Source organism: Doryrhamphus excisus, linkage group LG16 (genome assembly GCF_037039965.1).
Source record: "Doryrhamphus excisus strain RoL-2023G ecotype Guam linkage group LG16, RoL_Dexc_Guam_v1.1, whole genome shotgun sequence".
NCBI lineage: Eukaryota > Metazoa > Chordata > Actinopteri > Syngnathiformes > Syngnathidae > Doryrhamphus > Doryrhamphus excisus.
The window spans coordinates 12,191,918-12,310,041 of NC_136372.1; the positions used below are offsets into that span (position 1 = coordinate 12,191,918).

A 118,124-nucleotide genomic window follows, 5' to 3' on the forward strand; every position below is an offset into this window, starting at 1 on the left:
GCCAGGAGGATGCCGGGTAGAGGAGCGGGGTGAGTTTCGGAGACTTCAGTAGAGCATTTCCACACGTTACAGTTGACTGTGGAGGATTTGTTGCCGGTGACAAACGCTTCCGCTCAGCTACGCGTATTCTCAAGCAATAACATCGACATCTGTATTATCAACCCAAGAATACCCGTGGTCGAGACGGGAGCAAACGGTCAAGCCACCTCACTCCCCTCCACCTTTTCTCCTCTCTATAGCGCTCGTCTCCCATCCCCCCCATACACACCCCGCTATGGAGTCTGACGCCATACAGCAGGAGAAAGCTGGAGGGAAGGGTGGGGATTTCATAAGCTGCGGAAAACTGACCAGGTCCTGCAAGAAAAAGAACACACAAAACACGTCCGTGAATAAAAGAGCAACACAATTAAAGGATAAAAACGCTTTAGATTTCACCATGATTACTAAGCAACAAGTCATTTAAAACAGGGAGAAAATCAATATTTATTGGCTGGACAGCATAGGGAGTGTCATTTATTTAGAGCCTTTGCATGCTCTTAAATGTTCTCATCTTTACACGCCAAACAATTCTACTCTCATCAGCACCACATTCTGCATCCAAAGGGTACACGCATCTTACTTGCCCATTGGATGCATGCGGTTTTGCATCATATTGCAATCTATCGCTCACCAAAGCGCACCCTTTTGGGTGGTGGTGAAGACATTAAGTACTAGTACTTAGTACTTAGTATTTACTTAAATTATACTTAAAAAAAATTATTTATGATTATTATTATTATTTTTTTTTAATTATACACTATATTTGTATTTTTTTAATTTAATTTAATTAAACCTGCAAGCTATACACAAAATAAATATAAAAAGCTTATTTTTTAACATCTTTGTCACACAGCTATAAAAATACCCTGTCTTCATTTGAGTTAGCATCAGTTTAGCCACACTTAAATTATACTTTTAAAAAATTATTTATGATGATATTTTTTTTAAATTATACACTATATTTGTATTTTTTTCAATTTAATTTAATTAAACCTGCAAGCTATATACAAAATAAATATAAAAAGCTCATTTTTTAACATCTTTGTCACACAGCTATAAAAATACCTTGTCTTCATTTGAGTTAGCATCAGTTCAGTCACACTTAAATTATACTTTTAAAAAATTATTTATCATTATTATTCATTTTTTTTAATTATACACTATATTTGTATTTTTTTAAAATTTCATTTAATTAAACCTGCAAGCCATATACAAAATAAATATAAAAAGCTAATTTTTTTAACATCTTTGTCACACAGCTATAAAAATACCCTGTCTTCATTTGAGTTAGCATCATTTTAGCCACAAGAAAAGCAGATTAAAAATGAATGTGATGGACTTACAAAGAGTCACTTTTTTTTAAAAGGTTTGCAACCCTGACTGGGTGCGAGTAAAGAAGTGTGAGGGTCTCCATCACTATTCCTGTTTATCAGCGAGCACCACAGTTGCATGTCGTGGCTGCCCCCGCTGTGCTCTGAGCTAGGGTGCCCCCACCTCCCCCACCCCCCATCCTCCACAGTCTGAGCACATGAGAGAAAGAAGGAAAACAAGAGAGGAAATAATGAAAAAAGGATGAAAGTCAAAATAGGAGGACTGCAAGGTGGAAGGAGCATGGACGTGTGGTGATTTCAGGTGGTATTTGTTTCAGACACGCTTAACAAGTTGCATTCAGGGACAGAATGTACCGTTCAGTATGTCTGAAAAGGAGGAGGAAGAAGCAGAGCTTATTTAGTCCTCCCCTTGTTCCATATCTATTGTTGGGTGAGCGGGAAAAAACAATAAATATGTGGGGAAAAAAGAAGAAATATAAAAGTTAAAAATAACAATTAAAAATATGATAGCAATTTTAAAAAATATCTAAAATTGGAATACTTCAAATAATATATATAATATATATATATATTTACGTAAAAAAATATAAAATAGTAAAATAAAAAAGGAAAATATACAATGAAGTTTTAATCAATGTAAAAACAAAAGATTTTTGTGTTGAGTAAAATATCAAGAAGCAAATAGGAGTTAAAATAACACTTGCTTGTGAAAAAAATAAGGGTAAAATAAGTAAAGATTTAATAAAAGTAATAAGACTAATAAATATTCAAAACAGTACTAAAATATTAGTACATTTTGTAAAAATAAAAAATAAATAAAATAAAACATAAGTAAGCTAAAATAAATGGAGAATAGACTTAATACAGGGAAGGGAAGTGTAAAATAATACAACAATAATAAAAAGTAATAAAATACATTTTGTTTTGATGTTCAAATAAAATAAAATAAAATAAATAAATTGATTAAATAAATATATAAAATAAAACAATTAACAGAAAATAAATAAGTAAATTAGAAAATGTGGAGAATGTAAAAAGTATAAAAGAAATTAAGGAAATAATGAGCGTGTGCAGTGTTAAAAAAGAAAGAAATGTGAAAAAAATTTGAAAAATAAGGAAAGAAATAAAATGAATATGAATATATAAATATAAACATAAACATATAAATAGTGCGGTGAAGACGTTGAGGAAGACAGGAAGAGAAAAAGACAAGCCGAAGCAGCGTGTAAGCAATGGAAGGAAAGCAAAAAGCATGGAGGGTAGTCAGGGGAAGGAAAAGAGTGCACAATTTCAAAAGAGATGAAAGGGAAGAAATTGATAGAGCAAGATGGAGTGTGTTATATGTGTGTGTGTGTTGGGGGTGAAAAAGAGAGTTATGGGGGGGTGGTAGAGACGGGGGTGGGGGGGTATGTATCAGCTGGGTTCAGACTGTCATTCTACGACATGATTGGCTGTGTCAGGAAGAGATAAGCAGTCTTCACATCCCTTTGCCCTCGCATCTTCAAGGCCCCTGGAATCAAACGGCGGAGAACACTGCGGCACGTTCCTCCGCGCTGAAAGAGACTACATGAAAGGAGTGATTTCTACTATTATTCTAAACACCTCTGCATGTGAAATACCACACTTTTTTTTTCAAAAGGAGGGAGAGTGGAGAAAAGGATGAAAAAAGGTAGAGAAACAGGTTGGAAAATGCCAGTCTTCTTCTTCCTAGGAGGTTGTAGCCTGATAGCACCCTTGTGGATGCGGTGCCTTGAGATCTTACGGCCTTTTGTCTTAACAATTCTTACATCCGTTTCGACAGCTTCACCATAAGCTCTCACGTTAGACGGCATTAGAGAAGGAGACCACCGAGTTTCCCCCTCCACTTTCTGTGGTACTCAACATCCTGGAGGTCTTGCCCGGTCGGTCCCTGCTGACCCAGTGCACCACATGTGTCATCTAAGAGAAATCCCCTAAATGAATCCTTCACACACTCTAAGCTCTGACACTCTTTTATAGATCTACGGGATTACACAATAGGTGGGTATTATCAGGTATTATCGGCATTAGTTCTTTGAAGCGGCGGCTTAAACCTCCACGTCTGATGATGGAGAGGTCCGGTAGAAGGGGCTTTTCAACATGAATTCATGCAAGATGTACAAAAAAAAAAAAACACATGCTAACCCCCTTTTGAAACCTGTTGCTTCACCGACCCGCACCCCGATGCCTTTGTGTGTGCGGTACGCCCTGGGAGAATAGAACACAATCAAGGTTTCTCCATAGCAGACAGAGCGTCTGCAAGGCTGCATAGGCATCACTAGTAATCTCCCGTGTGCTCCAAACAGCTCCCCACTATGCGCCGCATCAATTATTCAACATATTTATCTATGCAATCTGACGGCCTCTCCCCTCTAAAGCTCTGAACAAATTGCGGAAGCAGCTAATATCACTTCTGGCTCTGTGGCTCGAATCACCACGGCAGAAAAACCCCAGAGGCCGAGCAGGAGAGGCTGTAAACAATCACTTGACACTTAGCACTTATATTTTTTTTTCATCTGTGGAGCTAAATGCAGGCTGTGAACTGAGCGCACCTCCACTCGGGGTTGGGGGGGGTGGTGGAAGGGGGGCAATGCATCGGTAGGGTCTTCTTTCATGAAAGAGACAATGGCAGTAAATGTGTGCACAAGAGACCTGTGGCGCTTTCACAATACCAACAAATCACCGCTCCCCCCCCCCAAGTCAGACACCACAGTCATGCATTTGCACACAAACTCACATACACATATTCCCGCTACCGCCACGACCCCCCCTCACACACACACCCCACCCCATCCCACTCCTCCTCATTTCTTTCTTTCCACCAAACCGGCATTTAGCATGACACACGCTGAGGAGCCAGGGTAGCCAATTATCAAACAGATGTCAATGTATGCGTTACAATACTAAGGGGAGGCCAATTACCGCACAGATGTTTTGTTTTTCCTTCTTTCACTCCGTGCTTTCTTACCCAGCATCCCCTCTGCTCAAGGCCCTCTGAGAGAACCCCCCCCCCCAACACACACACACAACCACAAAAGATAAATAAATAAAAACACAGCACCAGTCATGTATACACTCATCTGCGTGTACGCACCGAGCCGTTAGTGAGCCTAAATGAGACCATGTGGATGTCAATCAACAGGGTGGTGGTGGTGGGGGGGTAGGGGGGTGGTTGTGGCTGCTGTGGGGGCGGTCGGGGGGGGAGGAGGAGGGCCACAGATCAGAACCAAGGACAGCTCCCCGTGGAGCGCTGTGCCGCTTTGCTGCGTTACTAAATGGAAGTCTCCCATAATCAGCTCATACATACTGGTGTACAAGCACACACACGCACACACACACAAAAGGGGACACTAACAATCAATCTTATTCAAGGACGCACACATACAATGAATGTATAATCACACACACACACACACACATGGAATTCTGTAACCAACAGTTGTCTCATTCCTATTCTCCATCATCTCTACTACTAATGGATTCCCAACCAACCTTCACTTCTCTTCATTGCCTCTATTTCTTCTTCTGCTGCTCCTCTTTAAGGGGAGGGAGTGAGGGTGGTGGTGGGGGGGGGGTGCATTCGCTCAAAGCCTGCATGAAAGCGAGGAGATGGAACTTTATGTCTCTCTTTGCTGCTTGATCAATAGGAATTTAATGGACAAGGATTGAGTTCAGAGAGTTCATGCTTGCCAATGTGCCTGAGGGCTGAGCGCAAGCACACACTGAGGCGGGCGGGCGGGCGGTGCGGGCGGTGCGGGCGGTGCGGGCAGGCGGGCGGGTGGGGACACACCTCACACATATACACAGTAAAATTGATGTTCTTTCTCTGGATGCACACCCTTGTATACACAACACAATGCTTAATAGCCTCACAAACACAAACGAGAATCTGCTTTGAATTTCCCTTGAATATGTGACTTTACGACTGACTTTTGTGGTGTATAGCATCATAAATATTGCATTGAAGTGAGCCGAAAGCAATCAATTGAAGAGTATGCATCATCATCATCACGGCAGCCCTCTTTTGCCTTATGGAGTTATAGTGCAGTGTTATGCCCATATGGACGTGAAGAAACGTACACAGCACCACATGAAAGTGAATGAGCAATGAAGGCCTCATCACAGTACAGTACAAGTAGAAATATCTCAGCTTGGCAATGGTTAGTGTATCCGACTTGCAAAAACATCAAGCGAAGCATCACAGAAAGCAGAGAGAATTAAAAGAGCTGAATCATCCATAGTGTTCTTTCATTCTATATGTTTTTTTAATATATATATAATATATATATATATATCAGTGTGATGAGCCTGACTAGAGAAACAAGTACCCACCCACCAGAAAAATGAGCAACAAGCGTCCGACTCTTTACTTTTCTCTGAGCAAAATAAAACCAAACAAAAGAATGTAGTTAACAGCATGGAGAGGACATTTAAAAAAAAAAGATACATCCCATAATAACACCTCTTGGCTTTTGTTGCACCCCGTTTCTCCCCTCCCACTCCATCCTTACACTAGGATATTATTTATGGTGGTGAAATAATATGAATTAACCCACCTGACATGGTCTGACAGCACTCTTTTAAAGTGCATTGTGGGCGCATTGGCTGCGCGCATTTACGCGTGACTTACGCGACTGCGTTAATTCTATTCCACGGCATTGGATCACGGAAAAAATATAAGAGGATGGCAGTGGATGAAGTGGATGTGTTCCATACTCACCGCGTTGTTGGAAGTCGGTCCAATTTTTCCCTGTGCGCTCAAGTCGACGACATAGTGGATTTTTTTTTTCTTTTTTTTGCAATATGTGGTCATCACACTGAAAGGGGAAACGCCCCCCTCTCTAACTCTCTGTTTTCTCTTCCTCCCTCTATCCAAAAAAGCATCTCCCCTGCAGGAGGAAAATGTAGGTAAAAGGGAGAGGAAAAAAAAAGATCCGAGAGGCGCCGTTTATCCTCCCTGAAGATCCTGGAACCTCTCTCTCTCTCTCTCTCTCTCTCTTTCACTCTCTCTCTCTCGCTCTCTCTTCTCTCTCTCCTCTTTCTCTCTCTCCCTCCCATTGTTGCGAATCACGCCTGGTCAAAGGGGCGCGGCGGAGGCGACTCCACAATTGAGGAATCAGGGGAGTATAGGAAGAGATTCAGGCTCACACGTCACCGTGATGGATGCTCACTGTGATCAGGATGATGGTGACATCTCAGATACAGGGGGATTTATGGGGTGCACGACTAATAACTGCATGGGATAATAATGCATGATGAATGTCATGCATGTGTGTGGGGGGTGGGTGGGTTGTCATTATGTTGACTTAGCCGGTTAGAATTAGAATAAGAGGACAAAAGGTGGTGCGCAGACCACCAAGCTGGTGGCTTGTCTTTTTAATTGCAACTAAAATATAAAAAACAAAACAAAAACATCCCTACAACAACAAAAATGGATGAATGTTGATACAGGTGGTCCTTAGTTACAGTATGTATGCTGGAGCCTATCCCAGCTGTCTTCAGATGAGAGGCGGGGTACACCCTGGACTGGTGGCCAGCCAATCGCAGGGCACATATAGACAAACAACCATTCACACTCACATTCATACCTATGGACAATTTACTATAGATTCCACATGTTCAAACCCAGATCTCATTCATTCATTTTCTACCGCTTATCCTCACAAGGCTCATGGGGTTGCTGGAGCCTATCCCAGCTGTCTTCAGATGAGAGGCGGGGTACACCCTGGACCGGTCGTCAGCCAATCACAGGGCACATATAGACAAACAACCATTCACACTCACATTCATACCTATGGACAATTTACAGTAGATTCCACATGTTCAAACCCAGATCCATGCTACTGTGGACTGAACGATACCACAACAACATCAGCAAAATCACAAACCCGCACTCTGTCGCTTCACAGTCTCACAAAAATCCCCAAACCTTTTCACATTAGAAATAACTGCCATGTCTCTACAGCAGTGGTTCTCAATTATATTCTGTCATGCCCCCCCTCCCCCGGGGACGGAAGTGTTTACACGCCCCCCTACTACTGGGAAACTGGTAATTTTTATCTATTTATCTGTGCTGTACAGACTGAACTCGAAACTGAAGTCAAGGAAATGTAGCAAAATGGAACGTTGTGAACTATAATCAAGTTGAACACTGAGTACCATAAATGTGTACATGTTGGCGAGTCTGCACTAACAGTGAAAGTACTGAAAGACAAATAAATGCATTGCAAAGTTTAGCTTCATTTCACCACTTAGCCACACCTACTAGGCTGTTTAATTGGTAAATGTAGTGCTAATGTTGACAGGAACAGGAACATAAACATAGGACACAGGGGGGAGGGGGGGGGGGGCTTTTTGTTTGACTTCCGGCATTGGGTTACAGGATTTGGGTCTTAAGGTACGAAAACAAAACAAAAACACAACACATTCACAGAAAGTTAACACATACTAACATAGTAAATCAAACAACTAAGCACATAGCTAAGTGTCATTTCAAAATGCCCGCAAGGCATGCTGGGTAATCCAGCTGCAACAACAATGTGAACTTCTCTGACGATCTCCTCAATATATTTTACAATCAAGCAAAAATGCGACAAAACACAGCAAAATGTTGGGAGAAAGACGACCACGCTAGCTACCAGTCGGCCTTGGGGTAGGAATATAAGGGTCTTATTTTGGCATGGATATTGTGTATAGATGTTGGATATGTTTGTATGCCCACGTAGTGCAGTCCGTAGGCTACATTGTTTTACATTGTTTACATTGTACATTGTTTTGTGTTGTTTGGATAGCTTTTTTTGTACAAGCTTTTTCTCTATCAAGAGTGCCTCAATAGCACTGCAAGTGTTGGTGCCGGCTACACTTCCATCATGGTTTTGGACATATCTTGGTGTTAAATTCACAGTTTGGTTCATTTTTAGAATAAATAAATAAATAAATAAATAAATAAATAAATAAATAAATAAATAAATAAATAAATAAATAAATAAATAAATAAATAAATAAATAAATAAATAAATAAATAAATAAATATTATAAATAAAATATATGTTCTCCCATGCATGCGTGGGTTTTCTCCGGGTACTCCGGTTTCCTCCCACATTCCAAAAACATGCTAGGTTAATTGGCGACTCCAAATTGTCCATAGGTATGAATGTGAGTGTGAATGGTTGTTTGTCTATATGGGCCCTGTGATTGGCTGGCGACCAGTCCAGGGTGTATCCTGCCTCTCGCCCGAAGACAGCTGGAATAGGCTCCAGCACCCCCGCGACCCTTGTGAGGAAAAACGGTAGAAAATGAATGAATGAATGAAGGATATAGCTATAGAATAAAAAACCCACTGTGATACATTTTTTGCATTAAAAGATCCAATGTAGGTAAAAAAAAATTGACATCTTAGCTTTGTGTTGTAAATGCAAATTTGAGTCAAATGTAATACATCTCATTAATAATAAATTCATTTTATTTTTACAATATGCCGAGGGATAATAAACAAGCTTTGGTCACACTTTGGACACCCCCGCCTTTCTTTTAAGGAAAGATAAACGATGCAGACAAGTGCAACAGTAACAGTTTGAACAGTCTGATTATTTGATTTTTATTTTAATTAAAATTCCTTATTGCCTGAAGTGCAGCATTAATAGTTGGAGCTTGTAGTGCCGTTCCCCGCACGCTGCTTTCATCTTATCCACTTGTCTTTGTCAATTCATGTATTTCACTGGGAAGGTGAAGTGGAGGAAACAGGAGACTTTAATGATGACAGAGGGTCTCCAGGCTGTGGTTTCTCCAATCACTAGCCTTGACTCTCGCTAGCGAAAGGCTGGGTTACATTGTATTTGTTTATCAAGGATTCACTTCATGCAAAAAAAAAAAAAAACACTTCCCGTCCTCCACTTTTAATGTGTATTGAGTGGAAAACTGCTACGCCCTGTACTTGACTGAAGATTCCATACATGAAAAAGACGGTTATGAATACAGTGGCTTACATTTAGGTGGAATTTTCTTAAATGGGTGTTTTGTTCTGTAGAAAACACCTTACATAAAATTTTTCCAAACACAACCCCTCCAGTACCATTTTGACTGATCTTTCAAGGCACATCGAATATTGTGTTCCATGACTATATAAACATGGAACCTCCCAAAAGAAACACTAGATGCCTGTCTTTCATCAGGAAAAAAGTTTGTTGTTACCTTTCTTCGGTAACAGAACACAGCTAAGTTTCAGGAAAATATCTGTTCCTAACTAAAAAAGGGAGAAAACCAGCCGTTACATTTCAAGCATAACTTTACACTAATAGTATATGTTGTGCTTTTTTTGGCAGCTTAAATACCAACATAAACAACACAAAAATTTGGTTGTTTTGCATTAAATAAATAATAATGTATTTTCCTCTTTTGCCTCTCATATAAAAAAACACATAAAAGTACGTTGTTGAGCTTCAGTGTTTGGTTTTTATGTCTTTGGAATTGAATGAGTTCATTGATTCCAGACCCAACCATGATAAATGAATTTCCTCAAAGTTGGATTCTTTATTCATATGAATATTTTTGTAGTTCTAGGATAGAGAATATGTTTACAACCTCCTAAATGTTTTTTTTACATTATGAGAGCCCTCTAGGCATGAAATAACACCCCTATAGTTATCTGTACACCGATATTACCCAATACAGTAGACATAGATTCCAGACCCAACCATGATAAGTGAATTTCTTCAAAGTTGGATTCCTTATTCATATGAATATTTTTGTAGTTCTAGCATAGAAAATATGTTTACAACCTCCTAAATGGGGTTTTTAACATTATGAGAGCCCTCTAGACATGAAATAACACCACTATAGTTACTATATGTACACCCATATTACCCAATATAGTACACATAGAAAGAGAAAATATAATATTAATATAGTTGGAGTTGAGTGAGGGCCGAGACAGGAAGTGATGTTGGGGGTTTCAGAGTTGAGTTTCAGCTTGGCGTGGGTTATGGCAGCAACAGTGGCACATGTTAGGCATTGTTGTGCGTGTTGCGAGGAATTGCAATAAAAGCCGTGTCTGGTGCTTGTGTGTCTCACTGACATTACAGTAACATTACCGACACCTAGTGACCAGTGTAGCTTACTACACATCATTATTAATGTTATTCAATGTGTCTTGTGGATGCCATATATTTGTATATTTATATTTCAGTTCATTTATGCTTGGAATGTTTAATTTAGGCACAAACTACGGGACATTTACTTAAATATGCATATTTTTTGACTAATAATAGGCTATACTCACCCACAAAACACCATACTTGAATAATGAATGAACTCATTTGATAGCAAAGACATGGAATAGCATGGAGGCGTGTAGCGTGTAGGTTACGCATTCTAAGGAAAATTTTAACGCATGCACACACACTCACACGCTCATGTGTGTGCACAAACACAATTTATTTCCAAATTAATTGTAAATAGTTAATATTGTTACAATTTTTGTAACAAAGTTGTTATAGTTGTTTAGATATTTAAGCCGTCACAAAACAGCAAATAGTTTATCAAAGTGAAGGTTATGCTAGAAATGTGTCTTTTCTTCCTTTTCTTGTTGGGATCTGATATTTTCTTGAACCTTACCAATGCTCTACTGCTGATTACTAACGAACGTGAAAAGATAGAAAATAGAAAAAGAAGAAAACTCTCTGAAACTGAGTGTTCAAAGCCATCCCAACTTCCTTCAAGGCTAACTTCCAAATGCGCAAACATTCATTCATTCATTTTCTACCGCTTTTCCTCACAAGGGTCGCAGGGGGTACTGGAACCAAGAGGCGGGGTACACTCTGGACTGGTGGCCAGCCAATCACAGGGCACATATAGACAAATAACCATTCACACTCACATTCATACCAAAATTGTGAGTCGCCAATTAACCTAGCATGTTTTTGGAATGTGGGAAGAAACTGGAATACCCAGAGAAAACCCACGCATGCACGGGGAGAACATGCAAACTCCACACAGAGAAGGCCGAGGATGGAATTGAACCCTGGTCTCCTAGCTGCGAGGTCTGTGCGCTAACCACTTGACTGCCGTGCAACTTGCGCAAACATCATTATCTGAAAGTTGTGCATTCTTTGACGCGATAATATAACATTCTAAGAACATTTATAGGTCAGGAAAGTGGAAAAAAAATCATAATAGTGCCCCTTTAAATATAAAATGCATATTGGACAAAAACAGCAGCACTTAGCCTAATGCAGAGTCGCCATTTCTTTTGTTAAGGATGCAGGACAGCGCACTTAGTGCAGCCGGCAGTTGCCCTCGGCCATCCTAATGTCTTAATTCTATTATGGCAAAATAAGCATATCAAACAATAGTGTCTAAGTAAGGCTTGGAAATTATTCAAATGTAACCTTCACCAAACTGTTCAAACGCTAAACCTGCACACCGGGAGACACTCATTAGGCGGTGGCAGGCTGCCTGGAGAGCTCTACTTTGGCGCCATTTGCCCTGAACATGACCGCTTTGCACATTGGGCTAATTAACTTTTCAAAATTACAGATGGTCGCGTATTTAAATCCTGGCTGTAATGACTGATCGACATTTCCCGTTATTAACTGGCCTCCGCCTCCCTGCAAGAGCGATTGTGCACAGGCTCCTTTGCTCGCAAATGAAACAGTGTTTAATTAGCCTCACAACATACTGTAGGAGCTGATGGACAATCTGTGTGATTCCCAGGTAGGAGATGTCTCTGGGCCAGCTCATTCAAGAGCACATCTGTGGCCCCAGCGTACGCATTGGAGCTCCTAGCCAGCTACTTCTCAGTGACTGGCTCTATTTCCAACATAATCCAATCCCGTGGGATTTCCAGCCGTTGAATTTCCACAGCAGACGACTGGCAGCTCCAGCAGGATCCCTGCTCCCCCCAAATCTCTCCAAACCTTGCCTTATCCACCAGGGATTACACAAGCTCAGCTTCCTCGGTGGAAGGAAGGGTTCTGGGCTCCGTCGGTAGTGGAAGTGCAAGTGGGTTTGCTCTGCTGTTGCATAATAGTTCCGTATAGCAAAGTGGGCATATTGTGAGGCTGCGCCGCCATTCATCTTGCTTTTATTATTTGTCAAACGGAATCAGGATACAGGCTTTTGCTGGCTGTCACGGGGCCTGCGTTTACTCTAAATCAAAAACGGAAAGAAAGAAAGAGAGCACACACGCACAAGCCATAATTTCAACCGCAGTGAGTGGCAAGGGTGTTATATTTAATATAGAGCAGTAACTGCTGAATGGGTGACTGCAAAATTAATATCGATAATAAACTTGTCTCATAATCTTTATAGTGCTGTTTTTGGAGTCATTTCTTTACATTGTGTCTGTCTGACTTGTGACCCGGGGGCCGTTCATGATCAGTCTACGTTTAAAACAAAGGCGTTATTCGTAAACTAATTAATTATTATTCCAAATATTACAATGCGGTCGTGCGTTATTATGCACTGATATCACAAACAACCATCTGGATGTCGAATCAGTCGCCACAGTTCACGACTACGACATAGGAAGCTAAATAGCTACTGAACCATTATTGTGGTTGCACACTCACTGAAAAACTGTGCCCCCTAATGTTTTGGTGGAATATTGCAAGTCAATGCAATGCAGATTTGATACACATTTTTTAGAATGTAGAGTAGAAAATACAATACAAATAGATAGTAATACAAAAAATACAAATACAAAAAAAAATCTACAAGAGTAGAAAATAAATACAAAATACAAATAGAAGGCATTCAGAAGACATATTCAAACATGTTGTGTAGTATTCTACACTGGTCACTAGGTGTCAGTAGAGCTACTGTAATGCTCGATAACAATAACAATAAATAATACATTTTATTTGTATAGCGCTTTTCAGAGTACTCAAAGACGCTTTAATGTAGAGAAAAGATTAAATATGAGTAAAAAGATGCATTAAAATACAATATCCATACATTCATTCAGAGCTAAAAACAAGGCTAAAAGCGGGGCGGGGTGCAGCAGTCAGGTATAAAAAGTCGATGAGACACACAAGCACCAGACTATAGTTTTATATTTTTTTTGGTGCCATATTGAGCATACTCTATGAAGCCATACAAAAAACAAACATTTGATACACAGTGGAAAACTTGGTTAGCATTAACATTGGCACCCATAAGAAATAATGAGTTTTTATAGTTTTACAATCATAGTTTTACATGCAGAAAACCATTCAAAATACACATAAAAACTATTAATGATGAATGAAAAAGATAAATGAACAATTTAAGGTGACTTTTACCTTCACTGAAGATGTGATCCTTGCCGTGACTGTTCCCTAAGTTCCCAAAGATGTGTCAGGTAGACGCATCCTGTTTTGCCATGAGTTATTTCTTGAATTCAGTACTAAAATCGAAAAATTTTGTGTCATCCGACTATTCAATTTAGTTTGGTTTAGAAAACATTTTTCCCATAAGGTACCAAAACAACCACACAGTACTGCTTTTCCTGTATTGGGTGGTACAGGTGGTAGGGTACTGTTGCGCTCCCCTGCTGCTAGTCTATTGACCAACTGGATAGCGGTGTATGTTGCGTGTCCCGTTCCTCCTCTTCGCTGAATTAATTGGCTGCTAACACCATGTCATGCTTTTACAACGTCACACTATTCATGTGGCTAGCTGACCTCCTGTCCCGCCTACACAGCCGGCTGTGAAAATAGAAGCCAGATCAGAATTTCCTGAACTGTACTGAAAAGGTAGCACTCGATTGGAACCAATAACGTATAAAATATTATCCAATGCAACTTCTTTTACGTACTGTATGGAGCCTAGCTGAACTGTAGCGTCTGTAGTCACACTAGTGCTGGAATATAGATGGAGTAAAAAAAAGCCCAGACAGGACAGATGAGTTGTAAGACCCGTTTCCTGGCTTTTTGGTTCTCTAATTTCTCCTCCCCTGTCTCTCCCCTGTCTCCCTCCTCTTTTGCAGTCTGCTCAGATCCCAGTAGTATGAGCACATTTCTCATTCCCTCTCCTGCACTCCCTCGCTCCCCCAAGAGTGCTGCTTTATTAAACAGACTCTCCCTATCGTTCATTTCTCTTCACCATTCTACCCCCTCTCTGACTCTGTGTTTGCCCCCCCCCCTCGCGCACCCACCTTCCTCATCACATACATCAGACTGGCTTAGCATTCATCATTGCATTGCTCTCCTGTATTTACCTTTCAGCTCAATGCCCACCATTCTCTCTTTTATGTGTAACGCTGATGCAGAAATAATGGCTTCTCATTTTCTTCCTCTATATGTTTCATACTCTACCATCCCTGTTCACTCGTTACATTGCACCCCCTTATATGTTGTGCCTCCATCTCTTCCTGTGCTTCCTGCATCTTTTTCCAGACCCGGGGCAGCTATATTTAGCGGCAGGTTAACTGCTCCTGTCAAAGGTCTGATTTGTATTCTCTGCATGCAAGTCAGACTCTGGCCTTGCAGCAACACAAACAAAAGGCCCTCGTTTGAATATGCACTGAGCTCACTGGCTTAGGAATCAAAGCCCCCTCTCTGCCCCACTGCCAGTGGCGCCACCTGCTATGGAGGCGTCGGGTGGGTGAGGAGCAGGGTGGTCATTAGGACTCAAGCCTATTTAAATCCCAAAAATATACAGTGGATCCCCCGCACATTCACATTCAGCAAAAAAATATTTTAGTATGTGTTCTTTTTCTCGGCACAAAAAAACACATCTTCTTCCCCGGAAGTCAGTAATAATTTATGAATATGTGATAATACAGGTAAAATGTACTACTGTTCGAAAACCTACAATTTTTATATGTTTATGTCTTCACTGATAATGTCTTTTTGTCATGTTTTGAGATTTTGCATTCTGTTTGGTGGTCCTCCAATGCACCAGATGCACAGATTTGGAAGCACTAACACTGACAGTCTTCGATTCTTTTACATTATTATTCATTAGTAGTGAGTATTAGGGGTGCCGCGGTACAGGTGACTTACAGTACGATCCATACGGTGTCATTACGATGATATTTGGTGCTGTTGCAACAGTAATAAGGTGATTTTATTTTTAGTAAAGTTCCTGAATAATTGCAGCGTGAAGCGCCATTATTGTACTCATCTTTTTCCCTTTATGGATGTGATGTGTTCAAAACCAGGTGCACCACAACTTGATGTTGGATCCAGAGGGCAGTGTAGCTGAGTAGTCCACCAGGTCCGAGTTGCATGTCATATTGCAGACACAGACATTGGAGCTGTTGTTGTGTATACTTATCGATATTCTGTCACCATATTTCTTTTTTGCTTTTGCACACACAATGTAAAATTTATTGCAAAATATTTGGTCCATAAGGTGGATTGTCCCTTGCAAGGCGGAATGAATAGAATACCGCTATACATTTTTTTATGTGTCAAAAATATACATTTTTATTACATTTTTTGGTAGTAATAGCTATCTACTGTACTACTGTATACAGTAGACGTGATGTGGCCATTTGTTGCACCAAATGTGCAAAGTGTCCCCCTGTACTTCTAATGGCATGGAATTAGGGAGGCACGGGGGAAAACCAGGAAACAAATTGAGAATAGAAGTGTGCAAGTGCAATGTCCGCTCCGGGCAAAAGTGACAGGTGGGATTAAAGCAAACGGAACATACATTACATGCTACTGTATATAAAAGGACCCGTGGTGAGACTGTGGCATTGAGCTGGGGAAGAGGTGTGATGCAACCTGCTGCTTCCCCATCACTTCTACTGCCTGGTCTCATCTGGTTCTGCAGCCGTGTGTGTGAGAGACTCAAATGGCACCCTGCTACACGGTGAGATAAAGTCAGTCTGACCAGGGGCTCCACACATGACATATCCAACATACCAAAGCACACTTATTGAGTGCTTGCACAGCCCAGTGCCCTTTAGTTACTGTTGCTAAGCAGGTTAACCTTTCCTTTATAATGCATCATATGTATGGAGTTGGGATCATAATAGTGCAGGCTTTACATTGAATATGGAACAATGGGACCTTGATTTTATACAGAATTTGACAAAAACATTCAGTGAGGATCTATTCCAGCAGTTTGAAAATGATTTTAAAACACAATTCTATGTAGGGTTTCATCGTGAATCCAGATTTTGTTATGATGACATACCTTGAGGGATGTTTTTCTCAGTTTTATGGACAGATAACTGATCTTCTTTCACACCGACCACAAATTTGACAGGAGATGACAATATTAGTGGGCATTCCCCCCCCCCCACCCTGAGCTTTATGATGTTGATTTCACTTCCACGGTGATGGCTTTCCTTTTCTTTGGTGCACTGCTGCTAGGGAGACATCATAAAGTGAAAAAAAAACAGTCTTTAGCAATGTTATCCTTCCTCAGTATAACACCGCATGAAGCACATATTTTATTCTTATACTTGCTCCATGGTGATGGCTTTCCTTTTCTTTGGCGCACTGCCGCTTGGGAGACATCATAAAGTGCAAAGTTTTATGGACAGATAATAATGATCTCCATTCACACCGACCACAAATTTGACAGGAGGAGATGACAATATTAGTGGGCATTTCCGCCCTCACTGAGCTTTATGATGTTGATTTTACTTCCATGGTGATGGCTTTCCTTTTCTTTGGTGCACTGCTGCTAGGGAGACGTCATAAAGTGAAAAAACAACTCATAAGCAATGTTATCTTTTCTCAGTGTAGCGCCGCATGAAGCACATATTTTATTTTTGTACTTGCTCCATGGTGATGGCTTTCCTTTTCTTTGGCGCACTGCCGCTTGGGATACACAATAAAGTGCAGAGTTTTATTCATACAGACCACAAATTTGACAGGAGAAGATGACAATATTAGTGGGCTTTTTCCCCTCACTGAGCTTACGATGTTGATTTTACTTCCATTGTGATGGCTTTCCTTTTCTTTGGTGCACTGCTTCTAGAGAGACATCATAAAGTAAAAAAAGAACAACTCTTAAGCAACGTTATCTTTCTTCAGTGTAACACCGCATGAAGCACATATTTAATTTTTGTACTTGCTCCATGGTGATGGCTTTCCTTTTCTTTGATGCAGTGCCGCTTGGGAGACACAATAAAGTGGGAGACATAAAGTAAAAAAAGAACAACTCTTAAGGAATATTATCTTTCCTCAGTGTAGCACCGCATGAAGCACGTATTTTATTCTTATACTTGCTCCATGGTGATGGCTTTCCTTTTCTTTGGCGCACTACGTCTTGGGTGACATCATGCACTGAAAAAATTAACTCATAAGCAACATTATCTTTCCTCAGTGTAGCGCCGCATGAAGCACACACTTCATATTTGTACTTGCTACATGGTGATGGCTTTCCTTTTCTTTGAATTTTTTGATCTTCATTCACACAGACCACACATTTATTTGACAGACAAATACTATAATATTGGTGGATGTTTCTCCTCTCTCCGTGCTTTATATGATGTTCATTTTCACTTCCATGATGATGGCTTTCCTTTTTGTTGGTGCACTGCCGCTTAGGAGACATGAGGAAATGAAAAATACTTATCTTTCCTCAGTGTAGCTCACTGTATTCTTGAGCCAATCTCATGTTTACAGTGCATGTTCGTAACAAAAAAGCATCCTAACACAAAACAGCAAAAACTGTACATTCCTATATCTATTTCCAGACATTTGTTTAGCAGTCATATAAGATGAATGCTTACCACAGTGGACGCCATGACATCCGTAGGTACCTCAACAATTTACTGAATGTTCAGAGTGATGGAATGAACATGGAGTACATTGAATTGTATCAACAATGGAGCCAATTTCAAGGCTACTCAGCTACCTTGAGTTGTTGCCATGAAATGTAAGCTTGATAGTCTCTGTAGGCATAATTAAACCCTCGTCCATCCATCCACTTTGTACTGCTTATCCTGTAAGGATCACATGGAGCTGGAGCCTATCCCGGATGATACGGTGCAAAAAGACAAAACCAGTTAATCACAGAAACCCTATAGAGACAACAATTCACACTCACATTCTGCACAGCAGGAAAGTCGACTACTAGACCATCATAATTCTACGAAGGTTTTCTCTCTGAGTCTTTCATCCCACATTCTTTTCTTCTTCTCCTTTGTGTTTGGAGCTGTTCATCGTGGCTGTGACTGTGATGTCACATCATTTCATTGTATGTTCCTATTGTTTGATGGCCGCAAGATGCAGACGCTGTATGAAAGGATTTCTATAAAGATGTATACAAACACTATGTAGTACTGGGAAATTTATTTGATTTATTCTCTGTGGCAATTAGAACTCACAAGAAGGTTTGACCTTGGAATACAGCATACCCAGGACCAAAACCAACCCCGTCAATTTGTCAATAAAGCTTTTTTTCTCCAGAGTTGGTAAGACTTTATAAATATATGATAATACAGATGAATTGTAAAGCATTTTAACACCACTGTTAAAAAAAGGCCTGTTTTTATGTTTATGTCTTTCATCAAGATCTCACACTTTTTCGGCATCCTTGAACACATCGTAGTTGCTATGAGACAATACATATTGTAAGTGAAACCTACATATAAATTCTAGACCTTGACTCTGCTTCCATCTGTTGTGTGACCAAACATCCTGTTTTCCCAAGACACTTTTTTTATTTTTTATTATTATTTTTTTTTATAAAGCGATGAAAACAACCTTTTTTTGTTTTTGTTTTAATTTGGCTATTAAATTGACATTAGGACACTGGCATTTGCATTGACATTGGCATTAGGACACCCTGCTGCATGTGACGTAAATTAATTAGCTGCATGCAGCTAATTCATGGCTAAAAATTACTTTGCCCATGATGTTTACACTGCAAATTCAGTGACATTGCTTAGCGAAGTGGAAGCTAATGCCACGTTTAGAAGGTTTATGCAGCAATCTCTGACATCTTAAGTAGGTTTGATCAAGTGTAGTATTACAACAGCTTCCGTTTTGGAATGCTCGGATCACCAGCTGTCCACTATAACCAACGGGTTTCGAAAGGCTCGAGGACTGTGTGATGGAGAGTATAGCTCAAGCTAAATGGCTAATTTGCCTTGAGACAAAAGTGACTCGTGTGATGGAGGAATTATGATGCTTTTCAATTGTAATACTGGTTTGAAAAAAAAACAACATTCATTTATTGTCAATGTTGGACCTGGATGGGAAGGAATGAGCCGTGTGTAAAAAATATACATTTTTCATGAGTGTATTTACTTGCGGATTTTTGCCATTCACGTTTGGTCCCAGGATGTAACCCCATGAAAAGCAGGGATCTACTGTATCCTCTAAAATGTATGAAAAGGAAGTGCTTTAACAGTAACCGCACTCTTGTGTTTCTCACTACTCACAGTCAAATGAAAAATAATGAATTTACACTGCAAAGAAAATACTTTTTGTTTTGGCCTTTGGAAGGTCTGAGTTGAAAGCCCTTGTGAACGCATACACAGTGAACACATACATTGACTTTTATGCAAAACAGCTGCTGGAATTCATATGGAGAATTGTTTATATTGCTGTCAATTGTTGACTTGTTTCAAGCTGGTTTCACCTTGTGACTGTCAGTTGCGTCCTGAATGAATTATGGAGTTGTCTTGTGGTGATGAAGCCATTATAAATATACAGTAGATAGGCTGTGAAGGAAAAGTAATTTTGGGGTACACTTGTTGTTGTAAGAGACACTAATAATTCTATTTGAGGTCATTTCAAATGGTATGCTGGGCATTAAGATTAATGAGCTGCTCACCATTTTTTTTCTCCTTTTTTATTTTTGCTGGCTTGCTCAGCTTGACGTTGTTTTGGGTGATATCAGGAACACAGAGACAAGGGCAAGTGGAAATGAGACAATATGCTCACAGCATAAGAATGTTGTGCATCAGTGTCCAAAAGAAGCCTCTGGAACAGAACAGGACAGATTCAAATGTATTCTTAATTGCATTTTAAATTTAGCTCTTGGCCAGCATGAAGATTTTTGATCAATTTTGCAGCTGCATTTATGATGCATATATCACTGCCTATTGAGGGAAACATTCATTCAAACATGCACGGTGACTTTGTGACCCCCCCTCTCTTCGAAAAGTCATCCACAAAACAGTTTTCATTAGTGATGTGCTATACCACTGATTTCATTTCCCATCTCATACTGAGAGTACCGATAACAAGCGGTAACAAGTGATGAGATCCTGTTGGTACGTGTTTTATGTTTACATTCAATTCAGTTCATCGCGGGACGTCGTACATGCCTCTACTTTACAGGTTCACGTATTGCTACTGATGCAGGAGAGTTACTGGAGCTAAATGCTGCCTGCTGACCCTGTATTATGGCGAAATCACATCCACTCTTTTAAGGTGGACTGGCTGTCGGAGTATGTTGGAACAGAAGATCAAGAGTTGAATATGGTTGAAATGAGAAAGGTCTGTTATGAGACAGTTTTCCTTGTGAAAAGCGTAGACTAAATGAGTGGCTTTTACAGTATCCAGCAACAGAAAAAAAACAGAGGACAAAATTGTATAAAATATGTAATGGTAATGGTAATGGTTTAATTTCATTTGCGCATGCATCAGATTACAATTGAGTGCATCACATAATCAGTTCACAGTTCCACATGTCCAAAAGGAGTAGGAAGAAGCAAAGCTTATTAAATCCTACCCCTCCATCTGGTACTTTTACAATCAGTAACTGTTACATTTGTTCACTTCCTGCCTTTCTGATATAATTGAAATGTTTTTTTAAATTATTTGTTATTTTTTTTATTTTAATTTTAATTTTCATTTTTTTAATTATTTGCTATTTTTTAATTTTAATTTTAATTTTAATTTTAATTTTAATTTTAATTTTAATTTTAATTTTAATTTTAATTTTAATTTTAATTTTAATTTTAATTTTAATTTTAATTTTAATTTGTGAAAATAATGTTTTACATTTGAAGTCTCATAAAACCATTTAAATGAATTATCCGTTTTTAAGACCTACCATGAGACAGGAAACTAATTCACAATCCACACGTGAATCCTTTTAGCATCGTTTCAATGAGCTGACAGACTGAGCAGTGTGCCAGATGACTACCATCCAGATGAAGATGCGTCCAGTAACATTTCCAGTGCAGCCCTGGTGAATTCCGTGCCCAAGAGGATAAAAACAGTGCTGGATAATAATGGTGTTTACACTAAATATTGACACTGTAGCCACACTTTAAGGTATTCTCACTTTAGACAGCAACGACTCTACGGTGAGTTATTTTTGAAAGAACGACAAATCCATACAGATTTCCAAACTGGACGTTGACTGAAACTTGGATACAATTTGGTTTTCCAACAGGACAATGAACCCAACACACATCAGCCTGACATTAAGCTTCCTAATTGCTGACCTCCACCCGATTTGTGGTCTGTGTTGAAAAGCCGGTTCTGTGCCAGGAAAGCAACCAATCGAACATAACTATACCAATTCTGCCAAGAAGAGTGGTTAAATATCCAGCCAGAAACATGCCAGAAGCTTGTTGATGGTGATGGTCACAAAAAAAAAAACATCTGCTCGAGATAAAACTTGCAAAGGGACAAAGGGACCAAATACTAGTTGGCGTGTATCTAAATATTTGAGCCTGTATGCATCATTTTGACGAGCCAACTGGTTTAATTCCACCCTCGGCCATCTCTGTGTGGAGTTTGCATGTTCTCCCCGTGCATGCGTGGGTTTTCTCCGGTTTCCTCCCACATTCCAAAAACACGCTAGGTTAATTGGCGACTCCAAATTGTCCATAGGTATGAATGTGAGTGTGAATGGTTGTTTGTCTATATGTGCCCTGTGATTGGCTGGCGACCAGTCCAGGGTGTACCCCGCCTCTCACCCAAATAAGCGATAGAAAATGAATGAATGAATGAATGTATCATTTTGACTTTAATGATGGTAAACTCAATTTTATTGACTAAAGTGAATCAAGTACTGGCAAAAAATATTATACAGTATATGCACAAAGCAACCACAAAATTGAGAGCCACCATTGCAGTGATACATTTGAATGTGGCAGATCGAACCCTTAAACAAAGAAACCAAACTTAATAATCCTTCTTTCTACAAACGTGGCTGGTTTCACCAAGGGAATCCTAAAAAAAACATTCATAAAATGATATTACAATGACCAAACACAATCAAAAAAATTTTTTTCTTCCAGCCTGACCTGTGAAAGGTTTGGACTGTAAACCAAGTGGTCCAATTCCCCCGTTCTCTCGTGCCACATCCAATATGGCACTAACGTTGATGTATGAATCAGCGTTCCAATGCTGACTCGTCCCTGCAAGATTTTTTTAATGTAAAATATGTGCCTTGGCTCAGTAAATATTGGGTAACACTGTGTTAAAGTGTACAGAAAATCCACAAATGCTTCATTTCATAAGAAATGAAATCAAAACCTGGACCAGATTATTTCTCAGAATAGTGTTATAAACCATATTGGAAAGGCATGACGCAGCATCTGCTCTGAAAAACGTCCCACTGAATGTGAAGTAATCAGCATTTTCATTGCCCAGCTGCATTAGAATCTGATATAGAAGTCTGATTTATTTACCGTATCACAGCTATGAAAACAGTTATCGTTGGTGTTCCCAGCAAGAGATTGCTGGATTGCTTATTGGTTGCTAGATGTCAAGTGAAATCAAGGTAAACAAGTTCAAGAAACAACCAGAGAAAGGTTGTTGAACCTATTGCTCTTTGAATACACTTTTGGAGTTTGAAGTGTTGTTTTGGGGGTTTAGTACCCCCAATAGGGGGGAATATATTGTAAAATGACTACTTTCTTGCATATTGCATATGACTTTTCTTTTTGGTAATTTTTTTACTAAAACCAAAGCTAAAATAATCCTTGAATTTGAAAATGCTCATGAAAATTGGAGATGCAGAAAGATTTGCCTCAGAAAATTAAAGGGGAGCTTTTGCACTTTTCCACATTTAATGTTGTATTCTTGTGTTAAACGATGCCAAAGCACCATATTATGAGATTTCCACAAGTGGAAATGAGCCCTGAAAGAAGGTTTAACACTCGGTTTTACAGCTAGCCAACCGTGGTATATTGGTTAGTGTTCTGGACTTTGGTGCGGATGCCTCCGGTTCAAATATCCGCTAGTAAGCATCATCAGTATTCGTCAGGAAGGGCATCTGGAATACAAGGGCTCAAGGACAAAAAAATCAGTATACAAATCAAAAAGATTTGCTGTGGCAAACAAACAAGCACTCTGTTTTACAGTTGTTGTTGTTTTTTTAAACACCAAGTTCTATTGACGTTGATGCAACCCAGATGTTTTTATATCGATATAAATACACAGCACTGTTGACTGTAGCAATGGCACACCGCAAATGTTTATTCCAGTGTAAAAGAGATTTTGTTTCACTTTCCTGAAAGGGCAAGCATCAAGCAGAAGTGGTTGGTGCTTGTGATTCCCAGCCAGCAAGCGAAAAATATGCTCATGTGTCAATGCCACAGAGTACTGTTTTGTGAACATGGGCGAAGCTGGACTTTTCAAATATGGACTATCTGCAATACTGTTGCTGAAGTCCGACACCTTTCCAATGTTACTTGGTCATGTTGAAGAGTCAGAGGAGTGAGCTGTAAGTAATATATCAGTGTCCTGTGTGTATTAGAACAAAATGAACTCGGCAGCTGTCCAGAAGTCCTCGGGACACACTTGGGAGTGTGACCAGAGGAGTAAATTAAATAGACCATTTGGGCGGGAAATCCATGGAAAAAGTGCAGAAAGAGGTGCAGAACCTGGAAGATCTAGAAAGCTTACCATGTGGGTTATAGCTCCTCTATAGGAGTCCATAAAGGGCAGAAAATGTGCATAATAGGCCCCCTTTAAACTATAGATTTGTTACTTGATTTGTTAGTTGATACTGTTTCATCGAAATACTCCAACTGTATAAGTGGCCAAGCATTCTATAAACACCAAATATATTATACAGCTAGTATTGTGTGTAGAGCCAAAAAAAAAGAATACACCTTACTGTGAATCACCGAGTAGTTATGGTCAAGCGGTTAGTGCACATGCCCAACAACTAGATAACCTGGGTTCGATTCCCACCTTGGCCAGCTCTGTGTGGCTTGTATGGGTTTTCAAAAAACAACTCCAAATTGTCCATAGGAATGAATATGAGTGTGAATGGTTGTTTGTCTATATGTGCCCTTTTTCTTGTTTAGACTTCCTCGAGGTGGGCGGAGCTACAGGACATGTGCAGCTGGTCCCTATCATCATAATCATCCTTCATGGCTCACCTTGGTGATTCCCACCCCAAGCTTGATACTCTAGTATGCCACGTGTTGCCACCACTCCTGCCTAATCGTTTGCTGTTGGTCATACTCCGTGCCATCCAGTCCAGCCTTGTCCATCTGCAGCATGTTAATGATCTCCGCCAGGTTGGTGAGCATTATTCTTGTTTTTGCCTTTTTCTTTGCTTGGCACCGTAGATTTCTGTTCCAGACTGTGAAAACGTACCTCTTGTCGCCTCTGCATTATGAGATCCATATTGTATTATAGTGACAAATGTACAATATTGTATACTTATGATACTTATGTTCATGGTGTGGGTTATAGATGGCAGTGATGTTCTACTACATGTTGGGTTAGAGCTAGGAAATAAGTGTTGACTACGGTTCATGCAGTTTTACATATTATTTTTGAAAGTATTTTAAATGTGTTTTCTCCGGGTACTCCGGTTTCCTCCCACATTCCAAAAACATGCTAGGTTAATTGGCGACTCCAAATTGTCCATAGGTATGAATGTGAGTGTGAATGGTTGTTTGTCTATATGTGTCCTGTGATTGGCTGGCGACCAGTCCAGGGTCTACCCCGCCTTTTGACCCTAATGAGCATAAGCGGTAGAAAATGTATGGATATTTGTATTGATTTGTGGACTCCAGTTACACACCATAGAAACCGTTGTAGATCTTCCAGAATCTGCACCTATTCAGCTGTGTCTTTCTTTCTAACACAGAGTGTTGGCTCCTTATTTTCTGAACGTTTGGCATTGTTTAACACGAGAATACAACTTTCTAACTACATTTAGAGGTCAGGAAAGTAGAAAAAGCATACTAGGTCCCCTTTAGAGATGAACCCAAGAAGTTTGTTGTGTATCACACGACAACAACCAACAGTGTATCATTTAAAACGGGTAATTCTGTGGATTGGAATCCAAGTAGTTGTTTTCTAAGCCATGATGTGCACTTTTCTGACAACATAAATTCCCATTTGCACTTGAAGACATCCCTAGTAATATGCCAACTTGCTGGAAAAAAAAAACAACAAAACATTTGACGATTAGTCGACGATGGGCAAAAATTCGATTTGACTATGAAAAATGTTATTCAAAGACGGCGTACATACCAGAATGTATTCACACGGGCTGATTTGGTTGAAGGCATTATTTTCAGCTGCTACATTCATTATGACCGATGCAGAAGACAAGCTTACACGGGTGTTTGATCGCCTTGTTTCCAACTATTTCATGTTGTTTATGCAACACATCATGCACATTAGCACAAGTGGAGCAAATCATTTCACCATTATTCGCATGAATCTGCCAAACGTTGTACAAACATACAGAGTGTGAATGTGACAGCATTGAATGTTTTCCCCATTTTCCGAATACCGGAAGTGAAGCAGAAGTGAGCAACCCAACCACATCAACCTTATATGAAAAGACGGGACGTAAATGTTGAAAAATGTTGTTGAATATTCCAATTTACATCTGAGTGGCACGTCAGAGTCCCCACCAAATATGCTTTGAAAAAGAGGTAGGGTGCAACCAATGTAATGAATACATTTCCTGGTTGACAGAAACACATTTGAATATAATTTCAATGTAATTCCCCGCTCGGTGTATATTTTGCTGCTATTAAATAAATGAAAACAAAAAAAACGCTAAATCAATATTTATGTCAAGAAGGTTCCCCTTGCATAACGCATTCACCACAATAATAAAACAAATCTCATTGCGTTTATTTCATATCGGTTGATTCATAGTGTAAAGTGCTTTTGAAGGGGGCAAATGGTGGAATGAATGGCTTCATTTTGACATCCAACACGGCACTGATAATGTCTGAGTGACACTCTGCTGCCTTTTCCTATCAATGTGAGGTTAAAGTGGTCGGTGGATGGACATGTCTGTAATTTTGCTGCCTAAAAGTCAGAGCAGCCTGTGGAGGGCTCTTCATTGTCACTATAAGATTGGCCAATTATTCCCACAAATGAGATGAGATGCTTACATTTTCCTCAAGTGTGAGCACACGTTGCTTTGTTTTGAACCTCATTAAATGTGATTATTCATCTCTATTGTTTAAGAATCGTTTTGTACGGAGATGTAATTTATTGCTATTGTATACAAGTTAACTCAAAATGACAGTAAGTTTCCAATGTGACATGTTCTCTGATAGAATATGTGCCATTTCCTGTTTCTTGCTGCATTGCATGGCAGAGAAAGGACACGGAGGGACGAAAAATGCCGCCCTCGGCCATCTCTGTATGGAGTTTGCATGTTCTCCCTGTGCATGCGTGGGTTTTCTCCGCGTACTCCGGTTTCCTCCCACATTCCAAAAACATGCTAGGTTAATTGGCGACTCCAAATTGTCCATAGGTATGAATGTGAGTGTGAATGGTTGTTTGTCTATATGTGCCCTGTGATTGGCTGGCCACCAGTCCGGGGTGTACCCCGCCTCTCGCCCGAAGACAACTGGGATAGGCTGCAGCACGCACCACGACCCTCATCAGGATAAGCGGTAGAAAATGAATGAATATTTTGACAAATTCTTGTAATACTTTGACTTTATTCTGCAGTTTTTTTTACATTTACTAATTATTTCAACCTTACATTTGAAATGTTTTTTCTCTTAATATTGGCTTTATGTTAACATTTTAACTTTGTTTTTGTAAAAAAAAATTTTTTTAAGTTGTTTGTTTTTTTTTATTTTAAACTTTAAAAAAATGTTCTCGTAATTTCAACTTTATTCCCATAATAATTTGAAAAGTTATACAATTATGGTACTATATTTATAGGGAATAAAGTCATAATTACAGGAAGAAAATGTGAAATAGTTTAAAGACAGCAGAAATACAAAAAAAAACATCTGTAATTTTGACAATAAAGCAAAAATATTCAGACAAAAACATGATTATATTATAATAATATTATGCAAGAGGCGCAATACACCCTGGACTGGAGGATGCAAACTCAGAAAATGCTCAAAGATAAATTTGAACCCTCAATCTTCTGCCTGTCCTGTGAATGGCTTGCGACCAGTCCAGGGTGTACCCTGCCTCTTGCCTGAAGACAGCTGGGATAGGCTCCAGCACCCCTGCGACCCTCGTGAGGATAAGCGGTACAAAATGAATGAATATTTTGACAATTTCTCGTAATACTTCGACTTTATTCTGCTGGGTTTTTTTTTTTACATTTCCCAATTATTTCAACCTTGAATTAGAAATTGTTTTTCTCTTAATATTGGCTTTATTTTGATAACATTTTAACTTTAAAAAAAGTTTGTTTTTTTATTTTAAACTTTAAAAAATGTTCTTGTAATTTCAACTTTATTCCCATAATAATTTGAAAATTTTTTAGACAAAAACATGATTATATTATAATAATATTATGCAAGAGGTGGGATACACCGTGGACTGGAGGATGCAAACTCAGAAAATACTCAAAGATAAATTTGAACCCTCAATCTTCTGCCTGTCCTGTGATTGTCTGGCGACCAGTCCAGGCTATACCCTGCCTCTTGCCTGAAGACAGCTGGGATAGGCTCCAGCACCCCCGCGACCCTCGTGAGGATAAGCAGTAGAAAATGAATTAAAAGATGGCTATAGGGGTGTTATATCATGTCTAGAGGGCTCTAATAATGCCAAAATAAGTTTTTTTTTCTAATGGTTTAACTATGCAAGTATTCCATTTAGGATCCCAGTGGTGCACTATAGTACATTTATTTTGATAAAATACTTACATAAATCTTTAGTTGTGTACAGGGTAAATCTGCATACTTCTCATCTCGGCCAAAACACTCTGGTTCCTGCAGCCCCCTCCACAACCACCTCTACTCTGGTGTGAACGGTCAGAGGTCGAGAGTTCTCGTACATGGACATCTAAATTTATGATGTGAGAAATGTAAAAGATCTTGTGGAAATCCTACCAGATGTAGGAGTTATGTAAATATCTGTTGGCTGCTGACAAAGAGACAATAGATGGACTGTTTCTTTGATGCCGTAGCGACTTAATACATTCCTGTATTAGCAGCATTGTCCAGATTCAGACCAAAACGTGGACGTCCACACTGCAGTGGTGCTGCTGGCTGAGTTCCTCTTGTCTCGCATTCATCAGAGCATAAGGGTCATTTCGGCTAAATTATAAACCTTAGGGTGAACACAACAAGCTAGGGAACTACCCAGCACACAAGGAAGAGATTTTAATAATGGACCACCGGCAGCCCACCACTTCAGAGTGTGCACAACAACAAAAAAAAGGCTTTTCTTGTGGGGGCCTTTGACACAATTGATCCTCGGCAAATACTTGAGAAAATTGCAGATGTCTACACCACAGCTGCTGCCTTCCTTCAGATGATAAGGGAGCTCAAAGTCGATAGAGGATGGTCCATGTGTGCTGTGCCGGATAGGCTTGTCCACCCAAAGGAGCGTGATTGATGCCAGGAGATATACCCGCCGGTCCGGGGACCCTCTTTAGCATAACATCCACTGAAGGCAACTTACTTTGACAAATGGATATTCAGAAAGGCTTTAATTGAGCCATGAAACATTATTTCATGTTGCAACTCATGATTCTTCCAATCGGATTCGGCAGTAGGACATCGATAAATGCACAAGCAATTCATTGAGACGGCTGTGGCCTTATACTGTATGTTCTACACTCTTAGAAGATAAATGCAAGCCGCACTGCGATGAAACACAGGGGTCAGAAGTTTACTGAACGTCTTTACGGGCTTGAATGCTATATTCAGTTTCAGCAGGTTTCATAAGAACCTCTAAAAGAACACAACAGCAAATGCTTGCATGCAAGATTTAACCATTTATAGGGTAAGGATGGTTCTGAAAAAGGCTAGGGATCAGTCCGGAATTGCATATCAGATCTTGTTGTTGTTGTTGACAGCAAAGGAGTTTATCAGTCACCAAGAAAACCAATACTAGATAACACACTTCAGTCAGCATAAGATCCTGTCAATGGGCAGTTAAATGATCCACAAAAGTCTTTAGAGAATGTGATTGTCTGGAATGAACTGGACTTAATGTGTTTGGAAGAGCAGAAATGGGGAATAAAACCCCAAGAAACATCCTCCTTTTGGGGCTGTTAAGCCGAACAAGAAGACTTCACAGAATTCAGGTCCCGACAAACCGTATACTGTAGAAAATTTTGGACGACAACCTCTTGGCCCAAGCCAGAACACTAGAAACTGATGTTGTATGAATGAGTCTTCCAGGAAAACAATGACCCAAAACATATGGTCAAACTAACAAAGGAGCACATGGAAAAACCTGTAGTGGCCTGGCCAGTCTCTGGACCTTAATCCCACTGAAATTGAGATCAATAATTTGGACAATAAATATAAAGAGCGGTGGAACCAAATCCCTCCTGAGATGTGCACACCAGGCCACACCAGAAGTATAATATTAGCAAGCTTTACAGCTGAGACGCAAGAATGATGAGATTTATACATCATGTCTACGTTTTATTATGTCCAACCGCTAGTGCCAACAATGATTGAGTATTTTACAAACGTCTGGGTGTCCAGATGTTTTCCTCCGAGGGCCACATACTGAAAAATGATAGATTTGATGTAAGTGGAAAAGCATATTATTATGAGGAACCTTTCCCCCCATATTTGTGCTGTATTTTTTTTTACTTTCAAAATATTTCAGCTGTCTTCTTTAATAATCTTTGTATATTATCTTCTCGGTTAGCACACAGACCTCACCGCTAGGAGACCAGGGTTCAATTCCACCCTCGGTTATCTCTGTGTGGAGTTTGAATGTTCTCCCCGTGCATGCGTGGGTTTTCTCCGGGTATTGTTAAAGAATCCTTAAAAAAAATTCCTGGATCCAGACGCCGATCCGTATCACCCCCAAAATTTAATCAGTGCTTCTATATCCCACTCCCGACAATTCCTGAAAATTTCATCCAAATCCATTCAGAACTTTTCAAGTTCATTTTTAACACAAAGAGAAAATTAAACCACGCTGGGTTTGGTGTAGGTAGTACAAACAGTCACTCAGGAAATGTTGATCCAAACTTGGAGTTGAGTCCACCAGTCCATCACTTACTATAAATATAAAAAAATATTTATATTTACGAAGTTTATTTCAGTGTGGAGTTTGCATGTTCTCCTCGTGCATGCGTGGGTTTTCTCCGGGTACTCCGGTTTCCTCCCACATTCCAAAAACATGCTAGGTTAATTGGCGACTATAATTGTCCATAGGTATGAATGTGAGTGTGAATGGTTGTTTGTCTATATGTGCCCTGTGATTGGCTGGCGACCAGTCCAGGGTGTACCCCGCTTCTCGCCTGAAGACAGCTGGGATAGGCTCCAGCACCCCCACAACCCCCGTGAGGATAAGCGGTAGAAAATGAATTTGCCATTTTCTCATAATAGTTTGACTTTATTCTGCTGTTTCTTTTTAATTTCCCAATTATTTCAACCTTGCATTTGATTTTTTTTCTCTTAATATTGACTTTATTTTGATGACATTTTAACTTTGTTTTTGTAAAAAAAAAAATGTAAACGTTTTTTTTATTTTTAACTTGTTCTCGTAATTTTAACTTTATTCCCATAATAATTTAAAAGGTTATACTATTATGGTACTATATTTACTCAGGTTATAATATGGAATTACAGTCCAAATATGTGGAATAAACTCATAATTACAGGAAGAAATTTTGAAATAGTTTAAAAAATAGCAGAAATACAAAAAAAAACATCTGTAATTTTGAGAATAAGGCAAAAATATTCAGACAAAAACATGATTATATTATAATAATATATTGCAAGAGGCAAGATACACCCTGGACTGGAGGATGCAAACTCAGAAAATGCTCAAAGATAAATTTGAACCCTCAATCTCCTGCCTGAAAGGCCAACATGCTAACCACTATGTCACCGTGGCAACAGAAGCATTAAAAAAATGAAGACCATCAATACTTGAGTCCACCGTGCGCTACGTCCACCTCACATCCATCCTTGACCACGGAACCCGCGTCATTCAAGCCATACCAATATAAAAAAAAAAAAAAAAAAAAAAAAACACATCTACAACCTCGCTCGGCTTCAATCAGCGACTCGGCAGCTCCGTGAGGCGATCACTCGTTCCGTCAGTCAACCAGCCGGGATTTGAAAAGGTTGTCACATTCATCAGCAGAGAGTGACATTCACGCTTTTACGTTGTTCATTTTAAATGCTTGATCACACACAATTATGACGGTGATTGACTTGTTTTTCATTCATCCTGATAGCTGGGTTAAAATATGACAGATGCAACTGACTGTACATAAATCTATCAACGTGGCCGACTCCCTCAAGGGGAATGTTCTCATTGTCTATTAGCTCAGTGTGTGTCCATATGTTCACGCGTGAGTGGAAGAGGTCCTGAGCCTGTCATCAGTCAGATTTACTACAGTAGTAGCAGCAGGTAGGCAGCGCTTGTACAGGCGCCAAGTAATATGAGGAATGCGGCGCTTGGGTCAGGCTCTCTTGTCCTCCGTGTGTGTGTGTGTGTGTGTGGATATGTGTGTGTTGGCAAGTCAGTGTTTTTTCAGATCAGCACCCCACCCTCGGCCCACTGATGATGTCCATCCCTGATGATGTCATTATATCGATCGGCAGGGCGTCTGTCGAGGGGTTTGGTTTCAGCGTCTGGAGACAGAGGAAGCAGGAAGAGGGTGGAGACGAGATAAATAGAGCTAGCTCGATGTATCCTAATAATGACTTTAATTAACAACCTCCTGTGCGCTAGCGGGGGTTTATGAAGTGGTCAGAATCGAACAATATTTTTTTAATAGATTTGCGTCCTCTGGGTTTCTGTGCGATATGCCTCTTGCAAAGTGCAGCACCTCCATCACATTGACAGTCGTTTAGTGGGCTGAGCCATGCAGCAGCTCTATTGTGTCGGAGAGATGGCTTGTACAGTACAGTTAAGCTGCAGCTGCTGCATTCGGCTTTACGGAGAAGAACTAGAAGAGGAGGAAAAAAAAAAAGAGATTCTTCCTTCACCACCTTCTCCTCTTCTATATCGTTCACTAGCCGCTTCCTGGAACCTGTCCACGCAATTGGATTTAGTGTCTGCGTGTGTGTGCCTGGTTTGTCTCATCCCACTCGCTGGCTTTCTGCTAGTACTCCCTGGCACTCTACTCTCTCTCTCTCTTTACTGCCCTCTTTGGCTCGCCTCTGCATGCTAATTGGACGATAATGCAGCCAGTGTGGTCCAAAACGACAACACAACATGACAGTGCAACAACAACCGTGCTTCTTTGACAGGCTGACTAACTGTGTATTGAGTTTCTTCTGCTGCGTATGCTGCGTATCGACATGTGTGGCTCGGGTGTTACAGTCGCTGTTTGTGTTGTGAGAGGAAGGCCCAAAGACAACAGCAGACACGGGGGCTGGAGCGCTACAGCCGATGATTCGTTGTTTACCTTTTATCAAATGCGTTCCCCCGCCTCCGACTCAGTTTCTTGATGTTCTGCTGAATTCATTCACCTTCATGACTCGTATATCCTACCATCCGTAGAGACACGCTCATGTACACACGTCTGTACATGGATACCCAACCATACATCTACCAACCCTGGTGAGGATAAACCGTACAGAAAATGGATGGATAACTAAGCACCATAGTTCCCCCCATATCGTGATTTACACCATAAATGTTACTCCTACATTTATTTTATCTACATATACGTATTTAGGTTCATTGACCATGAAAACAATCATTTTCTATTGCTTATCTTCACAAGGATTGCACGGGTGCTGGACCCTATCTCCGTCTTCGGGCGAGAGGCGGGGTACACCCTGGACTGGTGGCCAGCCAATCACAGGGCACATATAGACAAACAACCATTCACACTCACATTCATACCTATGGACAATTTGGAGTCGCCAATTAACCTAGCATGTTTTTGGAATGTGGGAGGAAACCGGAGTACCCGAAGAAAACCCACGCATGCACGGGGAGAACATGCAACATGCAATGGAATCGAACTCGGGTCTTCTAGCTGCGTGCTAACCACGACCGCTGTGCAGGTCACCATGAAAACATGCTATTAGCAAATAGATTAGATAATAGATAATATTAATATATAGCTGCACGGTGTGTGAGTGGTTAGCGCCTGGGCCTCACAGCTAGGAGACCCGAGTTGAATTCCACCCTCGGCCATCTCTGTGTGGAGTTTGCATGTTCTACCCGGTTTTCTCCGGGTACTGCGGTTTCCTCCCACATTCCAAAAACATGCTATACATGTTAAAATGCTAAAAATTGGCGACTCCAAATTGTCCATGTGAGTGTGAATGGTTGTTTGTCTATATGTGCCCTGTGATTGGCTGGCGACCAGGCCAGTACCCGGCCTCTCGCCTGAAGACAGCTGGGATAGGCTCCAGCACCCCCGCAACCCTTGTGAGGATAAGCGGTAGAAAATGAATGAATGATATTAATATTAGTTCAGTAGTTATTCACAAAAGTCGCACTTTCCGTAATGGCGGTTTTCTTCTGGATCCAACTCCATCACTTTTGAAGACAAGGTGTCTTGGCTATATATAATATGGCCATGTTTGTTACATGTTTAAAGCTTCATTTGTTGTCTTATGATGAAAATGTCACGTTTTGGCTTGCGAGGTGTTGTGAGGACGGCCCCAGGATGCGAGAAATTAGACGGAAAGTGAAATGAAAAAGGCTGCTATGCAGCGGCAGGAATCCATACAAGAGCAGTATAATGACAATGCTCCAACAGAGAGCACACCTAAACTAAATAGAAGGGAAGCAGAAACTTGCGTAACACAGGAGAATACCAAACAGGGCAAAGCAGGGCATAACTCCAAAATAAGAGTATACACACAGGAACTAAAGCATCATAGTATCTGGAATTTTTCCATTATGTACTGTAGATCAATCTTTGATATATTTTAGAAAATGTTGAAAACTTGTCTTGTATTTTTTTTCAAAGCGCTCTGGGTATTTTTTTGTGGAGTTTTATACAAAAATGCTGAAAATGGTCCTATATCACAATGTTAAAGAATCCTTTAAAAAATTCCTGGATCCAGACGCCGACCCGGATCACCCCCAAAATTGAACCAGTGCTTCCATATTCCATTCCCGACATTTCCTGAAAAATTCATCCAAATCGATTCAGAACTTTTCAAGTTTATTTTTAACACAAACAGAAAAATAAACCACGCTGGGTTTGGTGTAGGTAATACAAACAGTCACTCAGGAAATGTTGATCCAAACTTGGAGTTGAGTCCACCAGTCCATCACTTACTATAAATATAAAAAATGTTTATATTTACAATGTTTATTTCAGTGTGGCGTTTGCATGTTTCCTCGTGCATGCGTGGGTTTTCTCCGGGTACTCCGGTTTACTCATGCTAGGTTAATTGGCAACTATAATTGTCCATAGGTATGAATGTGAGTGTGAATGGTTGTTTGTCTATATGTGCCCTGTGATTGGCTGGCGACCAGTCCAGGGTGTACCCCGCCTCTCGCCTGAAGACAGCTGGGATAGGCTCCAGCACCCCTGTGACCCTTGTGAGGATAAGCGGTAGAAAATGAATGCATGAATGTTTATTTCAAAAATGATTATATATTTATATATGTTATACATACTGTATATTTCACTGGTGCATACACTCAAAAGTCAAAATTATCTACCTCTTTTTACATAAAATCTTTGAAATACTACTGGAAATATTGAGTTATTATTTCAAAGTAGATGATATCATAAAATTCAATATGGCAATAAAAATAATTACTCATAATTCCTCAGTAGCTGTGTACCTAACCTGAGCATCGGTATTATGTCAGTCAAAATAGCTACGTAGCGTTCACTGGGACACACGGTTCATGTATTATACCTACTTAGCATTTGCTATCAAATATTACAAATATACAAGGATTGAAAACAATTATGCAAAAGATAATGCAGCCGAAGTCAAGGCAACATATTAAAAAGCTTTCAGCAATGGGCACATTTTTCATTTCATTATGAAATAATAGATTAGGAAACAGGCTGGTAGAAAACACTATTTCTTTAGTGGAGTTCTTCAGTAGACGCCAAGCAACAGCATCAAACAATACACATTTTCAAACGTTTATTCTATACAACTACAAGTGAACATAGACATAAGCATCATCTTTATTCATAATCAAAATAATAAAGATGAAGGTTGCATCGCCACGTGTAGCTGGAAACTCCGCGGTGGGAGCAGGAGTCAGCTGACTGATGTCATATGACATCTACATCTATGTGCTATTTATGGGTGATTTTGGAACGTAAAAGCCGCCAATAGCGGGCATCTACTGTCCAGCCTATGCATACAATGCTTATGATTTTTCCATCCATCCAGATGAACGTTACACATAACCCTTTGTACACTTATCGCTGTAGCCGTTGCCCTGTGCTTCTCCCTCTGCGTCTGCTCCATGTTCAGCTGGGGCGAGTGGAGCTGGCTGAATAATGGCTGTAGAATCGGCCTAATAACATTACAGCTGCCATGAGGGTGGGGAGGGGTCAGGGAGGGTAAAACAAGGGAGAAAAGGGGGTTGGGGATATATGCATAAAGGGTGAGGTTTAGTTGTGGTGGTGGGGGGGGGTGTCTAAGGGATGGGTGCTGTGAAGGAGGGAGAGGAGGGGGGGGAGGGGCAGGTGCATCACTAATGGCTTTTTAAAAAGGTTACAGCATGTCGCTCCCTCTTCATAATGGGGCCCAGGCTGTGCTGGAAATGCAATTTCCGGGAAAGATAATGCAAAGAGTGAAGGGCTGTGTGTGTCGGGGAGGGTAGTGGTGGTGGTGTTGGAGACGGGGGGGTGGCGTCTCTGTACCTTACGCTTATATTCAAGTGAGAGAAAGAAAGACGGAGGGCTTGAAGACAGGGATGAGGGAGAAGTGAATGGGGATGCTGAGAGGAAGGAGCAGAGGCCGACAGAAGAGAAAGCAGGCGTGAAGAAACGTGATGGGTGGTGGTGGTGGAGGAGGGAGTTGGTGGGGGGACATGGTGGGGTGGGTGACAGATTTTTCTTGGATGCTTGGACAAAGCAAAGAGGGGAGGGGAAAGGTGGAGTGGATGCAGCACATATGCTGGAGGAGATACAGCGTGAACGGCGCACGCCGCCGTGATCAATAGTTAATGGAGACATTATCGCCGGACACTGTGCTTGTGTATCTAAACAAACATTATCCTTCAACCCTTCAACTTCCTTCGTGGTTGGTTAGAGCCAAATCTGCTAATTAACCCCGCCTCACCACTGTTATGAGCTTCAACTTTGCCTGATTGAATCTCCCTGCTTTTCAATGGGCAACTGTAATTGCTAGCCATGTTAGAGGGACCATTTAAACGGTATACATTATGTTCTTGTCGACACAGCACACTTCGCTCTATGCTGCAGTAATACTTTCAATTTATTTCACACCCTCTGCACCCAACACAAAATCAATAACTCACGGTTATGTGTAATTTCTTTGTGTCAGTCTCTAGTTCTGCCTGGACAATTACAATCTAACTAAATTAATATTGAGCTGGTATCTGTGTGCATGCGAGCTGCATGTGTGCATGCGTGTGTGTGTGTGTGTGTGTGTGTGTGGCCTGCATTCATTTTCATATAAGTGGAAAAGCATAGGACAATCGGAGGTAAAGCTGTGGCGGAGACGGTAATAATGCACATGCACACACACACACACACACACACACACACATCCCTGCCTTCTACGTCTCTGTCCCATCATGACTCATCCAGCATGTCTCTCCTCCTCTCCGCCACTTAACCACAATGATGACATGTGCTACTTCCTCAATGGAACGCCTCAGCCGACTGCTCCTCGCCTCCAAACTGTCAGGGGGGGGAAACTGATGGCCCAAACCAACAGCACCTGCTTTAAAAAACACAGGCCCTGCATCCTGCAGAAAGAAGAGGCGTGGAATTTAAGACTTTGAGTGGGAGTCCATCGCTCACTCAACGTGTCCTTTAATGTCCACACCCAACCGGTGACAAGCAGTTATGTATATAGCCAAAAGATGTTCGCTACTCACCGCTGCCCCCCCCCCAACAGGGTCTCAACTTCTGCTGTTTTAATGGTGAGGATTTGAATTTAGACTGGAATACATCACATAATGTATTACAATTCACTTTCACATCAATTGCTAATACATTTGTTCACTTCCTGTATTCAACATGCACCTTTTAGAAATAACAATAGAAAGTACAATGAAAAGGATATGACAATATATTGTAATCTACCAATTCAATTTCTACGTTAAACACTTCTGGCCTCTGTGTGTATGCTAGCTGCTCCGCCTCAACCCACCGTGGCAAAGAGGACTCACTCTGTTCGTGCCATTGTTCTCTGGAACAAACTCCGCCAAGGTGCTGAAAGCAATACACATAGTGAAGCCTCTTGGGGTTTGGGGTACAGAGACGAGGGGAAACAGACATGCATGCATATGATGACAATATACAGAGGCCGACAACGTCATCAAGTTCATTGAGTTTTTTTATTATTGTCAAAAAGGCTACCCCCCCCCCCCCCGAGATATATATATATATTTTTTTAATGAATGAAGAGTCTTGTCACATTTTAATCTCATGACATCTGACGTGAGTGTCACGGTTCGGCATGTCTTGTGTTGCGATGCAGAGAGCAGGACCAAATGCAGTGAAATTAGGGACGGGTGTGGGTGACTATGACAACGGAGGCAGACGAGGCAAAACAGGAAGTCCAATACAAAATAAGTGTCAAAAACGAAAACCAAAGCCCAGACAGGAAACACAATCAAACTGTCACATGGGAACCTGCACAGGGCGTGACAATAAGACCTTGTGACACCCTTAATAAATGTTGCACCAACGTATTGTATGAACTATGCCTGGCAACAAACCTGATTCTGATAATAATACGTTTGTAGTCCGGGCATGTGGGCTTCCCAGCATGCTTTGCAGGTTATAAAACATTAACTCATTGAATGAAAAATGCATATTTATAAATTTATAAATCCTGAGGAAACAATGTATCTAAAAAAAATGAAGTACTTCAAGTACTTTTAAGGATCGAAAATGAACTTATGTGCCGGAATGTACTTATATAGAATTCCAAGGGGAAAGTCTGCATGTTTGCGTTTGTATTGTATTGTATTGCCTAGATTAATCATCTTCAAGCATAGAAATAGCGGAATTAACTAAAATACAAACATAAGGCATGATGTTTAAAATATGTAGTATTATATACTGTGGCCACAAGGTGTCAGTAATGTTACTGTAATGTTTATTGAGACACACAAGAATCAGACTTGATCGTCGGAACAACAGGCTTTTATTGCAGGTTTGGATTAACACAGCTCTGATGTCACTTCCTGTTAACCTGCCATTCAGATCCCCAATGGAACACATTTACAGCAAAGCACACAAGCATGTGATTTCATGTTTAAAGTGCACTAAAATGTTAAAAACCACATTTAGAAGGTTGTAAACAGGTTTTCTGTGCTGATAATTATGAAGCTATTCCATTTATAACTAAGGAATTCACGGAATTCATGGAATTCAAGGTGTGTGGTCATTTGAACCAGACAGTATAAACACTTCTGATCCGAATTAGAATTGAAAAGCCACTCTTGTCCATGCACTATACTGTCTGTATAGTATAGTGACTATACTGTCTATATATTGTATGGTTTGAGGTAACTCACACGGTTTTAAGTACCAATTTAGATTTAAAACTCTACTTGTAAACCCTTGAGTTTGCTCAAGTTTAAACCTTGACTCTGTGATATACTTGTTAGTTGAGTTTATTTCCTCTGAAACAAGTGGACAAAAGTGACAGCTGTGAGGCTGAAGCAAGCGGTATCCATGGCGATAAAATGAGGGAAGGCATATGGATTTAGTTAAAGAAAAGTATCAAGTATCATGTCAAATTGTATATATAATTTAACTTTTTTAATGTTAATTCACACTAACAGTAAAGATATATGCTGCTTTCAATAGATTCAGTAATGCGGAATGAGATTGGGAGCTTGGTGAACTTGCTTACCGGCAACTTGCTCGTTGTTATGTTAATTTAACCTACTTTAGTCCCCCATTCCATCCATCCATTTTCAATTCCCCTTATCCTCACTTGGGTTGCGGGAGTATGCTGGAGCCCATCAGAGAAAAAATCCTTCTTCCAGTTTTCATTGTACCAGATTTGGTGCAAATTCCAAACGGGCAATTAAGCAGCATTGAAGGAGACTAGGCCTTTGAAGACATTTTTTGTTCTTTCGCACATGCCGTCTGATGGTTATTAAACTGCACTCGGCACCAGTAACAACCTTCATTTGGGCCGAGGATGGTCCCGTGTCTTAACGGACTGCCAATCTGATTCGCCGGTGACATTTTTTTTGTGTCTACTATTGCACCTTTTTTGTTCCGTAACCCTCAGGATACTTGAAAAAAGTTCAAAATAACTGTCTTACTGCGTCTAACCTCAGCTGGACGGTGCGCTATGAATGGCCTTGCCTAAGCAGCGCTCCAATACGACCGCGTTCAAGGAGAGGACGCTTTATCTGTTTTTTATCAAGACATTATGAATACCTGATATTGGATACACATTTTGGCCAACATTATGGCTTTTAAAGGCTGTAGTCTTAAATCTTTTGGTGGGCAAAACCGTTCATTTCAGTGAACCGGATCATTCTGGTTCATTCAGTAAAAAGATCTGTTCATTTCGGTCATTTAGGTCAATTGGTCATTAGCCTGTGATCTTCGCTGTGCATAAACCTGACCAGCTGTGTCGAGTCAGTCCATTCACTTATGTTCACGTTCGTTCCGACTCAGCGCAACAACACGTGATAACTAGTGGTGTGTCGGTCAAGAACGTATGGTTCCATAGAACTAATTATTTTTTGTGAACGGAATGAACAAAGTCACCGAAAGTGACGTTCAATCTCTCGGTCTCGGTCTTTCAGTCAGCTAACCCCACCCACCCACAGAGCGAGGCGCGACGATAGGATAAGACAGGCAAACATGCAGATAGTCCCGCCCTGCAAAAGGAACGGTGAAGTGACTCTCCGGCCAATCAAAAAAAAAAAGCCTTTTCAACTGACCAGACTGAACGGGTATTTTAGGGGCGGTGACCTTGTTCTTTTGACCCGTTCGTTCATGACCGACACAACCATACTAACACCAAGTGCTGGATTATGAATGAAAGAGGAAAAAATGAGGGTGGGTGTGCATGTGTGAAAAATGTTTATGGGTGTTGCAATTATTTGCCGGTGGTCCCTGAACATACCTCCCGCTACTGTACTGATGTTAGTGCCTTGTGTACATACAGTTTTGTGCGGTTCCTCCAAAACAAATGTGGTGAGGCTGGTTACACAGAATTAGTTTTGCTTACTCCGGCATTGCTGGACTAGCCTGCAGTGTTTCTAAAGGATCCGAAAGGCTCAATGCTGGACTGGTGGAAAGATGCAGGTCCCTGTGTTAGTGGGGGTGAAACTACTTGATTCACCCAGGGCACTTCCAACCCACACAATGACAGTGACTGATGTTATCCAGAAAAATACGATTTTGCCACGCGGCTTTTACCTGAGGTTACTGAAGTGCAATCTTAATGCTACCCAGAGCTCGTTGGCTTTTATATGAAGTTATTATCAAACGCAGAGGAACACCATTTAACTAATCAATTACATTTGAACTCGTGGGCTTGTTTCTATGAAATGCCAGGAAGAGAAGCAATTTTCTCCAGTGTGTCTCTCGCTGCGGCTCTGTTCCAAATCCAAATCTAGACCTCATCACACTCAGGGCATGTTCAGCGTGTGACGTTTTTCTGCAGTTAAATGGCATATTTCCTCCAAATGGTGCGCTACAGGCTTTCAACTTTTCATTTTGTGTGTATAAACCCTGGAGTAGTAAACAGAAATGTGCACATGCAGTTTGATTCCACACAATTTTTATGGCGAAAAAAAGACATTATTCTATAATGGCAGTTGTGCACATACGCCTACACACACTGAAGCCACCGTTTTCAGTTCTCTGACTTAATGATCTCATTTAATCTGAAAAGAGAAAATGTGGACTCAATGTTGCAATATTATGTAAAATATATATGATCATTTTCCAAAAAACAACATAGATAATAGGGCTAGAAACTATTTGTAGTGACTGTACCCTCAGAAAGAAGCTTAATAAGGTGGACAAAGGCATTTTTTCACGTACCTGTCTCATCTTTGTTTCCCTTTAACAATGCACAATATATATGTATATACTGTATAAAAGGCTCCAGCATACCTATAATGAGGATAAGCAGCACAGAAGATGTATGTGGACAGTGACGGGTGAGTGTGTGTTGTGCACACTGATTTCAACAGTGGTGCCAAGCTGACAAAAAAGTGCTGGCATTTTGTCTTCTTTCCGGGCACAAAAGAGGGAGTCGGCTGTAGCGGATGCGGCTGGAGGGACCCAGCAGAGGTGACCAAACCTGCTTTTGATTTAAGTTTTCAGTTAATAATCTGGGAAGACTAGAAATAAATGCATTCTGAAATAGAAAAGGTGAGTTGTGGATGCCAGCATTTTCTCTCATGTTTTGGTAAAAAAAAAAAGGCATATTGGCTTTGTTTGGCTTGAAATAAGCTATGAAAAAAGTGTTACAAAGGTGAGTAGCTCTTGGCCATATATACGCATATACATACACATACATACACACGTACACATATATATGTATATACATGTATATACATATATATGTGTGTGTATATATATGTATATACGTACACATATATATGTATATACATGTATATACATATATATGTGTGTGTATATATATATGTATATACATATATATGTGTGTGTGTGTATGTATGTATGTATGTATGTATTGCAGCTCTCCAAACCATGCGTTGCTCAGACCCTGTTTTATGGGTAAAACTTTAAACGTATCATGCCGCAACTTAACACTCAAAAAGTATACATACTTGAGAAATATACAAATGTGTAACAATGCCATTAAAAAGGGAAAAACAACCCCTGAAAGTTTTCCCATAATGCATTGCATCTGACGTTTTGAGTGTTAAGTTGCTGTGTGATGTCTTCATAGTTCTTTGTAAGATGACACCGTGAGTGTAATGACCCGCCATTTCCCATTTCCAATGGGTTGACAAGCCTGTTGTTTTTCATAGCTAATGATTGGCTCCTGTCAAAGAGCTGCCTGGTCCTCACAGACTCATAATATGCTATATTATGATGTGGACATGTACGACTTGTACACTAAATTTACGGTGTATCAATTTTGGAATACAACAATAACACTTATTTCCACAATTGATGTGCATTTTAATTAAATTTTATGTAAATATACAGACCAGTGCTTGGGGGACCCTTTTCTAAACCACGTTGTCCCTTCCATTTTACTTGGTGGACCAGCCAGGATACTTGACTATGATGCAGATTTAAATATGGGTATAACAAAAACACTGTAACTCGTATGTTGACAGTTTTAAAACGCCGTCCTATTATCCTGCATTGCGCTGGAATTCAAGCATTTGGTCGGACTGATCACATCTACCTTGAAACCCAAGGCGAAAATGTTGCTTAGAAAAATAACATCAGCTTAGTTTACCAGCAAAGCTTGTAATTGGAATGCGGAGAAGACCTTCGTACAATTAACATTCCTAGCAAAGTAACACAGTGAGTTGTGCTGCCCACACTAATGAGGCAAAAAATAAATAAGTAAAAAAAAAAAAGGAAAGACGCTGCAGGTGGCATATTACCAAGGAAACAGCATCATCCTTTGAATCCCTCTGGATGGGATGCTGGATGGTCGTCTCAACTCGGTGAACCACAGGTTTTCAGGAATTGCAGGTGCATCTCTCCAAAGTCTGGAGAATTGAGCAGGCTGCAATTAGAGTCAGCAGAACTCTAATGTAGCTCTTATAAGCTTTTCACTGCGATTCATTTAGGCTGAGCTATATTTGGGAGTCAAATCAAATCTAAAGATATTAGACATTATTTGTGGCACATTGTGGCAATGTACGTAGCGTTCTTTGCCTCTTTAAGCACAGATGTGCAAAATGGTTCCTTTCATTTGAAGACACAGGTTGGTATTCATGAGAAAACAATGCTTACTTGCTCTCTTGTCCCCCACCTCACCCCCTTAATGCATACAATAACTATGATGTACATTGCCATCTTGTGGAGTCAACCTGCAAATGCATTCATACGGAAGCTTTTATTTAGTTTATTGCAGTGGTTCTCAACATTTTTTTCCACTAAAGTACCCCCTTGTGGAATATTATTCTCAGCCCAGTTCCCCCTAACCAGAGAAAAAACCATTTTGGGTTGAGCTGAAACATCTCATGTATTACTACTGTTAAAAACAGACTCATCTGTAGTTGGGAAATTAAATCCCATCTAAGACGAGTTAAAGTGCAAACAAACAAGTGTGCATGTAAAATAATGATTTGTAAAAAAAAATTGAATAATAAACAACTAATGAGGAACTAATGACTGAGGCACAGAAACTTAGCATACCTTAGTTGCTGAGGAGGAGGCTGAACGGTGTTTGAGTGGATAGAACACAGGCCTTGCAGCTAGGAGACCCGAGTTAAATTCCACCTTGGCCATCTCTGTGTGGAGTTTGCATGTTCTCCCCGTGCATGTGTGGGTTTTCTCCGGGTACTCCGGTTTCCTCCCACATTCCAAAAACATGCGAGGTTAATTGGCGACTCCAAATTGTCCATAGGTCCCAAAGACAGCTGGGATAGGCTCCAGCACCTCCGCGACCCTCGTGAGGAAAAGCGGTAGAAAATGAATGAATGAATGAACAGCTAATGAGGAACTAATGACTGAGGCACAGAAACTTAGCACACCGTAGTTGCTGAGGAGGAGGCTGAACGGTGTTTGAGTGGTTAGCACACATGCCTCGCAGCTAGGAGACCCGAGTTAAATTACACTCTGGGCCATCTCTGTGTTGAGTTTGCATGTTCTTCCCGTGCATGCGTAGGTTTCGGTTTCCTCCCACATTCCAAAAACATGCTAGGTTAATTGGCGACTCCAAATTGTCCATAGGTATGAATGTGAGTGTGAATGGTTGTTTGTCTATATGTGCCCTGTGATTGGCTGGTAGGCTATTGTTTAACTCGTCGGATTACATGCAATGTTTGTAACAAAAAACAGATTGCTACAACATGGTCACCTGTAGCTTATACATAGATCTATGTAGTCCATATATCCACTTAGTCTTTTTTTCCCTACCGATGTGCTCTGTAGTTCGGAAATTACGGTAACCATAATGTCCAAAGCGATTCCCTCCCCTATACTGTCCTTGCCTCTGTTTTTTGTACTTTATGCCTTCTTCCTGCTCTTCCTGCAGTTGCAGGAAAATATAGACTTACCTTACTTTTCTGCAATGTCAGCTTAATTCTTCTCTGGAGTTGAACATCTGGGAGGTTGCTTGTAAGCAGAGGAATAAATGAAGCTGGGGTGAAGCCTGCTGTTGGAAAAAGTGGTACCAAATAATTCCACAACTGCTTCACGGATGAGGGAAGTGGTGCTGGTACTGCATACCCAATCGGGAACAATGTATCAATCTTACATACAGTGTCATACGTCAACAGTACTTAGATGTAAGTTGTGTGGAACGGTGGTATTTTGTGCCAATGTGCATCATTTTCAGTCCCATATTGCGTTCCAAGTGCTTAAAGTTGTCTTCAACCTTGTCAGGCATTGCCACGGCAAATTGCAGGACCATGAGGAGACCAAATGCGTGCAAGTGTAAACACCGCTTCAGATGATAGATGAACAGATGGAATCATCACAGCACACAACTATGGTATGTTCAAGGATCACCAAGGAAGCATTAAAACATAACTATGTAAAAGCTATAAGTTTTACCTGTATTATCACATATTTATACATCTATATTACCAATCTATGTTCAATAAGATGTTCAGCTCTATTCTGTGGGGAAAAAATTAGCTTCAGGCGAAAAAGGAAAAAACATTGGACCAAAGATCATTTTCTTGCCGCTTATCCTCACTAGGGTCACAGGTATGCATGCTGGAGCTTATTCCTTGGGCGAGAGGCGGGACTGACTGGTCTTCAGCCAATCACAGTGCACATATAGTCAATAGATAGACATTGACAAATCACCACTCACATTCATACCTATGGACAATTTGGAGTCAATTAACCTAGCATGTTTTTGGAATGTGGGAGGAAAAAGGAAATTGTGTTGCCTACATGCTAACCACTCATCCATCGTGCAGCCCTGTAAGCAGTAATATCCATTTTAAATTATTCTAAATCATTAAAACATTCTAAATCTAGTATACGGTACTTGTACTGTACCCTTATTTGAACTGCTGTTTAGTGCTGCCTTCATGGGATTAAATTAAGTATGAAATAATCCCTCTCTACTTTGGGCTTCGGATGTTACAGCTTCACGGTTTTTTAAAAATATATTAATTATAAACTATTGCAATTTCGTGGTTGGATATGGCTTATTTGCATTCATTTTAAATGCATTTTCATGCATAAAAATGTTTAAAAAATACAAATAAGGTATTCAGCCACTGCAGGAAGTACGGTATAGAATGGAAGTAAAAACAGGAAGAAAAAGGATGATAACATGTGAGTCTTATTAATATTATGTGTTATCCATGTCAAGTTTTTAAAAATAAGTTATTATGTCTTCTGTATTGGTTAATGCGAGTGCCAAGGTGAATGAATATAAGCATCTTATTTCATGTCTAGAGGGCTCTAATGTTTAAAAAAAAGTATTTATAAGGTTTTAAACAGGTTCAAGACCCGAGTTCAATTCCGTGTTCCGTGGGTTTTCTCCAGGTACTCCGATTTCCTCCCACATTCCAAAAACATGCTAGGTTAATTGGCGACTCCAAATTGTCCATAGGTATGAATGTGAGTGTGAATGGTTGTTTGTCTATATGTGCCCTGTGATTGGCTGGCGACCAGTCCAGGGTGTACCCCGCCTCTCGCTCGAAGACAGCTGGGATTGAAATTAAATATATTTTTACCTGCAATTGGGTCCTTATCTCTGCATCCTGGTGTCCAACCATAAAGCTCACAAGCCGGAACGTGACACTTATGGTATAGTTACGTGATATATTCTATTTATTTCTTATTAAAACATTCAAGAAAATTCCTGTGCAATTTTCTTGTCTTAAAAAAAAACCAGTGCTTCTCAAATACTGCAAAGTGAACTGTCAGGGAGTACTTTTAAAGTTACTGCCAACGTACAAATTTATGGCACTCAACAAGCAATTTGACTGGTGAATATGATTGTAGGCTTCACAGCTCTCCATTTTGTTGCTTTTTCATGGTTTCACTTTAGCATTCAGTACAGATAAATAAATAGATAGCAAATCGGGCGTGGAAACCTTTCTGTCACCTTTGTGTGTGTGGGGGTGGGTGGCGTGGGGGGGTGGGGTGTGTTTGACAGAAAATAATTGAGAGAACCACTGCTTTAAACCAACAATAATATCCACAATATCAATAAAAACTAATTAACACTTCTAAATCTGGATCATTGTCATCAGATAGTCAACCCCCATGGCTTGTTGCCATGGAGATGGTCGAGGCGCTCTTAAGCGATGCAAGTTGTTGTCAGGTAATTGGCTGAAACCACCATGACGGTTCACCGTGGTGTGACAATCACAGTTTGTTACACATGCACACGTCTCCATCAAAAAACAAACCAGACACACACTTCACACGAGGAGCATGAGGAGGACTTTTGGTTTTATTTTATCATCAGCAAACGTAAACATGGAGGATCGGTAACAGGTGGCATCAAATCCATCTGTGTCGGTACAAAAATGTATTCATGGAGGGTCACCACAAGTAGAGTGAAACCTAGCGTATGCTAAGGTTAGTGTGTTGAAAATTTTGCCAAAATGTTGCCTCGGTTTGCGTGCATTCTGTGATTAGTATTCTTATTTCTTATTAGCTTTCTAATCGTCAGCTATGAGGTTCCTTCACTGAACATGACTGTTACCAAAAAGCATGAGAAAGAACATACACGGTTGCAGAGTCCTATAGAGCAACTACACACAATATCCTGCAAAAAAAGCTTTCTAGATCTTCCAGACTCTGCGCCTTTTTCTGCATTTTTTTAAATTGGTTTTCTTACTCTCACCCAAACTGTCTGTGTATTTTTTTAATCCACCCCTGGCTCTCCTTGTGATTGGTCGTGCTCCCGAGGACTTCTAGACAGTCGCTGAACCTCTTTTGTCGCACCTCCACAAAATAAACACATTTGTGACACTGATGAGTTGTTATTTATAGCTGGGTTTAAGTAATGTTGGACAGGCGCCGGACTTCAGCAACAATCTGGCATCTAGTCCAGCTTTGTATTGGTCCATGTTCACAAAACAGTCTTGTGTGAAGTGTTGTTAACAGATCAGAACATTTCATCAGCAACTCTGACCTAAACAAAATTAGCTTTGCTTCACAGTCGTTGTTGCTCAACTGGGCATGCCCATATAAGGAAGTCCAGGTTTCAGGGCTCACTTCTAAATGTGCAAAACCTCTCTACCTCGCGCATCGGCATCGTTTAACACAAGAATACAACATTGTAACTACATTTTTAGGTCAGAAAAGAGGAAAAGCATAATAGCTCCCCTTTAAATGTTCACTTATCCCTCCCGTTATTAATATCTATGTATATGCATTTCAGATTGCCTGTCACCGCACATGGTGGTGGTGCGGCGACGCCCCCGAGGATGTGAGAGATGAGACCTGATTGAAGGTAGTAAAATGTTTCATTTTATAATAATAATGGCCGTGCTTTGGCAGGGAGCGTGCACCTGAACTAAATAGTGTAAGTTGGAAACACAAAGGGCAAAGCAGGAAGTAAATACAAAATAAGAGCATTAGAACAGGAATTAAAAAGGGAACATTAACGACTTCTGCAGGTTAAAACTATAAAAACTTGTTTTGATTTAGCTGGTTTTGGCTTACTGGTCTGGAACAGATTCACTGGGTTTCCTGTAGATTATTTCATTCATTCATTTATTTTCTACCGCTTTTCCTCACGAGGGTCGCTGGGGGTGCTGGAGCCTATGCCAGCTGTCTTCGGGCAAGAGGCGGGGTACACCCTGGACTGGTCACCAGCCAATCACAGGGCACATATAGACAAACAACCATTCACACTCACTTTCACACCTATGGACAATTTGGAGTCGCCAATTAACCTAGCATGTTTTTGGAATGTGGGAGGAAACCGGAGTACCCGGAGAAAACCCACGCATGCACGGGGAGAACATGCAAACTCCACACAGAGATGGCCGAGGGTGGAATTGAACCCTGGTCTCCTAGCTGTGAGGTCTACACGCTAACCACTCGACCGCTGTGCCGCCCAAATGTCAGTTCCCTGACCGGGAATCGAACCAGGGCTGCAGTGTTGAGAGCACCAAGTCTTAGCCACTAGACCACCACTGACTGCTGTAGATTATTTATTATGGGAAAAAATGTGTGTCCGTTTTGGGTCCAATTAATGACACTAACCAAGGTTCTGATGTAAATGAATGCATAGGAAACACAGAAAGACACCAATGTTGAAAAAAAAAATGCTCTCAGACTCTTCTGTTATTGCAATATCCATTTATTGTTCTCATCACACACATCTTTACAAAACAGACACTTTTGCCGCAACAAGACTTGAAGAAAGGAAACATGTTTCCTCCTGAGTTGCAGAGCTGAAGGAGACTGGTGCTTTTTATTTACTTGTCAGTCAACCGGAGTGGTGTTGTTGTTTTTTTTCTTCACTATGAAGCAGAAATAACTTTAGAGGACTGAACCAGTGGAAAATATTCTATATTCTGACCAGTTCATGAGTCCTTCCTTTTGGCGTCGACACATTTATTATATCTGGGTGGTTTTAAAACGAAAAGCAGCTCTCAGACAGCAAGCACTGACTCACAATGCACAAATGTTAATCGTGCACTGAACATTTGAAGACACATAACACTCAGAATAGTCATCGCCCATATGTGCTGTTGTGTGCACCAATAATTGGAGATAATCTTAAGGCATTTCTGCTTCATGGGGACGACAAAGAAGCAATGGAAGGGGTGTCATGCTGCAAATGTCATCAGTTTGACACAAAGTTTTGTACACGTGCCTGTACTGTGTGTGTGTGTGTGTGTGTGTGTACTGCCTTACTGAGCTTCCACACAGGTTTTTTTTTAGGTTTCTCATAGTGCATGACAGTCAGTGAATGTTCACTTCAACCTCACAGCTTAACGGAATAAAATATAATAATAATAATGGCATGAATATTAAAAAAAAGAACTGTATAAAAGATCAAAGTTGTCATTCCTTTATTACACTGAGTCTTTAATAGGGGATGAAATGTACAAAAGTATTGCATGGCTGGTGTTTATAGTGCTTACTTTATACTGGGAATTGATGGGAGGACGACGGGGAAAGTAGTGCAAAATACGGGGGGGGTTCTAGTGTTGGTTTGCTTTTATCAGAATGTATACTTTATATCAGGGGTGTCCAAAAATTTTTTTTAGAATGAACTTCAGTCTTTGCTTTTTTTTGCTGTTTGTTTTTTCAAAATATTTCAACTTTTTCTAAAAAAGACATGTTGTAATATTGTGACTTTATTCTCATTACATTATTATAACTTTTTCCCCAACATAAAAACACATTTTTCTTTAATATTTTAACTCTACACCACTAAAATGACTATTTTTCTCTTAATATTTTGACTTTATTCTCGTAAAATTACAGCTTCTAAAATGAAAGCTAAATTCTTGCTGTAAATTTTCCAATTATTCCATTTCTTGTCAATCGTTATTCTCATAACATTATAACTTTTTATGCAAAAATGTACACAATATTCGTCGTTTTATTTCTCATGTTATGTCATGTTTAAAAATGACATCCTTTTTAATATTTCAACATTATGCTACTAAAATGATGTTCTCATCATAATATGACATTAATATTTTGACTTTGTTCTTGTTACTGCTGAATATTCAATTTTTGCTGTTTCTGTTGTGTTTTTAGTTTTCTTGTGAAATTAAAATATTATTAGAATGTGCCGCAGGCCAATAAAAAAAAAAACAGCTGGACGCCCCTGCGCTAGATGCGCGCTTTCTTAGCTGTGAAAAGTCTCTTCTTCTGTTGCTTCAGCCACAAGCATTCATGTTTTTCTTTAATTATGCTGGCTTTTTTTGCATGTGGCTCACTTTGAAATGTTCAGCTTTACAGATCTTTTCCCAGTTTGCAGCCCTTGTCTCAGCGTGCAGTAGGCAGCTCATTTTAAAACTAATTACCTTGATATTTCCAGCCAATATATCCGATAATAATAACTCGGAGCGATCCGGTGTCTCTGCACGCTCGTCTCTATTAATCTACTATATACAAGATATTCCCCCAAGAGTGTTGGTAATGTCTGCGTAAAAATATTAATCTTGATAAAAAAAGATGAGAAAAAAATATATACAATAATATACAGCTTACAGTGTAAATAGTGGATAATGACACAACCTGTAAGTGGGTTGCGGGTTTTTTCCTGGGGAAAAAATTAAAATATGTAATGACCCAATGTTTATGAATGCATCTCATGTTGTTGTCTGCCCTGTTCGCTTGCTACATTCCATGTATCTGGGTTACTTTGTCTAGCTTGAGTGGGAGAAAAAACACATAGGGCTCAAATTTCGTGGCGCAGCGGAAGGTGGCGCAGGGTGGCAGTGGTAATTTGGTCCAATGCATCACAGTGAGCAGCCAATTTGGTAGACTGGTAGCCGAGATGGGCGTGTCGGCGCACCATGGGAGGTGTCCAGATTTTCAGCTTTATTCTTGGCGCAGGCGAAGCGCAGCCTGTGCAATGGTAAATTCGCTGACAGGCGCACAGTGCAGAAATCTCACCAAAACCAGGCAGCGTTTTCAGAGTGTGGCGCACACCGTTAAAATCTGGCTGTAGGATATATTTTTTTACTATTTATTTTTTCTCAAGGAGGATGAGGAGGCGATACCGTGAATATACCACCAAAGGTTCTCTTATTTGGCGATGTAGAGCAGGAATGCTGGTGGAAAACAAGCAAGATGCCTGGATTAGCCTGCTGCTGTGTTTAATGTAACTGTCAGGAACAGAGCACGTGTCCCACGAGGTGGCGTACATGGAGCACGACGCACACCTTGGCCTCTGATGCGCAGTCCAGTCTGGCAATGAGCGGCGTTTATTTGATTGGTTAAGATTACACTTGGCTGTGTTAAACCCTGTCACGCCGGTGGGAGGGATGGAGGCGCGGGTGTGCTGCGCTGCGCCAGACTTAGAGTTAGGATTAACATGCCGCTGGAGAAGGCTCTCAAATTGTGTTGAAAACTTCTTAAATATAAGATGTGAAAAATTTGAGTTGAAAAAAATCCTCCAATTTGGGTCACCACTTGTCATGGAAAGGTGATGGCGGCTCCCGCTGACTAGACATCCCAAATCAACAGGAACCAAACACAAACAGTAAGTGGTTTGGCCTGCAGAATATTTGAAAAGAGGCAAAAATGTTGATGACTGTTTTCCACAGTCAAATCTGATATTTGTGAATGTCTTATTTTGCCTAAAACACCAAGATAATAGGGCTGCTTTCACGGATGACTAAGGGAATGAAAAAATATGCACACTTGAGAGGCTGAAATTGAAATTGTTGCAGCTCTAATGATGCATATCTATTTAGTGAGTCTGGAAAAAGTATGGAATTTAGAAAGGTAAAACCGTGTATGGAACCCTGGTGTTATGCAGTAGGGTGTTTGGTTTGATATAGGATCATAATCCCATAAAAGTTGACCTCAGATACATCAGCCGTGTGTGTAGGGGTAACCCTATAAAATATGTATGATTGTTTTCCCGTGCCTCTGAAATGGAGGCGAGAATCAAATGTAGAAGATGGCAAGAAAGGAGCAATGGAGAAAAAAAGAACCAAACAAAAAAACAGATTTAGCCTTGTTGCCTTTAAGAACTTTGCTTTAAGAGCACCTGTGTTGACAAAGAGCTTTTGGATACAAGATAATAATCTCCAAATCCCATCCAACTTGCAAACATGATCAACGGTGCCCATTCCAGCACTAACTGACAGAAAAATGCGGGCATTAAATAAAGCCTCCCTGCCTAAAAGAACACCTGTTTCCTTATCGCAGACGCAAGTACTTTGCATCAGTTTGCGACCATCTGAGAGAGAAACACGCGGCTGATCGACATGTGAAGATGTTTCTTCTTTAATCCTGTTTGCTTTTGTCTGCTGCGTCTGCCGACAGATCCAAAATGGATCCTTTGATGTGAGTAAACCTCAAGCGGAGAGGACTGGAACATGGAGACTCCCGACTACCGTGTGTGTGTGTGTGTGTGTGTGTGTGTGTATGTGTGTGTATGTGTGTGCCTTTGAGGCGCAGCATGCATGAAAGTAATGAGATAGAGAATGCGAGTGAAAAGATTGAGCGAGGGAGTGAGGAAAAAGCAAGAAAAGGTTGTGTTAGGTGAGTAAACGTATCCTTCACAAGGTTTCTTTGGTCCAACGTCACATGAAACGGTGATGATGGAATTTCACTGTCACGTACCGCCTTCTCCAATGCACATTGTGAAAGGGTGGGGGGGGGGCTGAGGGGTGTGGACATTCTCTGTGGTCACAGTTTGTATTTCTTCACAAAGCACGCCAGATTACATGAGTTTGTATCAAAAAAGTAGAAAGTCAGTTGAAAAAGTCTTGCCTATCGGTTCCCTGGGAGTTGAGGCGGGGCAAAAAGAAGGAGGGGGGGGGGGATTTTGTGCAGTTCTAGACCTGCGTGGAATAAGAGCGGTGCAGGGTTGCGTACCGCCCACCTGGATGGGCGGCACAGCGCGGCGAGTGCTGCTCGGGCTGGTCTAGACTTCGCTGGAAATGGAGCGAGACAGTATGAGGACATCGGGTTTGGCGGGGAACCGATAGGGCTGATGGTCATGTGATCCCGCTGAACGGAGATCTCTGCGGGGTCTGAAGGGAAAGAGAGGGACGAGAAAGAAGAGAGGATGGGGGTAGAGGAAAGTGAAGAGAAGGATAATCAAGAGCAATGTACGGGATGCCATGGGGGGGGGGTAACTTACATGTACAAAACAGAAACATGGGAACAAAGAACAGGGATTGTGAGGTGGGAGGCAAAAAAGACTTAAAGTTGGTTAGAATGGTTGAACGTAGGTGTTGTAAAGTGGGGGGGAGGAGCAAAGTGCTGGATGCTGGAGGACAGTGAGGGACGAGGGAGGCGGATTGAGAGGAGAGAGGCAAGGTGGGAGACAGAGGAAAAGAGGCAATCAGGTGAGGGTTAGAAAATGTGACAGACCACAGAGGACGCCGGGCATTCTGCAAACACGGTGGCTATATTTACGTGACAGCGGTTTCGTGTCTGAAGGCTTTGGAAGGCAGTTTTGGCCACCAATGGGCAAGCGGGGCTATAAAAGCATGGCCGTCTTTTTGGCCTGGATGGAGTACAACCAAATCAACCCAAGTGATATTGCCATGACCAAAACCATAGGCCACTACCTACTCCACAGTAAACATAACCCTCAATGATTACAATGCATTTGAAGTAGGGATGCACCATATATAGCGTATTTTCCGGACTCTTTTTTTCACACTTTTTTTCATAGGTTGGCTGTTCCTGTCACTTATACTCCAGAGCAACTATGTTACATAAACACCTTTTCTGTTCATGTTTATTTTTTGTGTAGCTGAATAACCATTGTGTTAGCATATCTTACACCTATTCAGCCTGTTCTCTATTTTTTTATTGTTAGAACTTGCCTTCAAACAGGACGTAATGTCTGTTATGGTCAAGTAGTAAAATAAATTACCTGCAAAAAATGCGACTTATACTCCAGTGCGACTTATGTATGTTTTTTTCTACCTAATTATGCATTTTTGGCCTTGTGCGACTTATACTCCGGAGCGACTTATAGTCCAGAAAATACGGTAGTTTGTAAAATAAAATACCTGCAAAAAATGCGACTTATGTATGGGTTTTCATTCATTCATTTTCTACCGCTTTTCCTCACGAGGGTCGCGGGGGTGCTGGAGCCTATCCCAGTTGTCTTCCGGCGAGAGGCGGGGTACACCCTGGACTGGTCGCCAGCCAATCACAGGGCACATATAGACAAACAACCATTCACACTCACATTCATACCTATGGACAATTTGGAGTCGCCAATTAACCTAGCATGTTTTTGGAATGTGGGAGGAAACCGGAGTACCCGGAGAAAACCCACGCATGCACTGGGAGAACATTCAAACTCCACACAGAGATGGCCGAGGGTGGAATCGAAACTTGGTCTCCTAACGGTGAGGTCTCGACCTGCCGCCCTGTATGGGTTTTTTTCCTACCTAATTATGCATTTTTGGCCTTGTGCGACTTATACTCCGGAAGGACTTAAAGTCCAGAAAATAGGGTATATATATATTCTAAGCCAATACCAATACCGATAAATTCCTGCTTCTACGAATACTGATAACAAATAAATAATTTACATTTAGATTTAACTGTCGTTTGTGCAAGCCTGGAGGTAGGAACGACTCAAAGTTGTATTTGACAAATCATGGATTTCTTCTAACCATGTCACCATGACTATTAACAAAATAGTCGTCAAGAACCATTATTCATTAAATCGCACATTGGTTTTAGGTTTTAGTGAAGTTGGCTCTCCTCCCCACGCAAAACTATGGCAGTTTTATTTGTTTGTGCTGTTTTGTGCAATAAAAAAAAGAACATTTGTTCTGCTTTCATTGTTGTTATTACAGTTTCTGTTATCGGTCACCCAGAGTTCACTCCACCCTCCATATGCTCCAAATGAAATCAAAACATTCCCATTTGTTTGTGTTGCGTTTGTGCAGTTAAAATGAATATTTGGGCTGTTTTTTATTTTTTTATTTTTAGATATTATAGATTTTTAAAGACCAACCAAAGTTAATATTTGCTCCAAATGAAACCAAAATAGTCCCATCTGTTTGTGCAGTTAAGATGAACGTTAGTGCTGCCTTTGTTTTAGCGATATAACACATTTTTAAAGGCCAACCAAAATTCATCCAACCCCCCATTTGCTTCAAATGAAACCAAAATAGTCCCATTTCTTTGTGTTGCGTTTGTGCTATTTTGTGAAGTTAAAACAAACGTTAGTGATGCTTTCGTTTTTTGTGTGTGTTTTTTTTTTATATTACACATTTTTAAAGGTCAACCAAAGTTCACCCAAATCCCCACTTGCTCCAAATGAAACCAAAATAGGCCCATGCATTTGTGTTGCGTTTGTGCTATTTTGTGCAGTTAAAACGAACATTAGTGCTGCTTTCGTTTTAGAGATAATAATTTAAGTTTTGGGCTATTATGTAATCAGCCCCCCCCCACCACCACCAAAAAAAAACATGCTCAGAATGAAACTAAAATGGTCTAAGTGGTTCCCTTTTTGTTTGTGCTGTTTTGTGCAATTAAAACGAACGTGTGTGTGCTGCTTTCGCTTTTGAGATATAAACGGTTTAAGTTATAGATTTTAGTTTTATTACATAATCTACCCCGACCTGTTGAGAATGCAACCCAACTAGGTTTTTTTTTTCCTTTTTGTTTGTGCTGTTCTGTGTAGTTAAAATGAATGTACGTATGTGATTGCTTACGTTTTTGAGATACTGCACAAATCCCCCCTCATTTGGTCCAAATGAAACCACAATAGTCCCATTCTTTTGTGCTGCATTGTGCCGTTATGTTATGTATACTGTATATAATTTAACATCACCGGTTCTAAACCGTTGTGGTGTCGGCCAGGTTATGAGATGTTTCTACTCTAGGGGCCAAAGTGCCATAAAAAGCCAGCAGAAGATCCATTATCCTGATGTGAATACAGCCAACACAATGGCACCTGCTCCATCCATAAAGTTGCTTTGTAAATCACATCATTGTGTCGCAGAATTTTGCGGCCAGCTGCTTTGCATTTAATCACAATGCTGAATTACACCGCACATGTCGTCGGGCGAACTGCTGACTCGCAACAAAGACACAAGTGACTTTTCCGTGTATGTAAATGTGTAACACCGTAGAGTGTGAGGAAAAAGCAAACACAAAATAGAATTTGTTCCATTCTCTGGTCAAAATGTAACTGCTGCACATTTCACGCCAGTAGAACAAATCCCAGCTGTGCTCTTATCAGCTGACTGCACAGCGTGCATGTGCACAGATTTATAGGATTCATGGGGTGTCTTTGTTGGGGGGCTTCACACATGCGTGTTTGGGAGAACAAGGAGGACGACGCATTCGGGTAAGACAAGGAGTGTCGTTCACATACAGTCTAGCGTATGGGCAAGATGTACCCCCCCTGGTCTTACCTGAGGACCACTTAACTTTTCGATGGGACTCTCTACACAGGGAAGCGTCACCATGGGCATACCCAGCGTGGACTCGGGGTGCTGGGGTGTTGGTGCAGGAGGCCTGGGCTGTAACTGCTGGAAGTTGTTAATCACACATGTCACCTGGAGGAAGAGTTAAAGAGAAGTTCCGAGGCGTAAAAGTGGATGAACTCTCCAACTCTTTTTCATTGGAGGAGAAAGGTGACATTGAGTCAATGTAAGTCAATGTAAATGTATCAGCATTTACAACCATTCCAAATGTGCAGATTTTTGCTAAATAAATAATTTTACGTTTTTTTTTCTCCAAAAACAGCCACAATTTCTAAGTACAGTTCACGTTTCGAATATTGCAACTTCACTCCAAAATATCATAAGTCATAAATTATGCTGTCACACAGTTGAAAATGACTTATTAGTCCAAATATATGCATATTTGAGCAAATATTTATGGTAATGGTAATAATGGTAATGGTTTTATTTCATTTGAACATGCATCAATTGAATGCATCACATAATCAGTTCACAGTTCCACATGTCCAAAAGGAGTAGGAAGAAGCAAAGCTTATTAAATCCTACCCCTCCATTTGGTACTTGGTACAATCAGTAACTGTTACATTTGTTCACTTCCTGATTTCCTAATATAGTTTTTTTTTTGTCACGTACCAAAGTACGAAGTGATATGACCATACAATGACATAATGGGTACCATAGTAAGTGTCAATATAGTGATATATATAGCACATCATGACTGGTTCAAGACTCTTCATCCTTGTATTTAGCAAACATCAACTGCTTGTATTGTTTCTTGAATTGGCTCATCGTTGTGCATTGTTTGAGGGTCTTACTCAATCCATTCCATAGTTTGATTCCACATACTTTATGGCATTCTGAACATGCATTCAAAGACAGTGTCAGTAATGTCACATTGATGATACAATAACATAATGTATATACACTGCAGGAAAGATTGGACCGAACAGGAATTTACAAAACAACAAGGAACGCTTCCAATGCTAACATGTGTGAGTCTACTTGCTTTTCCTTTATTATGTCCACTATATTGGCTAATGTGAGTACTAAGGTGACTCTAGGGGTGTTATTTCATGTCTAGAAGGCTCTAATAATTAAGAAAAAAAACATCTTTAAAAAGGTTCCAAACAGGTTTTTTCATGCTCTATGAAAATATTTGACTTAATTATGGTCGGGTCTGGATCCCTATAACTGTGATAAATGAGGGATTACTGTTCTTGGCCTTGTACTTTGGGAATTTGAAGCTACTGTGTCATATGCAAAAACTAGAAGTGTTGTACAAATAAAGGAAGGCCTGTTAAAAAAAATTGAAAAACCCACAATAGTCACTTATATAGTTTCTAGGAAAGCTTTTTGGCAAGGCTGCTACAGTATATAAAATATATATTTTTAAAAAAACCTTAAACTGTATTATGGAAAGCAGGAAGTGAACAAATGTAACAGTTACTGATTGTAAAAGTACCAGATGGAGGGGTGAACTGATGAACTGATTATGTGATGCATTCAATTGTAATCTGTTGCATGTTCAAATGAAATTAAACCATTACCATTACCATTATATGTTCACAGATCCAAAAATGAAGCATACAGAAAAGAACACCATAACTATTATGAATCACGTAGGGGATTGGTTATGTTCTAAGACTGCTTTTGGTACATCGGACACAGGGTATCTCTAATCTGTACAGGCTTCAATTACATTTGACGGCGATTAAGGTGTTCTGAAGTGTAAGAAAGCTTGATCCTTCAACAAGACAATGTCCCAAAACACACCACCAAAAACGCTCGAGAATGGCTGTAACACTAGACTATTCTGAAGTGACTTTCTATGTTTAAATCTATTTGAAAATACCTGTCAATCAGTGCAAGAGTCTCCTTCAGAGTTACAGCGAGTACTTGATTACAACTCAATATTCGGTTACTAATATATATGGGGTTACTTCGTCCAGCTCATCCCTGGAGATCCCGAAGCATTGCCAGGCCACTTGAGAGACAAAGTCTCTCCAGTGTGTCTTGGGTCTTCCTCGAGAACTATCGGTCGTACGTTCCCTGAACATATCCGGGAGTCATCCTGACCAAGCCATTTCATCTAAGTCCTCTCAATATGGAGGAGCAGTGGCTTTACTCCGAGCTGACAGTGCTTCTCACTGTATCTCGAAGACAGACCCCAGAACCCCACGGATGAAAGTCGTTTGTACCCACAGTCCTGTCGGTTACTCACAAGGACGACTGGGAAACTTGCCTTTCAGCTTAGCTCCCTCTGTACCAGACAAATCGATGTCGGATTTCCATTTGTTTAGTACACTTCTGTATAGTTTTCGATTACTTCAGTGATTCTTGTGGGGTTTTCTTTGTTTGGCTTAAGGGTACCTCTAATAATTTTCACTACGACTCTCTTTATGCCCCAGTAAATATTAACTTCTCACCAAAAACACAGCGATGGATCCACCAGTGAAGAATCCGGCCAGGACATCGGCCCAATGGTTGCGGTATTCAGCCACCCTGACCACGCCTACGATCATGGCCAGACAGAGCAGGGTGAAGCTGATCGTGGGCTTAGTCAGACGTGTACCTTTGGTCTTGAACATCAGCGTCACGTACATCTGAAGAAAGGCATATGGGAGAGCACACACAGTAGGGAACAACAAAGACAGGAAGTCCTGCACCCAGTGACACAAATAAAGTTACCATATGTTCCTCCTCTTAGCTAAAAGGTTAAAGTGAAATACATTTCCCATCCTACCAAGATGAATGGATGTTAAATTTCACTGAAAGGGTCAAATGAAAAACATCATCCCTCACCAAAGAGGTGAGATTGATAGCGTATATTACAGCCCTTTACGGACGCACCGGTTCCAGCATGCATCAACCTACCACTGTGTACACTGCCGAGTAGACGCTGAGCGCGGCGTCCTTGGATGGGAAGGATTTACGTGCAGACATGACCACGAGAGGGTTGCCGGTGCAGGCGCGGCGTTCTGTGATGTAGTGCATGTTGGACTGGCAGCCCAGTGCTGTGTAGTTTGGTCGACATGCCGAAAGGAAGTGAGGAGTCTGGTTTCCTGTCACAACCTGGCCGGCATTGGCGAAGATGGTCGTGGTAAACAGACCGAAGGCATAGACACCTGGGAACAGATGAGTATAGGGCGGTAGAAATATTTGTTTTTAAATTAGTACACAGTTTTTCAGCCAATACCATTCAAAATAAAAGCTGGGGTACCAAAGTGACAAAGAGGTACTGTTGAGTGGTCAAGTCGATACATAAAGTTTGGTCATCAGTGGTGGAGTTCCTTATATAATGGCGTTAAGTTGTTTCCCTCCCTTGTTTTTTGTTGGGAACTGATATTTTCATGAAACATGCCCATGTTCTACTGCTGATTACTAAAGAACGGAAAAAGGTAGAAACAAACGAGCCTAATTTTTCTTTTGGTAGGTTCCATGTTTATATAGCCATACAACAAAAATATTCTGCATGCTTTGAAATATCAGTCAAAATAGTCTAAAATGGCGGGTACTGGTTATCAATGGTGTAGTTCCTTATATAATGGTGTTAAGATGTTTCCCTCCCTTGTTTTTTGTTGGGAACTGATATTTTCATGAAACGTACCTTTGTTCTAAAAACGAGCCTAATCTTTCTTTTGGTAGGTTCCATGTTTATATAGCCATAGAACAAAAATATTCTGCATGCTTTGAAATGTCAGTCAAAATAGTCTAAAATGGCGGGTACTGGTTATCAGTGGTGGAGTTCGTAATGGTGTTAAGATGTTTCCCTCCCTTGTTTTTTGTTGGGAACTGATATTTTCATGAAACATACCTATGTTCTACTGCTGATTACTAAAGAACGGAAAAAAGTAGAAACAAACGAGCCCAATTTTTCTTTTGGTAGGTTCCATTTTTATATAACCATAGAACAAAAATATTCTGCGTGCCTTAAAATATCAGTCAAAATAGTCTAAAATGGCGGGTACTGGTTATCAGTGGTGTAGTTTCTTATATAATGGCGTTAAGTTGTTTCCCTCCCTTGTTTTTTGTTGGGAACTGATATTTTCATGAAACGTACCTTTGTTCTACTGCTGATTACTAGAGAACGGAAATAGGTAGAAACAAACGAGCCTAATCTTTCTTTTGGTAGGTTCCATGTTTATATAGCCATAGAACAAAAATATTCTGCATGCTTTGAAATATCAGTCAAAATAGTCTAAAATGGCAGGTACTGGTTATCAGTGGTGTAGTTTCTTATATAATGGTGTTAAGATGTTTCCCTCCCTTGTTTTTTGTTGGGATTTGATATTTTCATGAAACATACCTACGTTTTACTGCTGATTACTAAAATGGCGGGTACTCGCCAGGATTGAATGAGTTAAGATAATTCCAGTAATCCTTTTATTGCAAATGTTAATTTGAAATCGGATTGTTTTTTTTGCTTTATTGCTGTCCATGTTGACTATTTCTTTCACATTTCTTTTTTTTCCAGGAGTCATGAAAGTGTTTTCCAGCACAGTACTTCATCAAGACACCCCAACAAACAACTGTTATTAGAGAAACAGAGAGCGAGGTCATAATGTGCATGTAACAATGGCCTCCTGTGGTGATATTGTAATGTTCCTCTCAGCCTGTAACAAATGGTAGTAAGGTATAACAACGCACAAAGCTCACAATGTCATCAAAGCATCGCATTGGCAATTTCCTTTCATTATAATCATAATTCCTATCGTAAGTAATGGCAATGGATATAGAGACTTTTCCTTTGTGAAAGGGGTATAGTGGTCTGAAGTACTAGTTTTGAAGGACACATCTGACACCGATGGTGATATGGCTTGAAAATATGGAGTTATAAAACATGTTCATTGGTTGTCGAGCTACAACCTTTTAGCAGAACATGCAGTCAAAGTTAAAATCAAAGTCCCAATCTTTCAAGTGGAAGCACAAGGTTGTCATCAAACATTCTGATATTCATTAAGCTATCTTAAAGCAGTGCTACTCAAAAGGTGGGTGGTGTCCCCGTGGGGAAGCGTGGTGAACTCTCAGAGGGGGGGGCAGGTGAGAGGTGCGTGCCGAAATACTAAAATGTTTGAATTGGATGTACTCAGCATGATATTTGTCGCTTGAAAACGCTTGTATGCTTCACCGCTCTCCATTTTGTTGGTTTCACTTTCGAGTTCAGTCTATACAGTGCAGATAAGTAGATATTGCTATTTTCTCAATAGTATTTCAAATGGGGACGGGGGCAGAAACATTTCTGTCCCCAGTGGGGGCCTGACAGAAAGTAAGTGAGAACCCCAGATTTTTTTTAACATGAAGTTATGTGACATCCCTATCCGCGGTGTAGCGCATCAACGGTGACTTACCCCACCCCAGTTCTGGTCGGATTTTGGTGATGAGGAACTTAGTTCTGGCTACTTAAGTAAAGAGTTTGGCTTCTCAAAACAATATGTGCTAAAAAGTATTACATTAGCAAAATTACAAAAATGCCTACTCTAAAAATCAGACCTCAAAAACTGCTCTCTGAGCATAGCAGCCATCTTCTTCTGATACACAACAATTCCACCACACGGCCTGGTACAGCGACGGCATTGCTGCAGACCCTGTCGATGTAACGCTCCAGCCTGAAGATACTTTAACTCCTCCACCTTGGGGAAGGATGCAATCCACCCTCAGATTTGGAGATGCTAAGTCTCATCCCACAAGCTTCACACTCTACACTCTGCAAACCTCGCCAGTAAACGCTGAAGGCCATGGGAATAACAGAAACGAGATCCAAAGGCCCCCCAAAGTGGACCCCCGCGATACATTGCCTGTGCTGAGAAATTCTGTCCATAAAATTCATGAACCAAAACGGCGACAAAGTGCAACGCTAGCAATGGAAACCAGGATCCTGCAGTTGCTAACAGCATCGGCCAGCGCTAATATCCACACTCGTTAACTATGGTGTTTAAATGTAGTGTGAATCCAATTTAGGGCAGCTTTGAATAAAACCGGTGATAATAAAGTCTTACCTCTCAAAATAGTATCAACACATTATTATCAGCTTACAATAGCTGTGAAATTGGAGCACAAGCATTCAACCAAGCAAATTCTCCTGAATATGCTAATTTCTCAATATCAATTATTACCTAAATAACTGCTAAAAGTTATTTATGGATCTAACAATCCAATCAATAAAAAATCAGAATCAACATATTGGAACAATACAACATTGAGGGATTGCTGCTTAACAATGAGGAAGCTGAAGCAACACACCCTCATGCTGAGATATAATTAGTGGTGTACCCCAGGGGTTATTGTTAGAACCAACAGTGTTTACCTACAGTACACATACTGGAAGTGACATGTGCAAAGTCACGGAAGACCTAAAGGTAATATTCTGCGTCGGGGGAAATAAAGAGGAGTTAATAAAAACAAGCAGAGTAATAATGAACAAACAAGATGGTTGAACAAACAAAGACTATCCTTGAAGTAAGCAAAAGCAAAATAATGTCATATACTCTTATGGTGGAGTCATGAACACTGTGTGGATGTTTTTGTGGGGTCTTTTGTGACCTCTTGGATGAGTCATTGGTGTGCTCTGGGGGTCATTTTAAATGGCTGGTTACTCCTGGGAAGGTTCACTACTGTTCAATGTTTTTGCCATTTATGGATAATGGCTCTCACTGTGGTTTGCTGGAGTCCCAAAGCTTGAGAAATTGATTTTTCACTTTTTCACACCGCTGTATGTATGTTTGGATTTGGGTTGTATTCAAGATTGACTTGTATTGTGCTTATAAATATTTAAACATGTTCAAAATCAAAGGATGAGTGCAAGTAGCTTAAAAACTCCATCAATTCAAGTTGGTGTCATGTCACTTTGCACCATATCTGCAGTTTTTTTTTATGCTCTTTCAGAACCACAGTCAGGAAAATGACAGCGAGCCTGAAGTGTAAGGATGCTGGAGTACAAAACATTGTGTTCACCTAAGAAGCGTATGATGCGTCTCAGTAGGGGGTTGAAGTAGCAGCAATCTGCAGTGACAATGGTCTTCTCCTGGCTCCCTTCAGCCTTGGTGAAGAAAGCGCACAATTCTCCAACAAGAATCTGTGGACACAAACAAACATACCTACAATGTTTGGAAGATATGTAATTTATTATCCTCTGCATGAATAAAAACATGTTGACTATATCAAAGTACATCACAGAAAAAGTAGCAAGTAGGAATCCTTATTTATTAATAAAATATTTTCATACAATATTTTGTGATATGGGCTGCACGGCGGCGAGTGGTTAGTGCACAGGCCTCACAGCAAGGAGACACGAGTTCAATTCCACACTCGGCCATGTTCTTCGCATGCATGCGTGGGTTTTCTCCGGGTACTCCGGTTTCCTCCCACATTCCAAAAACATGCTAGGTTAATTGGCGACTCCAAATTGTCCATAGGTATGAATGTGAGTGTGAATGGTTGTTTGTCTATATGTGCCCTGTGATTGGCTGCCGACCAGTCCAGGTTGTACCACGCCCGAAGACAGCTGGGCTAGGCTCCAGCACCCCTGCGACCCTCGTGAGGAAAAGCGGTAGAAAATGAATGAATGAATGAATGATTTTGTAATAATTTTTTTGTAAGACAGGAAGTGACTTTGGGGCTTCCAAGCTGAGTTTGAGCATGCTGTGGGTTACGCAACAGTAGCCTGTGTGTTTCCCCGAACATCCCAACGACATTACTGACACTTAGTGACCAGTGTAGAATACTACATCAACATCTTTGAAAGCCTTATATTTGTATTTTAGTTCATTTAGCCATTTGCATGCATGAATTTGCTTAATTATGAATATTGTTTTGCCTATGAATGAGCCATATTTAACAATGAAACAGCATGATTCATTCATTCATTTTCTACCGCTTAGCCTCACAAAGGTCGCAGGGGGTGCTGGAGCCTATCCCAGCTGTCTTCGGGCGAGAGGCAGTGTACACCCTGGACTGGTGGCCAGCCAATCACAGGGCACATATAGACAAACAACCATTCACACTCACATTCATACCTATGGAAAATTTGGAGTCGTCAATTAACCTAGTATGTTTTTAGAATGTGGGAGGAAACCGGAGTACTCGAAGAAAACCCACGCATACACGGGGAGAACATGCAAACTCGAGGGTGTGATTGAACTCGGGTCTCCTAGCTGTGAGCCCTGCATGCTAACCACTCTCTCACCATGCAGCAACATAGAAGGCTTATTATTGAGTTGGAAAGGATTGCTTGTGTACTGCATCCAAGTCAGAGTTATGTTGATTCAGAAGTGATCCTGCATCCTCTACCTCACTAGCTTTTCCTTCCGAGCTTTCTATTTCCTCCTCCCAATTAGACCACAGCTATAAATGTAAGATGTTCTCTTTTTATGATGGTTATTGTCCTCCATGTCTTCTGTGTACACTGTGAGTGATTTAGGAGTTCCATTAAGTTAAATGTTGGTATTAATTTGACCCCAGGACCACCTGCATTAAGGAGAAACGTAAAAAGCAAAGCGAAGCATCAACATGATTAATTTGGAATGCATTAATCTAATGACAACCACAGCAGGTTAAAAAGTGATCAGTTATGGTGTACACTCAGTACAAATTGAAATATCCTATAGTACTGTATACTGTATTAGAATAGGAACAGTTTGTTTCCTCCTTTTTTTGCTAATTTATCAAAGAATCAGGTAGCGGTTCTGTCATTGTCATGGCAACGCTGCATCACCTACAGTAATGGTCTATGTCCGATACAATATCTGGTCTAATAAGCTCAGTTCATTGCCTTGAATAGGTCACAGAAAGCCTGCACTGCCCAGAACAGCCTAATATCCTTTCCATGACTCAATGGGTGTTTATGTGGCGTAATGCATGCAACACAAACTATACATATACAGAGTATATATAGATTTTATTATGAAGTCATGATTAAAACTTCATAGCAGAAATCATAATGAGCTGTATTTGTACACATACAGTATTTAATAAAGCTGCAAACTGTTGCAAAGTAATAACTAGAGATGTACGATATTGGCTGTTTTTTGCAGAAAAATTGTCCAACTCTCAATTTCCGATGCAGATATCGATATGTGTAACATGACATACCTCCTGTGGTTGAATGAACACATATGTGTTGTATACAGGATTTTTTTAATATCGTTTTTTTATGATCAGGGAAAAAAATTGATAATGATATCGGGCTCGAAGTAATAACCCAACTTACAAGTTACATGCACTATGACTTCACTGGGACTTGGAAGTGAGGTTCGGAATAATTAATTTCCCATAATTAATAATTAATCGCCCACATTGTCTGCATGTAGGCTGCACTGCAGACGTGTGGTTAGCACGCAGGCTTCACAGACCCGAGTTCAATTCCACCCTCGGCCATCTCTGTGTGGAGTTTGCATATTCTCCCCGTGCATGCGTGGGTTTTCTCCGGTTTCCTCCCACATTCCCTCATGGACCAGGAGGCCTGCACACAAATCACCGTGGACCAAAGTGTATGACCCTCCCTGCCAGCATGAGTGATCTTGGGTGGTTCTACATAGCCAAGCAACACAGTCGGCTGTAGATGCGATAGCCGCTACAAATATCTCAAAGGACCCAAATTAGAGCCCTCTGGACATTAAATAACACCCCTATAGTCACCTATACACTCCTGTAGGTGGCAAAAGATATTTAGGGCTGCACAGCGCACTAGTGGTTATCGTGCAGACCACACAGCTAGGAGACCTGAGTTCGATTCCACCCTCGGCCATCTCTGTGTGGAGTTTGCATGTTCTCCCCGTGCATGCGTGGGTTTTCTCCGGGTACTCCGGTTTCCTCCCACATTCCAAAAACATGCTAGGTTAATTGGCGACTCCAAATTGTCCATGGGTATGAATGTGAGTGTGAATGGTTGTTTGTCTATATGTGCCCTGTGATTGGCTGGCGACCAGTCCAAGGTGTACACCACCTCTCGCCTGAAGACAGCTGGGGTAGGCTCCAGCACCGTGAGGCTAAGCGGTAGAAAATGAATGCCTGCATGTATGCCCTTTTGCCTTTTTACAAGTGTAGCACTTCATCAATCCAAAATGTATCCAGCCATGTAAACATATGGCACATACTGTACATAACTGTACCATGTAGTCTATGCGAGTAACGCCTACACATTGAAATACATGCAAAATGATAGTTTTCGGGGTACATGAATGAAGTAACTGGCGGGCCGGATTCAAACGTTCGGCGGTCTTGATGTGGCCCCCAAAACTAACATTGTTTTTACGCTTCCCATATTACAACAATGAACAGGATGAACAGGATGAAAACGTTCCGGCATTTCAAGCTGGTCCAGCCAAGTCCAATTACCGGTAGGTAAAAACATGTGGAGGCCTGGCCACTGTGTGCTTGGTTTGTGCTTTGGTCCATTAGTGCAACACAACCCTTGAGGGTGTTCCTTGGCAACCATCTAAACAATAATGCAAGCATGAAATTAAAGCGGAAGGGGGTTTAATCAGTTGAATCAAGTCGGAGCTATTAGGGGTGCAGTCAGACGCTGAGATATTAACTGAGGGGGTAATTTAAAAACAGCATAGTGTCCGCCAAGACCGCTGGTGCATGGAAAGCTTTGCACGTCAGAATATATATATGACAGTCAAGGTACTGTGCTGTCACTTGTGGACTAGCGCACTTGAGTACTTTGCCTTAGGCATAGCTTTAAAGCAGCGGGGGGGGTAGGCCTAATACACACCATGTAGTACTTTTGCCACACTGTAGCGCTTTAGTCTTCTTTACCTTTATTCCTGTTAGATACCCATCCCCAGTCTATGGACAGTATTTTCTGGCATTTCTCTGGAAACTATTCTCAGTTGATTCCCTCCCAATGGGCGTCCCAAACAATGCATCGTTTAAGCCAAATCTGATCAATTCCAATCACATCCAATGTTTTGACCAACCAGGAACAGGTTGCAAACATAGCAATGAAACCTCCAAGTAGGATCAGCATTTTCACAAAAAAGGCTCTGCACTTTTTTAGAGACGTTTAAGAACTTTTGTAGGCATGGAAATGGAATAATGAATACAATACCGCAGCAAAAATATGAATATGGCAACTTATGTCATAGGTTTCTATTAACTATGAACAAGAGGTTTGGATTAATGTCAACTGTTTGACTTGAAAACTGCTTCAGTCAAGGGGTGTCCAAACTGCACTCTGGGGTCCATTTGCGGCCACACTGTTTTTTGATGGGCCGGTGACACATTCTAATGATTAATGCATTAATAATTAATAATAATAATTGCAATAGTTGTACATGTATACAGACAAAATATTAGCAAAAATTAGAAACAAACAAGGAATGGAGTAGTAATGTCTGGAAAATTAGGTTGAAGGAAGCCTTATAATGTTATGAATATAAAGTCAAACTATTATGACAATAAAGTCATAAAGGCAATAAGAAAAAAATTACAGAAGAAATAGTTGGGGGAAAAACAGATGCAATTTTACACAAATAAAGTCTACATATTGAGAAAAAATGGCAATTTCATGAAAATAAAATCAGATTATGTGGAAAAGTGTAATTTTAGTGGCATAGACTTGAAATATAATGGAAAAAATTACTCAAAAAAGTATTAGTATTATGAGAAACAAAAGAAAATAAGGTTATAAATTTAGGAAAATAGGTTTGCGAAAACTGTTAGAATAATATGGGAATAAAATAAAAATATTATGGGAGTATATCATAATATTACAAAAAATACAAAAAGGTGATTATTTAAGTTTACAGAATTGGAAAGAAAAAAAACAGCAAAAATGGGGGAAAGACAGCAAAGTTCTTACTATTATGCTTTCTCACCTAAATCAAAATGGGTTTCTTCTTGAAATATACATAACATATCTAAATATGTTGCATTCAAAGTGGCTTTGCATCCTTTCATTTTTGTATGTGGACACCCCTGGTGTAGATAAACAGAGATTTACGTTTCAGGCCTGCAGTTGCCACTGTGCGAGGGAAAAACAACAAAAAAGAAGAAATTTATGGCAAATAGCACCAACAGAACAACCACAACCAGCATAATTTGACTAATGAAAATTGTATAAGACAAACCCTAATGTAGACGGTGATCCTTAGCCCCTCCACACCACAAAATGTACAGCTCAAGGTACATAAATAAAATAAAACACCCACTGCACACAGCACCAAAACAGTATTAAAAACTATAAAAGTTTTGATATGGAGTAGGCCCTTTGTTTCTCAAAGTTCCACAAGTTCAGGTTTGCCCAAAGTGAAGCATTGCCAGTTAAAGACAATACTATGGCAGCCAGTCCCACAACAAAAACAAAGAACTACTACTACAAATGCTATAAATACTATGCCACAGTAGCATCCGAGTATTCCAGGACCCGCTATCATCTGAAGAAAGGCCTGTGATGTTGTATCATGGCTGAATGAGCACAAAGAATCGCACCGGCATACAACGAGTGTCGATTATTACAAGTGTACTCACTTGCATTATATAGATGCAAGATGAGAGAGTGAAGCGAGGAAATGAACGTTAATACGGATATGATCAACTCTGTTCATGTGCAAACACAATCAGGGAGCCATTTTTGTCTGCACAATGGAAGGCTGGGAGGTTCTTCTCGCTGTGTGTAAGTAATCGGATCTTGATTTGTGTCAGTGGCTATTAGTCAAACGAATGTGCAATCAGACGTGCCCTTTTTATGATGATGTGGCTGTAAGAAGAGAAGATTTACTGAGAAGGATGAAGAGGATAAAGACACCGCCCGAGCAGAAGTGGAGATACTATATACGTACGTATGTCAAATACGTACATAAATATGTACAAAACACTCCAAATGGGAATGACACAAAAAATGTTGATAATCCTGAGGGTTACGGAACATTTAAGTGGTAGACCCGGAAGATCCAATCAAGTCGGGATGGGTACCGTTCACATTCCAACCAATACCCAGTACCTGGGATTCTATACTGGTATTCAATGGTACTGATGTTGGGTCATTTTGTGAAGGTTTATGTACATATATTTTTTATTTTAAGTGTGTCGGTGCCCAGTACTCATCCCTACGGTCAAGACATGGTTGTTACTGGTGCCAAGTCCTTCAATGACACTAAATCGCCTGTTTGGAATTTGCACGAAAGCACCAACAATGGGACATTGAAGGGTGGAAGAGAGTTGTATTCTCTTTGACGGTCCTGATGGCTTCAAACGTTACTAGCATGACAAGGAGATCCCACCTGAGTTGTTTTCCCCAAAGGGGGCGCCGTCATGATCTGCTCTGTGTTTTCCTTCAATGGAACAATGGAGCTTCAAGTTGTACAGGGGCATCCTTAAGGCTGAAGGCCATCATCTGTGTGGTCATGACTGACTTATTCATCAGGACAATACTGTAGTTCATAACGCCTGCCTGAGGAATAACGGACCGTCATGCGTTTCCTCATGATCTAAATCCAATTGAGAACATTTGGGGATGGATGGTAAGGGAAGTTTACAAAAATGGACATTAGTTCCAGACAGTGGATGCCCTCTGTGAAGCCATCTTCACCATCTGGGGACTATTCAGACCAGCCTCCTGAAAACACCGGCATCAAGTAAGGAATTGCCCAAAGTAATTTTTGAGATGATTAAAAAGAATGGCCAGGGGTGTATACAGTTTATATTTGGATTCAAGAGAGAGAGACACAATTAGTGAGGGTGAAAACCCAGGATTCATCCATCCATCCATGTTTTCATACCATTACCTGTCAGACCATGGACTGGGTGCCAGTTAATAACATTTCATGGGAATTGACTCCTCCAAAGTTAGTTTTATTCTGTAAAACACTACAGTAGGGCGGCACGGCAGTCAAGTGGTTAGCGCGCAGACCTCACAGCTACAAGACCAGGGTTCAATTCCACCCTCGGCCATCTCTGTGTGGAGTTTGCATGCGTGGGTTTCCTCCCACATTCCGAAAACATGCTAGGTTAATTGGCAACTCCAAATTGTCCATAGGTATGAATGTGAGTGTGAATGGTTGTTTGTCTATATGTGCCCTGTGATTGGCTGGCGACCAGTCCAGGGTGTACCCCGCCTCTCGCCCAAAGACAGCTGGGATAGGCTCCAGCACCTCCGCGACCCTCGTGAGGAAAAGCGGTAGAAAATGAATGAATGAATGAAAACACTACAGTACATCACCATTGTCAACCATGAATCAACAAGATGTAAACATACAGGTCTTTCCAAAAAATGAAGCACTGCATACTCTGAATTACAGAGTCCCTGCAGTCCCTGAATTACTCACACCTTTGTACTCTTACAAACAGCAAACCTAAGTAATTCATGAAACCTAATTTCAAGAATAGATAAGAAGTCTTCGTAGTTAATGTCCTGTCTCTTCATGGGGACCACACACACACAAAAAAAACCATCTTGTTAGGTTTGTTAACCTCTGATCCAAGTAGTAGATCAGCCAGAAGAAGGCATACGCACGTTCCAGCTCGGTCTCCATTAGACTGTTCAGGACATAATCCACCGAGTCGATGCAGGGACGGACTCGGGTCACCAGGAATATTTTATACTGTACAACCAGCTCACATGAAAGGCCCCATGTTATACGATTTTTCAACAATTCTAAAGTTTCAGAGGTCCCACAATAGTGTTTGATGTGTTGTAGTTTGGATTCTGACCTAAGTCCTGTTAGTAAGACGACTGACAGTCCTACTCCATTTAATGCAGTAATCTACTGACAATGGTAAGTGTTACTTGTTTCAAAATGTGCTCAAATGACTTTGAATGCATCTAATGGTGTATTTTCTGTATTTGCCTTGCATTCACAGAACAGAAGCAAGAAAGCCAACATGGCAGCCTGTGCCACGACAAGCTGTGCTACCCAGTCCCACCATGAATCCCACCCTACCATCTGTGTCTTTGACCCATGGGCTTGTGGTACACCAGTCTAAACTGGGGGGGGCTCTGTGTTTATGACAGCGGGTCATATGTATATTTAGGCACAGATAATGGCCATAGGCAAATATAAAGGGAGTTAGCTGCAATCCACCACATGTTAGTCCCGTTTAAACAAAGAGCATGGTTTTACACTCCTACGACCGTCTACTGGAATAACAATTTGGGCATTTTGCTATGCCTTGCTATCCCTAAATACAAATATAGAACGAGGAATGAGTGTAATTCCTGTCTGGTGTAAACACCCCAAAGTAACACCTTTTCAGAAACGGTGTGATAACACATATTTGAGTCTGGATAGATAGATAGACTTCCTTTATTGTCATTGCACAATAACACAGCAGTGAAATTGTCAACTAAATGTTGTTGCCTGGCTCCCATATGATAATAAATAATAATAAATAATAATAAATAATAATAAATAATAATAAATAATAATAAATAATAATAAATAATAATAAATAATAATAAATAATAATAAATAATAATAAATAATAATGTGGACAATAAGTAGATGACATCAAATATGAACAACAATGTACAGCGTAAACAGTAAATTGCACAAATAATTTAAATAATTTTGAATGAATAATAATAATTTAAATAGACAGTGGTCCTCTGTGTCTATTTTTTACTACTAACTACTATACTACTATAACTACTATTATAAAAATAGGATGACTCTAATTTAAATAATAAAAAATATGAATAATATTTGATGAGAAATATTCATAGTAGTTAATAGTAATAGTTTAAAATTTAAGCACTCAAATGTGGAAAACACATTAAGCTCAATTTTTGTAGTATTTGTTGATCCGTTCAAGCCAACGCTTCTCAATTATTTTCTGTCATGCCCCAACTGGGGGGGGACAGAAATGGGTTTACAAAGCCCCCGCAATTTCAAATACGATTTAGAAACTGATAATATTTATTTATATGTGCTGTACAGACTGAACTCGAACCTGAAACCAGCAAAATGCAACAAAATGGAAAGCTTTGAAGCGTATTATTATTTAAGTCAGTATTTAAGAGTATTTTTTGACTTCGGAGTTCATCTTTGTGACTCATAAAATCATAACCGAGGTGTTCTCTGTTTACCAACGAAACAGCAGATGATACGGTCATTGGGATGTGGGAAACCTACGGTAAAAGTGTCAGCAGAAGAAAAGACCCTTTGAGTTTGAAAAGACAAATGTTGATGAGAGCAGAGTCAATCATGAAAGATATGGGTGTAGGACTGGGTAACCACCAATGAAATTGCAGCTATCACAGGAGTTGCAATGAATAAGGAGTTTCACTTGCATTATGACTAAAAGTGACCCAAAATGTCGACAAAATATTCCATGCCATCACAATCACTTGTGGTTGCACCCAAAGGAGAGTTGAGGAAGAACAAGTTGCAGCTGTAGGGCACCATTACAGAAGAAGTAATATGTTTTAACAAGGATACAAAAACACTACAGAGGACCAGAAGGGCCAAAGTCAGGAGTCCAACCTCATAGGTTCACTAATTCATTCCCCGCTTATCCTCATGAGGGTCGCGAGGAGTGCTGGAGCCTATCCCAGCTGACCTCATAGGTTGATCATTAAAATTGAAATTGAACTTTGTGTTTAAGCAAGAGGGAAATGTGATAAAATGTTAATGGTTGTCTGAGAAAAATGTTTAAAGTGTATAATGAGGGTTTTTAAAACATTATTATAATAGTAAAAAAAAAGGAGGAAACACTGTATATAATTTCATGTGCGGCTTTTAAGTTAAAGAGGTGGTGCTTTGTTTTTTGTTTTTTTTTTTTGCTGTACCTACTGGCTGCAACAATTTAAAAGATATTCTGACATTGATTAAACAGGTAAGGTAAGGTACTTATATCAGCTTTTGTTTGTCTCGTTCTTGGTATTAATATTGCCCCTTCCCTCTGGTTTTGTCATCTTTTCTTAGGAATTGAATGTGGCTAGGACACTCAAAAATCTCACTTGACTCTAATCTCACTTTCACTGGACATTTATCGTGGTTAATTGGTTCCAAGCCTGACTGTCATAAGTGAAAAAGTCATATTCCTTATTTACAAATGAGCATAGAAAGTCTGTTTCCAACCTTCTCAATAGGGTTTTTAATATAATTAGAGCCCTCAAGACATGGATAACACCCCTATAGTCACCTTTACACTGATATAACTCAATATAGTAGACATAATAAAGGAAAATAAGTTATTAAAAACATAAATAAGAATAAAAATAGGCAGCCTTCAATCATGAAATTGAACAATTTAATAATTAATATATTTTTCTGTGACAAAGTGAAACTTTTTGACTGATACTGCGACTTATACAAACTTATATCCCGGACAAAATTTCAAAACGCACGGCTGGATTTAATAAAGCATACTGAGTCAGCAGTTTTGTTGTCCACTGTATTGCGTTATAGCTGATGTGACAATGAAGGTGGCTGCGTGTGTAAACGCCTTCTGAAGTCAGCAGAGTTACAAAGAAAACATAAAAACAACAATATCCTTTTGAGGCTCCACTGTCCTCCCCACAAGGATAGTGCTGAATAAAAGATTAGTCTCTCGCTCCTGGCCCCGCTGGCCTGCGTCCCGTCCGTCTGTTTGCTTGTCCAAATTGTTGTATTACTGCAATTTGACTTCCATATTTCAAGTCGGTCTAATTATTTTGCTTGTGAAAAGGTGGTAATTACTCACAGGAGTAGAGATTGCATTAATCAATGATACATCTTTGTTAGTGCTATTATTATTATGTTAAGCAGTTATTGTATGACTCGGCTATGCAATTGTACCACGCTCTGGTCTACCTAATTCAGTCATGTTCAAGTATACCAAAGTTGAGTTCAGGTCAGAGTACTCACACTCGTGAAACATGCTGGACTTTACTGTGTAACACTTCTGGCTCAGTCTATAATTAACTAGTCAAGATTATTGCAAATGTTGAGCTGACATTAGAAGAGAAGGCGTTCGTGAGGGTGGGTTCTATGCCATCGGAATGACTTGTACACTATGGGTGTGTATTGCCAAGAATCTGGCGATACGATACGTATCATGATACTAGGCTCACGATACGATATATCACGATACTGTTAACAAGGCGATATTTTTTTCGTTTTTCTTGATTATTTCCTGGAAAAACTGAATTCCACCAGCAATATGCACTTACTAAACACATTTTTATTTGATTAGAACAGTATGTTATGATGCATCACAAACTTTCCTCTGTAAAAACTCAAGTGTAACATTTGGATAAATAAAGCCTTAATATCCAGCTTTAAATTTATTAAAAAAAAAAAACTCATAAAAAACAAATAAATTAAATTATGTCTCAAGATCCTGCACAAATGTTCACATTCTATAAGCTGTGAAAAAATGCAGTGTATACAGTCCCTGACTTATCCACCATCAGAACAGTATTTTTGTGGATCAAAGTAACTAACATCAGTAAAAAGTCCTTTTAGGATGCTTGAAAATAAACATTATTTAACAAAATAGTGATATCAGTTTGAAAAACAAAATACTTTCAATATCACAGTACTACTTTTGTAGTATACAAAAGGACCTTTGCATTGCTTGCTAGCAGCAGGTCCCTCATGGTGTCTTGCAGATTTGTCGTGTTTCCCGAATACTTTATTCGGGCACGACACATTTTACAAACGGCATGGGTGTTGTCGATTTGTGCACATCCTACTTTGTGTAGAAATCCAAAATGTGTCCACACTTCAGCCTTGTACGCCACAGGGGCCGCTGTTATGTGCTCGCATTCTGCCATGTTGAACTGTGTTTGTGTGAGGACGTTTCACTCGTCAATCTCGTTCAACTCAACGTCCTTGCCTAATTGACTACGTAAGTGCTGCCACCTAACGATCGGAGATTTAAATTCAAATCAGACATGAACCTTGTCTGTCCGTGTCTGCACTTGAATAAATACCATATACAGTCTATGATAAATGCCTACAAATATCCATATCATACTTTTTAATATCGATACAGTATCGTGGAACGAGGTATCGCGATATATTGCCGAAATGATATTTTCTTACACCCCTATTGTACACACACAGACCCGTTTATGGTACGTGTTACATTTTCGGACGTGGACAACAGGCTACACAGAAGAGTTTGGATGGGGGAGGCAAAATAAACGTGCCTACTTAGTAATAAAAGGCCAAAATCATTTATTTTTATTTTGGTGAGTGAGGACGAAACCTAGGTTGAGTTGAAAACAAAACATTTTCGGGGAGTAGGGTAGGTTCCAGCTGTTTTATGCTCACAAACTTTAAAACCCTGAATCTAAGCAAAGGCTTTGTAAAGATTGACGGTGTGGAAATGATCCGACCCGGACTTGCTGATCACTACAGCCTACAGTTTACAACTCAAGTAAAGGTGGTTTGACACAAAAAGTCCCATTTGTCAGTCCTATTACTCATGTCCGATTTGCAGCCACGGAAAGTGAAAGAGCGTAATATGATTGCGGTTGATTATCTCTACAGCAAGCACCGCGGTGTTGCCGCCTAGAATAAAGCCGCGGTGCAGAGCTTATTTGTACCACAATGGCTCCATCACGGGGAGTTAGTGCCGTGATTTACCTTGCTGCTGTTGAGCACCACGAGCTCTCTGCCGGTGCACGTGAGGAAACACTAATAGTGTAGGTGGAAGCCATGTGTAATGACCTAGATCTACTCCAGAAAAGGCATCAAAACCAGTTAACTCCTGTATTCAGTTCTTATAAATATAGCTGTGCATTCACACACACACACACATAAATATATATATGTGGATATATTTACACCATGGTAATGCCCTTTTATTTAAGTTGCCAAACGTTCCACAAAAACTGACTATAGATTTTTTTTCTTTGATTTAAAGTGTATATTACTGTTTTAACCCCGCCTCTCGCCCGAAGACAGTTGGGATAGGCTCCAGCACCTCCGAGACCCTCGTGAGGAAAATGAATGAATGAATGAATGAATTACTGTTTTAGACTTAATTCACGTGCTTAAAAATACATCAAAACGCATAATCTACCATCCGTTCTCATGATATTCATCACAAAGATGTAAGTATCAAAGCGGTAAACTATATGTTCTTATCTTCTCAAGCGTTGAAATGACGATGGTAATAATAATAAGAAGAAGAAGAAGAAGAAGAAGAAGAAGAAGATGAAGAATCCCCCTGGAGGATTTTAAGGACAGATAACCGAATTGGGCTGCACAGTGAATGAGTGGTTAGCGCACAGGCCTCACAGCTAGGAAACCCAAGTTCAATTCCACTCTCCGACATCTCTGTGTGGAGTTAGTTCTCCCCGTGCATGCGTGGGTTTCCTCCGGGTACTCCGGTTTCCTCCCACATTCCAAAAACATGCTAGGTTAATTGGCGACTCCAAATTGTCCATAGGTATGAATGTGAGTGTGAATGGTTGTTTGCCCTGTGATTGGCTGGCCACCAGTCCAGGGTGTACCCCACCTCTCGCCTGAAGACAGCTGGGATAGGCTCCAGCACCCCCTGCGACCCTCGTGAGGATAAGCGGTAGAAAATGAATGAATGAATAACCGAATGGTAGATAACTGTAACAGATTTCAAAAGCATCCTAAATGACATACTTTGTGTAAACATTGAAATAAAAATAACAAATAAAAACTGTTGTCAGTGCAGTGCAAAGATGTGCCCCCCCCAATACTAAATATGCCCCTCCTGTAACACCAAGAAGGGCTGGGATTATCCAAGCTCTGCTCCTTCCTACTCCTTTTGTACATGCTGAATTGTGAAACTGTAATGTGATGTATAGAACTCCATGGTAACCTTATAGTTATGTTTGAAATAAACCAAACCATTACCAATGTAGAACATGAAAAGGAAAAAAGGTCATATGTATATTCCAAATGAAATTCATATCGCTTAAATTCCAGACTGTAAGCCTCCACTTTTACCTTCGAGTTTAAACATTGATGTGGCGACTTGATGGCTAAAAGCAATAGAGTTCCCATGATGCTTAGAGTGCTGATTCAAAAAGTAGTGAAGTCTTGGTGTTTTGATCTGACAAAATCAAGTTTGATCAAGTGTAAAATTTCTACAGTAGCTGTTCAACTCCAATGGAAAAAAAATGTCTCACATTTCACTCATTGCAGCAAACAAACACCAAGTGTAGGATTGCAAGGTTTAGTGCGTTTTTGTGTGTAAATACTGTATCCCATGTTAAAACAGGACACAAGTGCGGCCTGTGTATGTACAACATTTCTTTTCTCATTGGCTCATCATTCAGGAAGTCCGGAATTGACCCTAGATGTAAAAGGTATGCAAGGAAAACTCCAAAGTGTGTGGAAAATGTAAGTGTACACACTTGTGTAAAAGGCTACGTAGGATTAAAGACAGTAGAATATGTACTCCAGCTAAGTCTTTCTAGCATCTTTAAAAAAAATTAACAATAGAACATAAAGTTATTGACTTATGAGTGTTTTGCAAAAACGTTTATGACTTATGAAAGATAATGTACACGTCATTGTTCAGCTAATATCTCACCATACAACTTCAACAATTCATTGATGGATCGATCAATTGAACTATGTATGGCCTGTCATGTATATGAGCAACAGACTCCCTTGTACCTAATCTAAATGTGAATACTTTTAATTTCCTTAGTCATCCATGAAAGCGTACCAATTATCTTTTATCTATTATCACACACATTAGCTTTGCCTTTGGAAAACTGTTGGAAAAATGGTGACCAAATTCATTTGGTCCATCTAGAGCCAAGCGATTACTTGATTAATCAAAACAAATCGACTTCCTGACTATCCACCAATTAGGAAAAATATTTTTGAAAGCTATGTAGGCCGTACTTGTCAAAAAGCTGCATGTGTCCCGTTGCAACATGGGATATTTACACACAAAGACACACTCATACACTCTGTGTCTGTGACCTGTGATGAGTGAAACGTGAGACAATTTCAGGTCAACACTTATGGAGAAATTCTACACTTGATTAAACTTAAGATTTGTCAGATCAAAACACCATTTCTGCAGAAGACTTCCCTACTTCCTGAATCTGCACTCTAAGCATCATGGGAACTGTATTACTTTTAGCCATGAAGTCGCCACATCAATGTTTAAACGAGAAGGTAAAAGTACAGGCTTACAGTCTGGAATTTATGCAATATAAATTTCATTTAAAAGCCATTAGAGTTCAACACTTATGGAGAAATTCTACACTTGATTAAACTTACTTAAGATTTGTCAGATCAAAACACAATTGCTACAAATGACTTGAAAACGTGATATTAGTGTCCACGTCACAACTTCCTGAACTGCAGTCTAAGCATTGAGGGGAGTCGCCGTTGGAGTACCCAGCATGCCTTGCAGGCTCTTTTTATTTAATGTACTGTTTGTTGTTAGTTGCAAAGTCATTTTGCATTCCACATTGTGTGTTGTGTCTTACCTGTCATGTGTTATGCTGTTCAACTGGGAAACTTTGGTATATTCACTATTCATTCATTTTCTACCGCTTACGAGAGTCGTGGGGGGTGCTGGAGCCTATCCCACCTCAAGAGGCAGGGTACACCCTGGACTGGTCGCCAGCCAATTACAGGGCACATATAGACAAACAACCATTCACACTCACATTCATACATATGGACAATTTGGAGTCGCTAATTAACCTAGCATGTTTTTGGAATATGAAAACCCACGCATGCACGGGGAAAACATGCAAACTCCTCACAGAGAGGGCCGAGTGTGGACTTGAACTCGGGTCTCCTAGCTGTCAGGCCTGCATGCTAACCACTCGTCCGCCATGCAGCCATTACAGAAATCAGTTTTAGAGATTTACTGTAAGAACTGCGTAGAAGTACATATATTATTCATTCTAATCGGTACTTTTGGATGTACCGTAATCGGGGCAAATTATTGAGTTGTTTTGGTCTGTCTAGTTTTATGGTCTTGCCCATTTAAAGTTTGCTGCACTCCAGTTTGCTTGGGACCCAACAGTTACGCTCCCAGAAGCACAGAGCACATGTACACCCTCTAAATTGCTTCCCTTTGTGTTTATTGTCTCTTTCTATTCCCCACCAATTGTTTTTCGCTCTTGCTGCCAGCCATGATAACTATGTGCTGACTTTGGTTCTCTATTTTTTTGTCTTTTGGAGTGTTCTTGAATCTGCCTCCTTCTATAATGACCCGCCTGCCCATTCCTATTATGTTGAACACACACACACACACACACCTGCTTGTCAAGGCTTGGGGGAGGGTGTCACTTCCATGCAGCTTCCCAATCTGCTCACTATATCAGTAGTGCAGTTCATGTCAAAGATACCTTATCAACACAACACTGCAAAAACTCACAGGAGAACCAATGAACTTTTCACTCTGGTGCTCGACAGTGACTTTGACAGCCATCCCTTTCAACACACTCTCACCCACTTACAAGCGTCGCTTTCCTCACACACCTCTACGTAGATAAAACTCTTACCGTGAGAGTGGGGATGGCTGAGACAAGCGAGTAGATGAGCACAGGGGGGATCTTGCTGGTGCTGTCTGGTCCTGGGTAGGGCTTGGAGAAGGTCTTGTCATAGCAGAAGAACCCTTGGACGTGCACGGGGAAAGTGTCTGTGTACTCGAAGTAGTAAGCCAGGAGAACCGTCCCAGCCATGATCACCAGCTGGAAATAGAACATTATCTCTCCGTTAGGAAGCGAGATGACGAGAGGAGAGCGAGAGGAGGGGGAGGACGGGGTGTAGGAGGAGAGGAAGAGGGAAGAGTCCGGTTCTTGCTCCCCTCAGCGCTGAGGAGATGCATAGGGAAATATGAGAGACACGGTGGGATGTTCAGTGTTTGGATTCAGAGGAGAAGCTGAGAAGAAAAGAGAGGGAGAGCGAGAGCGAGCATACATATAAAAGATAAGAACATGAAAGCGATAGATGGAGATTGGGGAGAAAAATGGGAACAAAATACAGGAAGAGGGTTCCACAGCACTGCCTGCACTAAAGTAAAGTAAAGTATGAAACTGGAGGGAGAGAGAGTGGGCATTGTTGAGCTTTGTGTGTGTGTGTGTGTGTTACATTGCAAGTGTGAGGAAAGTCCGTAAATAAAAATATTAGAAAAAATGAATACAGTTTATAGAGAAAAAATTACCTCTAATATGTATTTTATCATGATTAATGGCAAAATAGCGCCAGAGTTGTGCACACAACTTGTGCAGGCACGGTGACAGTCCTTTTGAACAGAAAGCGCTTGTCAGCGAGCAAACCTTCAACCCCGCTGTTCTTTCATCACCACACAGGAATGACAAATCCCATTTGGCCCCCGCAAGAGATGTGTTGATACAACAGCCAGGAGGAACATAACAAAGTGGCATCCACTTTGATGAGCTTGATCAGAACTCCGCAAAGGCTCTGTAGCTTGGATTACACTCCAGCAGGTCAAAACTGACTAAGCTCCCGAAAGAGTGGAGTCAGTGTAGTCTGTTATAAAGGCATGGAGGTGTGAATGTGTCCTTGCCATAAACATTCCATCCTTGTGAGAATATTTACTATGGCTGTGTGTCAGATATGTTTGCACGATAAACACGATTGCTTCTTTGCACAGTACTTCCTTAGTTAAATAGTGCTGTTTATGAGGTCTGACTAAACAATACCTACCATAGTTTCGTACTCAGGTCATCAACTCATCGATCACAACAAGACAGTTCAGGTTTTTTTAGAGACATTTCAGCAGGCTTCATCAGTTCATGTGACAAAAATAAAATTAAATAAAAAAAATATATTAGGAAAGCAGGAAGTGAACAAATGTAACAGTTACTGATTGTAAAAGTACCAGATGGAGTGGTGGGATTTAATAAGCTTTGCTTCTTCCTACTCCTTTTTGACATGTGGAACTGTGAACTGATTATGTGATGCATTCAATTGTAATCTGATGCATGTTCAAATGAAATAAAACCATTACCATGTTCAAAGACTAGGTAGGACACTTCTGGTCTGAGTGGAATCACCCATCCAAATGACAAAGGCCCCACTCCATTGTATCTTAACATGTGGGAGTCCCTCTACTTTAGGCTATGTTCACACTGCAGGACTGTTGAAATGTTTTTTTTTATATGTGACCAGTATCCTGATTTTGTGAAATGTGACACCGGTCATAAATCCGACATGCATCCAATGCTACTGCAGTCTGAACTTTTAGGTTGCGTATAACGATCCTATACAAATGAGCTAACGACTGAAATCGCCGATTGGGGCTTGGCATGTCACAATAAACAATAAGTAAATAAAATAAGTAAATCAATTACTACAAATTCATTTTCTACAGCTTATCCTCAAAAGGGTCACGGGGGTGCTGGAGCCTATCCCAGCTGTCTTTGGGCGAGAGGCGGGGTACACCCTGGACTGGTGGCCAGCCAATCACAGGGCACATATAGACAAACAACCATTCACACTCACATTCATACCTATGGACAATTCATTCATTCATTCATTCATTTTCTACCGCTTTTCCTTACGAGGGTCGCGGGGGTGCTGGAGCCTATCCCAGCTGTCTTCGGGCGTAAGGCGGGGTACACCCTAGACTGGTCGCCAGCCAATCACAAGGCACATATAGACAAACAACCATTCACACTCACATTCATACCTATGGACAATTTGGAGTCGCCAATTAACCTAGCATGTTTTTGGAATGTGGGAGGAAACCGGAGTACCTGGAGAAAACCCACGCATGCACGGGGAGAACATGCAAACTCCACACAGAGATGGCCGAGGGTGGAATCGAACTCTGGTCTCCTAGCTGTGAGGCCGGTACGCTAATTGATACATTGACCTGTGCATTTCTGTTTGTTTTCCTCCTGTCTAAACAGGGTGAATGATAAGAGGGTTTTTACTCTTTGCCTCTGTCTCAATACCCGGGCGTGTTGGTTCTATAGCCAAATATACAAAGTGAGTGTCTCTTTGTGCCAATGGGTGGAGTTGGGGCTGCTAGCAAGAATGCTGATGATGAATGACGGCACAAAACGGATGGTTTCTACTGTCAATGCCATAGCCTTAGTATGAGAATATTTTGCTTTTAAACAGAATGAACAAGGGGAGCCAATATGTCGCATTTGTGTCAAGCCCCAGCCCTGAACCCAGTCCCCAGTACCCAGCCAGAGGGGCCTCGCTCTGCAAGCATTCTGTGAAGTACACCTTGCATCGACCAGCTCCGGCTGCAACAAAACTCCTATTCTCCTCTCAACCACCATCACCGGACCACAAGAGTAATAAGTCATCTCACCAGATAAAAAGCAGGGGTGCCCGATGTCTGGTCTGGGGCTTATTTGCCATTAGCCTGAGGCTTACAGCAGAACCGAAATTGTAAAAACCGAGCAAAAGGCTCAATGACAAAAAGCTATAATGTTGACACCAGAGATCTTCACCAGGGATCTTGGCTTCAATGGTCTCCATCAAGAGATCGGATAAAATTCCTAAAAATTGGCCATCATACCCTGCAGTGTGAACGTAGACTGAGACGATAAATTCGATCCTGCAAAATGCCCTCAGACTAGAGCTGTCCTATCTAGTGTTTGAGCATGAAAAGCTCAGTACTCTGATGGAAATACTGCAATATGCTATTGTATTTCAACACTCCCCTTAATATAACACTCACGTTTAGTCACTTGCGGTAGGATGAGCCCAAAGCACATAGAGATGATAAACAGAAGAAGTTTTTAGTCGGTATGCTTGGTAGGAAGCCATTCTTATCTCAAGGGAGACATCACTATCCGCAGTTGTCATGGTGAAAATTTATCTAAAGGATCAGGCTCAGATGCTTCATTATTTTTAGTGTCCGGCTTCACAAACTCTTTTTTAAAGATAAGTATTTCTCCAAGCTTCACAACAAGGTTACACAAAGTGTATTTTTGCACACACACTGGAGGTGGATGGAAGGCACGGCCAACTGATGGGAGCTCCTTGGTTTGCTTTTAAATGTGTGATTCACAAAGCCTTCCTTTTGTCCTCTGGTTTTATTGTGTGGTGTGTCTCCAATATTTCATTATTTTAAAGAGCGACTGGCTCTCACACTTGTGTTAAAATCGGCTGTTTCGCCTTGAGTTGCAAACAAGTTAATATTCCCTAAAAAGCTTGAAAAGAACACCAATGTTTTTTTTATATGCCCTAAGCTCTAAAAGTACTTTTTTTAAAAATCCAACCCCTTTCCATTTATTTTCTCATTTCCCCGGTTGATCTCAGCTGCTTTTGCCATTCTTTATCTATCCTCTCTCAGGCATATTTCCTGCACTTTATGTGAATATTTCATACCTGTGTCTCACAATCTACGCATTAAATTTCACTGGAGTGACATGATGACTTCAAATGCAAATCATTTTGGAAATACTGCGGTAAAGACTCCAAGGTACAGACACAACCGATGGCTTGTGAAAGGCCCACCTCGGTGCACATCAGCACTTAAAATATAGTCTCTCTCCCTCTCCTAAGATGAATAAAAACACGCCATCAAAAGTACCTTTTCTTGACAAACATCAAGAGACAGCTTCACAAGGTCAGCCATATTTGATGAAAGCTGGAAATTATAAATTGATGAAGGTGGTGGGAGTTCTTCTCTTACATAAGGTAAGTGTAAGGTTGTGCTCATTGTGTAATGTGTGCCTTGAATTTGGGGGAAGGAAAATGTTCTTTAATTCCCCTTAGAAAGACGAAGCACATTAGCTATGACACACACTTTGCACGTCTTGAGATGAATGCACTGTAGCTCTTTCTGGCTTTCTATTTAGTGAAACTAAGAATCTCCGCTTGGGCACCTCTGTGTGAAGCTTGCAGTCTCCCCGTTCGTGCATGGGTTTTTTGCCGGTATCTATGCCACATGTGTGTAAATGAGAGGGACCCAAGTGGAAGAATGAGGTGACAGGGGGAAGAGATACAGAAGGTGGAGAATTTTAAGTACTTGGGGTCAACAGTTCAGAACAATGGAGATGGTGAAAAGGAGGTGAAGAAGCGTGTGCAGGCAGGATGAAACGGGTGGAGAAAAAAATGTCAGGTGTGACTTGTGATAGAAGAGTTTCAGCTAAAATGAAAGGAAAGGTATACAAAACTGTGGTGAGATCAGCCATGCTGTTTGGTCTAGAGCAGGGGTCTCAAACTCAATTTACTTGGGGGCCACTGGAACTCGGGTCTGGGTGAGACTGGGCCGCATCAGGTTTCCCGCCCCAACCCAAAAAAATGCATTTATTAAAAACAAAAAAAAAACTTCGCTTTGGTTCCAATTTTCTACAATAAAAGCTCTGATAAAACATTCCACTGTTCTCAAATATTTTACTTTTTATTTTTCTCCACAAAATAAGATGAACAATAAATAAACAAATAGAAAATCAATCAATCAGTAATAAATAAATAAATATAATAATAATAATAAAACAGCAAACTTAAGAAACCACATATAGTTGGTGGGTAGACAAATTATTTTTTTCAGATTAAAATGAACAAAGCATTATTAGAGCCCTGTAGACATGACAAAACACGACTATAGTCACATTTATACTCTTTTTATTTACAACATATTGTGCAACTGCAGGGTCTTGAGACACATGCTAACTCACAAACTAGAGAGCTAGCGACCTAAACGGTAGCCTTCAAGTTATTTCCTTTAAACTTAAATAGCCAAAAACTTACCACTTCCACACGGATAGGGAGGGTAACTATTAACAGTTATTTAACCTTTAACATGAACATTAATCGAATGTAATAATTATTTCTGGGTACATGATACCATACAGCATCCATATCAAACTTGCGCGGGCCGCACTAACATTAAACTTTCATATCAAGGGGGGGCCTCAAACTAGTGCCACATTTGGCCCGCGGGCCGTGTGTTTGAGACCACTGGTCTAGCGACAGCGCCACTGAGGAAAAGACAGGAAGCAGAACTGTAGGTAGCAGAGATGAGGATGCTGAAGTTCTCATCGGGAGTGACCAGGATGGATAGGATCAGGAACAAGTACAACAGAGGGACATTACATGTTTAGAGACCTTGGAGATAAAATCAGAGAGGCCAAACTGAGATGGTGGGGACATGTCCAGAGGAGAGATAGTGAATATATTGGTAGAAGGATGCTGCATTTAGAGCTGCCAGGTAGGAGGCGTAGAGGAAGACCAAAGAGGAGGTTTATGGATGTAATGAAGGAGGACATGAGGGTAGTTGGTGTGAGAGATACAGGCTTGGATGGAGGAGATTGATTTCCTGTGGCGACCCCTGAAGGGAAAAGCCACAAGAGGAAGAAGAATAATGTTAGAATAATGTTGGAATTTTGAGAAAATTATTACTACATACTATGCTACACATTAATATCACGTAAGGAAAAGCGGTAGAAAATGAATGAATGAATATAATCACGTCTTAGAAGTCTGGAAGTTCCATGTGTGAAGTGGTGATGGTCAACTGTCTTTATGACACATTTTATGATGAAATGCCAGAATTGAGTTACAAGCGGTGATCATTTCAAATCACCCAAATGAACTTCTATTGTGTGTCTGTAACTTCTAATGCTTCATGGATGGATGAGTTGGAGCAGATAAACAAGTAGATCTCTATTAAGAGGGTTCCAAAAAGACAGGAGCTACATATGACGGACAAGGCGTAGTTTCCGGAGGGTAAGGAGAGATGGGATTGGTTCAAAAAAACAATGGAATGTAGAAAGGGGTAAACAGGTAGCAGGCTAATTTGGTCCATTTTGTTCCGTGCCTCCTACCTCTCCACAGGTTCCTGTTTCTCTCATATCTCTAAGGTCACTGTGTTGTCAGCCAAGAGAAATGTTACATGTCAAAAGTGTTTGCCTGGATATGAGTTTTTTCCCCTTTGCCCAGTCGAGAGAGGACCTGAAATCTGGGTCAGCTAGAGCACATAAAGGGAAATTGTGAAAATGACCCTTGAGTGCTTGTTAGAAACATTTTCTCTCGTTTTTAGTTTGCCCTAGAAAGGAAGGAAAGGAAGGTTTTAGAAAAAAAAACAAATAGCTCACAATCATTCTTATCACCTAACCCTATTGAGCTTATGATACATTTGGAGAGTCAAAGAAATATTTGTGTATTATTTTATAAATTGTATAATAATTGGCTGCATGGCGGACTAGTGGTTAGCGTGCCGACCACACAGCTAGGAGGCCAGAGTTCGATTCCATCCTCAGCCATCTGTGTGTTGAGTTTGCATGTTCTCCCCGGGTGCTCCAGTTTCCTCCCACATTCCAAATGGCGACTCCAAATTGTCCATAGGTATGAATGTGAGTGTGAATGGTTGTTTGTCTATATGTGCCCTGTGACTGGCTGGCGAACAGTCCTGGGTGTACCCTGCCAGATAGGCTCCAGCACCCCTGTGACCCTCGTGAGGATAAGCATTAGAAAATGAATGAATGAATGAACTAAGCTTTTGGGTTGTGTTTTTAATTATGGGTCTTCTTTGCCTGCTTATGGGCCTGCAATGCTGCAAAGCAGTAATAGAGGCTGCTCATTGCACAACAATGCAGCCCCCCTTTTTAGTCTTCATACTCTCAATCATTAATTTTCCATACCGCTTCTTCTCAAAAGGGCCACTGGCAAGCTGGAGCCTATCCCAGCTGTCAATCACATGGCATTTTTCCGTCATATTTGTTCTCTTATTATATCCTATTCTAGTCACAGTGTGCAAAGTACACCCGCACGTTAAATGATGGCGCTTACCGCATTCATACTTTGTCCATGTCACCATGGTGATGTCAACGTCTAACACAACCGTTCTAAATCTTTGTTCACACGTGTCTGCACAAAATGTACGAAAGATCAAATGAGAACTTTCCACAATGTCCCCGTCAGTACAGGGAGTGTCAAATAGCCCCGTCTGAATATTAGTGGGCATTATGTGAGCCAGATCAAAGTGCCAGTCAACTATTCTGCTTCAACAGTGAACTTTTGGTTCCTCCTGGTGCAGAGGAATGCCGTGGAGCCGCCCAAAGAGGACCACTTAGATGTGGGCCCACAGTTTTGATGGCCACAAAAGGGTCTGGAAAGGTAGAGGAAAGCTTTCCAGTCCTTTACCATAATCTCCAGATCTTTGTCACTTACCAGACCAGTCCAGGCCAGAGCGTGACGATGCCCAGTTGATCCTCATGTACCATGGCCTGGAGGTCTGCACCCAAACCACCGTGAACCAAAGTGTATGACCCCCCCCCTGCCAGCATGAGGGACCTTGGGTGGTTCTACAGAGCCAAACAACACAGTCTGCTGTAGATCCGATAGCCACTACAAATATCTCAAAGGACCCAAATTAGAGTCCTCTGGACATGAAATAACACCCCTATAGTCACGTATACATTCCTGTTACTCAATATAGGAGACATAATAAGATATTTAGGGCTGCACAGCGGGTTAGTGGTTATTGTGCAGACCACACAGCTAAGAGACCTGAGTTCGATTCCACCCTCGGACATCTCTGTGTGGAGTTTGCATGTTCTCCCCGTGCATGCGTGTTTTTTTTTCCTCCGGGTACTACGGTTTCCTCCCACCTTTTAGCCTGTTTAGCCTGTTTAGGAGACAGGAGGAAAACAAACAGAAATGCACAGGTCAATTTATCGCGACCGGCAAAATTAGGGAGTTTATTTGTAGTAATAGCTGAAACCAGATTTCAATTCCACCCTGGGGCATCTCTGTGTGGAGTTTGCATGCGTGGGTTTTCTCCGGGTACTCCGGTTTCCTCCCACATTCCAAAAACATGCTAGGTTAATTGGTGACTCCAAATTGTCCATAGGTATGAATGTGAGTGTGAATGGTTGTTTGTCTATATGTGCCCTGTGATTGGCTGGTGACCAGTCCAGGGTGTACCCCGCCTCCTGCCTGAAGACAGCTGGGGTAGGCTCCAGCACCGCCCGCGACCCTTGTGAGGATAAGCGGTAGAAAATGAATGAATAAGACATTTAAAATTCACGCATTAGCATTGGGAGAACCCCTTTTTGTACTTCCTGTTGTTGTCTCATCAATGTAACATCACTGACACCTGCTGCGGCAGAGCGAGGAACGTTATGTTATGTGCCAACGTTATGTTGAATAATGCACAGATCATCAATGAACATAAAGCATATTTGGATAATGACCGTACCACATAGAATACTGTGTCAGCTTTCTGTTACTATATATTCCAGAGACAGTTTTGATACGTGACCTTGTATTGTTTTATAGTTTTATAGTGAGTCAGTGTCTTTGTATTCTACCCTGCCAAAAAAAACACCCACTCACAAGAATATTGCCAGTACATCCAACCCACACATCGTGCTCCCACTTTTATACTCAACACACATTGCTATTCCTTTGTGTCTTTTCCTACATTTTATTACAACTACAGTTATGTCATGATACTTCTAAAAGGAAGTTTCCGATTGAGATGTAGGTTATGTTGCAGCAGGAACAAAATACTGACAGGCGGTCAGTGCTAATTAGAGCTTCTCAGCAGGAGCTGGACAAGCTCAGTGGCCTGCACTGAAGGCTAATTTGTCACTTCAGATGTACAAAAGGCTCCCTGCTGGCACACGTTGAAAAGACTGGGAAATAGGCAATGACTGTATTCCTGAGGCATCTATAGAAATATTTACATACATTTAATCCTTGTTTAGTGTCCTGTTTTTCATTTTCAAAATAATTATTATCATTATTGAACATTAAGGATATCAATAATGAATCAAATCACAGTTTTCTGACTGACAGAGTTTTAAAGTCTGCAATTTGACAAAGCATAAAAATGATAAGGAGACTTGGAAACAGAACATGATGCTTGGAGAGTATTGACCTGCACCCTTTCAGCCGTATTTCTCTGAGTGTGTGTTCATGTGTTCATGTGTGTGTGTGTGTGTGTGTGTGTGTCCAAGGGTAGGTTTAAGAAGAGAGCAAAGCGAGTGGGAGCTTTTGTGCTGTTAATGTGTGGACTGAAGGGAATGTGGAGTCCAATGGGAATGACAGAAACAAGATAAAGAATTGCTTTAATCGTCCTTACCACCCGGACCCTTTTCTTTTTTCACCATTTTAAAAGCGCCTCCCATTTCTCTTTCATCTGACATCATGGAGATAAACGTCTTCATAGGTCAGGCCGACCATCATCATCATCATCTGCCAATACTGGCTGTGAAACGGGATATCGGTTCATATCGGTATAGTTTTCCCATAATGATACAGCCGTCACTCACCAAATTGCGGTTAAAATTTTCATAAATATATTCATAAATTATCCTGTTTTGCAATTTAATACAGCCTGTTATTAGTCGAAAAATTAGCATACTTAAGCTTAATGTATGTATTTTTCCCTAAATCAAGCACTCACTAAATCAACATGAGTATAGGGTATTTAGAAAATACAGAAAAAATGTAGTATTCTACATTTTCTCCAATTATGTTTACTATATTGGCTAATACAAGTGTAAATGTGACTATAGGGGTGTTGTGTCATGTCTACAGGGCTCTAATAATGTTACAAACTGTATTGAGAAAGTTATAAAAGGATTTTCTCTGTTCTAACACAAATATATTTCATTTATAAACAAGCAGTCCTACTTATTCACTTATCACAGGCAGGACTGGAACCAATTAACCGTGATAATCGAGGGATTATTCTATTCAGTGGTTATGTGAGGGAATAGAAAGGGGTGGAAGGTGTCTTTCTTTAAAACTTCAAATTGAATGTTTTCCCCATAGTGAGTTTATGCATAATGTGTTGAATGAGTCCAGTTTATACGTAATTTCACAGATTGTGCTTATGTGGATGTTTGTGCCACATCAAAATGTGCAACTTTGCAAATTGGATTCTTATTTTGTGAATATTCATTCATTCATTTATTTTCTACCACTTATCCTCATGAGAGTCGCAAGGGTGCTGGAGCCTATCCCAGCTGTCTTGGGGCAAGAGGCGGGGTACACCCTGGACTGGTCGCCAGCCAATCACAGGGCACATATAGACAAACAACCATTCACACTCACATTCATACCTATGGACAATTTGGAGTCACCAATTAACCTAGCATGTTTTTGGAATGTGGGAGGAAACCGGAGTACCCGGAGAAAACCCACGCATGCACGAGGGAGAACATGCAAACTCCACACAGAGATGGCCGAGGGTGGAATCAAACTTAAGTCTCCTCGCTGTGTGGTCTGAACGATAACCACTAGTCCGTTGAGCAGCCCTAAATATCTTATTATGTCTCCTATATTGGGTAACAGGGGTGTATTGGTGACTATAGGGGTGTTATTTCATGTCCAGAGGGCTCTAATTTGGGTCCTTTTTAGATATTTTTATCGGCTATCGGATCTACAGCCGACTGTGTTGCTTGGCTCTGTAGAACCACACAAGATCACTCATGTCAAGGAAAACAGCCATTCACACTCACATTCATACCTTTGGACAATTTGGAGTCGCCAATTAACCTAGCATGTTTTTGGAATGTGGGAGGAAACCGGAGTACCCAAGAAAACCCACGCACGCACGGGGAGAACATGCAAACTCCACACAGAGATGGCCGAAGTTGGAAGCGAACTAGGATCTCGAGGCCCATTTTGTGAATATATTGAGCTCTCGTACTTGTTATTTTAGTTGACTATTGGTCATTATTTTCAAATTACTCATGACAAGATGCGACCTGACAATTTGGAAGAAAACCAGTGTTTCCTATATTGGTATTGGTTGTTCTACACAGTGTTGATTTATTGGCTATTTCAGTAAAAATGCTGTACCAAAACCTTTTGATTTCATCCCAAGACCTCGGTTCAGCGAGCATCAAAAGATCAACTATCTGCATGTGTTTTGCTTCGCTTTCCACATTCCCGAACAGGGACCAGCTTTAACACGTTTCAGGTTAAAAGGTTCCATGAAAGAGAGAGTGTAACCCTGGAACACATTATTTCCATTATTTCCGACAGGGAATTCATTCTGAACTCTTGGAGTCACTAATAGCGTAGTGCTTCCCCAGCCTGACTTGTGTGGAGACAGTGTGGGCTCATTTCCCACTCAGTGACTCAGCGCCCGTCTTTGTGTGTGCCCTGTGATTGACTGGTGATCAGTCCAGGGAGTAGGCAGTCTTTCACCCCCCCAAACCCCCATGGCCCTGGACAGGATAAACGGTAGAAAACGGATGGATGGATGAAGAAATCGGAGGGTGATAATCTCCCGGAAATACATTAAGTTCAAAGTTTGACGTTCTTACTGTACTATGAGTTTCTTTGATGCCCTATTAGCAGTTTCAGCTAAAATCTGATTTTTTATGTAGTTGGAGGGTGAGGTCAACAGGCGGATTGGTGCAGCGTCTGCAGTAATGCATTCACTGTACCGGACCGTCATGGTGACGAGAGAGTTGATCTCCCGTCTAATCCCACCCTCACCTATGGCCATGAGATCTGTGTTGGGACTGAAACAACGAGATGGCGAATATAAGCGGCCGAAATGAGTGTCCGAAAACTCAGATAGTTAATATGTGTGATGTCGTGCACACTTTTCCATGTGTTCCCGGAAGTAAAGATTGCTGCAGTGTTTGCTCTCCTTAACACATTTGAGACAGTTTCAGGCATTGGGGGCAAGAATTGGGCTGCACGGCGGACGAGTGGTTAGCACGCAGGCCTCACAGTTGTTCCTCCGGGTACTCTGGGTACTCCTCACATTGTTTACATTTTGTCTCAACAAAGCTCATTTGAAAATAATGACCAATATTCAACTAAAATAACAAGTACCAGAGGTTAGACTTATATATTCACAAAATGGGCCGAGAGACCCTAGTTCGATTCCATCCTCAGCCATCTCTGTGTGGAGTTTGCATGATCTCCCCGTGCATGCTTAGGTTTTCTCCAGGTACTCCGGTTTCCTCCCACATTCCAAAAACATGCTAGGTTAATTGGCGACTCCAAATTGTCCATAGGTATGAATGTGAGTGTGAATGGTTGTTTGTCTATATGTGCCCTGTGATTGGCTGGCCACCAGTCCAGGGTGTACCCCGCCTCTCGCACCAAGACAGCTGGGATAGGCTCCAGCACCCCTGCGACCCTCGTGAGGATAAGCGGTAGAAAATTAATGAATGAGTGCAAGAATTTTGGCTATGACGGGTTGTGGAAAAATTGCAAAGACGCCTGTTCCTTGGCGCGTGTGGGCGGGATATTGCCGCTAGCTACTTCAATGACACAAGACATGACAAGATGAACTTTTGCTCACCTCGGTGAGTACCTTTATCCGACTCTTAAACAATAAACCATGCCTTCCGTGGACATGGATTATAAAAATTGGAATTGTACTGTTCACATTAGCCACGTTTACATTGACCCAAATATTCCAATTCCATTCGGGTTATTTGCTCAAACGGAAAGAGTGTAACCTTTCCGAAAGAAAAGTGCCAATCCGAATGAATATATAATCGGATTCCCAGGGGTGGAATATTCCTTTCCCCAATCCGATTGAGGTATCTTGTACCCGCTCAATCGGAAAGTTGTTGCACCGCGTTCATCTTCGTGGTGTTTTTCTTCTTGTGTGCATTACCGCCATCTGTGGAACAGAATCTAAACCCTTCTATACTTTATTCACAAGTCCAGTTTTATTATAAAACATGTGCCGAGCTTAATTATAAAATATTAGCAAGATTGAGCTTTATCTTTTCCTGTTCCCGGGTGCGTTCTTTCAACAAATGCTGAGATATGACGTAACACGCAGCTCGAGACATTCTTCGATTTAAAAAAATGGAGGCGAGCAATCGGCACTAGACTGCTGTGGAAAGTTTGTTTTTGATTCAAACTAAATTTCAAGACTGGACGAACGAAAAACTGGCAATACGGAGTTATTCCAACAAGTTAAAGAAAAACTTGAGGATATTATATTTTTATATTATTATATTTACTGCGCATGCCCCATTGACTATTCTGGTTGATTATAGCGGTGCATGTAGACATGCGATTGGAATATTCCTTTCCATGTATACCATTGCTTTTGGAAAGGTCATCCGGAAAGATTCCATTCGGAAAGAGAAAAACTCCTCATGTAAACATGGCTATTGACGTTACGCTACTTAATACGCTTCTGCCTTGGAGACTATATGTCTGTAAGTAATGTGCAACGGTAATTATATGATGCCTGTGTGGATTGAGAAATGTTGTAGAGTAATTGTTGTTTAATTAGGACACTAATTACGTCTAGCATGGAGATTGTAGCTGCTGTGTCAGCCACTGACCGAGTACTCTGGTGTCATCTTTTTCTGGATGACAGGTTATAGTCCATTTTTTTCCGTCTTTGTGATGCTTTTTTTTTGATAGACACGACTTAATAAACTGGAAAATACACTACATTTTGTACATCAAAGCGATGAAATCATCAATTTCTTAAAGAAATAACTATACCTTAAAAAAAACATCCATGTTTTTGACTCATATACACCCAGACAGAATAAAAGAATGACGCATGGACTAAGAATGACAGCAATGGAATTAGCAATGAAAAAAGCCGCAGGTCACCTGACTCCATCATCAGACACAAATGTGACCCAAACCGAATTGAAAATTCAGCGGCCGCCCTCATGCAAGTCCTAGTATGTACTCAGTCAAGCATGAAGGATGTAATACCGTATACTGTTATTAATACGCAGCGTCTGTGGAGAAATAAATAGCATGTGTTATTCTGAGCTCTCTGTTTACAGATTCAATCGATGGCTCGCTCATCTGAGAAGCTGTTAACACGATCAGATTGTTCTCTTGAAAGCTCGCCGTGTGTGTGCGCGTGCCAATCTTGATACTCCAACAACGGTAACGCTATCAGTGTGCCACCAACCTATTAAACACATTTAGAGACGTTTGCCTTGCATGCCAAATACTGTTAAGTATAGTCTAATTCAGGTATTATTTAAATTTATCAAAATGAATGTCCTATTCAAAAGGAGATTTTTTTTTACTAATTGTGTAATCAAGGTGAAAGGATATAACAGCATGGGACAAATATTAGTATCACACAAAAACACTTTTAGCATATCAGCATTAATTCATTTATACCACCGTGACTGATATAATTTAACTACTTTATGATTTAATAAGGTGCTGTCAATCATGCCATGTATTCAGTTACTGTATTTATTATATTATATTATATTTATAAAAAATTATATTCATAATTTATAAAAATAAATTATATATTATATTATATTCCTTAGTAATCATCATATGGGTATATAATATTAATAAGCAATATGTGTTCTATTACATTTTACTGCTTTTACTCATCCTTTCTGTATAAATGATCATTTTATATTTATAATAATATAATAACACCCAACCCAATATACATAATAAAACCACATAATTTGCCACCATGAAGATTTTCATTATAACAGTAACGTGGAAGGATGCATTATTATATTCCATCTAACATCATTTGTTTTACGTGGGCGTACCAAGTGTCAGTTTACTGTTTTGCAAGAGAGACTCAGCCGTGTAGCAACAGTGCCCTCTGGTGGTGGCTTATGTACTGCAACCTGACTCAAGAAAGAGATGCTGTGCATATTATCATGGATCCTGAAAAGGATACAGTAAAAACTGTCAACTCCATCCTAGGGGATCAAAATCTTCTTCTAAATTATTGTTTATTCTTTTTAATTAAACCTACTAAATACTGTTTGTGAGCCAATCAAATCCTCTGTGTAAATAAATATGAAACACAACAGCATTGTATAAACTCCATCAGCCTTTATCCTTTGGTTGGCTAAAGGATTAAGGCGGCTCCTTTTAATGGTCCTTATGTTTTCTTGTGTACCCTCCCTGTGGAATGGAAAAATCAATATAACAGAATGAATATGTCCATTAAATAATGAAAAATGTTTTTTAGGATAGGAAAGACTTTCCATTGGATCGATAGGTGATTTACCCTTTGCACACATTAACGTTTATTTGACTTTAACCTCGCAATAAGTATACAAACTAATCCTGTGAAGCACTGACAGAAAATCACTGCTTATTTACACAATGAGTAGCTACAGAACAACATTACTATTCAATAAGGGCGGTCAAATTTGCCCACCTTATTCATTTCAATGAATAATAATAATAATAATAATAATAATAATAATAATAATAATAATAATAATAATAATAATAATAATAATAATAATAATAATAATAATAATAATAATAATAATAATAATAATAATAATAATGTGGAAGCTTCACCCACTTCCTGTGACAATCTGGTAATCCGTCTTCTCCGTTTAGTCGGATTTTCTATTCCTCTAGCTCAGGAGTGGGCAAACTTTTTGAATCAAAAATCTGTCCGAGTGGCCGTCCTTATATGGGTGGTCATAAATGAGAGCAACATATTTACTCACAGTGCAACAAAAGTAAGACACATCACATCCACAGCAAGTTAACACGTCACATAAATCAACTGCTACTACTACATGAGTGATAAACAACAGTAAACATAACACGCAAAGTGAACTGTTACCTTCAAGTGCCGCAAGGCATGCTAGGTAGTCCAGCGACAACAACAACAACAACATCACTCCATGTTTACTACCTTGACAACCTCCTCAATATAGTTTGCAATCAAACAAAAATATGGCAAAAATGCTGGGAGAGAGTGTACCGGAGGCTACACAGCATGCCTTGCGGCAAGACATGGGTGTAATTTTGGTATGGGTGTTTTGAATAGATATTTATTGGTATGCACACATGGTGCAGTAGGTAGGTTGGTCGATGTGTTGGTCTGTTTGTTTTATTCCGCCAGTTACGGAATTAAATGGAATGGTAGTAAAATGGTCTTGCAAACCAGAAGGTAGGAGAAAACAAGCTTATTTTGGCGAAAATATAAACATTTTGCATGGATACAAACACTACATAGCAAATATACAGGGATTATATTTAAGCCTTCTCTCATCAGGATTTTTATTTTTATTTTTATTTTTATTTTTATTTTTATTTTTATTTTTATTTTTATTTTTATTTTTATTTTTATTTTTATTTTTATTTTTATTTTTATTTTTATTTTTATTTTTATTTATTTTATATATTTTATTCATTGTATAAATCTTTATTCATTGTATATATTTTTTATTTTATTTTACTTGTTAATATAATATTTATTTATTAATTGAAGCATATAGTTACTTTCATTCAACAAGCAAATATTAAGTAAACATAATTAGTGTCATGTCCACTTGTGCTGGAAATGTGATAATAAATATGAAATGAAGCTGTTTCTATATGTGAGACAGTGCACTCGATAAAGAATGGAGAAGAAAAGCGAAATAAGACAAAAGCAAAATGGAGGCGAAAAGCAGAACAACATGGCTGAGCTGGGTAGCGCTGATGGAAAAGGTTGTGACTTGTGATTAGGGCACGGCGAATGAAAGGATTCCGACGAAAGAGAGCAAAGACGGGGAATGAGTCTAGCTGATTGGTTTCCATGGAAACTGCTGATGAGGTGTGGGGCGAAAGAAAATTGCAGGTCATTGTAGCTTGGTATGGGTCCCTGTCACTGTCATCTCTCCTCCACACAAACACATTATATCCCGGATAGGTCAACTCCTTCTACTCTCCAGTTACATTATTTTGGACTTTTTATTTTCTTCTGCTGTGTTTTTAAGGCATTTTTAAGGCATCCAGAGCAGAGTGTAGCAGGCTTCTTCACACTTGGCTTCTCAGCGTGACGCATCCAGACACGTGGTGTCCATTGGCAGCATGACTTTGTTCTATCATTTCATGGAATCTGTGCTTAATGCATATTGGTGCAATGTCTGCCTATAGTGTATTCACTGTTATTACTCCATTAGAATATTTGTGTATGATGCTAATAATTATATTAATAAGAATTGTTGCCATTTACCACATAGAGGTGGTCCTCAACTGTGATGTAAGTTGAGCTTTAGTGCAAGTATAGGCGCTTATACTGTAGCTATATTAACTCATAAGTCACTACCTACAGTATGTACACATAACACATAAAAGGATATATGAAATAAATGCAGGAATAAAAGATTTCCTCACAACAGTGCACAAAATCCTTGACCCTTCAATCTTCAATGATAATCGCAACAGTTGAGCGGTTGGGACCAAAAGAGCAGCCAATATTGGTGCCATCTTTGGGCGACAGCCGAGGTAATTGCAGGGCACGTACATACAAACGATTCATACCTATTGGGAAATGTATTTAGACTTTCCAATGAACATGCATATAGCATAACATAAACACGCATATATTCGGGAGGAATATATGGGAGGAAACCTATGCGTACACGGGGAGGACATGCAAACCCCACACAGATGCTCGGATCTAAAGATTCGACCCAGATCCTCCCAATCTCCTGATTGTGTGCACTAACGTGCTCTAACATCGATTCACAAATTAATAATACTATTCTAATAATATAATATAATAATAACAGAGTTGTTAATAATTAATCTTTTATTTTAATTGATTTTATTTTGCTTATTTAATTTTTTTTATTGTTTACTATATCTGTGTATCATCCCGCTACCTCAATAAACTTCAGATTTTAAAATAAATAAATGACATTATTAATTACAAAATTATCAATTTATTGACATGATTAATTTTATTTATTTATTTATTTAATGTATTTAATACTGTTGTATTATATATTTTTTTTTATTTAATAAAATAATAATAATAATAATACATATTTAATGAATGAAATGTCTTCTTTATTATTTTGTTAATAATTAACCATTCATTTTAATTGATTTAATTTTGCTTATTTTATTTTTTTAATTGTTTACTCTGTGTATCATCCCGCTACCTCAATAAACTTCAGGTTTTAAAATAAATAAATGATATTAATTAATTACAAAACTATCAATTTATTGATGTGATTAATTGTTTTACTTATTTAATGTATTAAATACTGTTGTATTATAAATATTTTTTGTAATTTCTTTAATGAAATAACAATAATAACACATTTAATTAATGAAATGTCTTTTTTATTATTTATGTGATGGTAAATAAGTAATGGTATGTAATGCACTACTTTTTCAAATTTCCGAGACACATGAGATACCAGCCTGAATGTTACTCATATCAGATTGGAAACAATGGTATCATACGTACATCACTAGTTCTGGTGGCCACACAGGTCTAATTTGATGGATTACTTTAATATGTATGTACTCCAAATAACTCAACAATGTAGTGAACATGCACAGAAGGAAAACAAACTTTATTATATGTACAGGGCTTTTCCCCTTTGACCCCATTTTGTTGTTGGATGTCTCCAAATAAAAAATGAAAGCTAAAAATAGTCCCTAATGCTTTCTTGTAACACACACACACACACTTGCTCTTCAATGCTGAGTAAGCCAGGGAATTGACTCAGTCCTGAGGTCTGAGAGCTGATGAGTGGGAGGCACACGACAGAGTGGCCTAATGGAGAGCGATCAGAGTGTATTAGAGCCAAGGGGGGCCAGTGTTTCCCCAGACACACAAGGGTGCGGCAGATCGGCCTTGCTATGGTATCTCAGTCCCTCCCTTGAGAGCTGAGGTGTTCAGGTAACGACCAGTTTTTAATATTCTGCAGGTGTACAAATTGAGGGATGTGACACTAAAGGTTTCATTATGTTTTCATTATGCATTAGCCGTCTCGTTCCTCCCCCTCCAAACCCTCAAGGAGAGCTTGACGTGCATCTCTACGAGATCTGAACTTGCATCACGTGCTGAGATTGGTGCTGGGATTGGTCGGCTTTTTGGTATTACAAAACACAATCCGCCAAAACAAACATTGTTCAGTACTACACAGTAGAGTGGTCCGAGTCATCAATAACTCATGATTATTTTGACCAAATTTTGACTCACGGGTATTCACTTACTCCCCCTGCTACCACTCACAGGTGCTCAACAGACACTCAAGTTCCACTGACTCACAGGTTGATAAAGACTTGACACGAAGACGCAAGTTTCACAGACTCATGGGTTGATGAAAACTCATTCATTCATTCATTTTCTACTGCTTATCCTCACGAGGGTCGCAGGGGTGCTGGAGCCTATCCCAGCTGTCTTTGGGCGAGAGGCGAGGTCCACCCTGGACTGGTTGCCAGCCAATCACAGGGCACATATAGACAAACAACCATTCACACTCACATTCATACCTATGGACAATTTGGAGTCACCAATTAACCTAGCATGTTTTTGGAATGTGGGAGGAAACCGGAGTACCCGGAGAAAACCCACGCATGCATGGGGAGAACATGCAAACTCCACACAGAGATGGCTGAAGGTGGACTTGAACTCAGGTTTCCTAGCTGTGAGGTCTGCGTGCTAACCACTCGACCGCCGTGCAGCCCTAAACTCAGTTCCACTGACTCACAGATTGATAAAGACACAACACGAACACTCAAGTTTCACCCACTCATGGGTTGATGAAGACCCAAATTTCTCACATAAACTGGAGTTTCACTGACTCGTGGGTGGTCAAAAAAAAGACTCAAGTTCCACTGACTCACAGGTTGATAAAGACTCGACACTAAGACTCAAGTTTCTCTGACTCATGGGTTGATGAAGACCCGAATTTCCCTAATTGTAAACATTTTACTGACTCCTCATGGGTGGACGAAAACTCTAGTTTCCCTGACTCATGGGTGATCAACAAAGACTCAGTTCCACTGACTCACACGTTGATAAAAACTCAACACTAAGACTCAAGTTTCACCGATTCATGGGTTGATGGAGACCCAAATTTCCCTAAATATTAAAATTTTACTGACTCACATAAACTGGAGTTTCACTGACTCGTGGGTGGTCAAAAAAAAAGACTCAAGTTCCACTGACTCACAGGTTGATAAAGACTCGACACAAAGACTCAAGTTTCACCAACTCATGGGTTGATGAAGACCAGAATTTCCCTAAATGTAAAAACTTTACTGACTCATCATGGGTTGATGAAAACTCTAGTTTCACTGACTCACGGGTGCTCAACAAAGACTCAGTTCCACTGACTCACACGTTGATAAAAACTCAACACTAAGACTCAAGTTTCACCGATTCATGGGTTGATGAAGACCCAAATTTCCCTAAATATTAAAATTTTACTGACTCACATAAACTGGAGTTTCACTGACTCATGGGTGGTCAAAAAAGACTCAAGTTCCACTGACTCACAGGTTAATAAAGACTCGACACTAAGACTCAAGTTTCACCGACTCATGGGTTGATGAAGACCCGAATTTCCCTAAATGTAAAAATTTTACTGACTCCTCATGGGTTGACGAAAACTACAGTTTCACTGACTCACGGGTGCTTAACAAAGACTTAGTTCCACTGACTCACAGGTTGATAAAGACTCAAAACGAAGACTCAAATTTCCCCGACTCATGGGTTGATGAAGACCCGAATTTCCCTAAATATTACAATTTTACTGACTCATCATGGGTTGACCAAAACTCTAGTTTCACTGACTCACGATAGCGCAACAAAGACAGGAGTTTGGTGTTTGAGGTTTCGCTTGGCGTAGCAGTAGCTCATGTTCAGGATGCTCGTGCCTGTTGTGACATAATTCAAACCTGCAATAAAAGCATGAAAATAATCCACTTGTGGTCAAACGCCTGTATGGTGCATGGCTAGTGACGCCGTTTCAAAATGTTTTATGAGTTTTTGACACTGCCTCTCACGGTAAAATCTTGCCAGCCCACAAAAAGCCCATATGGAAAATGCACTGTTAAAAAATAGAGAACCATTTCCAAAGCATCACAGCACATCTGCTGAAAAGCTTTTCTGTCATATTTTGTGTTTGAATCATGTTGTTCGCAAACATGCTGGAAAAACACTCAACACGCCACAGAACAACTGTAGCCACTTCAGAACACCTCAGCTGCTCCCGGTGTTGTAACAAGGCGGGATGTGCAATGCCAAGAGGGATTGTCAGGCGGCGTGTTTGTCGAGCTGTCCCCAACTCCACAGATCACAGTGAAATATTCATTACTAACACCGAGATTGCAGATGGAAATCTAAAAGCTAAAAGGGCTTCTGTCACGTGACCGAACTCGCATTTGTATAAAAAAATAATAATAATACAGAACTGTGATCAAGGTGACACTGTTTAATCCCATGTTGGGAATGAACATGGATTCTTACCTCAACAAACAGGAAACAGGGAACGATGGAGCTGCTGCTCTTCACACCTGGCTTCTCCTCCGCTGCCATGCCTCTGTGTAAATTCTTCAACCTCTCAACTCCTCCTAATCCAGAAGCAAAGAGCATCAAATTAGTCCTGAGTGGAAAGATTAAGTGGAATCTGACCAAGACAAATGAGCTGTGGAAATACAATGGTGTTCTATTTCATTCAGTCCAGTATTTCTATACATTTTTTTAAATTGAGTATTCATATTTTATGAGTGTGGAAGTCATTATGCTATCTGCCTTTTGCAGTCTGAGAAATTGCTTTACATATTTTATATCTTAAAGACCAATGTGTCTGAAGGACATATATCATTCCGAGACCCAGAAAAATATAATATTTTATATTATATTATATATTTTCCGGACTATACGTCACACTCTTTTTTCATAGGTTGGCTGTTCTTGCGACTTATACTCTCGATTGCGTTATAAAAAAAAAATAAAAAAAAACAGGTTATGTCACATAAACACTGGGCACCTTTTCTGTTGTTTATTTTTTGTGTTAGCTTGTTCTCTATTATTTTATTAATGTTAGAACTTGCCTTCCAAGACGACATAATGTCTGTTTTGGTCAAGTAGTAAAATTAAATAAAAATAAAAATAAAAATAAAAATAAAAATAAAAATAAAAATAAAAATAAAAATAAAAATAAAAATAAAAATAAAAATAAAAATAAAAATAAAAATACAAATACAAATACAAATACAAATACAAATACAAATACAAATACAAATACAAATAAAAATGAACTTATACGATTGTGCGATTTATAGTCCAGAAAATACAGTAGTTTATACCCCCCACGACCCTCGTGAGGATAAGCAGTAGAAAATGAATGAATGAATGAATTTATTGCACATCTCTGTGTGGAGTTTACATGTTCTCCCCATGCATCCAAGTACTCCGGTTTCCTCCCACATTCCAAAAACATGCTAGGTTAATTGGTGACTCCAAATTGTCCATAGGTATGAATGTGAGTGTGAATGGTTGTTTGTCTATATGTGCCTTGTGATTGGCTGGCGACCAGTCCAGGGTGTACCCCGCCTCTCGCCCGAAAACAGCTGGTATAGGCTCCAGCACACCCGCGACCCCCATGGGGAAAATGATGATAAAGATTGTTGTTACTTATTTACATATATACTTTTTGTGCTGTTTTTTGTTACTGTAGATCACACATGGGACCAAAACAACCTCATGTTGCAATTTCATCTGGCCCGCGGAACTGTTTGGAAAATAGCATCAAGTTGGCCCACATCATTGACCTTATCAAACAAAGTGCTAACAGCAATCTGCGTAATTTATGCCGACATAAAGACACATTCACCAGCCGTGATGCACATTTGTCTCCCAACTTGCACGGTACGCCCAGGGAACAGGGATAAAAGACATGTAGGCTGCTTACTGATCTATTCATCTGTGCTAATTAAGACACTTTCTAAAAATCTGGCTATTTTTTCTGCATGGATTATTGGGACATAGTACCATGCCACTTTCAATATGGAGAAATATAGTGTTAAACATTTCAGGGTGAATAATAAAGAAGATACAAGGTTAGGGGGGTGCGGTGGGGTGGGGGGTAATGTCCACTTAAAGTAGTTTTGGTCCCCTGTATGATTGACTTTGAAACCCCTATACATAGTACATCCCTATTTATTATTCATTCATTCATTTTCTACCGCTTATCCTCACGAGGGTTGCAGGGGTTGCTGGAGCCTATCCCAGCTGTCTACAGCCGAGACACCCTGGACTGGTGGCCAGCCAATCACAGGGCACACATATAGACAAACAACCATTCACACTCACATTCATACCTATGGACAATTTGGAGTGGCCAATTAACCTAGCATGTTTTTGGAATGTGGGAGGAAACCGGAGTACCCGGAGAAAACCCACGCATGCACAGGGAGAACAGGCAAACTCCACACAGAGATGGAATTGAACTCGGGTCTCCGAGCTGTGAGACCTGCGTGCTACCCACTTTTCAACCGTGCAGCTCGGCCCTATTTATTATTGAAAAGAAATTATGTGTGAATAATTCTTAGTTACTTATGGACAAAATGTGATATGTAGTATATACACATACTGTATAGACATACTATATAGTATTAAAATTAGTATAATATGGGATTTAAATTCATATTTCGATCCATGTTAATGTCAAAACCACAAAATAATAACACATTGTTTTTGCACATTTAAAAAATACAATATAGTGTTTAAGCACAAGTATGGATTTTGCACCCATATCAGATGGTGTCTTAACGACAACCAACCCTGCTCTTAATCTCTTCTTTTCGCCAGTGGAAGGAATAGGCTTGAAGGATGAATAAGGCATGAAGCCAAGCTTTTAGCAGTCCTCGGAACAATGTTAGAATGCTTTTAGAGAGGATTATTTGCACAATGTGACTGTCTGTGTGTGTGTGTGCGTGTGTGTGTGTGTGTGTGTTACGTGCGCCTAGATACCAAAAGATCAAGGTATCAAAAAACAGAAGGCAGGAATCATTCTTACTTATTTCAGTCACAATGACAATTTCATCCCGGGAAGAGATGGTGTAAGAGGATGAGGCATTGAAGACATTCTCCTCCTCGCTGTGGGAGGCCACACAAAGAGCTTCTCTCTCAAAGTTAGGGACACCAGCTGAGAAAGTACACGTATGAGTTGGTGGTGTGGCTATTGTGTTTTGGGAGAGATGTCCTACGTGACCAAAGTTGAGTGGGAGAAGCTTTGATCATGGAAATAGAAGTAGGACACCTAACCAGGGGGGGTTTCATTGGAATGATAAATCTTTTACATTCCCTACTGATGTGCAGGTGGACTTCTGAGCTGTCCTACATATTATGGGGTACAATTTCGCTCTAAGCCTTTCTCAGTTTTGAATTATCAATAGCCACGTTTACATGGACCCAAATATTCCAATTCCATTCGGGTTATTTGCTCAAACGGAAAGAATGTAACCTTTGTATACACCTCATTCCGAAAGAAAAGAGCCAATCCGGTATATAATCGGATTCACAGGGGTGGAATATTCCTTTCCCCAGTCCGATTGAGGTATCTTGTACCCACTCAATCGGAAAGTTGTCAGGGTGTGTTCTTTCAGCTGTGACTTAACACGCAGACATCTCTCCAGTTTCGAAAATGGCGGCAAGCAGTCATCACTGAACTACACAAAGTTCATTTTTGAAACAAACTTTAAAAGAACTGAACATTCAAGTTGCTGCTTTAAAAAAAAGCGTAGCAACTGTCCCAACAACCGTGGTAATCACACTCTCGTCCGCCATCTTTGATGAGTCACGTGATGTGTTTACGTTTTACTGCGCATGCCCCATTGGCTATTCCGTTTGATTATAGCGGTGCATGTAGACAGGAGATTGGAATATTCCTTTCCATGTATACACAGTTTTCTGGTACGTCATTCGGAAAGATTCCATTCTGAAAAAGAGAAATCTCCTCATGTAAACGTGGCTAATGAAAATATTACTATGAATATTACTAAGAATCCGAAAACTATTTTCAGTCACAAATGACTATGTGAAGTATTTGCAAAGCAATCCCTGAGTATGTCGACAATATTTTGTGTTTCTGAAGTACAGATAGCTGAGTACTATCACTCAGCTACACAAACATAGCGATGTACGAGACAGATGGTGTTTACAGTGATTATAGCCAAGATGTGAGTGATGTGTCCATAATTTTCAAGGCGAAAAGAAGGGAGAAACATTTGGAGATCATGCAAAACATGGACTTGAGCCTTAGAGATGAAGATCTGTTGCCTTCAAAACACACAATGGTAAATGTAAATTACTCTTATCCTTGTCCTTGTTGTCTTTATAGCCTGAGTTACTTCAAATTTGTCGCCATTGCAACCACAGCTGCCTCCGCCACAGCCAACTGTCAAAACATGTTCATATAACATGTATAATTACAGCCGTGTCGCTATGTAAACAAGAGACTTACTATGTTCTTTGGCAACTTTGACGTCGTTCTTGTCTTTTTCCTGTGTAGCAATGGGATAGAATCCGTTTTCAAAATGCGTTTACGCTGTACTTTCAAGATAAAGGTTTCTAGAACAGAACATGAGGTGCGTATCTGTCTCTGCACTTGCGTCGTCCAATTTAGTCTTAAACTTTGCTCTTTTGGAAAAGAAAACAAACTTACAGTATGACTGATAATATGAACATCCAGCAGCAACACATCGTTTTAGCATGAATACTATTTTGGAAAAAAATATCCAGAAACCTTTGTTTACTCTATCATGTCTGGGACCCTTTAAGTCTTATCCAAAGCCATACAGGTGGTCCTCAGTTTACGGTGTTCTGTGTTACGATATTTCATAGTGAGGACCTTACTCCCATAAAACTAAATTAAAGACATAATTTGGTCTGAAAACACAAGACTTGCTTAAGATCTAGTTACATACAGTTCCTGGCAGAAAGAATACAGTAGAATTGCCTTCAGCGCACCAACGAAAAGGAAAGCCGTCACCATGGAACACCAAGAGCTGATTAATAATTGATTTTCGAAAAGGAGCGTGAAGGACGACTGCAGTAACATTTGACGATGCAGTACAAACAAAAATCCTTTTTATATCTTCGTCCCTTTCCTTCCTTTGGATTTTGTAGCTCTCTCTCTCTCATGCATTATATTATCCAGTCCTTCTGTGGATGCTTTGTTTATGGCATTCATCTCTGTGTTATTTCTGACTTAGATGCTGCATTCCTGCTGGGAAGTAGGGAATATCCGACTGGAGCATATTTAGAAGCACATTATTATCAATAGGCTCAAAGCTAGTGAATATGCTGACTAAAAGTCTTAATATTTGACTACAACCGTATCATATGTTGTCTCATCATATTTGCATATATAGTCAGAGATATATACTGTATATACCGTACTGTGCTAAGACCTGTGTAGTATTTATTGTGATATAAAACATACAGTATGCCAATATGATAAAGGCCACTGTAAACCACAACTCCATTAAAGGGGACCTATTATGCTTTTTCCACTTCTTTGACCTATAAAAGTAGTTTGAATGTAGTATTCTCGTGTTAAACAATCCCAAAATTTCAGATAATGAGGTTTGTGCATTTGGAAAAGAGCCCTGAAAGAAGTTTGGGGTGGCTCTGAACGCTCTGTTGCAGAGGGCGTTCTAACACTGGCGATGTGTGATGTCACAGATTGGCGGGCTTCCTTATATGGGCGTGTGCTGTAACTCTGCCAAGGTATTCTACTTTCCCCGCCCTCCCCCAATAGTCAGTCAGAGTGGGTGTGCCTGGAGGCGGAAAGAAATACAGCCTGAATAGATGCAGATTCTGGAAGATCTAGAAAGGTTTTCTGCTGGTTATGTGTAGCTGCTCTATAGGAGTCCACAACTCAATACAAATGGCCGAAAAATAAGCATAATAATTTAATAATAATTTAATATCATATATATTATCTTATATCTTACCAATATTATCTTTGTAAAGGAAAAATATTGTACATATGTAGCTATTGTTGTTGTATTGTTTTCACTAAACTAAACTGGCTGGTTAGCATAATCACTTAAAGCAGTGGAATAAAACATCCCATTCATTTAGCTGTCATAATACATTGCATAAAATTCTATGTATTACTACAAAAATATTTGATTCATAACTAAGGAATTTGCAAAAATTCCTGGTCAGGTCGGGAACCTTCTAACTTCAAGAAACAACGGACTACTGTTCAGGAGCACCACGGTTTTAATTATTAATTTGTTCCAATACTTTTCCCATATCACGGAAATGTATTAATCGCACTCGAGTCTAGAACCAATTAACCGCTATAGACGAGGGGCGACTGCATTGCAAGATTTGGTGTTGGTTTGTTGTGTGAACCAGTAATGAATAAACAAGCAATGTTAGGACTAGTCCTCCAAGTCTTAATTAACAACACATGATCCATCTTGCCAAAGGGCATAATACAATATTGTAATGGTCAATATTGTTTGATAACCAAGACAGTGTACAAGAATTGGCCAATTTCTTTTGTCTGAAATGGAATCATACAAAAACTGGGCCATTGAAAAACTGAGGTTTGACTGTATGAGCTCAGTTTTGCTTGTTCTTATTGATGTACTTTGAAATCTGGTGTAAAACCCTATGCAGATTTCCTGAGAATGTTATGCAGATTGAAAATCACTCCAGATGGTTTTAATCCGATAAGCGCAGGCAAAGTGAAAAGGAAGCTTAATCTGATACAATCTGTACATCAAATCAGAAAAAGTCCAACTAACCTGTCAACAGAGGCAAAGTTGGCTAGATATATACATTACCAATAAAAAGGTGGCTATGAAAGCAGTAAATGGAGCTGCAGAGGGAAATGCGGCTCTTTAGTGGACATGCATAATGTCGAAGGCAGGACATTGGAGTCCCATGCCGCTCCAAGGACTCCCAGTCAAAGCAACCCAGGCAGCCATATGCCCTCTCTTCTGGCTCTGCAGTCCATCACCGTGCCCCGGGACATATACAGTACATACGCTTGTTATTTGAGCAAATACACCCTTCCACACAGAACCCATTTGCCACAACAACGCAGCTATTGCTTGCTTTTCAAGTTATTTGAACCTTGCCGTACAGTTCACATCACCATTGAAGAATAAATCCACAATCGGTAGAACAAGGGAAGGTGCAGTAGTGCAGCATGAAAGTGCCAACTGTCAGTCAGTCAGTCAGTCAGTCATTCTTCTGTTTCAGTGCACTTCATGTCAAGCGATGCCACAACCTAAATATTCAAGAGAGCAGAGCATTTCTGGAGTGGAAAATGGCTCTTTGCTTTATAGTGAGTGTCTGCACTGTTTGGTGTCACAACCATAAATCCAGTCCAAGATCTACCAAAAATATGTTCATTCCTATTACTCGGTGCTACTGGCACCGAGTAATAGGAATTTGTATACACGGACAAGAAATATTGTTTAAAAAAAAAAAAGTGCCTTCAAAATATCTAGTTTGGTTGTATGGACTGGAAAACACAATAGTGCCATAACTTGAGTCCCTACCTAGTCCAATATCAAATTTATCATAATGACACGATAGAAACTGTGTATTTTAGAGAGGTTTTTCTAAAGTAAAGCTCAAGTCTTCCAAAGTTGACCTTGGCCACAGAGTACACTGTAAACTGTATTCTGGACTGGACAGTCAAATCTCAATAAACTAAACTTTAATAGCTTAGATTATGACAAGATATGCAAATAGGCTACACCCGGTTTAATCATAAAACGACAAATTTGAACTGTAGCAATGTCATCAATGATGTTTGTACTTTACTGCCTTCTCGTGTCAGGACACAGGGATATAAACAAGGTTTGGTTGTTTGGGGGGTTTTGGGACCCCCAAAAGTTATAGTTATAGCTATAATTATATATTAATTATTTTAGTCAATTTGACCTGAGGTTCTATAACAGTTGTTCTTTTAAAACCGGACAAACAGACTTAAGAACAGCTTCTTTCCCAAAGCCATCACTGCAATGAACAATCATAAATGAACATTACTTATTTGTGCACTACTAAAATACACACCTCACTGCTATGTACATTCATTCATTTTCTACCGCTTTTTCCTCACGAGGGTCGCGGGGGTGCTGGAGCCTATCCCAGTTGTCTTCAGGAAAGAGGCGGGGTACACCCTGGACTGGTCGCCAGCCAATCACAGGGCACATATAGACAAACAACCATTCACACTCACATTCATACCTATGGACAATTTGGAGACCTAGCATGTTTTTGGAATGTGGGAGGAAACCGGAGTCCCTGGAGAAAACCCACGCATGCACGGGGAGAACATGCAAACTCCACACAGAGATGGTCGAGGGTGGAACTGAACTCGGGTCTCCTCGCTGTGAGGTCTGCGTGCTAACCACTCGACCGCCGTGCAGCCACTGTTATGTACAATAAGTTTCAAATTGTGCAATACTGGACTTATGTGTAATAAGATTCATTCATTCAAGTGAAACTCAGGTAGAATATGTGCAATACTACATTTTGTTTACTAAAATTCCGCATTTTGGTTACTGCGATTCTACATCTTGTTACTGCATTGGTTATTGTTTTTCATGTACATATATTTACACTTATTTTGAACAGCACCTGCCACTTTTATATTTATATTGTTATTCTTTGTTTTATTATTATCCTTTTCCTTATTCTTATTTTTACTTTCTACAAAATGTACTGTGGAGCTGCACTCAAATTTCGTTGTATGCAATACAATGACAATAAAGGCGATTCTGAAAACATATTTTGAGAAAACCCTCGAAGTGTACCCCTTACATAAGCTTGGTGTCTGCCAAAAGCCCCACGTCCATCCATACATGGAAGGATGTCCTTATAAGGAGAAACTTCTGGTCATGTCACATTGTTTAGAACTCTACTCAAACTGTTGTTAAATAAACGAGCCCTTATCCCTCAAATTGCAGATGTGTCATTCTCAGTAATCCACGACAAACACTGGTTCAACTCTATATCCTCATGAGGGTACATGAAAATTTGGGCTTTGTAAACATGGAAAATTAATTTGAACCTGTTCTCTGGAAGGTTGGTAGAGGATTATTGGAAGTTCTTGCACCCTTTTGTCACTAATTCTGTTTATTTTCTTCATGCACAAAATGTCTTGGAGTTACTTAGTGTTTATGATGTTGAGCTCTGTGGATGAAGCGGTTCAGATGGCTTATTAGACCTTCGACTTTTTCGAAGTGAAAGGCTATGGTCCTCAGCTTGGCTTCTTTACTTGGGAACCCCAAACTATGGTCACATGCTTTGGGAAGTATTGCGGAAAAACGTGTCCTACAGGCTAGCTGGGTTAACCCTTCAGCCTAGATCCCAACTGGTCGTACAGGCCCCTATGACCGGTCTACGTGCAAAAAAAAAAAAGCAATGGAGGGCACATGTGTGATGTGCGGATTTTCGACCAGCAGACCGACTGCATAAGTTCTTTGTCACAAGACAAATTTTGAATGTTTTGCTGATGTCTGGTTTGGGCAAAATGTTGACTTACGGACTCTTATGTGTGTCGTGCACCCCACAAATTAGTGTGGCCAACACGCCTTTAAATACTTTGTATGTCCTCCATGTGTGTCGAGGTCTTAACTTGTCTTAAACAGTTGTGACCAAGGCTTTAGAGCTGCGTCCTCCAGGAGGGTATCAGCTGGTCCCCCTCATTGAAAGGAGCCAGCTATTTCGGATGCCTTCGAACCACAGGGTAAACCAAGGGCACACTTGACGGACTACGTCCCAGAGTCGACTTGGGAACATCTCAGTATTCCCATGAAGAGTTGCCCGGAGACAGGGAATCCTGGGCTTCTGCCTCTGTGACCCATATTAAATGGAAGGAAAGGAACGTATTATAGAGGGTGTTTCTGGTGGTGGTGCGTTCTTATCTTTTGGAATCAAACATGATAAAACTCAGATCATGCAAATTACAAACATAAGTACACCTGAATTGAGTTAGCAAGCATCAAAATTACCAAAATTCTTCAACATCTCAGTATCATGAACATCGTGCTTTATAATCACCTGTGCATTGTTTGGGGAATACCGTGGTGAAATGCTGAATATCACAGAAAGGTACTCCTCCCAGTATATCATACACACCCACAGGCACACTCCACAATCATGGGAGAGCCATGCAACAAACAGATCCTTGGTTACCCACTTGCAGTGCAGAATATGTCAAGCATTCACTTGCATAGCACATGCAGATTATGCTGCTCCAGCACCCAAAGCATGTTGGCTATTAAAATCTCCCCCTTGTGAAGGAGAAATCCATCCCTGCATTTATAACCCCCCCCCCTGCTCCCTCCCTTCTCATTCCCTGCTTACCTCGGGTACCTTGTCGCTGGGCTGACTTTCGCCGTGGTACCAGATTCCTATGCGGTGACCATGTCTGATCAGATGTTGATGATGTAAAAGTAGTGTGACAAATCTCTCCTCACGTCCTCAGCTTCTGTCCACAGCTCCTCAGAGATGAAGAGAAGGAGGCGTGCATCAGCAGCAGCAGCAGCACGTTCACACACACACACACACATGCACACACTACACACACGGCATCCTTTAACAAGCTTGCTCCAAAAACCAGCGCTGACTAATGATTTAAGTGGCAGTATTTGGTCCAATGCAGCTACAGTAGAAATGGGGAGAGAGGGAAAGCATGTCTGAGGAGTAAGAGTGCATCTGTATGTGTGTGAAACAGTGAGGGAGAGAGAGGGGGGGCTGGGGAGGAGGGGGGGGGGGGGGTGAGCGAGAGAGGGAATGCATTATATGTGTCAGCTCATTTGTATTCGGAGCTTGTGTTCCCTCTCCATTCCTCCCCTTGTCTTCCACTGTCCATCTCTCCTCCCACCATCGTTCCTCACGCTCCCCTTTCTCTCCTCCTCCAATCCGTTTACTTTCTTCCTCATGCCTCTTGGCGAGTGTCGTGAGAAACGAAGAGGACATGAACTTCACCCTAACATTAGTGTAAAGAAGGAGAGGCAGTGAACCTTAGAAATATACGCTTTTTGTAAGACCGCCGTACTGATTACTGATCCAGCCCAGTTCAATGAGTGTTGGTAAATGATACATGGCTATTGATCTGCCCCTCCAGGAGCACACGTGACACCCTTGCTCAGACCAGGAAGAGGAAGATCACATCACAATAGTGCATGTATCACGCTTTTGTGTTTTTGTGCAGGTGCTTGGGTAAGACGATGTATCCAAGTTTAGTTGTGATTACGGCGAATGCACAAACAGGTCAGGATGAGAAATAGAAGAAAGAATCATCAATCAAAAGAATACATCACCCTATCACCCTATCACCCCTAGATTCCAAAGTACATTTCTTTGGACCCTCGGGAGTCGTTCATGATTTTGACCGACTTTTTTTGACTCGTCCTAAACTTTTCCATTAGCACCGATATCAAATTTTCATTTTAATTCCAGTTCAGTCACTTATGAGCACATCACTGCATATTTAATGGTCTTGCAATGAAGATCTACTGCCTGACCCACCCCCCCCCCCCAAAAAAAAATGTATTTCAATTTCCCAAAGGTATTGCTTCTCAAATAGTGGGGAGGGGCAAAGCTATTTTTGCCCCTGTTGTGAGATGTGCAATGGAGATACCAACCCAGATCTCCTGACTGTGGCCAACATGCTAACATGCTAACCATTAGTCATCATCATGCCTTGTCCCTTCAGTACACGTTAGAATCTGGACTTGCTTCAGTTGGTCAGGTCTTGGTTCACCAACATCACATGACCAAAAAATGAAGTCATAGGACAATTTGAATAAAATGATTGGGTAATGTTTGTTTTCTATGCTATTTGGCATATTGCAAGACTATGATTCCAGGATGCATGAGACTCAAACAGTGATTCAGTGAACAGAATCCACTCCACTGATCTCAATTTTAAGAGCACGCACTGTTGGATCTTAAAGAGGTTCTAAGTATTCTTGTGAAATGGTAAGACCATAGCCTTTAAAAGCCAAAATCTTGTGGCATTTTAAAGTATTTACATTGTAATAATCTCTTAATGGCAAAGGCAAAAGAAGCTTTCTCTCTTTGAATGCAGTCAGATTCTTGCGCTGCATAAGCAAGGCCTCTCGCAGCACGCCATTGCTGCTGACGTTGGACGCATTAAACATGCTCTGAGTTACGGAACAATAGTCAAGTTGTAGACCCCTCAAAAAAAGGGGTTACGATTGGCTGTATGTCAAAAAGCATCTTCAAAGACCTTGTCTCCTTGAACGTCACATAATTGTCTGTTTGGAATTTGCAAGCAGGCACAGAAGATGGGACATTGAAAGGTGGAAGAATGGTTTTTCGCATAACCTTGACGGTCCCGATGACGAGGATAGCCGAGCTCAGAGCTTCAGGTTGTGCAGGGGTGTCAAACCGTACCTGGTGATGTGGAGATGTTGCAAGGGGGGTATCCCTCATGTTTTGGTCATTTCAACAGGACAATGCTACAGTTCACAATACAATGATTTTTTTAGTGGTTAGCATGCAGGCCTCATAGCTAAGAGACCCGCATTCATTTCCAGCCTCGACCATCTCTGTGTGGCATTTGCTTGTTCTCCCTGTGCATGCGTGGGTTTTCTCCGGGTACTCCGGTTTCCTCCCACATTCCAAAAACATGCTAGGTTAACTGGCGACTCCAAATTGTCCATAGGTATGAATGTGAGTGTGAATGGTTGTTGCCCTGGCGACCAGTCCAGGGTATACCCCGAGTCTTGCCCGAAGACAGCTGGGATAGGCTCCAGCACCCCCCCCCGGACCCTCGTCAGGATAAGCGGTAGAAAATGAATGAATGAATGCTTTTTTACAAGAAAATAATCATTAAATCCCAAATTTTACATGAAATTGACATAAAATAAAAAAAACTATTTCCTATTCTTATCATTGCTTCTGAAAGTTCTCATCAGCCCTGTGGTTGCGGACCTCTGCATTTATCCTGTGGAAGGCTGCTGAAGTTCAGCCTATCATAGGCTATCACAGTTGAAACCCCAAATCAAATCAAATGTACCTCTTTTTAAATAAAAGGTGACATCTGATCCCAGTTTGTCCGGAAGCTTTCATCAAAAAGGAGCTACAACACTCTTTCATAATGCACGTAGCCACATTAGCAGCAGGTGAACTGCAGCGGCTCACTGACACCCGGGGGTGTACTAAATGAATCAGGAGGTTAACCTCAAGTGTCTCTGCTAGCCACTGTGTTGGGGGCGCTTGCCTCGCTATCATTAATATAAAATTACTTCAGAGACAGTAATAGCCACTAGTCAACCAAATGCTATATTTTATGAATGGCAGTGCATTAAGAACTCCAAACACTAATATTACACCAAGACCTATTTTGCATGGCAGTATTATTTTTTTAAATAAACAAAAAGAAAACATTCATTCATTCATTCATTTATTTTCTACCGCTTTTCCTCACGAGGGTCGCGGGGGTGCTGGAGCCTATCCGAGTTGTCTTCCGGCGAGAAGCGGGTTACACCCTGGACTGATCGCCAGCCAATCACAGGGCACATATAGACAAACAACCATTCACACTCACATTCATACCTATGGACAATTTGGAGTCGCTAATTAACCTAGCATGTTTTTGGAATGTGGGAGGAAACCGGAGTAAACGGAGAAAACCCACGCAAGCACAGGGAGAACATGCAAACTCCACACAGAGATGGCCGAGGGTGGAATTAAACCCTGGTCTCCTAGCTGTGAGGTCTGCGCGCTAACCACTAGTCCGCCGTGTCGCCAAAAAGAAAACTTAAATGATGAAATATTTATACCAGAACACCTTTGTGTACCTGTACAAGGACTATTTCTATCTACTAATGCTATTTCATGGTTGAATACAGCCTCAAGTTTGTTAAATAATGTGCATAGGTCAGCAATTTTTACTTTTTTTTTAAACTTAAATTAAGCATTTTCATTCTTATAAATGGTTAAGTGTCAGGTTGAAACTCCTGTGACACTTGTAAAAACACTTAAACACAGAAGAGACAGACAGCAACATCCAAAGTTTCTCACAGCTAGGAGAGTGAAACAACCTACCCAGTGACATGCCGCTCCTCTCTTTTTATTCTCTTTTCGGGGGTCCCTACTACATGGCCGTGCAACTCTAAGGGGGGGCGCAAGGGGGAAGGCAGTTGCACAAGCTGTATTTGTTTGTCTATGTGTGTGTATGTGAAAGTAATTACTTTAATTGTTTTATGAGTTCTTATCTTGACACATTCTTGCAGGATCAACAACATCTGAAGGGTCGCTGTTGGCACATCCAGGCACCTCCAGAACCTGGGGGTCACTGGGGGTCTCTGATCATGAGAACATTCCTTCTTCAGCACATTCAAACACTTTCTATTGTCTAAGCAAATGGATATAAGGGTGATAACTGACACTATATTCATTGTATCTACATTTTATTCTAACATGAAGTAAACTAAAATACAAGTGTCAGTAATGTTACTGTAACATTTGGTGAGACACACAAGCACCAGACCTTTGCAGGCACAATAATCTAAAGCCTACAGCCGGTTTACGTGCAAAAGAAGACAAAACACACGTAGCGGTGTTATGTTCCCACACAAAATAAAACTCTTCCTGTCCACCCCACATCAAGGTCCCCCAGCACAGGAAGACATTTACAGCAACACACATGAGTGCAATGAAATGAACACAATAATAACATTTGTGTTCCCTGTAGGGGCATGACGGGAAATAATTGAGAAGTCCTGTTTCAGACTGATTTGTTGTTATTTTTTTTTAACCATTTCACCGAGTTCCACTTCCCCGCCTCCACTGCCGAGTGGGTACTGTGGGCTGGCTAATGTGTGTCTCAGTGGGATTGTCAGGGTGGGAGTGGAGATGGGGCTGCAGCGTTGTGGAAATGAGAAATCTGCCTGTTATCGGGTCGTTATAGTTTACAGCACTGAGGATGTCTGTCCCTTGGGTCTACTCTCCTTCAGGCCACATACTCTGCTGCATTTGTCAGTCCATACCCCTACCCCCCCAACCCCCCCTCGGATTCTTATGCCGTACATATTGACTGGGGAGTGACAGAATATGGCGAAGGGAATGTCGGTAAATGATCGTTCTGTTTGCGAATAACCTAAAAAATAAGTCAACCAAAATGCACTGTACAAATAAAGCTCGTCCATGCAAAACGACAAATCGACTGCACGGATGGATGCGAGCCTTGGCATCAAACTTGATACAGATGAATGCCTTCCTTTACATTTACCGCATACTACCACTGAACACGTCTCATTTAAATTATTCACGTATCGATTCAGTGTCAGTAAAGCATCAGAAGGTCAATCGTGCAAGATGTGGGTCAATGTATACAATTCCGTACATGGTGTGACTCACTAATATACCACTTTTAGCAGTACAGTGTAGGAACTTGAATGCACCATAGTTGTGTGCAGTGACAATACACAGTGACTCCGATTCCAGCTGTTAATTTGATCATCTTACTTGATCTATCAAAAAGCGGGGGATCTACTCCATGATTAGCGTGTTTCAAAATACACCGCTTAATTCCTCTACGTAAGACAACTGTGCAGTTACATGCAACATTACATACGTATGATCAATCCCTGGAGGCCACATGAGTGCACAAGAGGCATTTGCAATTTTGAAGCCCATCATGGAAATACACACTGCACGGACACATGCATGCATCCTCTTAACAGAACACACAGTTCCTATACACCCCCCCCCCCCCAGTACAATATTGTACTGCTCGGTATCATTATGCTGAAGGCTCCAGCTGTGGTCTCCAGTTCATTAATCAGCCCCACAACAAAGAACCAAATTCCTGCACTATCCTTTGTCTTTTTCTCTGGCCCAGCCCACTCAACCTTGAGAAAATCCTGCAGCTTAATTAGCGCCATGTTCCTTTATTGCTACACCGTTAAGCATGTTACATGTAGGGATGTCAAAGTTAACAGAAGCTTCCTTAACAGGACTATTTTTTTCCCATCAAAAATATGCTTGTGCTTGTCCTGTTCAATGCTCTGTCTATATCGTAGTAGCAGTATGGGCATGACATATATGACATACATTATAGTGATCTAATTTATCTTATCCATTATGTATTGTGGGCTGCATGGTGGACATGTGGTTAGCGCACAGGCCTCACAGCTAGGAGACCCGAGTTCAATTCCACCCTCGGCCATCTCTGTGTGGACATTCCACAGTCCAAAAACATTCTAGGTTAATTGGCGACTCCAAATTGTCCATAGGTATGAATGTGAGTGTGAATGGTTGTTTGTCTATATGTGGCCTGTGATTGGCTGGCCACCACGCCTCTCAACTGAAGACCACTGGGATAGGCCCGAGCGGTAGAAAACGAATGAATGAATATTACAACTATGAGAGGACGAACATCAAATGAAAAGTACAAAATGAATACAGAGTCACCATCCACCAGTACAAGCCTGGACCTGGACAAGCCTTTGTTTTTCCACAGAGGTGCACCTCACAAATGTACACATTAGCAATGAAAAAGGTCAACTCAATATTTGTGACCAAATATGAGGTGAAAGAAAATAGGGGGAAATACATGGCAATAGTATATCTGTAC

The 118,124-nt window shown here is 40.4% G+C and overlaps 1 protein-coding gene across 5 annotated transcripts; it reads right to left on the bottom strand.

The window, feature by feature from the left end:
* Positions 1-49,167: 49,167 nt before the first annotated feature.
* plppr2a (phospholipid phosphatase related 2a) lies at positions 49,168-115,611 on the bottom strand. Of its 5 annotated transcripts, none has more exons than XR_009119691.2 (9): positions 111,878-112,217; positions 101,996-102,099; positions 80,382-80,570; positions 63,941-64,061; positions 59,864-60,114; positions 59,416-59,592; positions 56,939-57,082; positions 53,686-53,814; positions 49,168-53,575 (listed from the first exon to the last, which is right to left on the bottom strand). XR_009119691.2 is itself a non-coding variant. In XM_058050448.2 (9 exons), the coding sequence occupies exons 3-9, from the start codon at positions 102,062-102,064 to the stop codon at positions 53,758-53,760; spliced, it is 1,008 nt and encodes a 335-aa protein (XP_057906431.2). In that variant the 5' UTR covers positions 102,065-102,099; positions 111,878-112,011; positions 115,592-115,611; the 3' UTR covers positions 53,602-53,757. The 5 variants fall into 5 exon arrangements, 4 of the variants coding, with proteins under 4 accessions (XP_057906433.2, XP_057906431.2, XP_078653297.1 ...); XM_058050448.2 differs by lacking the exon at positions 49,168-53,575 and adding an exon at positions 115,592-115,611 and having other exon boundaries at positions 53,602-53,814; positions 111,878-112,011; XM_058050450.2 differs by lacking the exon at positions 53,686-53,814.
* Positions 115,612-118,124: the final 2,513 nt, after the last annotated feature.

Bases quoted from the DNA above. Each gene is read 5' to 3' on its own strand.
- plppr2a (XM_058050448.2), bottom strand. From the start codon at position 102,064: ATGGCAGCGGAGGAGAAGCCAGGTGTGAAGAGCAGCAGCTCCATCGTT. The intron at 64,062-80,381 runs GTAAGAGTTTTA...TTGTGTCCACAG, and splicing joins CAGCCATCCCCACTCTCACG to ATTCTTGTTGGAGAATTGTG. The intron at 53,815-56,938 runs GTAAGACCAGGG...ACTGTCCTCCAG, and splicing joins AAAAGTTAAGTGGTCCTCAG to CATCCAGCACTTTGCTCCTC.